At 41.4% G+C, this 144,179-nt stretch overlaps 1 protein-coding gene across 5 annotated transcripts; it reads right to left on the reverse strand.

The window, feature by feature from the left end:
* Positions 1–7,630: 7,630 nt before the first annotated feature.
* Positions 7,631–119,746, reverse strand: UNC79 (unc-79 subunit of NALCN channel complex). Of its 5 annotated transcripts, none has more exons than XM_075192890.1 (52): positions 119,520–119,746; positions 113,705–113,825; positions 109,487–109,632; positions 105,315–105,485; positions 101,015–101,110; positions 100,318–100,373; positions 97,991–98,120; positions 96,152–96,216; positions 92,425–92,513; positions 86,558–86,598; positions 83,745–83,773; positions 80,129–80,364; positions 78,871–79,042; positions 75,618–75,848; positions 74,615–74,805; positions 74,026–74,149; positions 73,487–73,627; positions 72,748–72,969; positions 71,674–71,901; positions 69,780–69,927; positions 67,256–67,335; positions 66,954–67,102; positions 65,819–65,976; positions 64,048–64,229; positions 63,081–63,282; positions 61,856–62,035; positions 61,597–61,662; positions 58,837–59,123; positions 56,113–56,295; positions 52,806–52,968; positions 50,813–50,962; positions 47,282–48,433; positions 46,332–46,439; positions 45,321–45,437; positions 45,038–45,121; positions 44,705–44,807; positions 43,625–43,765; positions 43,025–43,063; positions 40,042–40,154; positions 39,862–39,947; positions 39,084–39,257; positions 38,639–38,707; positions 36,325–36,435; positions 32,229–32,333; positions 29,537–29,614; positions 22,967–23,056; positions 22,692–22,867; positions 21,443–21,629; positions 20,260–20,457; positions 18,516–18,593; positions 15,203–15,244; positions 7,631–12,157 (listed from the first exon to the last, which is right to left on the reverse strand). In XM_075192890.1, exons 1-52 carry the CDS (start codon positions 119,539–119,541, stop codon positions 11,957–11,959), a joined length of 7,911 nt encoding a protein of 2,636 aa, XP_075048991.1. In that variant the 5' UTR covers positions 119,542–119,746; the 3' UTR covers positions 7,631–11,956. The 5 variants fall into 5 exon arrangements, with proteins under 5 accessions (XP_075048991.1, XP_075048989.1, XP_075048990.1 ...); XM_075192888.1 differs by having other exon boundaries at positions 109,487–109,791; XM_075192889.1 differs by lacking the exon at positions 61,597–61,662 and having other exon boundaries at positions 109,487–109,791.
* Between the last annotated feature and the right edge of the window lie 24,433 nt (positions 119,747–144,179).

A 144,179-nucleotide genomic window follows, 5' to 3' on the forward strand; every position in this document is an offset into this window, starting at 1 on the left:
CCCCTTCCCCCTCCAGTGTGGCAACCTCTCCCCTGCCCCGGTGTGGCATCCTCTCCCTTCTCCCCCAACCATTTTCTGTGTGGCATCCTTCCCCCTTCCCAGTTTTATGTGTGGCATCCTACCCCCCTTCCCCATTTTCTGTGTAGCATACTCTCTCTCCCCACACCCCGTTTTAGTGTACTTACCTTCTCATCTTCTGTTCTCTTCTGCTTTCCTCTTGTCCGCTCTTCTGACTCGGCTGATTTGACAGTGCAGCGCTGCGCTGTCAGTGCACGGTGCACGCTATCAGACGCCGTCCCCGCGCCTCCTCGTTATCCGGGGACGGTCGTCTTCCTTTAACGGAGCGTCCCATTGCTAGGCAATGAGAAGCGCTCCCCCGCTTCCTGTCGGCGGTCAGCGCGTCTGACCGCCGACCCACTGCTCTGACTATATTTCCTGCTCTGACACAACTATCGTGCCAGAGCAACTAGTTTCCTGCATTCTAGCCTCCAGCGTTTTTGTGTATATACAGACATATATCCTGATAGTTCTCCAGTGTACCGACCCGGCTTTCCCATGTGCATGGTTATGTGGAGCCCACCAAAATGTGCAGGGTCACGGGGAGCCCACCGAAATGCACAGGATCACGGGAGCCCACCAAAATGTGTAGGGTCACGGGGAGACCATGAAATGCGCACGGTTGCGGGGAGACCACCGAAATGTGCAGGTCCACGGGGAGCTAACCGAAATGCGTAGAAACACGAATCCTTTCCATAAACGTTAGAGATTTCAGAGTGTCAGGCCGAGCCTGCATTACATACCAATGCGACAAGCAATGCATAGCTGTTCCTAATTTGCGGAAGTCTGATTTCAGCAGGGGTCACTCCCCATACAAAGCAAGTGAGTCTCAGACGAGGGACCCCTACTTTCCAGGTAAAGAGGGTGGGAAAATTATTGTTAAAATCGCTTTTTAGAAACTGTATTTATCTTTTACGGATTTCTCCAGACTAAAAATGTAATAATTCTGAACCCTGATCTGAACCCCACATTTAATGCATTGCTGGAACATCTGTTATGATAACCAGATAATAAGCCTGTAGATTCTTATCCTGTACTATAAAATATTATTGTCTTTGAATGTCATAATCTGTTTGGTTTTAATTAATATGACCACACACAAGCATTTTAGCATTCCCCAATCGGAAAGATCACATTCCTGGGTGAAGGGCGATAACAGACGCCACTGACAGCCCCTATTAACATAGAAGAAGTGGGCGCTGTGATGTGGACAGGCCGTGAAGTGACCTCTGGTTATATCTGTGTATCAGAGAGACTCTGACTATAACCGGGAACATTCCTGAACATTGCTGGAAGGATGTAAAATATTCAAAAGCTAAAACTGGTATGTTTTCTTCCTGCTTAATAATACATGTGGCGCACAGACCGAGTGTCCATCAAAATGTGCCTTTTGCTGTGACTTAACCTGCAAAAATTATTTTCATTGTTTAATTCAGTGTCAGTGTTACTGTGACCAGCACTTAAAGGGGAAGAATTGAGTGAAAATCATTCATAAAACACGATATCATAACAAATAACACGTGCAATACTTTCATAATCGTTACAGCATTTATGTTTTGTTATTGTTTGGTGTGTTTATGAGACAAATGACTTCTACAATTGGACAGAGCAGCCATTTAGATTACTGTATTTGAATATTCAACCCATATTTGCTCATTTTTTCTGCTACCCCTCTGAGAGATTACAGAGGGAAGTTGAAGTGCGACTGAGGAGCGGGGAGGGAGCACCTCGAATCTCGTTATTTTGGCACTGCCCCCGCGGTGCTATGAAGCAATTACGCAATTTTGCTACGGAGATGGGGCCAAAATTACGTGATTTGCCGCAAATGGAGTCATAGTGACCCCATCCACTACAAAGTGGTTAGGATGCGGGGGAAGAATTGCTTGCTCTCCTGGGGTGCCTACCTGGCATTCTGGAGTGTCCGGGATATTCAGTGAGAGAGTGGGAAAGTATGTCAGCGCTGGAAACAGTCTTAAAAATAAATAAATGTAAAAGAAAAAAGCCTCCCTTTCCCCAGTCATATTAACCCTAGTGCTGCCAGCCTAATGCTGGTAGGAGAGAAATCAGCATGGGGTCCCCCTGATTCTCCTTCAACCAGTCCTAGGCTTAGCCAGCCGGGGCTGGTGGTACTATAGCAGGAGAACCCACAGCAGCCTTTTTTTAAAATGTTGTGCGTCCTGCGGAACTCATCATTCAGTATGACATTTGAAACCGGGCCGATGGTACCATCAGCATAAGGTGTTAGGGTTTAGGGGGTGTCTCAAACACTGAATGAGTGACAAGTCTTGCCCCAAAATGAGAGCTGGCCCCTGACATAGAGACCTCTTAGCTGCCAGCTACCCGATTTTGGCAATACACCGAGCACCACACACACAAGGGAGGAAGCAGGGAAGGTAGAGTCCCCTGGAAGTGGCACCCGATGACGGGTGCCCAATGGGTAAGGACGTGCTGGACAGGGGATTGGTGGACATGTTAGCCCTGATTATAATGTTGCACTGTCTATTTGGGCTCAATGTCATAAACTAAAAAAGTCAGTTCTAGATGCCTGTGAGTGGCTTGCCTAAATCCGAGCCAGGCCATCAATTTTCTTACAATATTTGTGTACTCACATAGATTTAAGTGAACGCAATTTCAACCCGTTCCTTTCGCCGCGTGCTAAATGCATTGCAACGGCTCATAGATATACGCAAAGAATGTCGCATGAATGGGTTTAGGCCGCTGATGTTGCCCTATATAAAACGGTTTTGACTTTTGCAGAAAGTCTTGTGCCATTTCCATCCTGCATCTTCATATCTGGCTGGTGTTTTCGTTACACAAGTTTCTGGCACTGCAAGGGTAAAACTGTCCTAAAAACACTTCTGGGAATTCCTAAGAATAAAGCGTGGGTCATGGCACTTGGTAAAGCATCTTTCAAGAGCACAAATCAATATTTGTCTGACGCTAATTGATTAAACTATGTTTGTCACATAATACGATGTTCTTGTCACCATCGGAGAGTTATACTGTGTTGTAAAATTGCACTGAACCAATGTTTAGAATGTCCTTCCCTGTACACAAGTTCTACATATCACCCCAGCCTCAATGTACTGATCTCCCAGGGAATGATGTCAAAGACACAGTACCCTTCAAGACAATGACCTTGAAATAGTTCCATGTTGTTAAAACTCACATTAAACCTCTTTGGTGTCTGTGAAGCCCAAATGAGCAGCTGAAAACCGGAATTGAGGCAGAGGATAGATAAGGGCATCCTCTACTAAACAACTCAAACACTAAGTGAAATATTCTCTTAAAACATACCTTCTAACATTTCCTCGCTGCACAGGGGAATGGTCATGACACTTTGGGTGAGTGCCCATTTCTTGACCACCGCCAGTCCCCTGCCAATACCTTGAAAACACCATTTCAGTGCCACCTACTCTTGCCACACGGCGTGGAAGGGGAGTCGCCTAGTGAGACATATCTACCAACTGTTTCTGTATTGAGGCAAAAAGTCCATTTATACAGGACAGTCCCCTCAAATTGCGACTATTACGCCTAAATCGGGACAGTTGGAAGGTATGCATAGGCAAACCAAGAGGGGGTTTCCTAGTGCATGGAAACCCCCCTCCAAGCTTGGGGAACTGTATAATTGAGGTGGCTGGACCCTGCTCCCGCTTTACACAGCTCTGCTTGAAAAGGGAGAGCTGCGTGCACCTAACAGTAGTGCACGCAGAATTGCCCATGTATATTATGGGGATAGGAAGATTTGGAAAGCAGCCAAGCACTGTCTAGTATTATAGCCACGCCCCCATGCATGCTGGTCACGCCCACTGGCGGCGTGGTGTGGAAACCTCCCTCTACAAATCCTGCGTTTGCCTCTGGTATGGTTAATGTTACCCTGTCACCTAGAGAAAGTGGCAGGGGCAAAACGCAGGATTTCTGGAGTGGTATCATCGTCATCATCACCATTTATTTATATAGCGCCAGGAAATTCCGTAGCGTTTTACAATTAGGAACAAACACAGCAATAATACAATACCGGGTAATACAGACAGACAGAGCAGTAATAAGGATTCCACATGTTTTGTTTCCGAACAACGGAATTGCTGCAATAAGAGACACTTTTTTTTTTTGTAGTCAAAATATTTCACTGTAAATCACTAGTTAGGTTGAGTGACAAAGTGTTAATTACTCATATAGTGTAAGATGTTATATCCGTGCTCTGCGGTCATCAATGTGTGAGCATAGCAAAACAATTCACAATTGCATCCAGAATATAGGTAGTGTTTAGATAGGAAAACCTGAGATGGAAAAGTGAAATGTACTTAAATGTAATAACAAGTTAAATTAAAAAACTAAAATGAGGCATAAAGTAAGCTGTACATTAATGTAAAAAAAAAAGACGTTAATATTAACCCCCTTTTACATAAATCTGACCAAATGAATATTATTTAACACAATTAATATTAATCTCTCTTCACACCCAATTTAAAAAAAAAATGCGAAAGTATGAACAGGGACTATTTTGTTGAGACATCATTAAACCATAGTCAAATACTGAAAAAAAATGTTTCTTAAGGGACCAGTTACTAATGATGAGGCTGTTTTTCTATTACTGCTAATCGCAGCGATAGAAAAACACTTATCGCTAAGATTTATTAGTGAGATTAGCTCTATGATACTCAGTGATATTCCGCTGTCATGACGATACTGATTGGGATCGGTAAGGGGCCGGTCTTGGGGGGAGATATCCGCATGCGCAGAGATACTGAAAGCCTAGAATTAGGCTTTCACTTCCACCAATAAAAACAAATAAAAAATAATACAATACATTGTAAAAAAATAGCTAAAAATATTTAAAAGAAATTAATATATTAAAACTATCGCTGAATAGAAAAAATGCTTTATTCAAATAATAAAGCATTGTTCTGATCTCAGGATGGAGATAACAGGAGCAGTACAATTCCTGTTGAATAGGATCAACGGCGATCCCTTGCAAAGCTTAACGCCGGAGGGGATATGGCACTAACAGACCCTTTGATGGATGGGGAGATGGAGCTTCTTTCTGTTTGAGTGTGGAGTGGGGGGGGGGGGTTCTCTAGACAGCTGGAAACTCCCCCTAAGTGCACAAGTGGAGGTCACTTATAAAACGCGTAGCGCACGTCCGCTGCTCAGCGTAACACCAACATTTGACCCATACGGGTCTGTGAGCAAGATGGCAGCATTTACAGAGAAACAGAGGTCTGTGTTCTCCATATATATATATATCGTACGTAATGTTTGTAGACTGTGAATACACATGGAATATGGATATTATGCTGAAAGGGCAAGCTGGAATCACCCCTTAAAATCCATCGCCTGTCCCCTGTGCTCCGTTACTGTAAATCTTCTAAGCACTGCTTACTCAGTGACACTATATAAATTAACCTCTACACACAAACAAGATCTGCCAGGAATAATTTTTAGGTGAAATATAAAAGCTGATTCTATCCCGCCTAGTTCAATATGTCATAAACGTATTATATAATCATCTCTTTTACATGCTTACAGAACGCACCGTCTTAGGTATGACTGGTATTTTGATGCGCTAGTTTATTGCTCCCATAAAATACCTGCTCGCCCCATAAAATGTTCATTTTGCAGATTTACTGTTGAATGAAATCAGACATACAGGCCGTTAAACCCAGCGTACGTCTGTCTGTTAGCACTTTTTCCAGGACACTAAATTTTACGGTTCCTCTGTGCCGCATTCTATTACACGAGTGTGGTCAGCTGGATTGTTCTGAAAGCCTTACACACTGTAAATAATGCAGCTTCATGTAAATGCAATAGATGGCTAAGATCACGGGAAGGCATTTCTAAAGTTTGGATTAAAGAAGCAATATTTACCCAATTACTTTAAAATATAGGCATTAGTATGTTAGTACGTTTGTAGTGGATGCGTTACCTACACACAATGGGGGAATGACATACTCATGACAACACAGTGGACTCGGAACAAGTTATAGAAATGAGGCCTCAGTAGAACTACATATATATTGTGAATGTTATACAAGTTTACAGGAAGCCAATGTTTTGTTTTGCCAGAAAATAAAAATTATTTAAAGGATGGTCGGACGGTGAACTCAAAATTTAAAATCAATTTGGAATTAACTCTCTCCCTCCCTCCATTGTAGGCCTCATTTAGGACATACTTGCTGACTTTTAGATGTTCCCATCTGGGAGTGGACGTGGGGTGTGTGGACGGAGGAGGGCAGGCTTGGTGAATTGCGTATCCTTAGCCCCACCCCATGTGACATCATGGCTGCTCTGATCCTCCCCACTTCACTAGGAAGTGGGCAGATGCGGAGGATGCCCTACCCAGGATTTGGGACTCTGGCAAGTATGATTTAGGACAAGGTGCAAAGCAAAAAAAAAAATACAATGGACAATCCATGTTGCAATGTCAAAGGTGCAAATGCATTTCTTTTTTTGCATGCATGGAGAATACCGGCTGCTTGTGAATGTAGCACACAAACACTAGAGAGCTTTAATTTCACACTGCAATGTAGAGTTCATATGGGAAACGCCCCCTCCCTAATCTAAACCTGTCCTCACACTTGAAATCTGTACCCCTGAAATCATCCTGGTTTGCTGCAAGGTGCAAATTTGCTCATTTATTTGTTGATTTTGTCCTAACAGAGTCCCCGTGAGTCATATTTACTACCCCTCCTGCCTGTCCCTCTCTCTCAGAGCTCAAACTGGAAGGGTGAAGGGATTATTGAATGCTTTCTAAATAGGGATCACTGAGCCTTATGATAGAATGAATATATGTATTAACTATATTAAATGTAGTTTTAGAACAAAAAGTACAGTAGAATAAGCCACATTGTTCGGCAATTGCTAAACACAGCAAGGCTCATTTACATTCCTAAAAATTACACACAAAAAAGTGCCCCCAGTACAGTGATTCTTTATTCGTGTAAATGTACCTACGCTTCCACTTCAAAGTTCTTTACACCTGAAAATTTGCCTGGTGAGGGTGCTGAGAGAGTCAGACTGCAGGGATACCTGTAGAAGGAACATTTAGAGAAGGCTGTATAAGACTTAGGGGTATATTTACTAAAGTGTAGGTTTGAAAAAGGGGAGATGTTGCCTATATCAACCAATCAGATTCTAGCTGTCATTTTGTAGCGTGCTCTAAATAAATGATAACTAGAATCTGATTGGTTGCTATAGGCAACATCTCAACTTTTTCAAAACTGCAGTTTAGTAAATCTTGCCCTGACAGTTAGTTGCAGGGGGGGGGGGGGGGGACTAGGAGCACTGTGTGCTATATGTATTGTAGTGGGAGATGACAGGACCAGTCAGGCCAGTCAAGTGCTAAACCATCTCCAACTCCCTCCCTCCCTGGGATCCTGCAACAGCACCGACCTTCCGTTCTCTCTGCTGGAATCATACCTGGGGAGAGAGGTATACCTGAGAAACGACAGGGGGATACATTTTGGGAATAGTGTCAATACATTTTGCTCTCTAACCAGCTATTGAGTTAATTCCAAATCTGCAGCCATGCTTCCGAACAGGTACAGGAACAAGGCACAAACAATGTTTTTTTACAAACAATATGCATTTATTTATCAATAAATCACATATATATAGTATCATTCTGTTTGTTACATTAAAATGACATAAAATAAATTATTTAGTAAAAGCTTCTAAGTAAAGAGGTGTTTGGATAGTTTTGCTGGTACAATAAACAACTTTGTATCATCTAACGCTCTGAACAAGTAAAGGACAGTTTGGGTGTGAAAATCACGGGGACAACGGGTCATGTCGAACTGACAGGAGTGTCACAGAGGTGCTCCTGCCATTGGCATCAGTAACACAAATATTATGTCTGATGATTAATCTCTTCTGACACATCAATAACGGTGTAGAGACGATTTAGTCAATTGTGTTGTCCAGTTGTTGGTCATTGACAGCTGCGTTCTAACAATGGCTGGAAACAAGTCTGTGATTGTATCTCAGGACTTACACTGTGATGACTCAATTTCACTGTTTACCATATTTATTCATAATCTCATTTGTGATTGGTCGCCTCAATGCCCACACTGCCTGGGCAGCCAATCGCCATGCTGTAAGAAAGCAATCTTGCCCTCAGGGCCGGTGACCAGGGCAGGTTCAGTTTGAACCAGGAGAAATGTGAATTTGCAGCACACAGTCTGACCACTGTGCACAAACCTTGTGCCGCTTTAGCTAGTTCCTCCCGTTGTGGTTTGTAATCCGAGATTAGACTACTAAGGATGATTCAAAATAAGGCCTAGTTTCACTTTTAAAACGCTTGTTTTATTTAACTACGACCATTACAATTTTCTCCCGACGAAATTCTTATTTAAGTCATTAGGTAAAGGGAACATTGTGACATGTCCTTTTTTTATTATGAAGTGGAGCAAAAGTCATCCCATGTAAAGAATAGGCCAACACCTGAGATAATGTAAAATCAAATCATTTTTCCATTACTAAACAGATCTTGCTGCCACTGACTAATCCATCCATACCCTGTTAAATGTGCAATCTCCACCCCCTGAAGTGCATTTGCATATCTCCTCCTACAACGCAATGTTGTTTTTGACTTTTGGCGCAATGTGAGGTGCATTAATGTGTCCAGCTCGCATTAAACAAGTTCCTTCCAATTCCATCTATCAGAAAGAGCAACGTTTGTGGTTGCCGCCATGACTCAGTAAATCATGCGCGTTCCAATGCAAAATAATCCGAGCACGCAGAAGGACGCACGGCGTCACAAGAGGGAACGGTCGATGCGTTGTGCAATCACATTTCTGTAGCACTGTAATTGCCCCACAGAGGCATCTGCAGGGTAGGAGGTGGGAGGCACAGTCTTAAGTCATCACAAGCATCTTTGCAATAGTATCTGTTAAGCGAAGATACATTTGAAAAGTATTTTTTTTTATATGGAGGGATTATTATAAATGTCATTATTATGTATTGTACGCTACAGATCCAGAAGCCTTTATTGCAGCACAGAGTCCACGTTCTTCACTAGGTCTCACCAAGTAGATAATGTCATACCTAATAAACAACGGTTGTAATTTCTGACATGCTGTCCTATTCCGTGACAATCCTCAGACTGTGCAATAAAGCCTGCTCCATCTGTTTAGCTAATTATTGGCCAGGTACAGTATGGTTATGTTATGGAAATCATAATGCGCATTAAACACAACATAAAACAAATCGCGCTTAAATCAAAAGTCACGTACAACCCTCTGGCTACCGTTGCAGCCGTTATGCAAAGAATAGGATTCAGTAGCGCCCCCTACTGGAGCGATGCATTCAAACTGCAGCGGAAGCACACAAAATTTTTTTTTAAAAACAAAAACCCTGAACAGCCACATAACATTTTTCATGATATAAAGCATCGTTTTCCTACATAAATTCTAAGTGCACTTTTATTACCAATGCAGGAATTGGCTCTTGAGGAACGGAATAAACGCATCTGTCGTTGATTTCTGACCGGTTTTATTGTACTGCATTCTACTGTCCCCTGACTACACACACCTCTAATAAGAGTGCACTGTACCCTGCAGTGTCATGTGATTGATATACAATTTTAGGGTCAGCAGGTACAGGGGAGAACCACACAGTAACGTTGGACCATACAGCCCTTTGCACAGACCCAAAAATGGCTTTATAGTTTAATTCTTCCTCCTTCCCTTGTACTCGCACACTTAAAAAAAACAAACCTCAATAATTAAAGATAGGACTAGGCTCTCATTCCACGTCAATCCAAGAACATCGCTGGACTATAATGTCAGGATTTGGTTCTATACATTAATATCTTCATAGAAATGTACTAGTTATTAACAGAATGCTAATGTGCCAATTAAAAATTTGTCTAATCTGCACTAAATGAATCAAAACAGATTTGTTTTGGGTGTCTGTGTATTTGCACTAGGTCAGTGGATAACTTTCGATCTGTACCAAAATAACACAAGAAACTCTCAGCTCTAGTATTATCACAAAATTAGCCGTTTGCACCAATGTAAAACAAAGTAATCTGCCCTCCAATGTACAGTAATGAATGGGACTAGGCTCTGTAATATTACAATATTTCTACTCTAAGGGCTGGATTTACTAAGCAGCGGGTTTGAAAAAGTGGGGATGTTGCCTATAGCAACCAATCAGATTCTAGCTGTCATTTTGTAGAAAGTACTAAATAAATGAAAACTAGAATCTGATTGGTTGCTATAGGCAACATCCCCACTTTTTCAAACCCGCAGCTTAGTAAATCTAGCCCTAAAATACAATCCATAGTATTTCATTTCAATCTGCCTGCCGTTCTAGAGATATAATTTATATACCAATTAAATAAATGTAATTCAATTCCAGAGGCTTTCAATACTTCTTTCCTTCTTCATGGTAATAACAAGACTGACCTTTATACCATTATATAACATCAGTAATTAAATATTTTCTTAATTTAACGTCAGAAAAACCTATAAATATAACCTCATGAATAAAAGTTATTTGATAATATAATGTCAGAAATTGACATTCTATCCCAATATAATTTCAGATGTGATTCAATCACGACCTATATGAAAATAAATATATATTAATATATCTTTACTGCTGGACCTACAGTCTAGATACCGCACCTTAGTCTTGACGCTACAATGACGTGATTGGGATAAAGGACACACATATTTAATAGTCCGTCCACATTTCCCTTCCCCCTACAAAGCAAACCCTATTCTTTAAAGAGGATGGCCAAAATATTGTTCAGGAATTGTGGAATGTGAGATTTTTTGCATGGACGAAACCTATTGTTCTTTTTTTGAAATTTAAATACCATAAGTATTTTATTCTAAGATATTATGATTGTCTGTTGTGCTCACTCTTGACACGGCTGTTTTTATGTGGTTTGCTGATTATTATTCTAAACACATTTTACTAAAGTGATTTACAACAGGAATAATACACTTCCATTTCATCGATCACTTCCTCCATGGTATATGAACAGCCAGATGTTCAATTTTCTAGATTTACCATCGTGACATCTTTAGATCAAGCTGGTTTGCTGATACGTCTACAAATCTAAGGGGCGACCGAAAGATTTCTGCAAACAGACTTCAGTAGATTAAGGGCTATCCAACAATTCTATTGTATATCTCGTTTGCAAATAATTTAAAACCCTTATCAGCTGTGGTGTTTTTAGTCCACTGAGGTGTGTGGATTACACACTAGGAACCCTAGTCAGCTGCATAGAGCCCAGATCTACATTCTAGCTACATAACTAGAGTACATATACAGGCCATGTATGTATCAAATGTAATAAAACACTGTATAATAAAATAAATCAAATCAAATATAATATAGAACCTTGCACCAATTATATACATGTCGGAGAGGTATAACTATAAATTTGAATTTGATGTTAAACCAACTAATTGCAGCTAGGTAAGGTTCTTGTAAACAAAACTATTTCTTTAAACATATATTTTAAAAATGTTTTGGCTGGGGTAAATGCTTAGGCTGCTATCCCTTTTAAGCAAATACTATGAAGCGAGTGGAATTCAGCAAATCTAAGTATAGAGTAATACAATATCCAAAGGCTTTTCTTCCACTGCAAACATTAACGATGAACTAAAACTGCACTTATTTGGTATTTTGCATTAGACTGCAGTGCAATGCCATGTCTGCCTCTATGACTTTGTCAAAGTGGACGTTGTGCGTCGAACCTGTTTCTTCCAACTGAAATAAAAAAATATCGCAGTATTGACTCGCCTCCTTTAGCAATTCTGCTTTCACGCCACCAATTTAGTATTCTGGCCTAGCTTTCGTCAAACAAAACAAACGTCTGTGAGCCCGTCCAGTATGCACCGTTACGGATCCATGTGCGTATCGCTGTCCTGTTTCCTAGGTGTCACAGGGGATAAAACTGAGAGGCAGCTTCCGAGGACTGGATCTCCACCTGTGCCATTTTGAACTGGGTGCACTGGAGCCACTTCCGCAGCACCCCTGAGCTGTGGCTGATCTGCGCAGAGCCTTGCAGCATCCGCAGGTTCTGCTGGTTTGCGTTGTTCTGTATCGCCTGTAGACGCAGTTGTAGGCCCGCTGACAAATGCTGCAAAAAGTGAAATATGTATTAGTGCATTTTACATTATGCAATACATGTAATAATTTTACTAAACTGCTTACATGCAAGATTTAAAAAGCGCACAGTGTATAGAGTCTTATGATTTTACAAATATCACACACAGGTTGTCCACCTCACTCTTTTTATTTGGATTGTCAGTACAACTGCAACAAAACAACATGGGATGAGGATACTAAATGAAAACTCCACTCAAAACTGAGCTTATTCCTAAATTAAGTACCTCCCCTGGGTAGGGTACAATTGTCCAATCATGTGCTGCTTCAGTATACAAAAGAAGCTTCTCATAAATTTATATTTAGCAACAGTTGCTCGGAGGGGTTATATAAATGAAAAGACACCAAACTCCCATCATTCAGCAGCTACCAGAAAAAAAAAAACAGACTAATTCACATTTTATTGGAGTGTGTTGTGGGGTTCTGTGTGCTGCTTTCAGTAACCAAATTTTACCTGGTGCCTACACCTCTTCACCCTTGGATCCAAAAGCAATTGTGGAGTAAATGACAGGGTCTATTCCCAGGTACCCCCAATAGAAATCAACTAAGAGTAGGGGTAGGCTACTTTTGTGTGTAGTTCCTCTTTAGGGGTGTTACTATTTTCCAGTTTGTTAACCAACTTTTTAGGTGAGCAAAATACAACTTTATTCACCCCAAATATTCATCACTTGCTGAAACTGTAGATCTTTTAGATGTTAGTACCTTATGAAATTATATGGATGGCTAACAAAGAAACAAGAGATTTGAATACAGAAAAGAACCCAGCTAGTCTGTCCATTTCTGTGCAGGGGCGAACACCCCCCGCGAGAGCTGCTGCGCATGCGCAGCAGCTCCGTTTCTTCAGCGCTGTCCTATACAGCAGCCGAGGCGCTGTCTAAGAAGCGTCCACGGCGGTGCTGTATACACTACAGCACCGCCGCGGACGCTTATTTGACAGCGCCGCGGCTGCTGTATAGGACAGTGCAGCTATAGCGGCCACTTAGTTAGCGCAGGGGGGGTTTCTGGAGACTCAGAAACCCCCCCCCCCCTGCGTGCGCCACTGCTGTGTGTCATTTTTTAAGGGTTTTTTCTGAATGTTGTCTAACATTTAGCGACATCACTATGTTTGTCACATATGTTCCCAATTTATTTTACTGTACAAAATCCACTTATCTTTATAAATACTGCCTTCCTGAATATGTTTACAGTAAATACCTTAAATTAATAATCACCTTCTCTCCTCTATGATGTACATGTTTCATACTTCAAGTCTTCCCTGATAAGCGAATGAAGTCCATGCACCAGTTTAGTAGCCCTTCTCTGAATTTGTACTGCTTTATGTATGTTTTTGTTGTTTATTTTTGGAGAAGGGGCCTCCAGAACTGTACACAGAACTCAAGGTGAGGTCTTACCAGTGACTTATAAAGTAGTATAACCTTCTAGATCTAATCTTCTAATAGTTTAATCTTCTAGATGCTAATACTGCTTCCTATGCAACCAAGTATCCTACTGGCTATTACCACTACTTGACTACACTGTTTGCTTCCTATGCAACCAAGTATCCCACTGGCTATTACCACTCCTTGACTACACTGTTTGCTTACCTTCATACTAACTGAAACTATTATGTATAGGCATTTTTTCAGAATAATAGGGATGAGGCAGGAAACAGGATGTTGAAAAGGGGGGCAGTGGGTTAAGGAAGGCACTCTTATAGCTACTAATACTGCTTCTTATGCAACCAAATATCATATTGGCTATTCCCACTCCTTGACTACACTGTTTGCTTACCTTCATATTATCTGAAACTATTATGTATAGGCATTTTTTAGAATAATAGGGATGAGGTAGAAAAGAAGATGTTCAAAATGGGGGCAGTGTATTAAGGGAGGCAATCTTCTTGCTACTAATACTGCTTCTTATGCAACCAAGTATCCTACTGGCTATTCCCACTCCTTGACTACACTGTTTGCTTACCTTCATATTGTCTTAAACTATTATGTATAGACATTTTTCAGAATAATAGGGAATAAGGTAGGAAACAGGATGTTCAAAAGGAGGGTAAGGGTTTAATGGAGGCTCTCTCACAACAATAATCTGACTAAACACAACCATCAGATTACAGATAAAACTTTACATTTGATAAGCCAGAATAACAAAAATAATAGAAATAAAAGTGCAATAAGTGAATATCAAATTATGGTATTGGAATACCAGATACAAAAATAGTAACTGTGGGTTGGGAGAGGGATAAGGAAAGAGGGAATGGGTGAGGGCTTTAGGCGAGATGCTTACTAGTATATGGTCAAAATATATAGTATGACGATGGAGCTTAACATATTGCATGAGATCAGATGCATGGATGGTACCAACTATGGTAATTCCAGTAGGTTATGATGAGTTTTGCACATCTAAAAAATCCTGTGAGTGTGTAACAGAAATCCAGTCCTTTCAGATCCCTGTTATGGGTAAAGTTTTTAATTTGTTATTATTTTTATCTTCATAATAGGAGTAAAACCATTGGCTTATAGAGGGAAATTTCTGGGCATGAAGCATTTGGCGGCATTAAAGAGATAGGGGACCACAGATTTGCTTTATCAGGAAACCGAATCTAAGGCGTGCCTCGACACGACTGGAGAAACTTTAGTCCAAAATTCAGTTATGTGGGGACAAGACCAAAATATATGTAGGCAAGTACCCCTCCTAGTGCCATAACACCAACATTTATCTGTTACCAAAGGATAAGCACTAGGAGTTGCTACCAGGCATCTGTACCACTTTAATAGGCTCCTTTAATGAGTTTCTTATATACTGTAAGCTAAATTTTGACTTTCAAATTAGCAAATTGCCACTTTGTATAACAAAACATTGATTGCTTTGCTGCAGTGGCATATATTGATTGAATGAAATAGAGGGCATTAAAGACATTACCATATGCTATGCAGGCAATATCTACTTAATCTGAATATAACAATGTCTGCTTAGGTTGCACCCTGTTTTGGCTTTTATTTATATAACAACAATGCATGTTCTCACTTACCTTTATGTTTGACTGGATCATTGGTAGCCACATCGGTATAAGCTGCAGGAAAGACATGGAAAGGAATTTCTGCTTCAAGGTTGTACTAAATGGTCCAAATAAAAACCTCAAATACTAAACTTTAAAAAAAAGGGGCACATCTCCAGCCAGACTTGCAAACTGAGGGTGTGGGAATGTGCAGAGAAATTTAGGATTTTCCTAATATTCATCATCATCATCACCATTTATTTATATTAATATTCCAGATATAGAGGGCCACCCAATACAGGAGACATCTCAGAAGACCCCCTGCAAATGTGAATGTTTGCTAATTCTTAGATAATTTTGTAATACACATAAATTAGACATGACATTTGGGAATGCTTTTAGAAACAGACTGCCTATTGTTCTTTGGTTTAAGAGAATATATAAGCAGTATATTTTTATAATGTACAATGTAAGCCTTAGATGTAATGCTACTGCCACCTACAGTTAAATGTATAATCACACTTATTGCTATTATTATTATACTTTGGTAGAGTACTACTGCCAACTACTGTATAAAGTTAGTATTTGCTCAGAATTATTCCTATGATACATGAGAGAGTATATAAGTGCAGAGTGAGGTTATTCCTTGGAACCTTTCTGCTGGACAACAGAAGATATGGTGGCCAAGTCTCCTCAATGTGAAGGTTGTCTTGGAAGTGAAGTGCTAAGTGCTATTGCCACCTCGGGCAAAGTTGAACTGGTGTCCCCACGCCAATCTGAACTACAGATTGTATGCTAACGATACTTATCGAAGCTAAGTAAAATATATTATTATATAAAGCCTATGGGGGAAATTTAGAACTGGAATTGCAGAACTTGATAATATTTATTCAACTTGTACTATAGACTTATAACCAGCCAAGCAAGGAGAGAAAATATATATAGATATATATGTCATAGTAGTCAGCCCCCTTTGTTTCTCCAGCTGTTGTGGAACCACAAGTCCCAATAGGCCCTGTTATCTGCTGTTGGAGAGGACCGACAGAGCTAGATTTATGAAAAAACAGAAGCTCTCTAGTCTCAGGCTGAGTTTGATGTTAGAATACACAATCTAATTACACTGAAAGCTTTTTGTATTCTATGACATGATATATAGAAAGCCAGGGTGCATTTCTACAATAGAATACAAGGTGACTCATCAAATCTAGTCAATAACAATTATCCCCAGTCTCAAGATTTAGAAGTGTAATTGCAGATCTTGATAATGTTAAAAGGACATAATTGCATTCATATTCTGGATCTGAAATGGAATGGCCATAGGCTAATTAAGCAATAGATGTTTGCTGTGTGGAGCCTCAGTGGGATCTAAATGCACAGCACACACCAGATTTTGTGGATAATAAATCCCTGTATCTATGCTTCCAGATTGGTTTAGCATTGCAGCACATAAGATAAGACAGAAAATCCCCACTGCACTGTAAGGATCACTGACTGTGCAGCAATTCCCTAGGAATGTCCAGCCTGGAATTCACCAAGTAAACTTGGGGACACTCTCACTAAACATGGAACTATTAATGTGGAATTTTACTTAAAACTCACATGTATCCCAGTATCAGTCATACCCTGACTTACCTCTCATGCTCAAATCTTCCCCCTGTATATTAACCAAGATTTAAAACAGTTTCAAGTTACCTAAATCTAAATATAGCAAAAATGTGTGTGTGTGTATATATATATATATATATATATATATATATATATATATATATATATATATATATATATATATATATACACACAAGTTAACCCGTGCATTAAACTCATGCATTCTAGTCAAATCAAGCTACTTAAGGTGTTAAAAAGGTTCTTGTCATGCATTTGGGCCTAGCCCAGGCCTCCTCAGGGGAAGAGCGTTACTTCCCGACGCAAGCGCCCTTTTTTAACGTGGTTTTGTCCACATGTCACCAACTCATCATTTTTCTCCATCACCTCATTCTTCATCTTCATCGCCACATCCTTCGTCAAGCTACTTAAGGTATTAAAAACTCCCCACTGTCACCCCCGGCAACCACCAACCACTCCCAACTGTCACTTCTCCTTCAAGAAATATATAGGTCAGTGTATAACTCTGCCCAGCAGGTGGCGCTGCAGCTTGTTTTTTGGGTTTTTTTCACACACGCCACTAGGCATTTATATAGTAGATATATATATATATTTATATACACAGGTACTTCATTTTTCCACATCTTTTGCCCTTTATCTCTCTAACAGACACTTTAGATCACCATATCACTATTTAACTCTGAGCTGGATGTCACCTTTGACCTCACGCTCTTACCATTTCCCGCCTGGTTCCTTTAACCTCTTTGCGACTTATCTGCCACTGGCAGGACTCTCCTCCCTCCAATCAGTCATGAGAGCTGCAGTTCAACTCGCCTTCCTGTTTTACTCTGCCAGTCTTTACATTGATATCCTATACTAGTCTACAATTCCCTCCTTCCTTCATTTCTGCCCTGACGCCTAAATATTTCTATTAGTTCCATAAAGCTTCTAACATCCCCCTCATTTAACCTCATCCAATGGAAGACTCTACTCTGTCCTATCAAACTCTTTAATAATTCACTATATACTGACCCCCTTTTCTATGATGGGTACTCTGTCACATTACCAATGTTCATTCTTATAATGTCTAGTCCCACCTTGCTCCACCTTTGGCAGTAAAATATAGCCCTATATATAGCCTTCTATTTGGTGACAAGTGATGTAATCAGTTATATAAGGAGAGTAGTGAGAGTCGCTCCTGTAAAATATAACTTGTAATTGTGTTCCGTGACGGAATGTAGAACTGTCAGTGAAAGTGTAACACACCTGGGTAAGATGAGAGGATCACCACATATTCGCAAAGTGTTTTATCATCATCACTTATTTATGTAGCGCCACTAATTCCGCAGCGCTGTACAGAGAACGCACTCACATCAGTCCCTGCCCCAATAGAGCTTACAGTCTAAATTCCATAATCCACACACACAGACAAAATAGGGTCAATTTGATGGCAGCCAAATAACTTACTAGTATGTCTTTGGATTGTGGGAGGAAACCGGAGCGCCCGGGGGAAACCCACACAAACACGGAGAGAACATACAAACTCCTCACAGATAAGGCCATGGTCGGGAATCGAACTCATGACCCCAGTGCTGTGAGACAGAAGTACTAACCACTTAGCCACCGTGCTGCCCTAATAAACATAGTAACAGTTTTAAATCGAGAATATTTTAAATATTAATTTTAATATTACTATGATATGCTTCCACGTATCCACCAAATGCAAAGAAATAGTGTAACTTACTTTCACAAAGACTGTGGAATTGCATTCCTGTAAGGCCTCCATCAAACTGATCAAATGTAAACAGACCATCTCCACCATCTAGAAGAAAAAAATCCATACTCTATGGAACATAGACAATCATGGAGTAAATTTGAAGCCATTAAAAAGACAGTTGACTTGTGAAGCCACTTTGCATGTTCATAGACCTCTCTTTATTTAATCAGCTTTCCTTCATATTTGCTTCCACTATTTTGCAGAAGCAGTTCCCCTAGGTCACAGGATTAGCTAGCTCCTCTTGTTCAGCTAGCTCTACTATCTAACAGGCTCAGCTAGCTCTACTATCTAACGGGCTCAGCTAGCTCTACTATCTAATGGGCTCAGCTAGTTCTACTACCTAACTGGCGCAGCTACCTCCACTATCTAACGGGTTCAACTAGCTCTACTACCTAACCGGCATAGCTACCTCCACAATCTAACGGGCTCAGCTAGTTCTACTACCTAACCGGCGCAGCTACCTCCACAATCTAACGGGCTCAGCTAGTTCTACTACCTAACCGGCGCAGCTACCTCCACAATCTAACGGGCTCAGCTAGTTCTACTACCTAACCGGCGCAGCTACCTCCACAATCTAACGGGCTCAGCTAGTTCTACTACCTAACCGGCGCAGCTACCTCCACAATCTAACGGGCTCAGCTAGTTCTACTACCTAACCGGCGCAGCTACCTCCACTATCTAACGGGCTCAGCTAGTTCTACTACCTAACCGGCGCAGCTACCTCCACTATCTAACGGGCTCAGCTAGCTCTACTACCTAACCGGTGCAGCTACCTCCACAATCTAACGGGCTCAGCTAGTTCTACTACCTAACCGGCGCAGCTACCTCCACAATCTAACGGGCTCAGCTAGTTCTACTACCTAACCGGCTCAGCTACCTCCACTATCTAACGGGCTCAGCTAGTTCTACTACCTAACCAGCACAGCTACCTCCACTATCTAATGTGCTCAGCAAGCTCTACTATCTAATGGGCTCAGCTAGCTCTACTATCTAACAGGCTCAGCTAGTTCTACTACCTAACCAGCACAGCTACCTCCACTATCTAACAGGCTCAGCTAGCTCCACTATTTAATGTGCACAGCTAGCTCCACTATCTAATGTGCTCAGCTAGCTCAACTATCTAATGTGCTCAGCTAGCTCCACTATCTAATGTGCTCAGCTAGCTCCACTATCTAATGTGCTCAGCTAGCTCCACTATCTAATGTGCTCAGCTAGCTCCACTATCTAATGTGCTCAGCTAGCTCCACTATCTAACAGGCTCAGCTAGCTCAACTATCTAATGTGCTCAGCTAGCTCCACTATCTAATGTGCTCAGCTAGCTCCACTATCTAATGTGCTCAGCTAGCTCCACTATCTAATGTGCTCAGCTAGCTCCACTATCTAATGTGCTCAGCTAGCTCCACTATCTAATGTGCTCAGCTAGCTCTACTATCTATAAGGCTCAGCTAGTTCTATTACTAACTGGCACAGCTACCTCCACTATCTAATGGGCTCAGCTATTTCCTCTATCTATGGGCTCAGCTAGCTCCTCTGTTTCTCTATTTCTCAGGGCCGCAAGCTACTCTGATCGGATGGAAAAAAAAAACCAGTACCTTGATATTGTCTGCATAATAGTTTTGCTGCGTGTTGATAAAATAATTTCAGCGGTACATGAATGCCATTTAGAAGAGATCACCTTCACCATTCATAAGACTTCACAGTCCATACTCACCACAGTATTATGGGCCATTAGCTGCAGGATGCTGGGAGTGACGCGGCTCCAGAACTCTAGAGCTGTAAGAATGGCGGTGAAGCAGAACTCATTCTGGTTCTGCATGGTGGGAGCGATGGCTGCCTGCTCGCAGTACACAGTCCACAGCTGGGCAAAAATGAAGGCGTGGAAGAGGGAACACATGTGAAGCACCGAGGTCTGCGGGACATGATGTCGGAGATCAGACAGTTGTAATTGAACATGCAACGTATGATACATGTTATCAAAGTCAGCAAATTGGATAAAGTCATTTCAATTAAAATCGAGCAAACTTGGTTGTCTTTGTCTGAAAAGATGCGTACGGTACGCTACGACGTACAAGGGCACGCTACGGCGTGGAAGGGCGTACGCAGCTACTACACGTGGCAGCAACAGTATTTGGTCTTTTACCATACATTTGCACAAACACACATACTTATAAAATAGTACACATTAATGGTAGTTGCAACACATAGTCAGTTATGTCGAAATATAGTAGTATTGATGTGTTATAATATAAGTTATATGCACATTAGTGAAATATATGGAACAGGTTGAAGGAATCATATCATGTGTGGTATCATAATAAACCTCTTAACATTTGCTACTGTTTGGTTCACTCTGCGAAAGAATCGCAGAGTGCATACACAAGTTATGAATGGTAGGGAATTATGAACTACTTAAGACTAAGGAATCTTGGCGGGAAGAGCAGAGCATACCCCCTGGAGAGATGACCCCCTCCTTTGGATTCCTTAGGATGAACTAGCCAATGATTGACAACCCCTTGGACCTTCCTGAAACCTGGACCAATAGAAGCAAGCTATACCATCTTCATTGTATTACTGTATTTCTGTGTGCATATAAGCAGCAGCTTCACATCTAGTGTTCAGACATCTTGTCCCCATACTTCAAGATTGAATGACTGCACACTGGATCCAGAGCGCCTGCGATAAGTAACGGCTGTACTTATTATTATTTCGCTTGAATTATTCTGCTACTTTTTGAGAATAAATCTTTGTGCTTTGGAAACACAAATCGAGGTTCGACAATCGTTATTGGTTAGCGACAATACGCACTTAACAATGTATATATATATAAAATCTCTGACTCAACGTAACAAAAAAAGCTTACACAACCCATTATCCTGTACAATTTTGTACGTTACCTTTGATTGCTCTGGGAAACCAATAAGAATTACAATGAGGTGATCGGCAACGTGAGAGCCGGCGTCTAGAGGAATCGGCATACATGCTGAGGGGGAGTTCATGCAGACAACACCATGAGTGAGAGACCCCAACAGAAGCCACGACAGCAGCCGGATGTGAGTCACACATTCAATAAACTCTTTAGGGCTGATTGTAGAAAGTAGGAAAGAAAATGCAAAAGAAAGATTTTCAACATTGAAATAATAATTGAGGCATAAATACATTGACACCCCCACTTTACATCCCCTGATTTTACACTTTATGGGTATCTACACCCCCCATTCTCTCACATTTTATATTACTGTACAGAGGATTTTTTTTTATACACACTCAAAGTGTTTAACGCAATAAACAAATGAGGGTGTCGGAAGTTGCCTTTGTGTTTTTTTCCCTTATTTGATTTGAGGTTTGGGCTGTTTTTAGGCAATTCTATAATGTTACAATTTCCTGCCAATTTTTCTTGGTTCCTTGAAAAAATGCATTATTATAGGTTGAAGACATTTTTATGCCTAGATAATGTATTTTATTTACTAATGGTGTATTTTCAGGACAGGCTGGTGTCAAATTCTTTTCTGAGTATGTTTTTCAATTAATGGCACTGGACCTTTATTCCAAACATCTACAACTCTTCCCTAACATTACTCCTATGCTTCCCTATACCAGTTTTAGAGTATCTCTTTGTTCAGGAAATTAACTGACTTTCGTTAAAACAAAGGTCTGCACGCTGGTCTACTCTCTGTCTGTAACCTGGCCTTTGACATGTAATGCTGGCCACATAAGGATGTTATTAGGCATAATGTGGTTGGCCTAGGAGAGTTACAGTATCGGCCTGTGTGTGTGTTCATCTTCTCATTGCACTAAGAGTCCTCCTTGCCATCCCGTAGCTCAGCCTGAGCACCCATTGGCCAGACCTGACTAACACGGCTCCCAACATATATGGCAAAATTAGAAAGAGATCCAGTTGCTCAATGCTGGGGACGACTAGTAGGATTGGGCCATGTGACAAGCCTTAGAAGGTAACGACAAGCTCTCATAATATTTTCCCCCAAGGCTCAAAACAAATCACTAGGAAGATCAACTGTCATGATTGGGGATGGATGATTTGTGATTGGGCATATTATAGTTTGGTTTAAGGGTGAATTACCGATTTAGCCGCTCATGCACAGTAGAGACAATAGACACCAGTCCACGTTATTTTTGTGCCCTTACCCCTGTTGCATGGCTGAAGGTGGGTGGTACAGCCAGGGCAGATATCGAATGACAGCTTTATTGTCCCTGTGGTTTCCTCGTGTTATCTCCATTGCCGCTATCTGGGCGAGGCCGACTTTAAGGTGGCCACCGAACGTGTCTTCGTGCAAGGGTTGGGAGCAGGTCTTCATGTGGCTCTGATGAAGAGAGGAAACAGACCCATCAGACCCACGACACGGAGATGCCAGCTACTTAATGGACAGCGGTATCTACCTGATGGTTCCTACAGTCCTTACCTTCAACTTGGTTAAGGTATGCATATCTGCAATGAAGTCCAAGAGCTCCCCAATATACTGTCGAGTGCACTCCATAGCTGCTGTGCCACACTACACAACAACAAACACAACAGATATCACAACTGTACTATAACATTGCAAGTACTGGTATATTGTCTGTTTCGATATTATTAGTAGTAGTATTATTATTGTTTATATGTAAAGTGACAGCATATATCTATATTTTAAGGATCAATCACATTTCTTGGACAATTCACTTAAACTAAATGAGGCTTCTTACAATTTTTTTCCAATATTAGTCAGAAAACAGACTACACAATGCTGCTCACTGACATTAGAAATCATAGCCTAAGAGATCGATCTCGCCCTCACTTACTGCAACCATAAATTCTATCTGGTCAACATACCGCTTGGAAAGTATAAGCGCCACCCTCAATGATACTCCAATCCAATTCAAAGCTGTCTGGAACCCTTGGACATCCTTTTATGAAGCAGAACCGCCCCTATCTACCGTTTGACATTCTCTTATATTAACTTATTATCTTCATACTTCTTTTTGATTGGAGATGACTGACTAAATATACCAGCCTCTTGTTCCAGTGACCATAGACAAATTAAATTACCTTTTTCTTTTCCCCCTCAGATACCTCCCTTCTCTTCCCCCTCAACCCCCTGTATGTCTCCCCTCACCTACAAGTGTCACTATATTACCCAGGCCGTGGATATCAAGAATCTAAATACCATGAAAATAAGAATTCCAAATTATATATTTCCAGCCTTTCAAGCTAGGATTTCACTGGGAACCACTAAGGACACATCTGTTTGGAGACCATCATTGAAGCTCTCAGTATTACCAGTTTAAATGTTCAAAAGTATCAATTAATATCTCAAACGGAGTTTCAGTATTACAGATTTTCCATTTCTCAACTTATTCTGTTGTCATGAATTTATCCACAATATTCTAGACCCTTGATGGGCAACACTTCAAGGACTGCACACTTGTCCCTTTAAACTTCAAGAGGGCCACATACTACTCTTCTCAACATTAAATTAAAACATTTAATCATAGAAAGATGCACCACTTGCCGTTAGAATAGACCCCCCCCCCCACATGTAATTCAAACTCTTTACTTAGCCCAAAACACCCCTCAGACACCTCACAATACCCCAATACCCAATGCAGACCAATATGCTATTTTGCACCCCAATTTACCCCAAAATGCCTATCGGACCTCCCATGGGGGTTGCAGGTGAAGGCCATGACTGATAGACTGTTGTCCATACCTAATGATATACTGTTTGTCCTATTTAACATAAATGGCAATTGTTCTAGCACTGAGATGACAATTAAATATTACCGCAGGTTACGTAATGAGTTAATAAAGATTTCGGTATTTATGTGTTCAAAGAGCGAACTTGACTTGTAAGAGGATCCCCCTCCTTGGCCTTTCTTGCTAATAAATCTGCAGCTTTACTTTTCGTTTTGATAAGCAGCGCCAGGCTAAGAGCGTATTGGCACCGGCGAGTCTCCTCAGCGTACAGGCATCCAGTTTTATAAGAGAGATTGAATATGTCAAGCGTTTGTCATGGGTTAGGAAGATGAGCAAAATAAAATGAGAGATTATCCTTTTAATGTAACAAAGAATGTTACTGGCACGGCTAAAAGGGCTTCTCATTTCACAGAGAAACATCACACCTCTATAAAACCCCCTTATGAGGGAATCCACACAGATAAAAGGAACTGGTATGAATAATAGGAATATAATAAACACCTGGTGCTAATATATTTATAAACTCCTGTACATAATATCTGTATAAACATTTGGGTCTATCATCATCATAATCTTTATTTATATGGCACCAAATAATCTGCAGTGGCGCACAATCAAAAAACTGAATAAAATAGAGATAAGGGACAAGAGAAACAAGAGATTCAGTGCAAATCTATACAAGAGATTATAGAGAGAGCAACTAGATAAGACACAACTAGAACAAAGGAAACATTACAAAGAGGATGAGGAGATAGGATGAGAGGGCCAAACTTGTGAGAGTTAACATTAAGACGTGGGCAGCACGGTGGCTTAGTGGTTATCTCTTAGTGGTTATCTCTTAGTGGTTATCTCTTAGTGGTTATCTCTTAGTGGTTAGCTGATCGTCTTGGTGTCATCCAGGGAGAGTAAAGGGCGCATCTCGGCAATTGTGTGAAGGGGGAGGCACCAGGAATGGGCAAGGCACCGAATATGGGGACTGAAATTGAGGACGGATTCAATGATGACACCCCCAGGCATCATATGTGAGAGGGCTACACTATCAAGCTTAAGGAAGATCAGAGTAGGGGATGTGACGCTAGGTGGTGGGAAGATGATAAGCTCAGTTTTGGATATGTTGAGATTGAGGAGGTGTCCAGCCATCCAGGTGGAGATAGCAGACAGGCAGTCAGACACACGGGAGAGAAGGGACAGAGATCAGTGGAGGAAAGGTAGATTAAAGTGTCATCGGCATAGAGGTGATATTGGAGGTCAAAGGAGCGGATGAGTTGACCATGAGAGGAGGTGTAAAGAGAGAAAAGTAAAGGGCCAAGAACAGAGCCTTGGGGAACCCAAGACAGACAGATAGAGGGACAGACACCAGAGGAAGAGGCACTGAAGTCTATGTACTAAGCCAAAATAGAGAGGAAATAGAGGCGTACTTCAACTCTATCTTCCATTTCGGCAGCTTTGTGCAGCCATCCTGGTGGAGTTGGGATGGAGCTTTTTATTTTATATGAATAGATTAGATTATAGACTGATAAATATACTTTCCCATAGTTATTTTTATGCGGCTTAGACATTTATATAATTTTCTTTTATTTTTTACATTTTTTTTAAAATGTTTGAACTTTTAATTTTTTTTAACAAGTCAGCCCATCTCAGCCACCGCCTCCCCAAACCCCCATTGTCAACATTAATAGATTCAGTGGGAACTAGCAGCAACTGACATTGCAGTTTCTGTTGGATGCAGGTTACACTGTATCTGTCAGTGCCGACAGATCCCCCTTGCAGCAATTTGTGCTTCCCTACAGAGGGGGAAATCCCCAGGTGTCCCTTTAAGCTGTACATACTTTTCCCTCTTAACACTATGTACTGTACAGCGATCAAATCACCGTAAGTGAAGGTTTCTGGCAATTTCACTGGATCCGAGGTTGTCATTGACAGCTAGGTTGCAGGTCTGGGGTCGAACTCTGCAATGCACCTCTGAGCAAGGCCCACTGGCTGTTGACTTAAATATATCAATGGCAGGGTGTTAAAGAAAACAGACAACATGGAAATTTGCTCTAGGTTATAGGGCAAAGAATTTAACTGCCTACTAAAGCAGCTTAGATGGGAGACGGCCTATAGGAGGTTCTATCGCATTCCTCTTCTGTCCTAGGAAATCCAAAGATCCGTTATTTCAAAGCTGGAAAACGCAGATTACAAATAAAATATAATAAATAATAATAACATTATGAGTACAGGTTACATAGTTAAGTGCAGACACGATGGAGGACATAGAGGAATAGCAAAAACTGGATAAATGGGTAAACAGATGACAAGTTTGAAGGATAAAAGTGAATTGGATTTGGACGCGGCTGTATACGCCCTTACTGTATAGCGACTACGGTAAACCACCCCTTCCCCGCCCAATTTACTCCCCGAAACCGTAGGTAGTAGTGAGTGTCCTTTGCATTCGAAAACGGAGCAGACAGGGCTGCATCCAAGGCCATATGTCCCGGATCTGGGCATAAGAAGAGTGGTTTTTACAGCTGGTATGTGAAGTTAAACACACCGGGTATCCCTCAAACATCCATAGGCAAACCGAGGGGGGGGGGGGGTATCTAGCGCCTGGAAACCCCCCCCAAGCCTGGGGCACTGTATAATTGAGGTGGCTGGCCCCTGCTCCCACTTCACACGGCTCTGCTTGAAAAGGGAGAGCTACATGCACCTAACAGTAGTCCACGCAGCATTGCCCATGTATATTATGGGGATAGGAAGAGTTGGAGAGCAGCCAAGCACTGTCTAAAATGATAGCCACGCCCCCATGCATGCTGGTCACGCCCACTGGCAGCGTGGTGTGGAAACCCCCCCTCTACAAATCCTGCGTTTGCCCCTGACATCATACAACACCACAGTAGTAATCTACATAATTTTATTCTAAATGAACACATATAAGTCTTTGCTATCTTCTGCGCAGCAACCAGCACCATATGTGCTGGTCCGGAATGGGGGCGCCTGCAAAATCTTATACACAGGCCCATTAGTTTTTAAAACGCCCACCTGGAATTTTTTCCTAATACCAGTGCCTCTAGTATGCAATCGAAAAGACACAGATACTGCAGCATTCTAGTACAGTAAAAAGTAAGATGACTGCTGAACGTACGCTTTGAGGAGTGGATAGAAACAGCTACTACAACATGCTCCTTCTGCTTATAGCTCATACTCCTCTAGACAAATGTTTATTTGATTTTATTTGAAATAGAAACATGGTTTTATGTGGAAAGACAGGTCTGCTTTCAAAAGGGCCCTAACATCCTGGCATTACAATAAATACAATTTAGTTGAGTAATTATTTGAACAAGTAATATGCAAGCACCGTTCACGTTATTGACTTCTTAGAATAACACTAGTGGAGCCTGTTTTAATGTAATTAATTGCGCAGACATATATTATCTTTCAAATGAATGCACCAGAGACATGTTGAATATTAGAGCCAAAATCAGTTAAAGGGTTAACCCAGCACTTTTCTCTCCCTCTCTCTCTCTGGCCAAAGTAGAGGTCCTGTTGCCAGACCCTTGCTGGCAATGAAATGGTTAAGTCTTTTTGGCAAGACTTAAATCCCAGCCTCGTATGCAGACTTCTATCTTGTGTTATGTTAATGCAAATCTTCATTGTGCTGAACTGTACCTCGCTTGTCTCTTAGATTGCTATGCCTGTCATTTTTCTGACAGCACAACAAACCGGAGAGTGAGGTGGGTGCCAGAAGCGTCCGAGGATTTCTGCCTTCTTGCCGAATCCTAGAACTTAGTGATAGCTCTAATTCTCCAGTGTAATCGGCTTCTTATACAAAGTATCTGCTCCTGGCATACAAACTGCTGAACTGTGTACTACAGAGGTGGGAAAATTCCTCTGTCTCACATTGATCACATCTATCTGTGCATTGTGATTATGCAGAACCGCCTCCATTATTTCTTATACCGATCATTTACATATAATTAGCTTGTTATATAATTATATGGTGGTAGAAGTGGGGGTGTATACGGGGGTATACCATACAGCCTCTTTTCCTACTGCCTTCATTGTAATACTATCAAATCCCATTCACTTACACATTACCATTACATTTTCCAGTGGCCCCTAGACAGACATATTGTTATCTTATAGAGTTTCCCATATTTATATGCTATAAAGAGCCCGTTAATACAAATATTGCATTTAGGTGCAAAATTTGCACAAAGTCATAACAACCAATGAGAAAATTACTTTCTTTAATGTTCATTTACAAAAGTGCAAAATCCCCTCCCCCAAATTGCACTTTCACTGCCAATATGATCTAATTTAACAACCTTTTACTGTTTTTGCACGTGTGTGCAAATTTAGGTGCATTCATGTGCATAGCGCGCATTCACTCAATTCCTCTATTACATGAAGCAAGATTTTGCACCCGAAAACCCTGTCATATAGGTCCACAGATTCACTTCCCCATACAAGTGTTGCATTGGTGCAAAACTAGAGGAATGGCATCACAAAACAGCATTTGTACTGTTGTAAATGTCCCCGTTTAAAAATTTAGGAATAACATTCATCAGTAACTTGTTTGTTTTTCAAAGAATTTTTAAATATTTTCTTAAGATCATTTTAATAATGTTATTCAAAGAGTTAAGTACACTACTTTGTTTTGTTTATGTTATTACCACTAAATTGTTAAAATATCTAGTTATTTTTTACATACAATGAGTCATTTTACTGAATTATTAAGTAGATTTAAAAAAAAAAATTGATTTTAAAGACTTGTAAACTTTATTAATAGTAGCGCACAGCACATTCACAGGAATCCATTCATCATTTAAAAAAGGTAGGAAAGAAATAAAATGAGTTAATTTTGGATGTAGATAAAAAAAATTAACAATTTATTCACAAACACTTTAGTTATATATGACAGTAATTTGACCATCACCAATTCTTAAGTACGTTCCAACACTATCATGTCAGAAATACCCTTTCTGAATGGGACGTTTCTCTACAATGAGAGTAGTAACAACAATAGTCTAACAAACAATAAAATAAATCTTTCAGTATAATCTCCCTTTGAGTCAAAATAAATGACTAACACATGGGGGTATATTTACTAAACTGTGGATTTGAAAAAGTGGAGATGTTGCCTTTAGCAACCAATCAGATTCTAGCTGTCATTTATTTAGTGCAAAATGACAGCTAGAATCTGATTGGTTGCCATAGGCAACATCTCCACTTTTTCAAACCAGCAGTTTAGTAAATATACCCCATAGTGTATAACTTCACAAAGATACCACCACTAGGGGGCAGGCACGGTACTCACCCCAGGTAACGATGCTATCATCTGCTTGTGGATTATTGTAGATTCAGATAACTTTGTCCCAACATCTGCACAGATAAACTAATAATACAACCATAATTAATACTAAAAGAAATATATACACTCTATGCAATTTCCCTGTTTTCATTCAATATAATGAGCTGGGCTAAAATGCACCATTCTCTACTAAAATCAATAGAATTGAACATTTGCACTAAGAGTAGAATACAGAACAATTAACAGAAGGCAGCAACGGAACTACCGCTACTATGGGGCCTGGCGGTGATGGGTTAGTTCTCCTTTAAGGTGTTTGATATTGTATTTAAATGTACTATATAGCTGCATGCTAACTGTAATTCTGTGTTATCCGTCATTAGCTATAGTCTCAAAAGTAGATTAATGTAAAATGGGTTTTAAAAATGTCTAAGACAAAAAAAAGTCTAACCACAATTAACACAAGATATTTTGAAAAGTATAGTTTTTAAAGTTAAACCGTGGTGAGAACTCATAGTTTGCTATAAGACAGAGAACCAGGGACATCACTGAGGCACAATGGGAGCAGCGATGGAAAAACTATTTTATTTACTTGGAACTGGCGGATCCCCATGATATTGACAAATTACATTCTCAGGAATTATTAGTTTAGCCCACAAAATGGCTGCACCCGCAAGGTCTCAGATAGAATCGTGATAGATGTGACCACTGGGTACTCATGCCCACATCCGATTGGTCCCCTATGGGTCCAGTTAAACTTAAATCTGATTGTCACACTCTTTATCTCACTATATCTATCTGACTGTCACACTGTATTTTACACTGCATCTGTCTGATTGTCATATTCTCTCTCACACTGCATCTATCTGACTGTCACACTCTCTCACTGCATCTATCTGACTGTCATATTCTCTCTCACTGCATCTATCTGACTGTCACACTGTATTTTACACTGCATCTGTCTGACTGTCATATTCTTTCTCACACTGCATATATCTGACTGTCATATTCTCTCTCACTGCATCTATCTGACTGTGACACTCTCACACTGCATCTATCTGACTGTCACACTCTCACACTGCATCTATCGGACTGTCATATTCTTTCTCACACTACATCTATCTGACTGTCATATTCTCTCTCACTGCATCTATCTGACTGTGACACTCTCACACTGCATCTATCTGACTGTCACACTCTCACACTGCATCTATCGGACTGTCATATTCTTTCTCACACTGCATCTGACTGTCATATTCTCTCTCACTGCATCTATCTGACTGTCATATTCTCTCTCACTGCATCTATCTGACTGTCATATTCTCTCTCACTGCATCTATCTGACTGTCACACTGTATTTTACACTGCATCTGTCTGATTGCCATATTCTCTCTCACTGCATCTATCTGACTGTCATATTCTCTCTCACTGCATCTATCTGACTGTCATATTCTCTCTCACTGCATCTGACTGTAATATTCTCTCTCAAACTGCATCTATCTGACTGTCACACTCTTTATCTCACTGCATCTATCTGACTGTCACTCTCTCTCACACTGCCTCTATCTGACTGTCATATTCTCTCTCATAATACATCTCCGATTGTCACACCCCTTACCTCACTGCATCTACCTGACTGTCACACTCTCTGGCACAACATTTATCACAGTCACACTCTCACACTGCATCTATCTGACTGTCATATTCTCTCTCACACTGCATCTATTTGATCTGATTGTCATACCCTTTATATCATTACCTCTATCCAACTGTCACACTGTCTCTCACACTGCATCTGTCCGACTGTCATATTATCTCTCACACTGCATCTCTCTGCTTGTCACACCCTTTATCCGACTGTCACTCTCTCTCACGCTACATCTGTCCAACTGTCATATTCTCTCTCACAATACATCTCTCCGAATGTCACACCCTTTACCTCACTGCATCTGTCTGACTGTCACATATTCTCTCACACTGCATCTGTCTGACTGTCACATATTCTCTCACACTGCATCTATCTGACTGTCACACTCTCACACTGCATCTATCTGACTGTCACACTCTCACACTGCATCTATCTGACTGTCACACTCTCTCTCACACTGCATCTGTCCAACTGTCATATTCTTTCTCACACTGCATCTATCTGACTGTCACATATTCTCTCACACTGCATCTGTCTGACTGTCACATACTCTCTCACACTACATTTATCTGATGTGACTGACACACCCTTATATCATTACCTCTATCCGACTGTCACACTCAGATATTGGGTGCCATAATGGTTGAGGTTAAGTGCATCCATCACCTACACACAGTGCAGGCAGCCATTTTGTGGGCTTAGCCATTATTTATGGTGGTGCCACCTTTCCATTCACTGACCTCCCTGAGGCACGAGGCTCTAGTTCTTAGTGAACCAATATGCTAACTAAATATTGGTTAATTCCACAGAAAGCTGCCTCTACTGTGCATTCACTTTAATTCAGTAACTTGTGTAAGTAGGTCAGATTTGCTTAAAATAGGCTGATGAGCTCACCTGCAACACAGATCCTTAACGCAGGTCCTTTAATTGAATGAAAAGGTTTAGCGCATAACTGCCGGCACTGGGGAGATTCATTGATTAAATGGGCCATTTACTTCTCATTGTAATTACCTCCCCTCATCTCTCCCAGTGTAAATCCTGAAAGCATTTTACCTGAACTAGCAGCAAGAGGTTTGTGTCCGGCAATGGAGATTTTAATTTCAAAGCTTGCAGAAGGTCTAATATAACGCTGCGGGTCAAATAGAACTTGTCTCTTTCCTGCAAAACAGCATTAGAAAAATATTGTCAATCATCAATCCGCATATTACTATCAATGTCTGTCAGGTTTCTTCTCCAAATCAGAGGAGACAGGAAAATACATCATTCTTTGTATTGCAATATCCATTGACTGAAAAAACACTTTCAATAGAGAAGCATCTACTGTATATCATATGCATTTATGATATGACACTTTAAAATCACTAGTCCATCTTAAATATATACATGTGTGTAAGGAACATTCCAGAGGTTTAGATATGCAACTTTAAAAACCAGTGCCCTCGTTGGAAAACAAAAACAACGCCCCAGAACTGCAAGGCAGCCATGCTAACCGCTGTGCCACCTGTGTCAGGGACTCCTGTATCAAGGAATATATTTATCTACATTTTGAAAATCAAAAACTCTGTAAACAATGGAAGCAGCCAACTTTTGAATATGAATGAGAAAGCAGTCTATTATATTACTAAGAGACAGTGACTTCACTGAGAGACTTCATGACCGATATCTATGAGGCAGGACTAATATTCATGAGGCCTGACCAATATTCATAAGGCAGGACTAATATTCATGAGACATAGCAATATTTCATGAGGTAGGACTAATATTCATGAGACATAACCAATATTCATGAGGCATGACCAATATTCATGAGGCAGGACCAATATTCATGAGGCATGACTAATTTTCATGTTTCCGGACCAATATTCATGAGGCAGGACTAATATTCATGAAACATAACCAATATTTTATGAGGAAGGACTAATATTCATGAGACATAACCAATATTTCATGAGGCATGACCAATATTCATGAGGCATGACCAATATTCATGAGACATGACTAATTTTCATGAGGCATGACTAATTTTAATGTGGCCTGACCAATATTCATGAGGCAGGACTAATATTCATGAGAAATAACCAATATTCATTAGACATAACCAATATTTCATGAGGAAGGTCTAATATTCATGAGACATAACCAATATTTCATGAGGAAGGCCTAATATTCATGAGACATAACCAATTTTCATGTGGCCTGACCAATATTCATGAGGAAGGACTAATATTCATGAGACATAACCAATATTCATGAGACAAGACTAATATTCATGAGGCAATGGATCCTAGCAAATTTATAGGCTACATTCTAATGAACATTGATTCAGATAACACAATGGCTACCTCCAGTTACATTCTCATGAAGCCCAGTTACCTTTTTTTCCAACCATTGTATTGGTTTGTGCTACTCTAGAAGAGGTTGAATATTTATAATACATGACTTAATCCTAAATTATGATACAATAAGACTAAAACAACGATCCCTCTGTTATATTTTATTTACTGGAAACTTTTCCATTGTTGGCCGGAGTAACAATGAAACCTTTAAACATAAGATGAAGCAGCAAAGCTCAGAAAATCCCGGCTTTGCAGCACTTGAAACAATAGCGCAGCCATCCATCAGTCTCAGGATTGTTCATTAATTACAAAGAATGGGCGACGGTCAGCAGACACCATCCATCTCGTTTAATAACAGGCAAACAAGAATCTCAGTTATATTAACCCTTACAGAGCGGTGGGAGACTTTACTCAGTGCCTCATAGATTGCATACAGGGGTGACATACACCTCTTTGATGATGTTTAATCCATTCAACTTTGTTATATTTAGGCATCTAGCATAAATCTGGAAATACAGTGGTATGCTTGACATAAATGTGAGCTTTCGTGTTGTCTGCATAAGTGGGCCGTAAGAGTTGTTATCATGCTATAACATAAGCTTAGATGTCATTGACATCACAACCTTTACGAGAGAATGTAAATGCATTCTATAGTATTAGAGGATTCTGTGCATAACTTCCAACCTGACTCTTTCTCTCACTGATCTAATACTCTACTTCTGCTTTTCACACTAATTTTCCAAGACCAATCGCCTAAGCTGACAAAACAAGTGTGAAAAGCAGAAGTTGAGTATTAGGTCATACAGTGGGAAGAGGATAAGGAGTGGAGGTATGTACAATGGCAGTACAGGCGTATACAAGATTTAGGGAGACTTGTCGGTTAGCCTGAATACCAGAATGGTAAGCTTTTGGGTCCAGGTTTTACTTAGGACAAACTTTAATCTCTTAATAGCATTATTCACAAACAATGTCCTGAATCAGGAAAATAAAACCAATTTTTGTCCCCGCCGAGGGACTCAGAAGAAGTCAGATCAATAGTATTGACCAGCTTGTACATTAACATAATTTCCAATTAGTCAGGACACTTTAAACTTGCTGACACGCCTTGGATTACACATCGATTTTCACTTCTTTTTTTTTAACCTGAGCACTTGTCCTTGCAAATGAACAAGACGTAGGAAGCTTTGATGGAGAGGTGTCATATATTGAATACCAACAGTAAGGGTTTATGTTTTGAAAGTGTATATAATATGGTGATATAACAGGAATGATCCTTTTTCTTGTTATGTGCTCTTTAAATCATTAAGGAAAGTAGGGCAAAAAAAAGGAGTAAATGTTCTCCGGGACAAACCATGTTACAATGCAAGGGGTGCAAATTAGTTTATTATTTCGCACATAAGGTAAATACTAGCTGTTTTTTTTATGTAGCACACAAATACTTAATAGCTTTATTTTTACCTACCCCAACTATAAATCTGTCCCCACATTTTAAATTTACCTCCCCCTCCAATGCAACATGGTTTTGCCCAGGTGCAAAGTTACTCATTTTTTATGCTTTGCTCTCCTTAATGACTCAGGCCCAATGCGTTTATTATAACTTATATTATTATTGCTGCCGCTCAGCCCTATAATCATGGAATGATGATAAGGGCCCTATCTATGTTAGGGAAATTAAATTGCAAGCTCCACTGGGGCAGAGACCAATGTAAAGGAATAAGCATTCTCTAATTGTGCTACAATGTGAAATATTTTGGCATGACATAAAGCATAATAATAATAAAAGCAATAATACTGGAACGTGTTTATTAATTAGAATAAGGTGGTCTACATGAAACAAGAACTATACAGTAACCAGTGGATCTCATACTTCCCCACATTTAGAATCCTGAAAGCGGGATAAAATAAACCCCGCCTGTTCTGTCCAAACACCACCTGTAATTGGGTGAATCTTTTCTGTTAAACCCCGCCCCTTCTGCATCATGCGAATTAGGATATCGCGAAAAAATCGAGACAGTTGGGGCATCACAGTATTATTAGAAATATAACAACAACATATGCAAACCTACGGGGGGATTCCTAGTGCCTGGAAACCCCCCTCCAAGCCTGAGACACTGTATAATTGAGGTGGCTGGACCCTGACCCCGCTTCACATGGCTCTGCTCACACGGCCTAACAGTAGTGCACGCAGCATTGCCCATGTATATTCTGGGGATAGTAAGAATTGGAGAGCAGTCAAGCGCTGTCTAAAATTATAGCCACGCCCCCATGCATGCTGGTCACGCCCACTGGCGGCGTGGTGTGGAAACCCCCCTCTACAAATCCTGCGTTTGCCCCTGAACAACAACTGTCAGTCTGTTATATTTCTGTTGTCTATTATACAGCAAATAATATCAGAGTTAATAACAGCTTGTCACCCTGTGCATTCATATACTGCGCTGTACCCCAAATGTCTCCAAATAGCAAGTAGCTATCTTTATTCGGCAAGGCTTCTACTTTCCTTTTGAGTGAATAAGCCCCCATACATGCAGCTCTAGTCACAGCCAATCACAACTTCACCTGTCTTCACTAATACCCGAGGCCAGAAGCCACCACCAGCGATGGAGCCCATGTGCCATAGAGCGCAACAGAACCAAGAACTACCAAGTTATTTAACTCCATATGTGAGAGAGAGGAAACATACATGTAACGAAATTGTAGCATGACGATTTTTGTCCATGGGATTATTGAATATTGCATCATTATACAAGGCTACATTACAGCCACTGAGAACTGGGACAACTAACCTATATGAAATTGCCATCGGTGTGACCTACCTTGGTGAACGCCCGGTAACACAGGCCACAGAGCTCGACAAGATACGCCAGGGTGAACACCCCATTCTGAATGACAAAACTCAGGAGTTTGGAGAACGGTTCTAGCAGACTCTGTAATAAGAGAATTAATGCTCAGTATCTTTCTGGAAATAGCATTAACCTCAGTCACAGGACCTAGTTGTAGCACATATTGATGAATATGGGTATGGTGGATTGATACTGTGTCTAATTTTGTCTAAATTTTTGGCCCAGGAATGCTGGAAGGGAGGCGACAAAAAATGACCGTAAATGGATCAACAGGCACCGAGGAACCAAAATTAAAAACTGTTCAAATTATACATACATTATATGTCATTGCATGTAATATAGAATACATAGGTCTATTCATATTATAATTCCATATAAAACCTGTTAATGTGGTCTCACCATATTTGTAAATAGGTTCTGGGTTACCAATCTTTCTACCTCCCCCGTAAACCTTGGTGATGCCATCTATGAGGTTTCTACAGAGGCAGAGCCACTGGGTCTAGTGAGTCTCCCTACAATCTGTCCTACTGTTAGACCGCTAAATGGCGGGTTTGATAAAGTGGAGATGTTGCCTATAGCAACCAATCAGATTCCAGCTGTCATTTTGTAGAATGTACTAAATAAATTACAGCTAGAATCTGATTGGTTGCTATAGGCAACATCTCCACTTTTTAAACCCGAAGATTATTAAATATATCCCCATGAGTTAACACAGCTAACATTAGCTTAGATGTCAGTGACACATATGTTGAGTACATTGAAAGTAAAAAAAAATAATAATAATTCTGAATGGAAATTAAAATGCGTAAAAACACACACGACCATTTTTATATTATATTTATTATGACACTCAGTCAGCCTAATCTGTAATAAAGTACATATAATATCAGGGCCAGTGGAACACGGAACGCACAATAAGCCCCCACCTGTACCGCCAGCCCACCTGTACCGCCAGCCCACCTGTGCTGAAAAATATATATTTTTAGGCTCAGACACCTACCCCCTTGACATCCAAGTCCCCACTCTAAACAGAGAAGGGATCTGAATAGGCTCCGGGGTATGCGGTAGAGGCAGAGGCGCAAACTCCGTCAGGGGGAGGGGCTCTGGAGATGCCAGCGATGGCATCAGCGTATTGCCGATCCCCATACCAAAATGAAACCGAAAAAAGTGGTGCTGAGGGGCAAAAAGTATTACATACAGTATATTCTCTTTAAAATACAATATTATCTATATCCAGATTAATCTATATGTTTTACATTTTATTTATGCTTATAACTGTTCATTTCAATGTATGCACATATCTCTGGTATCTTTAGACTATACTACAATGTTACTCTATATTGTGCATGGTATGGCAATATAAGCCATCCTATACATTACGGGGCCCGGATAAGCGCAATTTAGGGCCCGAATGTACTTGTAAAATGAGCGCCGCAAAACTGAGTTCTTTTTTCGTTATTTTGCGCAGCGAGTATCTTTCAATATCTTTTTGGTCAAATTAAGGTCAGAAATGGCCATGAAGAGCACTAAGGTTATTGCACCAAGAATAGAGGTTTTTTTTTATGACTTAACTACACTTTGCTTCCCCATAATACCTGTTAGCAGAGAGGGGTACCTTTGTGTCAGTGGCGGAACTACCACCGAGGCAGCAGGTGCGGTGCACCGGGGCCCACTGTGATAATGGGGCCCACTGTGATAATGGGGCCCGCTGCACAGGGAACTAGTGAGCTGTGGGCGCCAGTTCCCTCCACCCCGCTTCCCTGTACCGGGGCCCAATGTGATAACGGGGCCCGCTGCATGAGGAACTAGTGAGCTGTGGGCCCCAGTTCCCTCCTCGCCCCACACCGGGGCCCATTGTGATAATGGGGCCCGCTGCACGAGGAACTAGTGAACTATGGGCCCCAGTTCCCTCCTCCCTGTACCGGGGCCCATTGTGATAATGGGGCCCACTGCAGAGCAAACTAGTGAGCTCTGGGCCCCAGTTCCCTCTACCCCGCTTCCCTGCACTGTGGCCCACTGTGATAATGGGGCACGCTGCATGGGTAACTAGTGAGCTGTGGGTCCCAGTACCCTCCTCCCTGCACTGGGGCCCTTTGTGATAATGGGGCCCGCTGCACAGGAACTAGTGAGCCATGGGCCCCAGTTCCATCCTCCCTACACCAGGGCCCACAGCTCGCTAGTTCCGACCCTCTGCTTTATTTCACCATCAACACGCAAGAAAACTCAACAGCAAATCAAAAATATCAATCAAATATCAGAAGTAAGTCACATGACTGTGCCCACTTACCCGGGTGGCGTTAGATGTTGGGATCTTCAAAAGACAAATCATTATCCGCAGACTGGAATCTAAGGTGCACTGTGGAGAAGATTAGAGACTCTATAACATAACCCGCAAGATTGTGTCTTTAAATCTGATCAGCGGTCAGCAGGAAGGATTGTAAATGTAAAAGATTTAAGTAAGATAAAAAGGATTTTCAGGGGCACAGATATACATACCCTTTTTTTTGTCATCACATAATATTTTTGTTATAGGCATAGAATATTCATACTATACACACAAGAATGGTGTAACATTGTAACAATTGCTTATCATAGAAGGGGGGCTCTTCATCACCACCTGGAGGTCGTAATTGGCAGTGCAGCATTAGTTTTATTGTTAGTACTGTTCTTTAGAGCAATAAGTATTTATAATGCCCCCCTAAACAGACCAGTGGAGGAACCGAGCTCTGTACCTTAAGTGGAAGGACAGAAGGCAGTTTTGTGAAGAAAGTCTGGAACTGGTTACAGATGGTGGTCCACAGATTACTGGGGGAATCCATGGGTAAGGCCTCCATAAACGTAGCAATGTTCTCCAAGCAGCGCAGCATTGTACCACCCGCTGGCAGATTCTTCTTGTTGTTCAACCCCTGAGGAACAAAACACACGTCAGCTTGTATCTTGTATCTTACATGTTATATATATGGTATGTAGTATATTTATATATATGTATGTTGTATCTTACATGTTATATATATGGTATGTAGTATATTTATATATATGTATGTTGTATCTTACATGTTATATATATGGTATGTAGTATATTTATATATATGTATGTTGTATCTTATATTCATTTATATGGTATGTAGTATATTTATATATATATGTTGTATCTTATATTTATATATATGGTATGTAGTATATTTTATATATATATGTTATGTCTTATATTTATATATATGGTATGTAGTATATTTTATATATATATATGTTATATCTTATATTTATATTTATATATATATATATATATATATGGTATGTAGTAGTATATTTTTATCTTTTTATTTATGTTTTTACTTATGATACTCCATATGTTACAAAAGAACTGTTACACAATAGTTATTTTACCCACTGGGACATCCCACCAACCAGCATGAAGTGATACTTGGCTTTAAAAACTGAAACATCACTTCCATCGAAAGCAACATTATTAATAATGATTATTCCATTCCCTTTTTACTTGGCACCTACCTCCAGCAGTTGGCTCAGGGCAGCGAAGGAGCTGAGCTCGTTGAAATCCATCAGAGACACCGCTAAGGTTCGTAGAAAGCTGCTGTCTGTAAAACGGGAAATGACAACATGCCCAGTGATGAGAGTGACGCTCCAGGACAGAGATGTGGTCCTGAGAACGCGCTCGTTCTGGACACTGACCTTTTATATTGCTCTGGAATAACTGCGAGAAGATGCCATTGGGCGCCAGCTGGTGAAAAACACAGCGAAGAAATTGCTTGGCCACCCCGGCCACATTCCCAGGAATCATCATACTGCGGAGGAGGCAAAAGTGAGAAGTATGATACAATCCATATTGAAACATAATAATTACTATATAGTGTAATTAAAGTATAATGCCAGTGAAGGTATAATGGTCTTTAAAATCCATCTGTATTATGAGCATGCCCAGTGGTCAGGTCATGTTGGAGGTGTAGTGTCCTATGTCTGTATAGAATGTAATAGAATTGTATTATGATCATGTCCAGTGGTCAGGTCATGTTGGGGGTGTAGTGTCCTATGTCTGTATACAGTGTAATAGAATTGTATTATGATCATGCCCAGTGGTCAGGTCATGTTGGGGGTGTAGTGTCCTATGTCTGTATACAGTGTAATAGAATTGTATTATGATCATGTCCAGTGGTCAGGTCATGTTGGGGGTGTAGTGTCCCATGTCTGTATACAGTGTAATAGAAGTGTATTATGATCATGTCCAGTGGTCAGGTCATGTTGGGGGTGTAGTGTCCTATATCTGTATACAGTGTAATAGAATTGTATTATGATCATGTCCAGTGGTCAGGTCATGTTGGAGGTGTAGTGTCCTATGTCTGTATAGAGTGTAATAGAATTGTATTATGATCATGTCCAGTGGTCAGGTCATGTTGGAGGTGTAGTGTCCTATGTCTGTATAGAGTGTAATAGAATTGTATTATGATCATGTCCAGTGGTCAGGTCATATTGGAGGTGTAGTGTCCTATGTCTGTATACAGTGTAATAGAATTGTATTATGATCATGTCCAGTGGTCAGGTCATGTTGGGGGTGTAGTGTCCTATGTCTATATAGAGTGTAATAGAATTGTATTATGATCACGTCCAGTGGTCAGATTATGCTGGGGGTGCAGTGTCCTATGTCTGTATAGAGTGTAATAGAATTGTATTATGATCATGTCCATTGGTCAGGTCATGTTGGGGGTGTAGTGTCCTATGTCTGTATAGAGTGTAATAGAATTGTATTATGATCGTGTCCAGTGATCAGGTCATGTTGGAGGTATATTGTCCTATGTCTGTATACAGTGTAATAGAATTGTATTATGATCATGTCCAGTGGTCAGGTCATGTTGGAGGTGTAGTGTCCTATGTCTGTATACAGTGTAATAGAATTGTATTATGATCATGTCCAGTGGTCAGGTCATGTTGGAGGTGTAGTGTCCTATGTCTGTATACAGTGTAATAGAATTGTATTATGATCATGTCCAGTGGTCAGGTCATGTTGGAGGTGTGGTGTCCTATGTCTGTATACAGTGTAATATAATTGTATTATGATCATGTCCAGTGGTCAGGTCATGTTGGGGGTGTAGTGTCCTATGTCTGTATACAGTGTAATAGAATTGTATTATGATCATGTCCAGTGGTCAGGTCATGTTGGGGGTGTAGTGTCCTTTGTCTGTATACAGTGTAATAGAATTGTATTATGGGTATGTCCAGTGGTCAGGTTATGTAATAATTATTATTATCTTTTATTTAATAATAAATGTGAAATTCCATTTATATCAGTAATTTACATAAAGTAGTATTAATGATACATAGAAGTACATCATCAAAACCTTTTATTTAACATGTCCATAAACCAGACACTATAAAATAATTAATAACAGCTAATTAGGAGATGTGCCTGATGTATCTCTCCTCTTTGACTCTTTCTGATGTAACCATCAGGGATAATAACTAATCAGATATTTCAGTTTTAATTACTTTCATTGCATCATGACACCAAAAATGTCATCCAGACCCAAGAGGAAGATTATAGTCTTTGTCTTTGGTTGAGTTTTGCTATATAAATCTGTCAGGGGATTTAATTAAATTAAACATTTATTGCTTTATTTTGACTGAAATCTACAAGAACGTTGTGTTGCATGATGTCATCAGACATTGTGGCGCATTGACAAATGTTTTTGAGTTTAAGCTCTCTGCAGGATGCGCTTCCTGTGACCTTGTACCTCTGACGGTCTGCTAGCAGTACATGGTGACACTATGGAATGCTGGACACCAGGGGGTAAATGTATTAATCTGCGGGTTCTTCAACACCCGCGTGTTCAGCCTCTTCCGCGATTAAATTTCAAGCGGCGCTGCATTGTAAAGGGAAGTTAACCCTTTACAATGCAGCGCCGCTTGAAATGTAATCGCGGAAGAGGCTGAACACGCGGGTGTTGAAGAACCCGCAGATTGATACATTTACCCCCAGGTCTTTGCAGAGCTCCCCTAGTGGTAGAAGTATGCACATGCAGGAGCTTGCAGAAACTGTTACATTATCATCATCATCATCATCATCACCATTTATTTTTATAGCGCCAGTGATTCCACAGCGCTGTACAGAGAACTCATTCACATCAGTCCCTGTCCCATTGGATCTTACAGCCTAAATTCCCTAATATACACACACAGACAGAGAAATATTTTTTTTTATAGCAGCCAATTAACCTACCAGTATGTTTTTGGAGTGTGGGAGGAAACCGGAGCACCCAGATGAAACCCAGACAAACACTGGGAGAACATACAAACTCCACACAGATAATGCCATGGTCGAGAATTGAACTCATGACCCCAATGCTGTGAGGCAGAAGTGCTAACCACTGAGCCACCTAGAAATTATTCCACAAGTGCATACGTGATAGTGGGCTTGCAGTGACGGAGAGAGTATATGTCAATATATTAACTATAGTGATCAGTGTGAGTGCAAGAATCGACAGATACATTGACCACTCTCATTTAGATGAAAACACTAAATAAACTTAAGAAAACTAGTAAACAAAGGGCAAGATGTTCAAATGATACGAGCAATTCATGTTTGGACTTCTCCTATAAATATAAGTATCTTTTAAGTATGAGATCTATGCATCTCCTACTACCACAGGTTTGCCCATATTACCTTTCTGCTTGGCTTGAGAAGCTTGTACTGCATGCCAACCTAAGGGAAATCAAAGAGATATTTTGAAATAAAAACAACAGAATGAATTAGCCAGAAAAATATCCTTTAGATAATAATGGTCAACCTAAAAGTGCCACAAAGAGACGGTCTTGTATCTTATGCTCATCAATCGTGGTGAGGATATAATAAATTGTGCATTTTGCATTGGAGGGGGAAGCAAATTTATAATGTGGGACAGATTTATAGTTGCGGTAGAGCATGTCTTAGATCAAATTTAAATTTCAGTGTAAAAATAAAGCTATCAAATATGTGTGCGCTACATGAAAAAACAGACAGTATTTTCCTTATGTGCAAAATAATAAACTAATTTGCACCCCTTGCATTGTAACATGGTTTTGTCCAGGAGCAAATGTACTCCTTTATTTGCCTTACTTTCCTTAATGAATCAGGCTCAGGGTGTTTACTGTAGGAAAATGCTTTACTACGCTATGGTTTATCAGCGTAGATAAAATATTAAAGCGATTGTGCTAACCAGACTGAGTGTTCTAGAACTGTACAAGACTATATAAGTTTTACGGACACTCCAGAACTATATAATACCTTCCCACCGACTGCATGATGTCTAGCAGCAGAGGAGCAGCCAAATCTGGACTCAGGTGAATAAATGTCAGGAGGACGACAATAGCCAAGCCTAGGGTTTCCTCGTCGTACTCTTCTAGAATGGCTCCACAATCGTGGCACCTGAAAGATACAGATCAAATATGTTACCTAGGAGACTGCAAGCCTGGCAGACTAAGGCTTCTGTGCTTTACAGATACCCTCAGCTTTCAGAATCCAGCAAGATAACTGTCAGCAAAGGAATGGGACAGAAAATGTACTGGACAAATATAAACATCTCAAATATTTAGCTCGGTAATACGCCGTCTGCGATATGTAATAATGTCCAACAGTTGATCTGTTTTCTGTAATTTCCTTAATTACAGAGGGAGGCCCAACTTTTCTTTTTACAACAGTTAAAATCTGTTTTTCAATACTCAAAGCTTTCAACATTATTCAGCTTGTGACCCTGACTAACTCTCAAATTATCTTACAAACCCATAATTAATATTTTTAATAAAGAATGTATTACCATGTAGTAATTTCACTATTGTCTACAAGTATATTATTTTACAAAAATATAAAGGGAGATTAGGCATGTGTACACAATAACATTAAAATATGAATAATAATCAAGTGCCTGATTCATTAAAGATCTTAACTTAAGAAACTTCTTATTTAAGTCTCCTGGACAAAACCATGTTACAATGCAAGGGGTGCAAATTAGTTTTCTGTTTTGCACATAAGTTAAATACTGACTGTTTTTTCAGGTAGCACACAAATATCAACTTTAAATTTCAGTGTACAAATAAGCTATCAAGTATTTGTGTGCTACATGAAAAAACAGTCAGTATTTAACTTATGTGCAAAACAGAATACTAATTTGCACCCCTTGCATTGTAACATGGTTTTGTCCAGGAGACTTAAATAAGAAGTTTCTTAAGTTAAGATCCTTAATGAATCAGGCCCCAATTTATTAATTGCTAATATACTGTTTTGCAAAATCTAAAGGGTCCTATTTTTTTGGGCGACGGCCAACAGGTTTGTAACCCATGTTCGATGTCAAGCTTGTTGGGCACTTACTTGTCAGACATTATGGTGGGCTGATCATCGGAGAAATCTTCAGGAGCTGGGACGAACATGCTGACAATACTGGGGGCTGAGAGGAGACTGGACTTTGTTGCCCCTTCAAAGACACAATAGTAAATATTATTGTATATATGTGTCAGATGTGTTATATAATAAATATAATGGTTATTTCTGACTGTAGTAATGTGATTCCTGATTAGAGGTATGAAATAACCAGCCTAGTGGCAGTATACAGTGTATGTGTCTTGCCTATAGGTAAGTGGCGGATACTGTGTGGAAGTGAATGATTTTAAGTGATAAATGACAGTAATAAAGTGTTGAACGCACCAATCTGAATGTACGGGATGCTCGTCCTTCCCATCGAGACCTCCGATATGCTCCCTAAGACTTCATGTGCAGTTTTGGGATCATCTAAACCGGAGGAATAGAAACATTGTAAAATACAGCTACTATTTACATACCGAATACTGAACTTAAACACACTGCAAAATGTATGAACTTGCACTGTATATTTCCAATAAGTTATTGAATATAAGCCTACATTTAAATATCCTGGACTGGGGATATTTCCCTTTAATAAGGGGTGTGGTCTGTACGGGGCTCCACCTACCGGGGTCCCAGGTGCCGATGTTGTGGGGAGCGCTGGACTGGTGCTCCAGCTGTCTCTTCATGAGCTGGGTCATGGTCAGGGCCCCCAGGCTGCCTCTCTTCATCTGTCTGTATTGTGCTTCATGGACAGAAATAAGAGAGGTCAGATATCAGGAGTCAGCAGCTTTATTACCAAAGACAAATACAACACAATGATGTTTTTTCATACATGTACTGTGTGTGTTCTTCTTACATGTACTGTGTGTATCCTTCTTACATGTACCGTGTGCATCCTTCTTACATGTACTGTGTGTATCCTTCTTACATGTACTGTGTGTATCCTTCTTACATGTACTGTGTGTATCCTTCTTACATGTACTGTGTGTATCCTTCTTACATGTACTGTGTGTATCCTTCATACATGTACTGTGTGTATCCTTCATACATGTACTGTGTGTATCCTTCATACATGTACTGTGTGTATTCCATTTCTTAACACATATAGTTCTCTTCCCTATTATAGTGACGTTCACATAAACATTATGCACACTCTGGCCACACCCTGGGCACAGGATGGGTACACTCTGGGCACACCCTGGGCACATGATGGGCACACCCTGGGTACATGATAGGCACATGATGCGTACACTCTGGGCACACGATGAGTACACTCTGGGCACACGATGGGCACTCTCTGGACACGCTCTGGACACCCCGATGGGTACACTCTGGGCACACCCTGGGGATACTCAGGGCACACTCTTCCATTCATATTTTATTTCCCCCAAAACAGCTACATAATTATATATTTTATTCATCTCAAGCCCATCCCCTATGAGAAGAGTTTTCATTCATTCTTGTGTTTTCATTTTCAGTACCAACCATAAGAAATGTTATTATAATTTCCCTAGTTTGTATAGTGTTGATCTATCTCACCTGTCAGACTGAAGAAACTAAATTAGTAAACAGATCTCAATTTGGACAACTGTTCCCTAAACGTTATCTAGATCTATACGGAGTGTAGGGGACCTACATGTGAGAGAGGACCGGCTGATGGGCTCGGGGAGACCGGCTTCCAGGGTGGGGGCAGAAGATGACTCTCTGGGCATCTCCAGAATAGAAAGCCCTTTAGATTCCGCCTCTGTGAAGAAAAACAAGGGATGTTTTGGAAAGAACATTTTTGCCCACGTTGTGGAACAGGAGAAACCAAGGATCATTCTAATGGAACAAGTTCAGTTAAACTATTGGAATACATACATGTGCTTCTATGAAATACCACAGTTCTATATTACAGATGAGGCATGTTATATCACAACACATGGTTTACGGAGGACATGTCAGATTTGTCACCATACGTCACAGTACGGCAGTTTGTATATAGGCAAATGCCATATATCAGCTTCAGTCACGCTCACTCCTGGGCGGCCTTTAGTTACTGTTCTTCTGCTCTTGTGGGCAGAGCAGTTATGTGCCATATCCAAGGGCAACAACCTGCTAGTTCATATTAAACGTAAAGAAAAGCAATCAGTGAAAGCTGCATGAGAACATTAAAATAGAAAAAAAGTGATAGCAATCTGAAAGTTGAAGCTCCATTCAACATTTGCATGTCGTTAGTTCCGAATAGAGTTTACAGGAATAAATGGCTATTTATTAAAAACCATAAAAGAAAACTAGTTTATAACTCCCATTTATTGAATCCCGTTCATAGCAGAGAACTTCATTGTGATGGAAATGGCTCTGTGATGTAGGAGGAACTTGCAGGAGTATGAGCAAGACTCAGAATTTAAAGTAGACATACGGCATTTGGATACTGCACTAGCCGATGTGTCAGGCTTAGGCAAAAGGAACATAGGAGGTTTTCATTTTTTCTAATACATATATAGAGCACAAAGCCCTATTTAAAACATACTTTTTCATAAACCTGACAAGTCCTCGTTAAGTTGTATGATTATTTACAATGTAACGTATTTTATAATTAGTTACCCGTGCCTTTCTGCTCCCCCAGCTTGTCTAGGATGTTGAAGGTAATGTCCAGGTACTCTCTCTGTATTGCGCTGACGGCGATCTTTCTTTGCTTTCGCTGCCTAGGAACGATTTGTATTTTAAACTCAGACTCCTCAGCTTCTTCCTTCTGTTCTGCATTCTGCTCCGGGTCCGATTCTGTGCTAGCATCTGGTTTATCGCTGTCCGTTTGGTTTTCGGTGTCCTCCGGGACATTGAGGAGTGTACTTTTTACAGGGGACTTGCTTTCCTCCAGGGTGTCCTCAAAGTTGTCGTCCACAGACATGTCGGCCAGAGCGCAGGACTTGCGCAGTTGGTCTCTCTTCTGCTTGAGAGTCAACGGGCTCCCGCTGGAGATCTCCTGCATGTCCTCTGGCTTTGCCAATTCTTCAAAGTCTTTTTGATCTTCTGGAACTTGGGAAGGGACGTCCTCTGCTTGCAAAGCTGGATTATAGCTGAAATCCTTGGCAGTGAAGTTTTTAGAGCAATCCTCTATACTCACTTGTACCAACGGCATCATGCTGAGGCTAAGTACCGACGTGCTGATGGGAGTTGAAGACGTTGAAACCACGATGCTTCCATTGTTTATGAGTTGGAACTCTTCGTCATCACTTTCGACTATCCTCAAGGGTGGGAGCGGCTCAAAAACCAAAGAGTCGCTGTCTGAGGTGGATAAAATAGATTGCTTTTCTGGCCCCGAGGTGGAGTCTGACGACAAATCTATCAGGTCCAAGTCTTCTCTTGGAGAAGGCGGCTTCACAGGTGAATCGACCTTGACCTCGAATGTCTCCATGCAGCTCAACCTCACCTCTGGTATGACAGGTCTCCTGATCTCGTGACAACTCTCTCTTTCAGAAGGATTGTCATTGTCCATGTTATCAGCCCTGTTGGATGAGTTCTGTCTCGAGCGTCTGTAGTCATTCATCTTTTGGGTGTTGGAGTGGATGATCTCACATCGGTCAATGCAGGACTTCCTGCGATGTTCGTCCAAAGTGAAGAGCAACGAGTCCGTGTTGCCGATGTCTAGGGACTTCTGCTTAAGGGAACGCAGCTTCCTCTTTTGAAAACTCTCTTCTCTCACACAGCGCAGAATGGTATCACCTGACTCTCTGTATTCAGCCAGTTCAATTTCACCTGGAACACAGCAAACAAATGAGAACTAAGATTATGGCTGGTCTCCAATTCAAGGTCATTTAAAGGTCATTCCCACCTTCGGACAACTGTAATTTATCGATTTGTACATGCCCTCCAGAAAAGTTTACTAATTACATTACAACTTTATGGTTTTGTGTTTTCTTTACTAATGCTTTTATATCATCCAGGCAGATATACTTTACTTTTTAAGTCACAGGCCAACTACCGACTGTGTATTGGATACAACTTTATCCACAGAACAGTTATGTGCCATATCCAAAGGCAACAACAATAAAAAGCAACTCTAGTTCATATAAAATTCTTGATGAAAAACACAAAAGGATAGAATAGTAAAGCAATGTAATCAATGACAGTTGCATGAAAACATTTAAACAGGAAATTAAAGTCATTTAAGGTCATAATCAGTATTTGCATGTCATTGGATCAGAATACAGCTTACAGGAATAAATAACTATTTATTAAAACTATAGAAGAAAACTAGTTTATGACTCCTATTCGTTTAATATATTGTTCACAGCAAAGAACTTTATTGTCACAGAAACAACACTGTCCATAAGATGTTACTGTCAGCTGCACACACTACTGAATTCCACACAGTCTCTTTCACTGCATAAGATATGTTTAAGGTGAACTGATGTTTAACGTCACAGGATTATCAGTGTTTACAGACAGTTTCTGTGTTTACGATGTGATTTATCTTCTCATCCTGCTCGTATAAATTATCGTCTTTAATGTTTTCTGCCAAGAAACAGACACAGGAACCGAATATCTGCCCCAAAGTGATGCACTAGAGAGACCCTCAGCTCCGACGCCAATGAACACACTTACATACAATTCATGTCTGAAGGCAAATTATACTTACGACTGTCCTCGACTTTAGAGGGGGAACAGGGGAGGGAAAGAGATGTTGAACATAGGGGTTCTGACTGATATAATTGTGATTGTACCACTAGATCTCGTCTCCTGATCTTTCTCACCCCTTCTCTCTCATGTATCTGACTGCCACTCCGCCATCTCCTCTTGGATGTCCTCACGCTTTCTTAAAATTAACATTGCTAAAACAAAACTCATTGTCTTCCTTCCTTTTAGATCCTCATCCCACCGTGACCTCTCTATCACTGTTAACAACACCACCAGCATTACCCTGGACTCCTCCCTCTTGTTTGACCCCATATTCAATCACTTGCCCATTCCTGCCGCTTCCAAATATGTAACATTGCCCTCATCTGGCCCTTTCTATCTCTGGACGCCACTAGAACCTTTATCCATGCACTCATCATTTTCCGTCTTGATTATTGTAACCTTCTCCCCACCGGCCATCCCCGCTCTCACCTCGCCCCCCTTCTTTCTATGCTTAACACAACCACGAGAATCATCTTCCTCTCACGCCGCTCCTCCTCTGCTTCCCCTCTCTGCCATGCCCTACACTGCTCTCCTTCCCCTACAGAATACTTTTCAAACTCCTTGCCCTCATCTACAAAGCCCTCTCCCACCCCACTGCCCCATATATCTCTAACCTCCTCTCCATTCACACTCCTTCCTGCTCCCTGCTCTCATCCAGTGACCGTCGCCTCTTCTCCACCCTGATCACCTAATCCAATTTCCGAATCCTAAATTTGTCCCTTGCTGCCCCCCTCCACTGGAACAACTTCTCACGTTCCATCCGACTGTCCCCTAATTTTTTCCCCTTCAAACAGGCACTTAATACTCACCTCTTCCTCAAAGTCTATCAGCCATCCACCTAACCCTCTCTACATGTTCGTTCTCATCACCTCTCTCTTCCCTGCAGTTCTCTACTGTTTGTACCATGTACGGCGCTGCGTAAATCTTGTAACACCTTATAAATAAACGATAATAATAATAATGATAATACACAGTAATGGCGCGCTGAGGGTGTTGCGCCGCAGATGCGGCAGATTCAAGTCCTGGGTTTCTGGTAAGTACGGCTGGCGTCAGCCGTATCATTTGCACCAGCTACAGGGCAGGTGTTCAGTATTAACTGATAGTGATGACTGAAGATGCTTTCTGATGTGTTCTTATATTACGTTTGTGTGGATACTTCAGTCTTTTCTGTCCGTGTACACAGGGCAAGTAAGGTTTAGGCAAAGCGTACTTACACCCAGATATCAATGGAGACGTATCTTGAGATCCACTTTAGTTTGAATACGGTCAGAACGAAGGTCAAGTTCGGTGCTCTTTTATTTAAAATGTAACTTTTATGCAAGTTGTGTCCAAACATGAAACCGGCTCTATGTAACCATGATCTCTAGCGATATTGGGTTGTATAATCTACATCTTGGACAGAAGACCACGACATACGTGATTGGAGTAATGTACATATAAGGGTACTATTCATACTTCTCTGCGCACTCATCTCCACTGGTTGGTATTTCACCATCTTGCTCCCCCCAATCCTCTTCAGCCGTGCAAAGAACGTCTGGGACTCCTTGTTACAGGCTCCCGTGGGCGTATCGTGGATGTCGGACTCATCAAAGACACTGTCCTCCTCTGTTGGGGGAAATGTAAGAATGGATAGTTTAGACTGACAACAATACAAAGTTTCATCACTTCCTTCGATGGACAACTATTATCATAAATAAATCCTATTTTAATAATAATACATGATTCCCTGACAGGTACGTTTTAGAAAAATGATTATTTTTGAAACCAACATAATGTACCTAAATAGAAGGATTGTTAATGTAAAACTAAACTATGGGTCTTAAAAGCTACTCCCATTAATCGGGGAGAGGGGGGGGGAACTGTTTTAGGAAATTTAAATTAAACAACTCTGTCTAGATGCTATAAAGATGCTTGTAGAAAACATAGATGGAAGATAAACAATGTATCCAACAAAAGCTGCAGGCAGGCACGAGCCAATAAATACAGTTATATGAAGATGGAAACTCCTTTTAAGAGTCTCTGATCTAGTTCTAGAGGAATAGTCACATGTGCATTATGAGCAAACATTATTTGTAATGTAAATCCTCATACATTTATGTTTTAACAAAAATGCATATTATGTTGAACAAAATGTGTGTTAGATCCAGGCCACAAGATGGGCTAATAATGCAAGATACAAAATGAACAGGTCTCTCATCGGGATGGGATACAATCCATGGGCCTGATTCATTAAAGATCTCAAATTAAGACGTTTCTTATTTCAGTCTCCTGGACAAAACCATGTTACAATGCAAAGGGTGAAAATTAGTATTCTGTTTTGCACATAAGTTAAATACTGACTGTTTTTTCATGTAGCACACACATATCAACTTTAAATGTCAGTGTACAAATAAGCTATCAAGTATTTGTGTGTTACATGAAAAAACAGTCAGTATTTAACTTGTGTGCAAAACAGAATACTAATGTGCACCCCTTGCATTGTAACATGGTTTTGTCCAGGAGACTGAAATAAAAAGTTTCTTGAGTTAAGATCCTTAATGAATCAGGCCCCATGTGTTCTTTCTGGGCCTGAGTCATTAGGGATAGTAAGGCAAAAAAAAAGTAGTAAATGTTCTCCAGGACAAACCATGTTACAATGCAAAGAGTGAAAATTAGTTTATTATTTTGCACATAAGTTAAATACTGTCAGTTTTTTCATCTAGCACACAAATAGCTTTATTTTTACACTGAAACTTAAAGTTGATCTAGGACATGCCCTACCCCAAGTATAAATCTGTCCCCACAATTTAAATTTACCTCCCCCTCCAAAGCAACATGGTTTTGCCTAGATGCACAGTTACTCCTTTAAAAATGCTTTGCTCTCCTTAATGACTCAGGCCCTCTGTCTCAAACTTTGGAAAAATAAATGCATGGTAGCATAGCAATTACTTTAGTTTCTGCATATACCAATGCAACCTTTGGATATGAACATTGCCTTTGAGCAAATACATACACTCCCCTTTGTTTTCTAGTAGTTTTACAGCACATTTCTAACTGTTGAGCCAGAGTAAAGAGTTCTGTTGTCATGGAAACAGCTTTCCTCTAATTTGTACAGTGTTGTCTTAAAAACCACCAACGCTAGCCATACTTGCCAACGTTTAGTACCTCTCCTCTGGGCAATTCCTGGAGAGTGGGTCAAGTGGCACAGCGGGGGACGGGTCCCATGAATCACATCATTAAGCCCACCTCTGCCTGGGTTTCGGGAGGGTGCTTGCTCAATCGGGAGGCTGGGAGGACTCTTCCAAATTCGGGAAGCCTCCCAGACACTCCGGGAGAGTAGGCAAGTATGACGTTCACCTAGAAACTGTACTAATATCGAGGGTTGAAATAGCTAGAGATATTACTATTGAATATATTTCAATTCATTTTGATTTGTACAGCAGAATTCAATACAACATGATGCTTTCACCTTTCTCCTTCTCGCTGTATCTGCTGATATTGCTGTTGTCACTGTACAGGGGTCCGGCTGTAGCATGCGGTTTGCAGCTGTGATATTGAGCGTTCAGGGTGTTGACAGTTATATGAATCAGATGCAACACAATCTTGCCAAGATCAGCTTCCCGGTATGGGTACTGGTAAGTAAGGGCATAAAAAAATATAACATAATATATTAATATACTATCACATAAATCGGTTAAAGGATATGTCTACTTTAAACAAGTGGTTTTCATTCACTATAATAGGCACAAAGATATATATTCCAACGGAACATGGTAGCTGTGGCTTTAGTGTAGAAGAAACCGCAATGTTGGGCATCTAGTTAGGTAATATTATTAAGGTTACTTGCACTAGATCAGACAGTATTCCATAGGACTATAGAACGCCACATCCTGCTTAAAGCTTAATTTTGTGTCTGCTTAAAGCTTAATTTTGTGTTACCTTCTCTACTGCTGTTCACTGTGCAGGATTCAAACACTAAACGACAGACAGCGGTGATGGTTTTAAAGGGGAGAGACAGTGTTTTGTGCTGCTATTGGATCCATGCATGTACCAGCAGATGGGTATTATAATATATTGTCACACAGTCCTTCGGTATTCACAAGTGTCTACAAAAGGTATTTCCAGGGTCACAAAGATTACAACTAATACGAACACATTTCTTAGGCAAATATTTTTACTACAAATGTTAAATATGGATTTATGCTTAGAAAAAGACCATGAATGTCTAGTAACCAATTGCGGCCAATCAGATATTAACGTTCATTTGTCTACTGCAAATTACAGTAATGAAAAATAACGAGGAAAATGTACCAAGCGGCGATTTGGGAAAAATCTGCAATTTGTTTCAGGTTTTGAAAACTGCAAATGTATGAAAAAGGGGCGAACTGATCATCATCATCCTCATCATCGTTTATTTATATGACGCCCAGATTCCGTAGCGCCTGACACAGTAGTGCAAGTATGACAGCCACGAAAGCAGCAGATGTAAGAAGTACATGGGTACGGAGCAGGATAATGAATGAATGGATGCAATTAACAGAACAGATCGCATGACATGCAGAAACAATTCAGCATTAGACATGACAGGGACAAACAAGGAAGATATAGACTGACCACACGCCAGACATTGGACGGAGGAATAACAGAAAACTGCTGGGAAATCGCTGGAAAGTGACATAATTACAAATCAACGTCCCGTCTTTTAGCCTTGACAAGAATACAAAGCATGAGATATATAGCTATTAAATTGACCTTAGTCTCTCTCGATCTTTGTGTATGTTAGGTAATTTAGACTTTAAGCTCCAATGGGACAGGGAATGATGTGAGTGAGTTCTCTGTACAGCGCTGCGGAATTAGTGGCGCTATATAAATAACTGATGATGATGATAATGATGATGATGATGATGAAGATGTATCACGCAATCGTTTTGCAAACCACCAGAAAAATGCAGGAAAATAGAGGTAGTTCTGATAGGCAAAAATGTTCAAACTGCATGTTGTTTGAGTTTCCTTAACATAAGAGCCGGCACCATTAACTTATGAATTATTTGACTGCTAACGGGGGCAATAATTAACTACGATGGGGCAACACTTATTATTTCAAGATGAGGGCCCCATCTATACTGCACACTTGTGGTACTACAAGTGCCAGTATGCTGATGGGCCTAAGTGCATGCTTAGCAGTCAAATAATATTGCCTCCTTAATTTCATAATAAATAAATTTCGCCCCTATAAAGTGCATTATAAATTAATTTTGCCCCCCTTAATCAATAACTAATGCATATCCTGTAATTCATAAATTAATGGTGCATCCTCTTATGTTATGAATGGCAAGACAGCTCAAACATCATACAGTACGAGCTTTGTAGCCTACCAGAAGCAGGTCTAAAATAAAAACTGCCTTTTTGCTGTGGATTATAACTAAACTGATGGCGTATTAGGTTTTCTAAATCGCCGAAAATTTGAGTTTTGACCCTCAAAACTGCTGGATCCATTTAGAGGTGAAAATTGCCGGCCATGTGCGTCAGTTTCAAACCTACTACTTTTGGAACTACAAGTTCCAGCAAACCCTGATAGCGTCTGGTTAGAGCATTCTGCATTACTACACCAACCATCATTTACAGAGGGGGAGAAACCTACAGAGCACACATCAGTTGTCTGCCCATCGTTAGATGTTTTTGTTAATATATTCTCAGACAGCCGTGGGCTCTGACGCACTGTCATAAAACGAGACGAGTTCTTCGGCAGATTGTCAGGTGGACAATGACTGTCCCACCTTTGTGTCAGTGCGTCAGATCAGCCCTGACAGATGTCTGGGATAAGGGTGACCTGGGGTTGGAGAAGATGGCCCATTAACATATCCATTGAATTGCTGTTATATAAAACAAACAGATTGAAGGCAGCTGACTTCCCTTAAGCCGGAAAAACGTGAGATACATTCCTGAATGTTGATGGACTTTATGTATGAACAAAAGGCTGTTTTTTCTCTCTAACTTAGTAAGGTTTCTGTTGTAGATGAGGTGTATATGTTCTATAGTGAGACATTTAGGGCACATGAAATCTGTGTGGATGTGCAGGGTACATACATAAAGTCATTCCACTGTTTAAATCTAGACTCACAACTTGAACTGTCCATTCACACATGTGGTATCAGAGATCAGAGACATTTTAGGGACAACCAGGTCTAACGGCAAAATTTTGATGGATCACTCCAAAGTCAAACCAACCCCACCAAGATCTGTTACATCGCCAAACAATGCCCAAGACTTCAATAAAATAATGACTCTGGTTCAGTGAATAAAGCAGTATATAACCCAAATGCGATGGCCTCTTAGGGGGGTATTCAACTGACCGCGAGTTATTTTTTAACACCGTGTTAAATCATTTTAACGCAGTTTATCTTCATTTTGAGCGCGTTAACTTTACCCGCTATTCAATTCAATTTTTAACGCACCATTTTTTTTGCTCAAACGGTCCTATCGCACTGTTTTATCTCGCACCTCTTTGGGGTGTGCTAAAAATAAAAAACCTAAGAAAACTACTTGGAATCATGTAATAAACTATGTTTATCAGTAATGCATAACATGAAAAAGTTGATTTTACTTTAAAAACAAAATGAAAAAAAAAAACCATAAAATAAAAAAAACACAAAAATCACTAATTAATTATATTTATGTATGTTTTTTGTAAAGAAATAATGAGCTTCATGTTTCCAATCAACTTTGGTACCTCAACATCTGACCCTAATTGTTCTAAGGTTCACAGAGGGTTTTACCTTGTAGAGGATGACGAGAAGAGCTTTCAGCCACATTTGCCGGATGTGCGGTTTCAGAGACCAGAGCGAGCAGCGAGGGGGCTGCTGGAAGTAGTGTCTGAGTTGGGGGCAGGTACAGTATTTTAGGACTTGTACCACAAGCGGCAGAAGATGCTTCCCCAGATTGATGTTATAATCCATCACCTGCAAACATACAACACAAGCACTTACATGACAACCCTACATCATTATATATGTATACTTGTCGTGGGGGGGGGGGGGGGGGTTGTTGCTTGATAGATATCATGTGTGCTGCTTTATATAAAAGAACGCAATCAACGCAGTGCAATTGTTTCAGCAGGATTGCGCTGATTTCCACACAGTGGCAGAATTACCATTGGTGCAGCCCGTGCAGTGCAGAGGGCCCCGGTTCCCTTTCCTCTCCGCTTCCATGCACCGGGTCCACATGCTCGCTAGCTCTAACTCTGTTTCCACATATAGCTTAAGATATCATGATGGTGGTAACTGCAGAGGTGCAAACTATTGCCCTTGTTTACCAGCCACAGTAAATCCTCTCAATGTGCTGGTAAATGCAAAAAAAATTAGAAAAGAGATTTCAATTAACTTCTATGGGCGGACATGGTGCATTTAAGGCATGCCTCTTGCGTGATCCAGGTGCGTTGGTATGGAAAACCACAGAAACAAACTGTACTTTTTTGGGGACTTAATAAAAGGGATGGTTCCCAATGTTAGTAAGGACTTTAAAACGCCATTTTTAATTTTACTGTCCTATCATGGGCCGTGACTCAACATGAGGTCGCAACAATGGTCAGCAATGGGATGTAGACCTGTGCACGCACAAAGTGTACACAAAGGCACAAACTATGCCAAAAAATGTGTTACACCTCCACATTGTTTCTGCTTCACAAAGGAGCTTTATATAGTGAATACTGCAACATTATAAGACCATGCGCCATGTACACAATACAATATTTTAACAGGAATCATATACCAAGCACTGCAGCGAACAAGAGAAGTGGCACTGTGCAGGACATTGCCAAAACAAATTTCCATCAGCAAAACTTGAGTACATCCCTGGAAATGATTGACAGCTATCATAAGTACTGTGCTATGACACAGTCACAGCTATAAGAGCTACTCTCATATGAATAATAACAATAAGATACACTGCTCAAAGTGCTAGACAAAGGCTCAAAGCTTGTAAAACAAACTAAAGATGAAATGGTAAAGCATAGCATGCCAGTTAGGCTGCTGGCTGTGACCATTCGGTAGAGAGCATTTCTGTTACCTAGGAGACTGTCATTCAGACACAGTCTTCTGCACATGTCACTCACTTTAAGCCTAAGCACTGTCCAAAATTAAAACAAAATGGAGAAGTACCACAATCTTCAACATGTATGTAAAATTGTCTGCATTCTGAAACAGAATGGAATAGGAAGTACTATATACTGGGGATGTTTAGTTAAATTATTTTTGAAAATGATAAATAGCAATAACCAGCACTAAGCAATTTGACATTTTTAACAAATGAAGCTAGACGTATGTTTATCGTCTTCAGTTTGCAATATGTCATATCCCCCTGACTAAACTATATCCACATTTCAGCTAATTTAATTGGGGGGATTTTTATTTAATTGTTACTATTTTTGTTCTGTTATTATTCACAGATTCCAAACATACAGTGAACCCCAGGCCATCTACATCCACTAACAGAAGTCTTATTTTCTGTCATTCATCACTTGTTGACACAGCAGAAATAATGTTGCGACATATTCCAGAGTTTTCTGCCTGTTGGGTTTTAGAAAAAAGTGTATCCATTATCTATACAGTGCAGGCAGCCATTTTAGTGCATCAAACCTCAGGGATGCTTTAAGTTTCTAGGGAATTGATAGGCTGCACTCTGTTGAATATTGGTTCAGCTCACAAAATGGCTGCCTCCTCTGTGCGTTGCCTCCTGCCCCAGTGATGTCATCAGTTTGCTATTTCGTCATCATCTATAGGGCCAAAATAACGCGTTTCGCCACAAATTGCATCACTGCAGCCTCCTTCTGCCGACTTCACTAGGAACCAGCAGAACACGGGAGGGTGGTCTGTTTTCTCAGGAGTTCTGGAGAACTACCCGAAATTCAGGAGTCTCCCAAAGAGAAGGCAAGTATGCTGAGGCAATATTTATGAGAATGCGTTTCTCAAAATGGCTGCCTACATTGTGTTCAGGAGACAGTGGCACTTTAAATGGTCTTATTCTCTGGAGAGGAATATATATATATATATCATACAAGTTGCCCACTGGGAGATCCGGGAAAAGGTAGGCAGGTGGGGGTGTGGCTTGATAATTTGCATCATTTGGCCATGCCCCCTACACTGTCATCACAATTTCTAACCTATAGCAGCAGGGGGCGGGGCCACGATGACACGTGAATCGCGTCATAAGCCCAGCCCCCACCACTTAACTAATGAAGTGGCCAGGACCCGTGAAGTAGCCACTGCCTGGAGAGGCTTAATCTTGTCTGTGGTTCAACAAGCAGCGGTCAATGGCTGTCAGTACATGCTGGGACATGTAGATCCACAATAGCAAAAAAAAAAAGCATCTGTAGCTGTGGCTAAAAGCGAGGGAATTAGCATTGCTCGCAGTGGAACGGGAGACTGAATCAGTCTGACTCAGAATACTAGTAAAGAGTTGTGGGGAATTGGGGAAAACTCTATATCAGCATCAGACCGCCGTACCTGAGCTATTCCCGCAATAAAGGCGTTGAAGCACGTAGACATGCGCATCTTTTGAGGGGCGATCATGAAGCAGCCTTCCTGCTGATCAAATCCGAGCAGCACGTACAGATGGCGTTTCACAGTGTTGAAAGCTTTGGCGCTGCTGATGTCCGTCTCTGCGCTGCTCTTGTCCTTGGCCATAAACTTCATGAGGACGGTGATTAGCTGGTGCACGGTCTGATGGTCAATCCCGGCATCCTCCGGTAGAGGGTCCTTGATGATGTGGTCATTCTCTGGGGATTGTGGACCTGTAATTAACGCAAAGGTGTATAACCCTTGTGATAGCAGCTGCTGTCTGAGCACTTTGCTTTATTAATTTTCCTGCTGTGACAGATGTGTGGGAGTAAATAAATTCATTATACATATGATAATTACCCCAGATGAGTTTGCATTTGACTTTATCAATCACATGAACACTCTCTATGATACATTCATTTCCATTTCCCCTAGCCTGTGAGATTGGCAACAGCCAATCATTTGATCCTAACAGATCATGTGATGTCATTCTGTATCGCTGTGTATTCTGATTGGATGCTGATCAACCAATCTTAACATACGTAGCAAAATCTAGACGTGTGTATGCCACATACGTTACAGAGTTCAAATCACAATATAAACACTGCTCAGTACACAGTCAGGAGCGGCTGTAGACACATGGTAAACGCCTATGAGGTACCAACAAATGCCCTGTTCATATATATATACATATACCAAATTTGCCAATGCCCTCAAACTATTGTATATGCCCCATCCTCCTATTTCCTTTAGAACATGTTTTTTTTTGGACCAGACACTTATTAAGTCTTTGGGCCTCAGTCATTAAGGCACATATCTGGCTGTTTTGAGTGTATCTTACGCAAAATCACTCTGCGCATGCCCAAAAGCGGGACATACGGCCGCGCAAGAAGCCAAGCCCGCTGCGTATGCGGACGGAAAGGACACTTATCACTGTCTACAATTTCTGTGTGGGGGAGGGGGGCGTGTGGCCATAGTGAATTGACAATGAGGACGTGCCAAACTCGAGAGCACGCAGCCACCTCCGAATCCAGCGCTGCCCATCTCAAAGTTGTTTTTCTGCCGTATCTCTTGCTCCAGCTACAGGACTAGTCTAAGTCTTAGTGATGTCAACATCGTATGCATGCTATAACATGTGTTTGCACTTGACATTAAGGAAAGCCTAATAAATGTTTTTCCAAGGGAAAATAAAAAATAAAAAAAAAGCAAAACTTTTTTTTAAAATTTATATTTATAATCATAAATGACTATATTAATGATAGTTAACATTAATTAGTTTTTTTTCCGTGCGCTCTTTTGAGATTTTATATCCCACATAGGTATTATACGTATCCTGCAGGGTTTGGTCTAGTAAACCTACACGAACACCACGTGTATTGTGACGGGTGTACGTAGAGTTGATTTACTTGCGATTTATAACCAACGTATGATGTGCCCAGTATACGCACCTTAATGACTCAGGCCCTTTGAGTCAGCAATAAAAATGTCCTTTTAGCTACTTTATCGTTGTCTACTAATGATATATATCATATTGTTACTAAACCACTAAAAGAGAGAACATTCGCTCTTTGAATATGCGAGTGGTCATCAGCCAACTGAACTCATCCAGCCGTGTGTGGGCAAATTGGATCAAACTTTTGGCTAAGGATTTGGGTAACAGGGGGTTGTTCTAGCGCACCAACTATAGGATTATAACCCAGTCTAATAAAAAAATGTTTATGAGTAGTATATGCTACCCAATTATATATATCATATATATCTATTTGACTGGGGTGCTACCTAGAAACATAACAATATCAAAGGTAGGAAAGAGGAAAAACAGAAGTTTCTTTATTTAGGTGCACAAAATCCTCTATGATTTGTTATTTTACTGAACATGTATTACAACCATCCTTTGTTAAAATATAACCTTTATTGACATATTTATTTAAAAAAGCGAAATATAGAATAAAAATGTGCTCATAAAAAGTGATCTTAATAAAATGAGCTGGATGCACTATAATCCTGTACCTATATACTCCTAATTCATGGACTATATGGTATGAAGATATAGTTGAACTTAACCTGCTTCTGGTATTTTATATATTAATTTAGTCAGAATACACACACCCTTCCGATGAGTATAAATAGTAATATGATCAACACACACTCCAGCTGTCAGTGGGTCTTATAGATCTATTCTAAATATTCTCGGCGAATCTCGCTCCTAAATGCGCAGAAATTATGGGGTGTGACTTGCTAACTGCCTCCTAATCCCCTCTATCTTTGGGTATAATGGGGTATAGATTGCAGGATTAAATTTCTTCAAATAAAAGGATTATGTGTCTCCAGCGGTAAGGATTTGGGGCCAGATTTACTAAGCTGCGGGTTTGAAAAAGTGGGGATGTTTCCTATAGCAACCAATCAGATTCTAGCTGTCATTTTGTAGAAAGTACTAAATAAATGAAAGCTAGAATCCGATTGGTTGCTATAGGCAACATCCCCACTTTTTCAAACCTGCAGCTTAGCAAATCTAGCCCTTGGACTCTAATAAATGACCATGTGACCATTGTGTCTGATCCAGAAAATCTTTATATCAGGAAACTTAGGTTGTGAGTTTCCTTCCTTTTTAACTTCACTGAATTTCGAGGGTTATATCGGACAGGGAAGACCTGTACGTTAAAGAAAACAAAAGCGGTTTTCTTGTAGTCTCTCATAGAGACTTACCCTGCGCTTGCTCCGCCGTGACCCCAAGTGCGGGAGCTGACTGCTCGTGTCTTGTCAGCCTGACAGCTGAAGACAGGAAAGAAACAGCCATAAGTAAACAAATCTTCCAACACGACAGTTAGCGGAGCGAGAGACGGCTGCCAAGAAGACACCAAACAAGAGTTTCACAATTCAAAAATGAGAAATTAATAAAGCAAAGTCTCATTGGGCCGTGATGAGAACACTTGTGGGGGGCGCCTGATTCGGCTCAATACTCAACGGATTTTGGTGCTGAGGGTCTCGGGCAGCGAGAGGGCCCTCTTGGATTCTCCAGCTCCCTTGACGCTGTCCCGCAGCGACCTCACGCTCTTCTGACGATTGCGGGCAAACCGCGCTCTTTTGATCTTCCACAAGGCGGCGTCGCTGAGATTGGCCACGTTGGTTCTCACAGCTGTGATCGCTACAATTTGAGACAAGAAACATGAGGAAAACACATTTTTTTAATTAGGTACTGTTATGAATGCAACTTTACACATGATATTATCAAAGATGATAAAAGAATAATAAATATCAAAAATCTTGGGAAAACCTAATGAAGTCTTTACCAAATATTTCTGAGATGCCAGCGTTCCATGGTTTGGACACCTCTGTGAAACTGCAGTGAGGGCCAATTATAGAGACCATGGATCGATTATTTTAAAGATAAAAATGTTCTTGTTTAAAGGATAACTCCAAAAATGAAAAAAAAAATTTTTGTGTTTTTCTGGGTGGAAACACTTTGGGGCATATTCAATTGATGGCGAGATCGCCGAAATACCCGCGCTCGAAAAATATTACCGTTAATACGGTAATATTGCGCGTAAATACCGTTAATACGGTAATTTACTTGCTGTAATTCAGCGAGATATTACCGTATTAACGGTAATATTTTTCGAGCGCTGGTATTTCGGCGATCTCGCCATCAATTGAGTATGTCCCTTTGTGTGAGATTTAGGGGGTAAATTTACTAAACTGCGGGTTTGAAAAAGTGGAGATGTTGCCTATAGCAACCAATCAGATTCTAGCTGTAATTCTGTAGAATGTACTAAATAAATGATAACTAGAATCTGATTGGTTAATACAGGCAACATCTCCACTTTTTCAAACCCGCAGTTTAGTAAATAGACCCCTCAGTGTTACCTCTCCATGAGGGTTTTAGAGGTAAGTAAGCCTGATATTTCTGCCATGTGAGTCTCAGGGGCAGATCCTGACAATGAATTCGAATAGATCTCACTACATGTGGGTATAAGATGCCCATATTATACAATTGCTACAATATTGATCTAAGATATCACACAGTTTTATTAATCAGAAACCTTGTTGTCATTGTCTAACTTATTCTAGACTAAAGCTAATTGCTGATTGTGGATCAGGGGGAGTGTTGCTCCTAAATCCAATATTAGTAAAATGAGCCAAACTGACTAGCGAAGATTTGGGGAAATAGCTGAGTATTTTAAAGGGCTCACTTGTAGGGAAGGGGAACTCCTTGTTGCAGTCCAGATGCAGTTGGGCCTCCAAGGACAGGGTATCGAATCTGTTCACAAAGAACTCCCAGCTTAGCGCCGGGATGTCCTGCTTCAAGAAGTGGAGGAGGAGGAGCTTGCTGAGGATAGTCGGACGATCTTTCACAACAGTGTCAAACTGGAAGTCCAGACAAAGGCACAGACCCTGCACAGACAAGACAGGCGATAGAACGGCGTCACACAATATTACATGAGACCCCACCTTATGCTTCAATGCACAGAGCAGATCCAAGTCATATCAAAAGGAAACTAAGATAAATGGCATGCAGTAATCACAGAGATAGATGGATAGACGGAGCAATATATTGATTAAAAGCTGCATACGGCATGTACAATTCGATACATACTGTACATTTAGACTGAAAGTGGACAGTCCCTTTAATAACATCAGCATAGCTTTTACCGCTGTGACCAACAAGTGGCTATGCCTCTATTCTCCAGCGCCTACTTACAAAACACTATGGCTTTTATGTTATTCTGGTTCAGGATTTATACACAAAAGCACGGGGCGGAACAGTGCATTGGTGTGGCCCCATTGCAAAATTAGTAGGGGCCCAACCATCCCGTGCAGACAAGGGCATGCTGAGAAGAGGCCTATGCACTGCTCTTTTGAGAGCCTCGTATCGGCTGTGACTCCTGCACTCCACGCGTTTCGCCCACTGTATATACATTATAATTAGTTACACATATCTCCCACCTGTCGTAATTTCAGCAGGACACTCCCAATCTGTGGATTTGAAAGGGGCATGGCTTGCAGGAAGTGGGTGGGAGGAGTGCAAGAAAGTGGGTGTGGTTGGGCAAGTTGGGTGGGGTTTGTGCGAATTAGGGCGTGATTTGTGTAGATAGGGGACATATTTTGCCTGGATAGATGTTGGAAGCTACATAAGGGCAAGGTTCTGCTGCTTCTCACCTGTAAGGCGGGTCTCTTGATGGTGTCCAGTAAAAGTCCCGCTCTTGTGGCCACGGCAGGATTCACATCCTCCACAGCAGTCAGGAAACAGCAGAACGCGTGAGCCAGGGAATACTTTAACAAATGGTTCTTTGTGACTGAGTGGATGTCCAGGAACCGGCACACCACGGCTACTTTCTCCACTAGAACAAGACAGAATGCAAAAGTCAACTATAGTGCCAGGGTTACCCTTCTGCCATTCTAAAGAATAAGCAAGTAAAGCTACCAGATGAGATTTGGATACTGTATATCAATGGATATGTATTAGTGAACAGTTCATGGGCTGTTTACTGTTTCATAAATATTCATAATTATTCATAACGGCTCAGAAGATGGCTAACTTCATGCAGACATTTAAAAAGGAGAATACAAAAGAAAGTATACATCTGTAGCATACAGATGTATACGTTTAGTTTTATGTTGTCTGTTCAGATATCTTTTTAATGTCTGCTTTAACCAAAGATAATCATCATGCTCTCTCTCCTACACCTTCATAGCAAGTTTTCCATCTTAGGAGGGAAGACTTGTTCTATCAGAGCCAGCAGAGTCTGACTGACAGACTTCCAAACTTGCTCTGCAGAAATGCATTGGTGGATTCATACACAAGGCTAGTGATGTCATGGCAGCTTAACTGGCTGAAATGTCAGCCTTTTTATTCCTGTATCAGTCATTGATAAACCACAAAACGTGTGGGTTTAGAACATATTTCAATGTTCGCAAATAGGCCTAATTACATGCCTAACACATAACAAAGAGCAGACCTAAAACAGATATATTGGAGCTGCCCAAGTAAAATCACTCTTAGGGGTATATTTAATAAACAGTGGGTTTGAAAAGTAGAGATGTTGCCTATAGCAACCAATCAGATTCTAGCTGTTATTTTGTAGAATGTACTAAATAAATCATAGCTAGAATCGGATTGGTTGCTATAGGCATCACCTCCACTTGTTCAAACCCGCAGTTTAGTAAATATACCCCTTAGTGATCTATGGCGGGTTTACCGGCAGTAAAAAGTAAAATCGATGCCTCAAAGTTCAGTCTCCTGCCACTTTATAACCTTCGCTTTCAATAATCCTAACATTTCCATTTTTCTCCTAAAATACTGGTCCACCTGCCTCATTTATGGGTAACACTGAACAATGGACTTTACTTTCATGCTTCATATCTGAAAATTACAGATTAGGGGCCTGATTCATTAAGGATCTTAACTCAAGAAACTTCTTAGTTAAGTCTCCTGGACAAAACCATGTTACAATGCAAGGGGTGCAAATTAGTATTCTGTTTTGCACATAAGTTAAACACTGACTGTTTTTTTCATGTAGCACACAAATATCAACTTTAAATTTCAGTGTACAAATAAGCTATCAAGTATTTGTGTGCTACATGAAAAAACAGTCAGTATTTAACTTATGTGCAAAACAGAATACTAATTTGCACCCCTTGCATTGTAACATGGTTTTGTCCAGGAGACTGAAATAATAAGTTTCTTAAGTTAAGATCCTTAATGAATCAGGCCCTAGGTCTCTAAAAGACGATTTTGGAGCATCTTCTTTCAAGTCCTGTGATACTACAGGTGATGTCCGTCAACATACATCACCGACACAATCATTAACATCCCCCACATGAACAATTATACAATAAAGTCCTCTCCATCCGTTCATAACCTTCAGCCACTTTCTTATTTTCCTCTTTACAAAATACAATTATTGATGTATATATGTTTGTGCCTTACCTGCTTCAAACCTCATTTTCCAGTCCTTGCTGTTGAAGTTGCTGTTTATGATGGTCCAGAATATATCTGCGCCGTAAGGAAGAGACAGCGCATGGAGGAGCAGTGGGACCCCCAGAGATGACAGCTGGGAGAACTCCGACTTTAAAACTCGCCACAGGCTGGAGGGGTAAACGTGTATTTCTTAATGACTTCATATTGGAGTAGAGCAGCAGAGGAATATAGGCAGCAATCATGGAAAATCTGAACTGCTCATATCTATGGAACATTGTTATGTAATATAAAACTCATTGCTAGCGTATGTAGCTTGCACAATAAGGGTGTAAATCTCAGTATCTGTTTTGTACCACTATGTATGGACAACTACAAAGCGCCAATCAGATAATACTTTTACAAATGTTATATTGTGCCATATTTGTCAAAGCCTTGAATACCATAGCAGGGTGAAACCATATGATGAAAAGAGGTGTGGCCTAATACCTTGCAGGGGGGAGGAGCATGCATAATTACAGGACTCCGTGCCCAGGATGCAGAAATTCCGAGTTCCACCATGCTGGGTGGTGAACTGACCTATGTAATACTAGATTGTACTGTGCATGATATGTAAGGAAGATCCTAACGAGCAGCATTAACATTGAAACTATTTGAACTATTGCTAACGTCATCAAACATTATATTTATTAAATAATTATTGGATGTGAAGCTGCAGAATTAGACATTAAAATAATTTTAAAAAAAGTGTTTTAGTGTAACTGTGTACAATTTTAGACCACAATTTGTAGAAAATTCTCTGGTCAACGAAACCTCTACAGAGGTGTCAATGTTCAGTCCTCAAAGGCTACCAACAGTTCATGTTTTCAGGATTTCTTTAATCATGCACAGGTGATATCTATTTGGTTGGGTCAGTAATTATCCCACCTGTTTCTACAGACAGAAATTCTGAAAACATGGCCTGTTAGTCTCTGAGGACTGAACTTGGACACCTCGGCTCTATGAGATTTGATTTAGGACCCAAAACAACCAAAATATGATTTTTTTTACCCAATGCATGTTGAATAGCTCCACATATCTCTACCTGGAAGTTTATTTTGGAGATGGAGATGTAACTGCCCCCATGTAAGTCTCTAACTCTATTTACCTGGAGATCAGCATGTGCTCCTGTATGTACGCTAGGAATTGTAAGTGATCCTTCTTGGCAATATACAGACACTCCCCGTGAAGACACAGGATCTTCAGACAGTTCAGCATGTTAAAGAGAATGTCCGGCTCATCAAACTTGGCCATTTCCTACAATACCAAGAAAATTACAATTTATCTTACAATTTATAATTGTCAACAATTCAAATGCATGCTGGGTAACTAAACTGAATACGGCATGCTGGACACAAATGATTATTTATTATATAAACACACAATACAAACACACCATGAGACACGTACCTGAAGGATTGTGTAGATCAGTCTTAAGGTCACAGGAAGTTGCTGGTAACTAAATTTTTGATCTGTATCATTTTTGACAGCTGAAAAACAAGATATCCGTTAATTCACAGAATATATTATGTGTATGTGTGTGATATCGGGGAATGTACCTGTGTGTAGGTTCTGTGTGTGATATTGGGAATGTACCTGTGTGTGTAGCTTCTGTGTGTGATATCGGGGAATGTACCTGTGTGTAGGTTCTGTGTGTGATATCGGGGAATGTACCTGTGTGTGTAGGTTCTGTGTGTGATATCGGAGAATGTACCTGTGTGTGTAGGTTCTGTGTGTGATATCGGAGAATGTACCTGTGTGTGTAGGTTCTGTGTGTGATATTGGGAATGTACCTGTGTGTAGGTTCTGTGTGTGATATTGGGAATGTACCTGTGTGTAGGTTCTGTGTGTGATATCGGAGAATGTACCTGTGTGTGTAGGTTCTGTGTGTGATATCGGAGAATGTACCTGTGTGTGTAGGTTCTATGTGTGATATCGGAGAATGTACCTGTGTGTGTAGGTTCTGTGTGTGATATCGGGAATGTACCTGTGTGTGTAGGTTCTGTGTGTGATATCGGGGAATGTACCTGTGTGTGTAGGTTCTGTGTGTGATATCGGGGAATGTACCTGTGTGTAGCTTCTGTGTGTGATATTGGGGAATGTACCTGTGTGTGTAGCTTCTGTGTGTGATATCGGGGAATGTACCTGTGTGTAGGTTCTGTGTGTGATATCGGGGAATGTACCTGTGTGTGTAGGTTCTGTGTGTGATATCGGAGAATGTACCTGTGTGTGTAGGTTCTGTGTGTGATATCGGAGAATGTACCTGTGTGTGTAGGTTCTGTGTGTGATATCGGAGAATGTACCTGTGTGTGTAGCTTCTGTGTGTGATATTGGGAATGTACCTGTGTGTGTAGGTTCTGTGTGTGATATTGGGAATGTACCTGTGTGTGTAGGTTCTGTGTGTGATATCGGAGAATGTACCTGTGTGTAGGTTCTATGTGTGATATCGGAGACTGTACCTGTGTGTATAGGTTCTGTGTGTGATATTGGGGAATGTACCTGTGTGTGTAGGTTCTGTGTGTGATATCGGGGAATGTACCTGTGTGTAGGGTTTGTGTGTGATATCGGAGAATGTACCTGTGTGTAGGTTCTGTGTGTGATATCGGAGAATGTACCTGTGTGTAGGTTCTGTGTGTGATATCGGAGAATGTACCTGTGTGTAGGTTCTGTGTGTGATATTGGGGAATGTACCTGTGTGTGTAGGTTCTATGTGTGATATCGGAGAATGTACCTGTGTGTGTAGGTTCTATGTGTGATATCGGAGAATGTACCTGTGTGTGTAGGTTCTGTGTGGGATATCGGAGAATGTACCTGTGTGTGTAGGTTCTGTGTGTGATATCGGAGAATGTACCTGTGTGTGTAGGTTCTGTGTGTGATATCGGAGAATGTACCTGTGTGTAGGTTCTGTGTGTGATATCGGAGAATGTACCTGTGTGTAGGTTCTGTGTGTGATATTGGAGAATGTACCTGTGTGTAGGTTCTGTGTGTGATATTGGGGAATGTACCTGTGTGTGTAGCTTCTGTGTGTGATATCGGAGAATGTACCTGTGTGTGTAGGTTCTATGTGTGATATCGGAGAATGTACCTGTGTGTGTAGGTTCTGTGTGTGATATCGGAGAATGTACCTGTGTGTGTAGGTTCTGTGTGGGATATCGGAGAATGTACCTGTGTGTGTAGGTTCTATGTGTGATATCGGAGAATGTACCTGTGTGTGTAGGTTCTGTGTGGGATATCGGAGAATGTACCTGTGTGTGTAGGTTCTGTGTGTGATATCGGAGAATGTACCTGTGTGTGTAGGTTCTGTGTGTGATATCGGAGAATGTACCTGTGTGTGTAGGTTCTGTGTGTGATATTGGGGAATGTACCTGTGTGTAGGTTCTATGTGTGATATTGGAGAATGTACCTGTGTGTAGGTTCTGTGTGTGATATCGGGGAATGTACCTGTGTGTGTAGGTTCTGTGTGTGATATCGGGGAATGTACCTGTGTGTGCAGGTTCTGTGTATAACTTCTTCCCATATTTATAGTTGAGCGTATCTTATGTTTGTGGCCCCCCCGTTTTGGAGAGGCTGGGCCGGGGAGTTCACCTGTAAGTGCAGTACAGTAGGGGGGCGGGTGAAGATGTACGATCAAACACTCCTCTTTGACATGCTACCTATTTTGTCTTACACGTGACTTTAAGATACGCCTTTTAGAAAGCGTTCATTTGCCCATCCCATAAGTCTGGTGCAAGATTCCAAGTTAATGATGATGCTGTATCAATACGCTGGGTACACTAGATGTTGCGTGTGTCTTAAGCCACGTGCAACTCAAAATACACCCTCAGAAAGTGTACCGATGGTTGTTACCTGTACGCAAATGTCAAATTTTAATATTTAACTCTAAATCAGGCTCTTTGTGTTTTGATTGTTTTGTGTATAATTCTGTGGAACATACTGGTGTTGGAATGTTCCGTTGGTTCCTTGTGAGTTCCTGGATTATCTCCATGTTTATTTGCTGGATTCTGTTCCTCTTCTCCTTCACTTCCGATGATAAATTCTGGCCTTGAGAACAGCAGGCTCTCTTCTAGACTCTCCGTTGGCTCCTAGAAAAGGACTTTCTATTTGAGACCAAGTTCTACTGTCTAACATTTACAAACAAATCATAATTCACTGTAATATAATCCGTATTTAAGCAACATTTTCTACAGACTCTTTCAGGATGTCCTGTCCCGTCTGTAATGCTGATAGAAAATCCCTGTCTAGGATGATAGAAATGCTGGGCTTTAGAGGGCTCCATAAGTGTGTTATATGATAAGTGATATATGTCGCTTCTAGCGGTGCTTATGTTACTGCTCTATGACAGCTCCATCAATAAACCTTGTTAATATGGGGTCATTTGTCACAAAAGTTGCTGAAAGTGAAATATACAAGATCTAGTCTGTAAACTGAAAATTCAGTCCATCAATCACATCTCTCTCCATAACAGCTCGGCACGGGTGTTGGTGTAACCCACACATTAATAATTCTGCTGAGCTGCTGTGTACGCTGGAAAATCCCTTCGACAATGTGTACACCTCGTTTCTCAAAACGACAGAATGAAAAAAAAAAGGATTAAAGTAACCAGCGCTGTATTTACAACAAATGTCAGTAATATAAGCTTATTCTGCACTGAAGTGCCATTTTCCCATACACGGCAAAACTTTTATACTGTATGTCTTTGTATGTCATTAAGGTCATTTATGAATTATCCCTTTTGCAGACGATTTAAGCCCCATGATGCACCTCGATTGTGTAATTTAAATGCAACATATTGGACTGTGGTTAAAGCCATTATATATTTGAAATGATTACTATATGGGAAGCTTCAAAGTATGGGCGACTGGATGAAGTTTGAAGAAATGGATCAATGACGTAACACAAACCTAGTGGAGATGGTCAATAGGCCATTGTGAGGATGACAGAGAATTAGTATGAACATTCTCTGATTCATCCTGGAAAGACCACTCTCATTGGTAGATTATAACTTCCACAGACCCTGGGCAGTGCAGAAGCCATGGATCCTTAACTCCATATATTGATATGCTTGGTCATTAATGAAAACACTCATAATTATTTAGTATCCACACTGGACCTCTTTAGATTTTCTTTCTTTAGAACACACAGAACTTTGATTGTGTAAGTTCTTTGTTCCCCTAACAGCCTGAACCCCTGATCAACTGCCCCAAACATGCTTATTATAATTCACCATTAGTCCACAAAAAAACATACATGACATGGAGGAACTGACTAGGCCCCAGGCAAAGTGAAATGATGAAGGTAGAGAGCAAACTAATGGAGATGAGCCAACAGACCAGAGGAACTCTGCCCAGTAATTTGGAGCTCCCACAGCCAGGATTAAGACTAAATTCCGCCTGACTTTTAACCTTTGCCTGTATCTCAATACCTCTTCTGTCTTCATAAACTGGAAGTTGGCTTGCTTCTAACATTACAGAGCTCAGCCTGTTTGACTAGGTCTCTCCTCTCCAATGTTGTCTAACTCACTGTTAATCCTATTAGTAAAGTCTGCGCTGTAGTCTTGGGGGCAAACCAGTAGCAGTGAGCTTCCTTGTTCTAGGGCAACAGAGGCTGCAAATCGGTGAAGGACACTGTAGATAGGCTTCAGATCTTCACAGTTTTTGAAGGGTCAGACACTACACCATTAAATTTAAATACTGTTAATGTAAAATGTGATGGAAAGTGATAAAACCAGTGGTTTGATTCTCATCTACCATTGTAAGACAGAATAGGTGGAACTGCGATGGGGACTCTCCAAGACCCGATACACAAGGGCAGATAGCAAGGACACTCACCACCAGCCGGATCTCTGCCTTTGGAGCCAAACGTTCGAGCAACTCACAGGCCATCTGGTAGCACAGGATGCTGGACTGGCACAGACTACACTCCACGGCTTTTTCATCCTTCTGGCATGTGTGAGATCCCCCCCAGGGGGCCTGGAACACGTTGTTTATAATAGAGATGATGTCCTTGGGCAGGCTGTTCTCTAGCCCAAGAGTGATTCCGTCATCTTGTAATTCCATCTAAAAGAGAGACAACGTTTCTTAATTTACAGGATTCCTTGTAGAGCGCCCTATACATTAACATACTAGCAAAAACACCCATTGTGGGTGGAGTAAAAAGGATTTATCTCTTACCCGTGTAAAGATTATTTATGAAAGTACAAAGAGCTTTTTACTTGTGCAACTGTATTTGTCAGCCTTATACATTCATAGGAAACCCATCCACATTTAATTTTTGGGAACTTCCCCCTAGAAAATCAATATGGGTCTACTTTTTGCCACATAGCTGGTCTGATTGGGAATAGGCATGGTGGAAAGAGTGAAATTAACACTTCAATGTCCATCCTGCCACCACTGGTATGCCCATAATATAAGGAGTGCAATACCTAAATGCGTCTATCCAACCCTTGAATCTTATCTAAATATCTCGTCCCGCAAAACAAAATCTCACTTTCATGGGCCTACCCAACATTTAGCAAAGAATGCCCCAATCTGCCCATCTTACCCAATCAGCAGAGCAGAATGTTGTACCATTTTTTTGTGCAAACTCTATAGGTGTTGTTGAAACCAGACGTATTGGTGCAAACACAGGTATAAATAAAATGTCAGCTTCATGTTATCCTATCCTCCTCATATTACATTCTCATATCATAATATAAATTGGTTTTAGGTTACTGCAATTGGTAAATATTACAGTAAAAACACTAACGTTAAACTTTACTTATAACAAAATATTACACTTAATTATTTTGCGGACAGAAACCATTTACCCCAAACCCTGGCCTGATTCCTCTTTCCAGACTCAAGCAGTAATTTTTTAAAAGCTGAAATGTGTAAATCCGCAGGGTGGCGTGAGTATTACTGTACCTGCTTCAATATAAGATCAAACATAAGGATGAAACAGTTCAAGTTCATCTCATCATCGTCGCAGTCAAAGTCATTGGTTCTCCCGGTGGGATGGCCGTAGTTCTTGAAGGGACTCCGGAAAGGACTGCGCATGGGGCTCCGGAAGGGACTGTGAAAGGGACTAGGGAAAGGGCTCAGCATACTGTGCAAAACGCGTCTCCCCGGATCCGAGGCTATGCTGCCCTACAAGAGAGATGCACCAATTATACATGTCTTATACTCAAGAACCAAAATACAATATGAGCCGCACAAGACAACTTATTGCGCTGTTTAAAAGGCCACCAAACGCAGAAATTGTCATTTTCAGATATGAACCAGGAATTAAAATAAATTGTTATGTCAACTTAATATTCCCATGCAGCTATGTTAGAGTAAAGAATTACTGCAAACCATTACAAAAGCTCTTTTCCATGGGCCAGCCCTACCACGGGGTTGGTTTATCAATGGGCGGAAAGCCCTATAGTGGACAAAGTCAATGATGGCTTCCCTATGCATTTGTATAAAAAAAAATCAACACACACAGGGTGGTCACAGGGTGTAATAAGTAGATACATTTGCACCAAGATCTGTTGGAGATCTATGTGATTTCCAGGAGAGAAATGGCGTGGGTTACAAGATGCCACGAAGAGTGTGTCCGTGGCTCAGAGTATCATGAACATTACACATGCACATTAAAGGGACAGGTTACATACTGGCTTACCCTGTGACCAGGAACGTTTCCTGAAAGTTCCGTGATCCGGACTTTTTTCTGATTGGCCAGTTCCTTAACCGAGTTCACTCCATCGGAAAACATGCTGATCAACAGCTGGAGTGGGACCACTATATCCAGCTCTGATAGGACCTGTGGGATGAACAGAGGAAGGAAATATATAGACGAAATACTGAAATAACAGAGTGGGGTCTGCCGACCTTGACAGATTCTATATAAACTACGTTAAACCATGCAATCCTTCCAGACCCAACTAGTATTACTCTAGAATGCCTTGATTTGAGGGTCTCTTTTCTAATATTACCCTTCTGTGAGCAAACTCAAGAAGCAATATGTAGAAATGCCATGACATCTTTGGCCCAAGAGTGTAGCCTGGAAACGGGACTGATTTTATAATGCCACCATGTCTTATAGTCAAAGCCCATGACAATCCTCCCCACAAAATGGTATTATAAAAGCTCATTCCATTAGCATTTCAAACAGCCCTATTGGTTTTCCGAACATTACGCTAAACGCGCAAATATACTCACATGAAGCCAGAGCAAAGCTTGTTCCTGGACAGTAGATGGATATCCCGTGAACCGGCAGCTAATGAAGCTGAACATCTCCTCCATGGAGAAAGGCAGAGGGCACATCTCAATATCAAACATTTTACTGTGAATAAAACCAAAACTATTTCATTGTAACTCAAGAAATGTGAAAAACAAAAATGGAACACAAATATATTGAAAAACTAACCAAAAGTGGGCGCTACATAGTTTTCAAGGGGCAGTTGAAAAAACAGAAGTAGGGTGCGCAACTATGAAGGCGCAAGGTGAATAAATAGGCACACTTATGGACTTTACAGTTATGGAACCTAGGGTGTTCCAATTTAAATTTTAGCCCCATCATGTGTTGGAAGACTCTGTTTGCCAAGGCCCATTTTAAAAGGAATTCCCCATAAAAATATATCTTGATCCCATTTAAAACTTTAAGTAGGTCTAAGTTGTTCATTTGAAATTGCGGTTGACCAACATCTCACGATTCTCCAGTTTCAATAGATACTGGGAAGACAGCAGAATTTAAATGTACAATATACTTAGCCATAACAAACCATCACCAAATTCCTCTCCAACTGACCTGAGGACCTCGCGGAATTCTTTGAGCTGGGTATCTGGCACCTCCGTCCTAATGGCCTCCAGCCACTCCGGCATGATACATTCCCAGATCGGCTGGTTTATTACGTTATAAGGGATAAGGCACAGAATTCTGTTGAGACCTTCTTTCAGCTGGGTGACCGTACTGCAAGACTTGTCCCAGTATCCGCCAACCTGAGGACACAACGCAAAGGGATTATATATCGCGCACTGGACGTAATCATCCCCACCCGTTTCTTCTTTTATCTTTGTAAATTGTGATATATGGACCTGTCCGACATATATGTAATGTAGTAAGTTGAGTTAAGCCGGGGGCCTGGGTGAGTGGGGTGTTACAGATGTGAATCTGACCCTCTTCGCTATTAAGCCATTAGTAGAATAGGATAAACAGATAACAATCAGAGCACCTGTTTGCATTACATTGTTATCTCTTGATTGGCCTTTACGTCACTCATTTTGAAGTGAGCAGAGAATATGGCGGCTGTTCACAGCAGTACAGAGTATTTCAGGTTATTCGCTGAATATTTAAATAATCATAGACATCACTCATCTCTCCATCTTTACCATTTGAGTTTTAATGTAATATTATAATGAATATTGAGCTATTCTGTAAGCTGCGTTGATAACATAGAGAGAAGTCGCGCGACTGAGCCTCCACCTTCCGCTGTCTCTCCTCGTTTCACCCACGCTGCACCACTGCTGGTGGCATAGAAATGCCATCCACCAAGGACTGTTTAATTATTGGAGACTGATAATGCTGCTCCCTTATAATAACAACACACACTTCCCCGTCCAGCTTCTACAATTGTTATTCCTTATGTATTAAGTGTTCCCAACGCCTCTTAGATCGTAAGCTTATTCGTGTCATTGTATGTAATTTGCTGATGTCATGATCCCCTCAGTGTACAGTGCTGGGCAGTAAGTCAGGGCTTTATCAATAATAGAGAATAATAATAAAAGAGAATACCATCAGCTTCAGCAATTACCCTGGCAAATTCCATTGGTTTGGGTAGCAGGCACATGACCATGACATCAAACCGGATGTCGCAAACTGTTTTCAGCCACTTGGTGACGAATTGGGGTTTGAGCTTCTCAACCAAACTCCCAACTTCATCGTCCATCATGTAAGCCGTAGAATGGAACCATTGGAAAACCATGCTGACCAGCCGAGCCAGGCTCTCCGTGGGGGTGTTTTCACTGGGAGTACAGAGGCTGACCTGTTGCACAAGACAAACCATCAATAATTATTTCGTAACTTGTCGGATATTTGGAGACTTGACGATGAATAGTCGGAAACAAACTATGGATTGGCCATCTGGCACTTCTGGCAAATGCCAGAAGGGCCGATGGCTAAATGGGCCAGGGCAAGCAGTGTTTAATAAAAAAAAAAATTCACCAGCAGGTGGCGCACCCGCGATCGCGCATGCACCCGCGAGTGGGGGGAGAGAGTTACAGGGGGCACGGTCCAGGAGCTGGGCATCAATTTTAAAAAGTGAAAGAGGCGGCGTTCCAGTGCCAAGTACATGGCAGGGTGGAGCTATATGCTGCTGAGGACCTGCAGTGTCTGAAGGAGGAAGCCTGGAACATACAACAGGTAAGGTAACTTAAAAAAAAAAAGGACTGTAATATACTGCACAAAAACCATCTGGAAATGGCATTCTTTTTATATATGAGCAAACACTAAGGCATAGAAATAACTGATTAGCTCATTTTTATAATGGTTATTTAGCACTGAACTATTGAGATATTGAAATATACAGTTATATCTATTTTGCTTTACTTTATAAGTCAGAATAAACTTGTTATTGATATTGATTATTATAAAGTTATTGGTCTCCAGTATTTAAAGCTGTATATGATCTGTATAATCCGTCAGGGTTGTTTGTAAGCTGGGGTTAGTGATAGTCTTACAATGTTGGTGTTAGAGCTGCACTACCTCCCAGGGTTGCTATATGTATATTTTTGTTTCGGGGGCTCTGCCAGTTCTGTAAAACACACTAGATGCTGAAGGCAGTCAGTCAGGGTGACCGCATAGCTGGCACCAGCAGGACCACCTCCATTCCTCTGCCCAAAGGATTGCACAATGCCATATATAGACAGGGCACGGCCTTATTGTATACATACGTTGTGCACCCTCTAACCCCACCTCTGTACCCTTTGTGTTTGTGTCTCTTTGTCTTCACATTGTGGGTGTCTGTCCTTTCCTTCGCCTCCTTTATGTGTCTGTCTCTCTTTGCCCCTATTATCACATGTATCTCCTCACCTTTTTCTACCATTTCCCAGTATCTATTTTTCCCCTGTGCAACCATGTCCAATGTCACCTCTCACTCCTGCCTACAAGGCTTCTCTTGTGCTGCTCCCCACTTATGGAATTCCTTACTACGCCCAATCCAGCTTTCCCACAGTCTTCAAATCTTTAGACACTCTCTGAAAACCTTTTTTTCTTTATTTTAGAGGTGACCTTATCCTCGAAAACACTATTCACACTAATGCACCCTCACAACTGTCATAATCTCCAATCTGAACAACACTCGCTCCTCTTGTTCCTCTCTAATGAGCAGGGTCCTCCATACCCTTTGTTTTCAAGTCTTCATTTATTTAGTCTACCTAGTATGTCCCTGTTTTATGAATGTACTATTTTCCCTACTGTATGGCTCTGTGGAGCAATGTGGTGCCTTAGAAATCTACGATAATAAATAATAATATTGATGCCACCTAACTGAACCTCAAAATTTTGATTTTAATAATTTTTGATAAGCGACTAAATGGTGATTTTTTTCTACATTGTGTATTAGTTAGTAACTCTCTCTTTTTTGAATTATGATACTATGCTCTTAATTTTAGACCATAGTGCCCCCCTGTCTTAAGTGCCCCAGGCCACCCAAAGCCTTAATCCAACTTTGGGGGGAGCTGTCCACGGACAGTGTGTGGTGACGGCGTATGTCATCATATACTGTCCAGCAGCCTGCAGAGCAGGCCTGAAGCTCCAAATCTCACGAGACTAAGAGCTTACCTGCTCACTCTGCAAGGCGTTCTGTTTTACTCTGATGTCAGCTGCATAGGTAAGTACAGCAGGCTGGGGGGTGTCATAATGTGTCTCGGGGGGGTTATAATATGTCTTGTGTGGCATGATAATGTGCCTTGGGGGTGGCATGATAATGTGACTGGGTGGTAGCCCGATTTGTCTGCGGGGTGGCATGGTGTGATTTGTCTGGGGGGGTATTGTGGTGTGATGGGTGATGTCGCAGGGGGTAGCGTGATGCAGGATGTGGTGTGATGTGTCTGAGGGGTGGCGTTATGTAGCTGGTGATAAATGTAATATTTTATTATAATGTATGTATTTTATACTTTGTGATCTGTGTCATGTGCGATGTTCACTTATTGCTCGGTTTTCCATATATACATTTTCCAACAGGCCCCAACATTCCAGGATCTATGCAAGAATCCAGTACCAGGTTGTGATAGCTGCAATAACCAGTAGGTGAGAGCAACACCATTTTAATACATAATGGGGGAATTCAATTAGCTCCAAAGTGAACATCCGCGAGACACTTTGCGGCTGAAATTTGACAGAAATCACTGTTCATTTTTCCTCTCAAGGAAAAATAAGCAGAGATTTCTATCGTAATTGCCAGCAATGTGGGCTGCGCGATACCCATGTATCACATCACCAGCAATTGAGTCTCCCCCAATTTGTTATGCCACGCCACATATTGACCACGCCCCCAACATTATGCGACCACACCCCTTCACCGACGCCGCTGCGCGTCGGTATACATCTCTGTTCCTGTGCACCTGTGGGGGTGGGGGAGGGCAAAATTTCACTGTACCCCAGCCCAAAATTTCTCTTGCCAGTCCTGCGCATACCATTATCTGATACTGGTGCGCCCTATGCTGCAAATAGAGAGTCAAGCTGCACATAATACATTAATATCTCACGGGACACTATATAACAATGAGCTTTGCAAAATGTACTGTAATTATTATTAATCTGGAACAGAGCTGGGCCTATGTGCTTTAAATGCCAGGGCTGATTTTTAGTCCCAGTCCGGCCCTGCTTATAGTGATCATTAGTGAACATATTTTGAAGAGTTTACAAACCGACCTTTTGCCAAATATAGGAGGAAAGTTCTGGGTCGGGACAAGGTGTAGACGGGTGAGGCAAAATCTGGAAACAGGTGATTGATTATTTTGGGTTGGGGGTTGTAAGGAGAATTTAAGGCTCAACAATGATCTCACCAAGAACCAGATCCCAAACTGACTCAGCAGACGTTGGTCATGTTTATCGTCATCTTTGTTATCAAAGTCTGTGTTGTCTAACGAGTGATGTGACGAGGCCAGGCCCATCTGTCTCCTGCGGTTCATCTCGTACTCCCGCTGCTCTGCGTGATACTCCGCTTCCTTAAGCAAACTGGAAAATTCACCAATTTATGCAAATCAATGCAGAATCATTCAGAAGAAAGTCTTCAAGCAAAAGACACAAACATGTGTAGCCAGGGTTATCCCAAACTGATCGGTCAAGTCATTCCAGACAGTTATTAGACTTAGACAGCTCAACATTAAACTATTTATTTTGTAGGATAAGTTACCCGTGTGCACATGCATATTAGTAAGTGGGATTTTCTGTGTTGCAGAGGTAACTCCCCTTATCTGGTAGTTAGCACCAGTGTAATAAAGGACCAGACCAGTTCATTTGAACTTTTATAACACAGGTCTCATAGCCACCATGATTTTTGCGTGATCTGTATTAGCCTGATGATGTCTAAGCACATTCCCCTGGAGACTAGAAAGTATGTTAAGCACGTCCACAATAAGTGGAATGTGAGAGCTTTTACAGTGACCAATTGGCACAGATACCAGGGCACACCTCCCAAACTTCCCGGTGGGAAATTTTAGTTGTTGTGTGGTCGCTGCTGCTCTGCATGGCATAGAGGCGGTGAAAGGGTGCCAGTGAAGGGGCTTGGAGGGGAAGAGAGCATGGGGCAGCATGCCCTAGGTTTGTGGCCACGCCCCTATCATGATGTCACTATGCCCCATGTTGACATGACCACACACCCTGTCCCGATGCTGGATTTCCTAATGTTGGGAGGTAGGCCAGGGGGAGGTATCATAAGTAACATGTAAAAGGCTTTTCACATATATGGTATACTAACGCCCAAATACTCATCCAGTATGAATATTATACATCTATGACTATAACTGACTGAACTGTATGATTAGAATATAATCCCATTTGATTTCATTTTATAGTGCAGGCCTTGAGAACCTGTCGCTCTCCAGGTGCTGTGAAACTACAAGCCCCAGCATGCTCTGCCAGCAGATAGCCAGCCATTAGCTGGCAAGGCATGCTGGGACTTGTAGTTTTACAAGCACCTGGAGGCCTCTTATTTTGCAATACCTGGACACTGGCAATGGATTTCCTTTACAATCTGTAACCTTTGTTGTGGTTAGATTATTTGAGTGTCTATACCATAACTACTGTGGGGACAGTTATTACCTAATTACTGCTTCCACCGCACACACCAGCTCCTCTGCCCCACACTCCCGCGTGTTGATAGGAGGCGGGGAGGTCTGGAACAAGTGCGACTCCGCTGAGGCCGCTGCCCCGACCTCGTTGCTGTGGTGGTAGGAGTGGCAGCGCTTGCAGTACCGCACAGGCCGGTTACCGTGGCGATCACAGCACCCCGCTGAGAAACAAGTCACCACGGCCCTCCGCACGTGTGAGCTACAGTTCTGAAAGGAAGGGGGACATAATTAATCACGATAATCAATGAACCACAACTTTTCCTCGTTGGCTCAAGGGAGATCCCAGGGGGAGGTGGGCGTGCTGGGCAGGGCTTAACTAATTGCATCATCTTGGCACCACCCCCTAAATGATTGTCACAATTTTGGCCAATTACAGCAGGGGAAGGCTACGATAATAATTGCATCATTAAGCCCCCCCAACCCCTAGGTTGCCCTGCTCTCCTGGGAGCACGGGAGGTCTCCCAGAAATGTGGGAGTCTCCCAGACATTCCGGGAGAGTAGGCAACTATGCGTTAAAAAAAAGCAGCTAATGAATCTCTAGAGCCTGAAGTGTCTTTTACGTTTCTGTCTCCATTACTGAAGTCATGTTGTCTTACCTGCCAGTCTTTGATTAAATCTTGTTCTCCATGAAAATGGCCACCTCCATAGGCAACAATACATGGACATAGGACACAAGTTCTGAACTGTGTCATCATGCCACAGAAGGTGAAGCCAACCACGTCTTGTACTGGCTCAGCATCAGGGAGAATGCCAGACTCTTCAGGGAGTGAGGGAGATCACCCCTATTTCAGGGAGTCTCCCTGACATTCAGGGAGAGTTGGCAACTATGACCACAATATGAGGACATTTGTAGACCTTCCCCTAAATACCCATTCACTTGGAGCCACAATGTCATTCAGACTCTAGAAATAATTACCCAGAATTCCTGATGGCTAAAGCTATGGAGGTGAATTTTGTTTGCTTTCTACAGGCAAGAATAGTATAGTTAAAAGACAAAAAAAAAATATGTCTGCTTATCAAAATTAGTTATGACTACTACACAGATGCAAGTTTTAGAATGAAAGATAATTGAGAGAGATACTGAATTCTGTGGGGGAACTTTTTTCCCCATGCACTCTGTCCAGTGCTACAGTGCAAGAAGTCATACTATAAGCATACTGATGTAGGCTATGAAGGGTGAATTTACTCAACCAACGGCTCTCCTTCTGCTGTGGAACTATAAATCCCAGCATGCCCAGACAGCCTTTGACTATGACAGCTGCCTAGGATATCTCTTCCCCACTGAGATCTAGATGCTGAACACTGTCACCCCCAAGAGTACAATTATTATAAAATACACAGTCTCATGTAGACATTGAACAAAGGGGGTCAGCTATGAGTTGTGGCACCAAGATAATTTTGACATCACTGTGCTTTAATTGTATGTTTGTGTCTCTCTAGACAACCAAGTTGACGTCCTTACATGCGAAAGGATGTTGTTGGAGAACCCACACAAAACATTTTTTACCATGGGAGGAATGGGGCGATCATTGGGAGTTACTGACATGATTTGCAACAGGTACAGCACAAGCATGCAAACTGACAAGCAAGATGTGTGTGCCTAATACTTATTATATGGTTGATGTGGGAGCCGACTGGAGACATTTGGAGGCCAAACCACCTTATTGTGAGGAGTCACAGAGATTTTTACAACTGCAAAAACAAATCATCTTATATGTCTGATATAGAGGTGTCGGTATGCCAAATTTTCACCGGGAATGTTGTGCAGATCTGCGCTCAAAACCCATTATATGTATGAACTGTAGACTGAAATCTCTGACAGAGGAATGAAACACATCACATTTCTCCATTTACTTCCCTGAGCTTATTAATGTTAAACTGAGGGTCAAACAACTGTACAATCTCTACACTAGGGTACATGTGATTTACGCAGTGGGCTCTGCCAGCTAAGTGCTTAGTACATTCATTCAAGGAGTCATGGGTGAAATACTGGGGTATCAGGGATTACTGCTTCGGGGGCCCAGAAGCTGAGTTGACTTGATCTCTCAGTTACCATGTCCTGTGTCCCGTACTAGTCCAGCCCTGCGCCCCCTCTGTGGTGTACACAGTCAGTGGATGCTTAGTGAGCTCCAGCTATATGACCTCCAGCAATGAGAGGGATTTATTCTGCCCAAAGGAGGGGGGTGGACTGGTGCTCCCACCCCCTCTGAGCAGGAAGAGACGTGAGGAGCGAGCTCAGGAGCAGAGGAACTAGAGACAGCCGGTCTGGCTCATTAATGAAAGGAAGGTGAGATGAGAGGAGGAGAGGGGAGGGAAGGGGCACTAGAAACCTTGGGGGCTCCTTAACAATTTTGCTGGGGCTTCCAATGATCTAAATATACCCATGTAACATACCTTCCAACTGTCCCACTTTAGGCGGCACAGTCCCTATTTGAGAGGTCTGTCCTGCTGTCCCAAAGGTCAGCACTCGTTCCCCGACTTACAGAAGGTTAGGAGGTATGAACCATCCCCCGCCACTCTGCACATACTGCACAATGCATGTGAGTTTTTAGGGGGGTTCAGGGGTGGCCTAGTGGATTCAGCAGCGCTAGGCATTCCTCAGGGAGTGTGGTCAGTCCGCGTTGTGACATGGCCACGCCCACTCCAAAAGTTTGGAGGAATTCTACAAGTAGTCTCTGCTGTCAGGAGACCCCTCTGCAAACTAGAGCATACTTGCCTACTTTCGGGCAGTGCAGTCCGGGAGAGGGGCGTTACTAGAGGGCGGGAGGGGGCGCGGTGCGGTCAATCGCGTCATTCTGGCCCTGCCCCAAGACGAAAATGCCGTTTGTCGCGGGGAGGGGGGGCAAAATGATGCCATTCACTGCAAATCGCGTTATTTTGGCCATGGAATTGCGGGATGCGGGAGACTTGCCTGCTCTTTTAGGAATCTGGGAGACTGACCCGGATTTCGGAAGTCTCCCGGACATTCCGGGAGAGTTGGCAAGTTTGATAGAGTGTGTCTAGGTTTTCGTAGCTGTGGAAACAGGGATGCACTGTGCAAAAGTGTTAACACCAAGGGTGCAAATGTCGTAGGTGCATCTGCTCTGAGACCCACAGCTGAGGGAGGCCCGCCTTTCCTGTGAAAGCCTCATATGTATATGTCAGTTTTCTACTATTGGGCTGTACATGGGTGTCCTTATACAGCTTTACTATGGGGCCCATAAATATCTAGTTTTGCCCCTAGTTAACATCACATAAAAGTCCAATCTCCTTTCTGGGTTTAGCCTTATTCATGAGTGTGATGGGACATTGCGACGGTCTTGCGACGGTGCTACTTTTGAGTGTGAGGTCCTTTTATTATATTTCTCGCAGTACAGAATGAAGGGGCACAATCCCACTACAAGTATAAGACAAGACCGGGATAAAATGACCGTGTGCCTTACACCTCGGACTGTTTGTGCATTGTCAATGACCTCCAGTATCGTTATAGTAAGATGCGGTATTTGATCATGTGACAACGTGATAACAATGATAACAGACCACAGACAGTCACGTCACGGGATGGATGGACGGATGCATACACCAATGACAAAGCTGATCGATCTTACCTTTTTCTGACAAATGGCTGAAATCTCAGCTGCATGAGATACGTATATAAAACTCAATATACAAGTCTATTCCGGCAGGCCAAAAACAACATGACATATGTACTACGGAATATCATCACCTCTCTACATAGCATTTCCATACAGTCTTCATGGTCTTGTTGCTGTTGGCCACGTGTGTCTGCATTGTAGTCTTAGATGGGTACATAGTTCTACACACCTAATATATTCAATGACTCCTCCCCCCTCCATAGACCCCACCCCTGAGGTTCCCACTTTGCTCTTTTGAGCGCAGCAGCCACTTCTGAGCACGTACCGGACTGCGCATGCTCAGAAGATGCTGCATTCAGCTCTATTGCGAGTAGAGAAGAGGAGCCAGGAGGCAAGAACGGACCCTACCTAAATTTTGCTATGACAATGCCCAGTTCCACCCCTGTATACAGAATATGAGTATAGACTGAGAATTACATGCAACACACGGATTAAGACAAGTTGAACTGTGCATTTTGTTCATGAATAAATAATAGTAACAGATATCGAGAATCACCTCCAGTGACATAGAACAAGACAAATAGCATTGAACATTTTCCATGTGTACAGAATGGAGAACAAATACTGAGAGTGTCATGCTACATACAGAGCAAGGGAAGTGGCACTGTGCATACAGTATAGGAATTGAGCCAAAGAATAGCTACAAACACACACAACAAGAGAGGTGAAGCTGTGTCACTGTCATCCATATTAGGAGATACCAAGAATGAGAGCAGATACTAGGAATTGCACTCAATATACACAACACCAAAGATGGCACTGTGTAGATTGCATACACCCAAAACAAAAACAGATACTAAGAATTGCACCCCACATACACAGCAAAGGAGGCAGGACTCTGCGAGCGTTATACACAGATTAAGACCAGATGTAGGTGTACACTACATAGATTATTTTTCTTCTTTCTTTTTCGTTCAGTTTATTAGAGGACAGCACAACTCCTTATTCAGGCCACCGCCTAATTTATAATTTAAAGGCCCATAAAACATTTGGATGTCTTGGAAAGGTTAATTCATTTTGTGGAGTTACTAATGTATTAATGTAATATTAATGTATAACTGTAGTGTGTTATTTTGCCTTATTATATTAATTTACTCATGTGGGAAACAAAAATTAATAACTCTTCAGTAGTCATCAGATTTGATCACAAACCGAAAAAAATTAGCATAACATTGCAAAAATAAATTATCTTTTTTTCACTATAAAAACCCTCAAATTATTATTATTAATAATGATAATAATAATAATAAAGATGATAAATACAGGTTTAACCAATTATCTTGTATATAAATTATCCTGATTTTTATGCTATTTTCAGTGAAATTAATAATGACACAATAAAACACTTTAAAATTATAACCTGTGACCAATAACTTGCTGTCATTTTCTTCCTATAATGGCAGTGGCGCACTCAGGGGGGGTTTCTGGGTCTCCAGAACCCCCGTCCCCCCGTCCCCTCTCCGCTAACTAAGTGCCCACCATAGCGGCGCTGCGGCTGCTGTATAGTACAGTGCTGCCGAAACGCAGCAGCTCTCTCACGTGGTTTTTTTTTGTTGTTGTTTTTGGGATGGGGGGGGAAACAATCCTGCGTGCGCCCCTGAATGGTTGCTTTTTTACGAAAAAATGTCTGCCACCTAGTGGATGATTGTTGCTGATTCTTTTTCCTCAAACACATGTTCCAATATATTATATCCAAGAAATTGACACTGTAATACTTGTCTTTGCAAACTAACTAGATGAGGTAAACGCAGGACAGGAACTAGGTGACAACTATACATGAAGCAAACCGAATAACAACAGATTCTAAGCATTACATCCCACACACTGAACAGGAGAAGTGATGCTGTGCAGTTGTCCACACATATAGAATTAGAACAGATACTGAGAATTACACATACCATGCAGTACAGGTGCTCAAAGAGCTACCCACAGGTCATGTGTTCAGGATTTCTGTCTGTATAAACAGGTGGGATCATTACTCACCCAACCCAGTAAATTAACTCACCTGTGCATGATTAAAGAAATCCTGAAAACATGAACTGTTGGAAGCTCTTGAGGACTGAGTTTCTGCACCTATCCCATACAGAAAAAGAGGGATTGTACTGTGCAATTGTTTATACAGATTAATAGCAGACAGTAACAATTACGCCCAGAACAAGATAAGCTGTACAGTTGTCCGTATATACAGATATAGAACAGATACCAATGCATAAATGCCTTTGTACTTCTTCTGCACCCAGTGAGGACTGTGCTTCTTAACATACTAAGGGACGTTTACCAAAACTGTGGGTGCACAGTGTATTTTTTAATACGCAAATGCACCACCTAGTCCACCTAGCACATATGTAGATACGTGATCACATTTCTCTTTTGGGAAACGTGGATGCTCCTACCAAGCTAAAGGTACGCCATATATGTGCCTGGAAGGTACAAAGCCACTCTACTGAAACCCCCTGAGCACCCATAAGACCAGTCCTTTAGTAGGGAGATAGAGGCTCCTTGACCACTGTACTGTTATAATAAATGTTCCTATATTGCGGAGCTGCAGTTGTTCTCCCAGTAGCTTTTCTCCCTCAACCTCAATATCTTGACACTTCTCACTGTGCTGTAAGACAGTAGGTGGCTGTACTGTCGCTAGTCAGCTGATAGTGATACCCGTAGCTGTTTGGAATGTGCCACATTGCAGTGTGATCTGTTCAATATATACCATGAGCTTCATTGAGCTGCATTTGCATAAAGTGAATATTAGACAGCGTTACACATACCTTGTGGTAGGAGAACATCTATCAGCCATTCACTGTGATCCCTGAAAATTAAACACAAAGACGTTTCTGTGAAACATACGCCTGGAAGGTCCATAGATATCAGTTTCCCCCCAGTTTACACCCACTTTTGTTTATGATCTGGAGGTAAAAGTGAAATTTCTTTATAGAATATGGAGTTTCGTGTCATCAATTTAAAGGACAGTTACGTCTACTTTCTGCTTCCTCCTCTCTTGTAGAACTAACCTCATAAAGTGTAATTCACAAACGTCTCTTCCTAAACAGTCCTAAAAATCTCTCCGTTAAATCATTTTATTTACATTTAGAGATGACGGAAGCTGTAGCTATTTTGCATGAACTGCGTAAAGATACAATTTTGGAGTTCCGCGTAAGCTTCTAGATTCCGCACTGCTCAGCCTGATTCATTAAGGAATGTAAATGCAATAAAATTGCTCTGTTATTGCTCAGAAACGGACAACTGCATGCAACTGTGCACTTTATGTGCAATCTCTGCATTCTGCACTGTATGTGCAATCTCTGCATTCCGCACTGTATGTGCAATCAATGCATTCTGCGGAAGGGTTTTGCATATTTTGCTCCTTTACATGATATTTACATTGTTTGTGAATCATTATAACATACGTTACAATAAGTGTAATAAGTTTGTGAATCCCACTCATTGTATTTGTGCACTCGGGGTTTTTTACCAACAAAATGCAAAAGGATGAATGTGCAGTATCTGGGGCTGGCACAAGGTCCCTAAGGCCTTACACATCACCCTTTTATGGGGGCCCACCCCCATTCTGGTGCTGTGCTCTTACCCCCGCATCCCACCTCCTACCTTAGCTGGTGGAACCATCTGACTGGGAATGTGGAGCCCAGCACCACTGTCCCAGCCTGTCACTGACATACAGGAGCACCGGTCACATCGTTGCTAACACTGAATTAGTGACTTTATATCACTCATTCAGTGGTTTAGGTGCCTCCTAATCCTTGGCGCCCTAGGCGTCCACCAAGGTTCACCTAATAGCAGTTACTCATAGCAACCAACTAGATATTTGCTTTCATCAAAGGCTGTCACAGAGCCTTATGAATGTGAGTCACATGAGTGGATGCGAGCCAATCACACAATGCTCACATCCACTCCCTCTTCGACCAGGTATAGCTTACAGCTGCTGAGCCTACCGGCCAATCACAGGGCTCACATCCACTCATGTGACTTCCTCTTCGGCCAGGTATACCTCACAGCTGCTGAATCTACCGACCAATCACAGGGCTCACATCCACTCATGTGACTTTCTCTTCGGCCAGGTATACCTCACAGCTGCTGAGCCTACCGGCCAATCACAGGGCTCACATCCACTCATGTGACTTCCTCTTCGGCCAGGTATACCTCACAGCTGCTGAATCTACCGACCAATCACAGGGCTCACATCCACTCATGTGACTCCCTCTTCGGCCAGGTATACCTCACAGCTGCCAAGCCTACCTGCCAATCACAAGGCTCACATCCACTCATGTCACTTCCTCTTCGGCCAGGTATACCTCACAGCTGCCAAGCCTACCTGCCAATCACAAGGCTCACATCCACTCATGTGACGCCCTCTTCGGCAGGTATATCTCACAGCTGCCAAGCCTCCAGGCTAATAATCTTAAATGTGGCTATTCGTCGGAGGTAACAATCCCCTTTTGAGGTTAACTTACTAACCACAAAATTACAGACTCTCAGCTCACTGCTTTTATTCCTTTTGCCAATTGTAGTTGCTTTACGAGCACATGGTATTTTTCATGGTTTACAAATGTTGTATTGCATAATACCTGTATCTTGTGTTAATGACTCTTAGCCTCATTATTAAATACTTATTGTATTCAATAATAATTCAATATAAATATGGGTGACGTAGACGAGACTGATACAGGACAGCCTATTGGTGAAGCTAATTGGGGGCTCTTTCCCGTCTTTCAGTGAGTCTGCGAAACGTGGCTCACAGGATTTAGCTGCTGGTGGCCACTGTTTATATGCATCTCTTGCCTCACTTTTGTCAGTATATGTATTTCATTTTGCTTTTTATGTCAATTTAATAAACTGCATTGCACAATATAACGCTCTTCCTTGATTTGAGCGCATGTTGCTGGGGGAGTGGAACAGACAGTGTAACACCGGTAATCAGGATTTACAGAACTCTCTATATGAATAAACCTCAAAGCTCCTGCACTTTTTAAGTATATTTATTTATAGATGTTTTTCTCTTCGAGCACCTCTGAAGCAGATTATAGTTCGGGTTTTGGAGCCGGATGGACGGATTGGATACAGACAAAAGTAAGACACTTCTAGATTTATCTCTACTTATGTCTCTGTTTTCATGTGCATGGTTATTATTGATGTGTGTTTTCTTATTTTTGTATATTTATATATAGTAGGGGGCCTCTACGTTTCTGGAGATCTGAGAGCCTCCTGGGGGGTTTAGTTCTGTCTCAAATTGGTTACATAATCAAAATTGTCTGACTGTGGTTTCACTACTATGTACAATGAGTTACCCAGTGATTCTCTGCCTGCACTATGTACAATGTCTTACCCGGTGATTCTCTGACTGCACTACTATGTACTGTCACGAGCCGCGGCGGTACTCACAGCCGCCGCGGCTCGCTTCCTGTAGGTCCCAACGTCCCGGCCGTCACCATGACGACCGGGACGTCATTTCCTTCCAACTCCCGACCGTTGCCAAGGCAACGGTCGGACGCTTCCTCAGCGCCGTGTCCTGGCAGCCAGGCGCGCATGCGCTCTAGGGACAATCAGGCAGATTTAGCCTGTGGCTGAATTAGCAGGCATTAGCCTGCAGGTGTGGATTTCAGTGCTAAGCCCTGATTGGTCTTACTAGGTGCTGGCAATTAGCCTACAAGTGTGGCCTTGTCTAGGGACAGGTTCTGATTGGTTATGGGTTGTATTTAAGGCAATGAGGTCTGCTGCCTCATTGCCGGTTATAGCTTCTGTGCTCCAGTCTGCTGACCTGCTTGCTCCAGTTCCTGTTCCTGTATCTACGTTTTGACTTCCCGTGTATGACCCTTGGCTTCGTATTTGACTTCGCTTGTGTTTCCTGTGACCCTGATCCTTGGCTCGTTTACCCGTTCTGCTACTTTGCCTGTGACCTCTGACCTCAGCTTGCTCATTGTTTCTGTTACCTGCTGCCGACCTTTTGACCTCTGCGTGGACCTGACTCTTCATGCCTGGGTTCTCCCCAGCCGGTACACACTTCACGACCCTCTGTCAGTCTGCAGCCCAGTCTGTCCCCACCATCAGGGGCTCCAGTGAACACCTGACTGGCAGAGTAGACTCCGGGTTGTGTTGTGCCGGCTGGAGGGGTTCCTAACATGTACAATGACTTACCCAGTGATTCTCTGGCTGCACTACTATGTACAATGACTTACCCGGTGATTCTCTGCCTGCACTACTATGTACAATGACTTACCCGGTGATTCTCTGGCTGCACTATGTACAATGTCTTACCCGGTGATTCTCTGACTGCACTACTATGTACAATGACTTACCCGGTGATTCTCTGGCTGCACTACTATGTACAATGACTTACCCAGTGATTCTCTGGCTGCACTACTATGTACAATGACTTACCCGGTGATTCTCTGGCTGCACTACTATGTACAATGACTTACCCGGTGATTCTCTGGCTGCACTACTATGTACAATGTCTTACCCGGTGATTCTCTGACTGCACTACTATGTACAATGACTTACCCGGTGATTCTCTGGCTGCACTACTATGTACAATGACTTACCCAGTGATTCTCTGACTGCACTACTATGTACAATGACTTACCCGGTGATTCTCTGGCTGCACTACTATGTACAATGACTTACCCAGTGATTCTCTGGCTGCACTACTATGTACAATGACTTACCCGGTGATTCTCTGGCTGCACTACTATGTACAATGACTTACCCGGTGATTCTCTGACTGCACTACTATGTACAATGACTTACCCGGTGATTCTCTGGCTGCACTACTATGTACAATGACTTACCCAGTGATTCTCTGGCTGCACTACTATGTACAATGACTTACCCGGTGATTCTCTGGCTGCACTACTATGTACAATGACTTACCCTGTGATTCTCTGGCTGCACTATGTACAATGACTTACCCAGTGATTCTCTGGCTGCACTATGTACAATGACTTACCCTGTGATTCTCTGGCTGCACTATGTACAATGACTTACCCAGTGATTCTCTGGCTGCACTATGTACAATGACTTACCCTGTGATTCTCTGGCTGCACTACTATGTACAATGACTTACCCAGTGATTCTCTGGCTGCACTACTATGTACAATGACTTACCCAGTGATTCTCTGGCTGCACTACTATGTACAATGACTTACCCGGTGATTCTCTGGCTGCACTACTATGTACAATGACTTACCCGGTTATTCTCTGGCTGCACTACTATGTACAATGACTTACCCGGTGATTCTCTGGCTGCACTACTATGTATAATGACTTACCCAGTGATTCTCTGGCTGCACTACTATGTATAATGACTTACCCAGTGATTCTCTGGCTGCACTACTATGTACAATGACTTACCCAGTGATTCTCTGGCTGCACTACTATGTATAATGACTTACCCAGTGATTCTCTGGCTGCACTACTATGTACAATGACTTACCCAGTGATTCTCTGGCTGCACTACTATGTACAATGACTTACCCGGTGATTCTCTGGCTGCACTACTATGTACAATGACTTACCCGGTGATTCTCTGGCTGCACTACTATGTACAATGACTTACCCTGTGATTCTCTGGCTGCACTACTATGTATAATGACTTACCCAGTGATTCTCTGGCTGCACTACTGTGTACAATGACTTACCCGGTGATTCTCTGGCTGCACTACTATGTATAATGACTTACACGGTGATTCTCTGCCTGCACTACTATGTACAATGACTTACCCAGTGATTCTCTGGCTGCACTACTATGTACAATGACTTACCCGGTGATTCTCTGGCTGCACTACTATGTACAATGACTTACCCGGTGATTCTCTGGCTGCACTACTATGTACAATGACTTACCCGGTGATTCTCTGGCTGTACTACTATGTACAATGACTTACCCTGTGATTCTCTGGCTGCACTACTATGTACAATGACTTACCCTGTGATTCTCTGGCTGCACTACTATGTATAATGACTTACACGGTGATTCTCTGCCTGCACTACTATGTACAATGACTTACCCAGTGATTCTCTGGCTGCACTACTATGTACAATGACTTACCCGGTGATTCTCTGGCTGCACTACTATGTACAATGACTTACCCGGTGATTCTCTGGCTGCACTACTATGTACAATGACTTACCCGGTGATTCTCTGGCTGCACTACTATGTACAATGACTTACCCGGTGATTCTCTGGCTGCACTACTATGTACAATGACTTACCCGGTGATTCTCTGGCTGCACTACTATGTATAATGACTTACCGGTGATTCTCTGGCTGCACTACTGTGTACAATGACTTACCCGGTGATTCTCTGACTGCACTACTATGTACAATGACTTACCCTGTGATTCTCTGGCTGCACTACTGTGTACAATGACTTACCCGGTGATTCTCTGGCTGCACTACTATGTACAATGACTTACCCGGTGATTCTCTGGCTTCACTACTGCGTACAATGACTTACCCAGTGATTCTCTGGCTGCACTACTATGTACAATGACTTACCCGGTGATTCTCTGGCTGCACTACTATGTACAATGACTTACCCAGTGATTCTCTGGCTGCACTACTATGTACAATGACTTACCCGGTGATTCTCTGGCTGCACTACTACGTACAATGACTTACCCGGTGATTCTCTGGCTGCACTCCTCACACAGGTATAGAGGGGGTGGCTTATCGCCAAGAGCCACAGAGAGAGCTGCATCTATACACATCTACCACAAGAGACAAGCAGACGGTTAGTAAGGACAATAGGGTGTAATGTAAATAAACTGTAATATTACGAGGGGGGGGGGGGGGTATCTGTCTAATATTCAACCCATGTAATGTAAAAGGCTAATTAGTGCAACGAGTGGCTGGATTGCACATTCTACCTGTACATGCCTACAGCTGGTTAACACACAATGATCAATAACACATTAAACTCTACATAAAAAAGATAAATCTAGACACTCTCATAGATCGTCCTTTAGCAGCAGAAACTAGATATACCACCAACCTAGGGGTATAATTATCATAGGACGAAAAGCTTTGCCCTACACATGAAACTGTCACCACCGGAGATAGTACTGCGCATAGGCAAACCGAGGGGAGATTCCTAGTGCCTGGAAACCCCCATCCAATCCTGGGGCTCTGTATAATTGAGGTGGCTGGACCCTGCTCTCACTTCACACAGCTCTGCTCGAAAATGGAGAGCTGCGTGCACCTAGCAGTAGTCCATGCAGCATTGCCCATGTATATTATGGGGATAGGAAGAGTTGGAGAGCAGCCAAGCACTCTCTAAAATTATAGCCACGCCCCCATGCATGCTGGTCACGCCCACTGGTGGCGTGGTGTGGAAACCCCCCTCTACAAATCCTCCATTTGCCCCTGCTGCGGTAGCTATCGCCGGTGGTGTTCATGCAGCTGTCAGTCAGCTACCTGCTGTATTCCTGGACCAATAGCCGGATATCACTGCTTGTCTGGCCCAAATATCACCCTCAGGCCCAGTATTTCAATCAGATAACTTTACAGCATGTTTGACAACGATCTCAGCAATGTGTGAACAGTCAACTTCTGAACACGTTAATAGTTATCCCAGAATAGATTAGGTCAATCGGCTGGTGCCAGGACTTGTCAAATATGGCATGTTCACTAGTCCTGTAGTTTGGTGTTTGGTCCTTGGATCACAACTGGTTACCTATCCGGGGATACAGCGCTGATTGAAGCAGGGGCGGATCTAGAAAAATGCTGTACCCGGGGCGATTTAGGGGGGGGGGGGGCGATTTAGGCCCCGCCCCTTTCTAGCATCTTAGCCTGCCGACGGCTGCACACTATGTGCAGGTCCGTCCAGCCGTGACAGGCAGGGACAGTGTGCTGCCCGGCTGCTCTGATTGTGTTTTAAACACAGTCAGAGCAGCCGGGCAGCACACTGTCCCTGCCTGTCACGGCTGGACGGACCTGCACATACTGTGCAGCCGTCGGCAGCAAGTGTCTGCTAGGGGGGGCGATCGCCCCGATCGCCCCCCCCCCCCCCCCTGGATCCGCCACTGGATTGAAGTGGAAATGGGTCTGTAGATCTGTTTTGCTTTTTGGCTACATGTATGTATGTATGTATGTATGTATGTGTATATATGTATATATATATATATATATATATGTAGCATGGAAACGGGTTTGTAGATCCCTGTTACCATGCAGGTCTACAGCTTTTCTAATACCCTGCAATGTGCAATATTTCATGGCACATTAGAAACGTAAGTTTCATTAGATTTAGTGGGTTGCAGTGCTTTCTAAAAACCACAATGAAACTGCAAAAGAGACAATAACAGTTTGTCCATACAGTGTTTTAGAGGGATTTTTTTTCTGTTCATAATGCAAATAAACCACATCTAGACACATCCCCGTACATTCAATGGTAAGTAAACGCTGCACTACCACCTAAGCTGGTAGGGGGCTGGGGGCACACGCAGCCATTTTTGCAGAAGGCTCCTCCATTTCTCTCACACTAAGGCCAAAAACCGGGGGAGGACAGGGGGGCGAGCAGGAGATTGAGGTTTCTGATTGGTCCTCCTGCTTACATACATCCTCTGCTGCCATTTAAAGGTTCTTAATATTTTCCTAGGTGGTAATGCAGCTTACAAATATTTTAAAAATGATTTAAACATAATTAATCAACATCCAGGATGCTGTGAGATGCTCTTACAGGCAACTAGCAATTTTTTTATTTACAAAAAAAAAAAGCATTTAAAACAAAATAAAATCTGTGTGGATAAGACCTGAAGGTAACAAGTTTAGTAGCTTCTAACTTGTATAGAGAATGATTATAACCTTTGTTATTGTTGTTGTAATCACATTTGTTCTATTTTCTTTTTAGTTGTAATTCATTTAATACATTGCTACACTATATTCTTATTAACAATCTCCTGGTGACATCTAGTGGTAATATTAGAGTATTACATGCACCGTACGATTTTTACTGATTGCATAAGAGCATGTTTACCAGTGATTTATTTATGTTACGTCTGTCGTACAAACTGATTTTTTTTTTCATTTATATTTACACTAGCTTTGAAAAATATTTGCCTTATGAACCAGTGCAAATATTTTTCTTAACATTTCAGTTAATATTTAGTCATGTTTGACTTTGACGTGCATTAAAATTGTAAATACAATAGCAAAATAATACAACTTAAATATACTAGCAGCAGAAATGTGATGTATGATAATTGTCTACATAGATGCAAAGAAACTTACAGGAATATTTGTTTCCTGGTCTCCTATGTAACATTTGAATGGTAACTTGAAATGGTGTTGCACATATTAGCATTGCAACAATTATTCTCCAAATTGTACAATTACATCTCACCAGATAGCGCTACAATTCAAAAACATATTTGATTGTCTTATTCAAACAACTCTGTTAACTATTTGTACTTGATGCAATAGCTTGCTGGATAGCCTCAGGTCTGTCTACAAGGGTACCATATTATACATCAGGGGCAAACTCAGGATTTGTAGAGGAGGGTTTCCACACCACGCTGCCAGTGGGCGTGACCAGCATGCATGGGGGCGTAGCTATAATTTTAGCCAGTGCTTGGCTACTCTCCAACTCTTCCTATCCCCATAATATACATGGGCAATGCTCCGTACACTACTGTTAGGTGTACGCAGCTCTCCATTTTTAAGCAGAGCTGTGTGAAGCGGGGGCACCTTACACTCAGGTACACTGGTCATTAAGTCATCAGCTGTTAGTGCACGTCCTGAACTAATATCATGAAATACTTAACCATATAAATTAATTTTTAGATTATTTGGCACTTATGTGTGCTACATAAAATATAGTATTTTGATTGAGCCTTTGGGTCCTGCCTACATACCCCAGTTCTGCACTGTTTACACTCATACAGATTTTCCTATGTGAGAGTTTCTTTTTACAGTCAGTCTGAGGTCTCACTTACACTTGGGGGAGAGGTGAGTTTAGAGCTGAAGTTTAAACCTAGGCTGCCACCTCTATCCTTACGCCACTGGGTAGAGATAGTATTATGGATTACGGTTAGGATTAGGACTATGAATATTTTTTTAGCTTTGTTCTTTTTTTTTTTTTTTGGCTACTTGTATATCTATATGTAGAAGAGTAAGTCAAAGTTATATGTTCCTTCTGTTTGCTTTATATATTGGATCCATTATTAGTTGTGGGACCTAGGTAAGTGCCCTTTTGACCGTTTATTAAAATAGCCGTCTCCTTAACTATGACACATGTTTTAAATACAAGTTATGAGGTTTAAATACCTCTAAAAAAATAACATTCTATCTCCATGACTACCATATCCTGTTGTTGTGTGAATAGAGAATATAGATGGTGCTTATCTACCTTCACCGCAGGCTTGTTGATGGCGTTGTGACACTCAATATGCTGACAATGGATGGGATTCCAAGCTGGGGAAGACATAACACAATATTAAGACATGGTTACTAGCATACTCAGACATATACAAAGCACTGTGGGATAGATTGTTTGTGCAGGGAAACCAAGTAAAGCTGGGTACACACCTATGCAATCATATTTCAGAAGCAATGTCTCTAACGATTTCACCAACAATTGAAAGTCCCGATGAGCATAACGATTTACACATACACACTGTCGAAGTCAGCAAATTGGATAAAGTAATTTCAATTAATATCTAGCCAACTTGGTTGTCTTTGTCTGAAATTATGCGTAGAGTACGCTACGGCGTGGGGAAGCGTATCCAGCCGCAACACGTGGCAATAACAGGTTTTACACTTTTGCACACATTCACACGAACATACACATTTATAATTAGTACACATTAATTGTAGTTGCAACACATAGTTATTTATGTCGAAATGTAGCAATATTTATGGTTAATATTACAAGTTATATACATGTTAGTGAAATCAAGGGTTTAGGGTGCATGAAATATGTCGCGTTTAGTATCATTTTAATCCCCTATTCATCAGCAGTTGTCCGGTTCATTCGCTGAAAGGATCGCACATTGCATACTCTAGTTAGCGATGTTAGGGAATAAATGTTTAAAATTATGCTGACTGTGTAATGTAAATAGACTAGTGTAAACCGGATTCTTGGCAGGAAAATCGGAGTGCATCCCCTGGAGAGCTGACCCCCACCTTTGGATATTTTGGTTTGAACTGGCCTATGACCTGCAGTACACTGGACCCTCCTGAAGTCTGGACCTATAGAAGCAAGCCACATCATCTGCATTGTTTTACTGTATTCACTGACTGTATATAAGCAGGAGCTCTGGACCTAGTGACCAGTCTTCTTGACCCCAGCCTTCAGACCTGAATGACTGTACACTGGATCCCGAGCGCCTGTGATAAGTAACGGCCGTACTTATTTTATCCGGAATTGTTATTCTGCTACTTTTGGCTATTAAATCACTTTGTGCTTTGGAACCACACATCGGGATTCGACAATCATTATTGGATAACAATTAGATCTGCATAACAACACCTTCACAATTTACCTTCAGATCTGTGCTCTTCATCTCTCATAACCATCTGCTGAAAAGATGGTGACTCTGTACACTCTACAGAGATCTGCCTACACTGCTGGAGGCGAGTGTGTACACACTTCCATATTTACCAGACATCGTTCCATCGTTGATCGTGATTCTTAGAAAGTTTATAAAACCAAATCAACAGATGCGATGTGTTTTGGTAAATGATGGTAGGAGCGTAGACACTCTTGCAATATCTGACCAAATGGTCATAATTTGTGTGATCTGCACGATAGGTTCATGGATGATCCTAATGGTTCATGGATGATCCTAAAGAATAATTCGGCTATAGACACAACCTTTAAATATAGGCACGTTGATTTAATGAACAGGACTAAACACATAATTTCACTCCAGCAGCAGAGGAACCGATGAGGAACTGTAGTCTCCCCCCCCCCCCCCACTCTCCCATCCCAGACCAATAAAACGGTTGCCATACAGTAGTAGTAGGAGAGACTGTGTGTAGTGACGTTATAATTCTTTCCACTGTGCTCATCTGGACTCATGTTACGGAGCTGTTCCAAAAACGGGAAGTTGTTTGGGCTCCTTGTTATGAGCAAAGTGGTCATTTAGGTTCAGTCGTGGGACATAAAACGCTCTGCTCGCCTGCATATTGTAAACGACCTTCTTATGTATAAGAGATTATAAAGGTGGCTCTACGCCGGTCTCACCTGTGTACTGCAGGCCCCGGTACTCACTGATTGCACCTGGAGGTTTTAAATTAGGCCAATAATGAAACAGCATTTGAACAGCCGGCGGCTTCACTTGGGAGGGTCCGTAGGCGATTACATAAAGCAAATCCTGGTAGGAAAGAGATTACAAATGTTAGAGAAACCAGCGACAATCCTGCACAGTGCAATGAACCAAAGTTATGTTGACTGAATGCCAAATCAACAACTGGCAAACCAAATCTTATTTTCATAGAAAAAAAACTGAATTGCTGAAGCCAGAACCTTTAAAATGTATTATGTGTTCTTATCGGTAATTCAGGACACCCGGGGATCATGCACAGGAATGTACTACCTTTAGGGCTAGATTTACTAAGCTGTGGGTTTGAAAAAGTGGAGATGTTGCCTATAGCAACCAATCAGATTCTAGCTGTCATTTTGTAGAATGTACTAAATAAATGAAAGCTAGAATCTGATTGGTTGCTATAGGCAACATCCCCACTTTTTCAAACCCGCAGCTTAGTAAATCTAGCCCTTAGTCTTCACCAAAATGTACGGGCAAGGTGCGGTGTACAATCCTCATGAGATTGCTGCTGTTCTCAGAACAGTTTACATTTATGGGGTAATTAGCATTGGACCTCCTAGCACGCATCTCTTGTTTTGCTGCATTTGGGGACCCCTCCCAGGTTTTCACCTAGATTTATGCAGAGAAATCGAAAGAGGCGCACTGTACCAAAATGTACCCGTCGCCTCAGTCCAACTTCTCATCGTTTTAGAACCACCGCTTTCATTAAATAAAATATTTCAATGTTTCACCTAAAATACTGCTCGGTTTTGCGTAAGTTCTGTCTCAAATGAATCCTGAGAGTAACGGGACAGCGGGACTGTCGTTATTATATGTGGCACTTTTGTGTGTTACGTTTTGTAAATTGGGAAAAGTGCACCTAGAAATGGCTGGACTAAAAGGGACCAATGTGCCCTAGTATAAGTATTGGATAGAACACGAAATACAAGTTTGAGGCTATTTCATTCTCAAATATGAGACTTTCTGTAATGCAGCAGTGGGCAATTGGGGCCAACTGTGCCTTCACCTGTGGCCCCTTAGCCGGCTGCTCCCAATCTTATCCTAATGGAGGCAGCTGACTTAAGCGCCATATGACCTCCTCTGCAGAGTGCTTCTGCGTCACATGACCTCCTCTGCACAGCGCTTCTGTGTCACGTGACCTCCTCTGCACATCGCTTCTGTGTCACGTGACCTCATCTGCACAACACTTCTGTGTCACGTGACCTCATCTGGCCAGAGCTTCTGCGTCACGTAACCTCCTCTGCACAGCACTTGTGTGTCACGTGACCTCATCTGGCCAGAGCTTCTGCGTCATGTGACCTCCTCTGCACATCGCTTCTGTGTCACGTGACCTCCTCTGCACATCGCTTCTGTGTCACGTGACCTCCTCTGCACATCGCTTCTGTGTCACGTGACCTCCTCTGCACAGCACTTCTGTGTCACGTGACCTCATCTGGCCAGAGCTTCTGCGTCACGTAACCTCCTCTGCACAGTACTTCTGTGTCACGTGACCTCATCTGGCCAGAGCTTCTGCGTCACGTAACCTCCTCTGCACATCGCTTCTGTGTCACGTGACCTCCTCTGCACAGCACTTGTGTGTCACGTGACCTCCTCTGCACATCGCTTCTGTGTCACGTGACCTCCTCTGCACAGCACTTGTGTGTCACGTGACCTCATCTGGCCAGAGCTTCTGCGTCATGTGACCTCCTCTGCACATCGCTTCTGTGTCACGTGACCTCCTCTGCACAGCGCTTCTGTGTCATGTGACCTCCTCTGCACATCGCTTCTGTGTCACGTGACCTCCTCTGCACAGCGCTTCTGTGTCACGGGACCTCTTCTGCCCAGAGATTCTGCGTCCCTCCAGCTATTTGATGTTGCCTATCCCTGCTCTAAGATATATCCTTAGGTATCTGTCCACTGGTATTTTGCAGATATCTAACAAGTTTAATAATCAAATAATCTGTAAACGATTAGTATGAAAGGAAAGGAAGCTGCTGTATAAGGGTCCCAATGGTACAAGTTTTAGGTCAACATGTTAAGTTCTCATGAGAAATTATTCTGCTTCTACTTCTGATTGTCAACCATTCATGGGTGTACGCAGGAATTTTCCCAGAGGGTGGAAGAACTTAGTGCATTGGCTTTCATCATTAATTTACACACCAAGCTGGGTACTTCCCCAGATGTAACATGGACACACAACTCGTTAGTACGTAACTTGTACTACAACACCCTCTAGATATATAGAGAACTTCTGCTTCTTACTTACTTTCCACACTTCCTGTTTATATTTCATTAGACACTCCAGCAGCTGACAGTGATACACTGAGAAACAATAAACAGAAAGTATTACACATTCACATGATACTGTTGAGTGTTGTCAGGGAATACATAGCATAGGATTTGCTGTCACAGGTTATCCATGATCCTATGTATATTATATTTACATTTTTGTTTATTCTGTCTCTCTTGAAAAATGATGGATCCAAACTTACTGGGTGGAGCAGAGACATGTGAGTTATTAGACACAAAAACATGACTAATCCTAGGCAATTCAATATGTAGACCAGTGTTTTCCAAATCCAGTCCACAGGGACCCCTAACAGTGCATGTTTTCCATATCTCCTTGCAGGAGCACAGGTGTAGTCATTATTGACTGATACATTGTAACAGATCCACAGGTGGTGCTAATTATTTCACTTGTCACCCAGGAAACTTGCACTGTTAGGGGTACTTGAGGACTGGGTTTGGGAAACTCTGTTGTAGACTGTGGTCATAGAAATTTTAAAGTGGTTTATTCTTATGCTTGAGACAATTGAAAGCAAAACGCTCAATTTAATCTAAACTGTGGAAATGTGTAATTGTACAGTGCGTTCTAAAGCACAATATCCAACTACTACATGAAAATAGTTTTTGCACCTTGAACCCACTTGAACTTACCTATAAGGGCCCTTGTGACTACATACCTGGATTGGATGTATACTGCATTGCAATCATGAGCATAGAGGAGGCAGACAGGTTTACATGTGCGGGAACACCGCCCTCTCTCCTGCTAGACCCCACTGCAACAGAGAAATGTGTTTAAAATGCTTTGTCCCCGAGAGTGTATCAAAGGAAAGTTACTGCTACAATGTAACAAAACAGAACACTTAGAGACAATGGGCCTGATTCATTAAGGAAAGTTAAGCAAAAAATTGAGTAAGTTTTCTTACTTAAGTGTAGTGGACAAAACCATGTTGCAATGCAAGGGTTGCAAATGAGTTTATTATTTTACACATAAGTTAAATACTGGCTGTTTTTCATGTAGCACACAAGTACTTGATAGCTTTATTTGTACACTGAAATTTAAAGTTGATCTAGGACATGCCCTACCCCAAATATAAATTTGCCATCACATTTTAAATTTACCTCCCCCTCCAATGCAACATAATTTTTTGCCTTACTTGCTGGCGTGTGCTTAACTTTCCTTAGTGAAGTAATGAATCATGCCCAATGGCAGTAGGATAAAACATCTTCAAAAGAAAAGGAAAAAAGCATTCTCTTAATAGGGGCACACTAAAACTCGCTAAAAATCATATCTTTATTGTATTTAATTAAAAAAAAAAAAAACTTACCATCTATCTCATCATCTACGTGTGGCGAAATATGGAATTAAAATGATAGCAAGAATAAAGTGAAAAAGAAAAGTGTCTAAAATGTTGCAATTTTGCAACAGGGGACCTCCACTTAATAGAAAAAAATTATTACTATATCTATATATTGTTATCATTCAGATAACAAATTATTATTATAATAATAAATTCAAATGCCTGTCTATAATTTTTCTACAATAATATTTATTCATGGTTCTATGCGGAGGCTCATAAAAATCTGTGTTTGTCAGTGGCAGTAAGATGTTAGCGTCAAAGATCTGCAAGTTGCTATTTACGTAGCTTTATCTCATCAAAACAATCTGTGTTGCAGTATAACCATATATAAGATCACTTGTATCTAAATCTCATAGAATGGTTTCCTTAATGAAGCTGAACTGGTAACACAAGATTTTCCAATGTTATACATTATAAGGTATATTTTATGATCTGCTTATACTCTGCATAAGCAATGAGTACTTAATATAAGTGCAATGCACATATGCTATTCCTGACAACCGATATGCTGTTGGCTAATTTTTAGCATTTGTAGCAGAAATACAGCATTTGTGTGGGAGTTTGCAGCTCCCAATTTATGGACTTATCCACCTTCAGACAACTTTATTTTTTTTAGGTGTCTTTAACAGAAGGAGTTTCCAATGTATTATCAGGTTGTTTATTTTCACCACCCTTGGATACAACACAAAAGTGCGCCGTGGGTGTCGCTGTTTACAAAGCACTGAACAGAGCTGAGCTGTGCCATATCCAAAGACAGCTCTGCCTGGATGGTATAAAGGCTTTGGTGAAAACACAAGGAAGCCAGAAAGTTCTTTGTAGTATAAGCTGCATGACGGTATAAACAAATCAATGTAAAAAATGCCTGAAGGTGGAGAACTGCCTTAATTTGTACTCATGGATTTGAAAATCAAACTACAAAACTTTGTTTATTCACATTGAGCACAGAATTCAGCATATTTAAGCATATGTGCAGTTTTCAGATAGTCGGTCCTTCTAGAATTACTGAAGGTCATATCTTTAAATATATATTTGGGGACATAGCTGATCTTCATTGAAGTATACTGGGAAGGAGTCCATGATTCTGTTTTAAATATTCACCCATTCTGATACTTTGTAACATGAATAGTGTAATAAAACCACGTATGAAACATTCATTGTATTTCTTCTGTTTAGACCTGTTGAATTTGACTTAGGAAAATAAATATCAAATATTTATAGCATGTAACAAGCACAGACATAAAATAATGAAAATATTATAAAAATGTAGCCATTAGCCATATACAATATAACAATTCATGTATTAAATGTAGCTAGCAAAGGGGCATACATAACATAGTATAGATGTGAAAAAGTAAAATTAACAAGTAAAAACATATTTTACTTGTTTTAGCTGCATTTCATAAGATTGTATCTATTAAAGCATTCTTTCTCTGCAATATTTCTGTCTAATCAAATTTGTCAGTCGGTGGAGCTAGATGAAACCTTAATCATAGACAAACCAAGAGCCAATCACAGCATTAGAATACTTACAGGACTACACCAACCAGGAGCCAATCACAGCATTAGAATATTTACAGAACTACACCAACCAGGAGCCAATCACAGCATTAGAATATTCACAGAACTACACCAACCAAGAGCCAATCACACCAATAGAATTTATAGAGCTAGACAAGCTGTAGCCAATCACAGCTCTGCTGAATTCATAGAACAAAAGTTCACATAACCAATTGCAGTAGAATATATGCGTAAAATGTTACTGTCTATGGGCCTGATTCATTAAGGAAAGTTAAGCAAAAGTAAGCAACTAAGGCAAAACCATGTTGCATTGGAGGGGGGTGTAAATTTAAAATGTGATAGCATATTTATATTTGGGGTAGGGCATGTCCTAGATAAACTTTAAATTTCAGTGTACAAGTAAGCTATCAAATATTTTTGTGTTACATGAAAAAACAGCCAGTATTTTCCTTATGTGCAAAAAAATAAATTAATTTGCACCCCTTGCATTGCAATATGGTTTTGCCAAGAAAACTTGTGTAAGAAAACTTACTCAATTTTTTTGCTTAACTTTCCTTAATGAATCAGGCCCTATGTAATGACGTAAATTCATTGAAATTGTTATAACTAAGACCATAATTAAAACTATTTTGTTTTAGTCAGAAATGAAATAGTAAACATCATAATAAAAGTATATATATAATGACAGTTTGTTTTTATGTTCTTTCTTTTTCTTTTTTTTAATAATTTGAATTACAATGTTGATCTTTTTAACCCTCCTTTAGTACAATTCCTGGAATGGTGTTTTAACGACCTTAACAAAAAAAAAAATATATATAATTTTTCGTGATTCTTTCCTTACCTGTTTTTATGCAATCAATTCAATCCCAATACACCCCACATGTTCTTATTCTTCATTTAAAACATGTCTTTATAGGAAAATAGTCATATCAAATATATTTAGTTTATTAGAGGTATGGTCTACATGTGTGGGCCATATAATCCTATTATAGAATGTATGTATTTCGTGTAGGCGTTTGTGTGCACATTAGTTTTTTTTTACTTTTTTACGTTAGCTCATTTTTCTCTGTCCAACTTTAAGAACAGTGGAGGAGAAACCTTCAGTGGAGTAGAATCTCCCTGTAAGCGGAGTACCCCTTAATGTAGACTCTAACGCTATGCAAAACCCCTACATCCTGGGGCGCACTCGGGGGGGGGGGGTTCCTGGGTCTCCAGAAACCCCTCCCCTCCGCTAAAAATGTGCCATACACAGCAGCACTGTACTATACAATACAGCACCGCCGCGGATGCTTCTTTGACAGCGCCGCGGCTGCTGTATAGTACAGTGCTGCCGAAACTTTTTTATTTATTTTTTTGGGGTGGAGGGGAACCCCCCCTTAAAAATCCACCGTGCGCCCCTGACATGGGGGTAAAATGCAGCTGTCGTCAACGCTCAGGGGAGGCAGACATGTTTTAGACTGAACCAATATTCATGTGAACACACAAAGTGTAATAATGACTTATAATCTGGTTACAACCTAGACATACCGTTTAGTATACCTCTGTAATATGACTTAACAAAGGACAAGGAAGTCCGAAAATGTTACCTATCTTTAATTTTACCAGGTTCGATGGCTTGCAACAAAAACACTTGATTCATTAAGGAACCCGATCTGAACGCCAAACCAAACTAAACTTACGTGGATATTTTAGAGTCAGTTACTGGTCCATACACTTGCGTTCCCAAGAACCATAGAAAACACTGTTGGAAATATATAACGCCCTGCATAACATTACCAGAAGCAGAGCTATTCAAACTTTGACTTGGCTAATGTTGTGGAACTACAAGTCCCAGCATTCCCTGCCAACCAGAGGTTGGAAGAGCACGTTGGGGTTTGTAGTTCCACACCAAGAGATGGCATAAGATTGGCATAGTACAATTTATAAGCTAGGTTTAGAAGCCCTTTAAATGGTAAAACTTGCAGCAATTCCCAGGCGGTGATCTTATAAATATATTTGTCTATACAGTATGCATAATTAGTAATATATCCTAATGGAATGCGGTAGGTAATGATAATAATACACTATGTAACACAAAAGAGTACAACGTTTGTCTACTTACATATTGCCATGGGTAAGAAGGAGGTACTGAGATATTCGGTGATGTCCTTGTGGAGAAAGGGAGGGAAGGTGGCCAGGGTAGATATCATTGTATAGGGTAATGTGCTTAATATATCATCGCTCAGAAAGGGCAACAGACAAGCAGTTGTGTAAAATATAGATTGTCCCAGATCTGCAAACATGAACAAGAGGTGTTTATTGACACACAAATCAAAAACAGTAACATTTTATTTACGGTGTCTACAGGGCTTTTCAGACAAGCTGCAACAATGGTACTATGTGATCTGGTCATTTGTAACCAACTCTCACTCCCACCTACAAGACTTCTCCCGTGCTGCTCCCCACTTATGGAATTCTCTACCACACCCAATAAGACTTTCCCACAGCCTTCAAATCTTTAAACGTTATGTGAAAACCCATCTCTCTTTTAGAGCTTACCTTATCCCCGATAATAATATTCACACTAATGCAACCTCATAGCTGTCCCAGTCTCCACTCTGAGCCACACTCGCTCCTCTTGTTTCAGCTGTGCCCTCTTCCACTTAGAATGTAAGCTCTCTAACGAGAAGGGTCCTCTACACCCTTTGTTTTCATGTCTGCATTTATATTGTCTGCCTTGTATGTCCCTGTTTTATGTATGTCCTGATTTTTCTACTGTAAAGCACTGCGGAGCACTGTGGCACCTTACAAATCTACAATAATAATAATTCATATCAATCCATTTATAAGAGTATTAATGCAGCGTATCTTTGGGAGTCATCTATGCCAGGCAGAACAGACACACCAAGTTTTCTCTGCCACATCTTTTAAGCTGTGCACCTTGATGTGCAAGTCAAGGTGAAAATATTGCACATAGGCTAATAATTTCACTGTATACTGATGTGACACCTCTCATTTCAACAGTGTAAATGTATGTGTATGCATGCAGAGGAGTGGAGGGGGGTTCTCTTTCTGAGTCACAAATCTGGACTTTGGGCAACATGTTTCCTGGGCTGCAGACAATTTCTCCCTTTCTCTGGCTTCTCAGAGCTCCCTCTAGTGATCACGCCATGGCTGCTGCCATGGTAACAACACTGAAGCTTGTGATTGGTTAACGGTGCAGGAAGCTTTCCAAAGCTCTCTGTGATCCAGGTTTAGTAAAAAAGGAGTGATAACTTTTTTTTTTCCATTTGCACATCTGGTTGCACTCAAACACTTTGCTCAATAGTAAATCAAGACGATTCAAGCCCCTAAACAAGAGGATGTTAGAAACGCTTCTTTATTGATGAGAGGGGTTGAGCCATAGTGACTCAAATTTCAGCTCCATCCACGATCTAGCACCTTGGCATAGGTACTACAGAGGTAGAGCTCACAAATGTCCCACAAGACCATCTCTAATGGACGCATACATTTGCAAATGCATGCATAGGAACGGTGTGTATATATTTTATGTGCACAGCGGAAAACTATACACAAAGGCAGGAAAAATTAAGCACGTTCCATTGTAAATGACCTCTGTGAAAATCACACATTGCAGCAATTAACAATTAATTGATCGTTCAAAACAGAGCAATATATATCATTGTATCTGCAGGAGGAGACTATCAGATCAATTTATTCCTGACTGTATTTGTAAAGTAAGTAAATGTAAGTCATTCACCTATCGAGGACAAATCATCACGTGTTTCTGGGTTCTGGTATCACAACACCATGTTGTGCAAATTCTCCAGAGAGACGTGTTTAGATTATATAGAGGGCAGCAATATATTTTTTAAAAAAAAATTAAGAGATAAAGGGACAAGCAAATATTTCAAAGCTTATTGGCCAATTTTCCATGCCTGGCAAAGTTCCTTAGAAATCAGTGAAATATAGTTTTGTTTACTGATACTCAAGAAAAAAATTTGTTAGAAATTAGAAGCAAAATCACCATTTCCTCAATATTTACCCATTCTAACCCTTATATAATCAGACTATAAATCTCGGAGAATTTGGAGGGGGAAAAAAATGTCATAAATGCAAGTAACTGCTATAAACTTATCACAGGAATGTAATCTAATTTTCAGCATCATGCTAGACATAAATAAATAACTTTTATGCATCAGTTGTTAAACAAAAGACAAACTGGTAACAGTTTAAATATGCGTCTCTTATTAACTTTCTTTAATAACTCTTTTGTAAATAACAGTTTTCAGCAATATGGAATCAATTGAAACACACAAATTTGTCAAACAAGATTATGCAGATTTCTCTTCAGAACTGTGGATGATGAAGGGTTCCAGCAAATCTAGTGTCTGGTTTCTAAACAGGAGTTTCTCTGCAATGTATGCCAATGTGTATCTGTATCTGTGATGGGTTAGTTAGAACGAAGATGATTTCTAGAGAGTTTTGCAAGGAAAACAATTATCTTCCAGATGGTACAAGCTTATGGATCGATTCATCCAGTTTCTTTAAGAATAAATATCTCCAAACAATCTTAGCTTGGCCTCACATATATCATCTAAAGCCTATTAAGCTTTATTACGGTGTATGGTCATCACTTAACTTATCCTATATTATCATGTCACAGCTATACACCCCTCAATATACGATGTATACAATCATGTGTATGTAGGTTATTACAAACCATGCCTATTGTCTGAAAATACAGGAAATTACTTCACAGAAGCAGCCATTTTATGAGACCGCAACCTATGCATTAACTAATAATCAGTGACATCACTAAGGCACCAAGGGCCACTAGTTCTCAGGGAAACGATAGGCTGCCATGTCATAATTATACTCTGTCAACTCCCAAAATGGCTGCCTTCACAGCATCACCCCACAAAATGGCTGCCGTCACAGTGTGTTGGAGACAAGTCAATATAAGCAGCCACAAACATTGGAACACACGATGCCCCATTTTGTGGACCTTCTACTACTCAAGTCACTGATCAAGTCACTTGCTGACATTATTAAAAGAATAATATACTTTATTTATACTTTGTGTCTATTATAACTATATTTTTCTATAGATCCTTAGTGAGAACATTTGGACATAAGTCTTCCTGAACAGAAAACCTAATGTTTGTGATTCTTCTCATTTAATGATATTGTGACATAAACAGTGGGGAAATTGCTGAGGGCAGATATGCATATCTAAGGTTTCTGTCTTATGTGTTTTAAAACCCTCAGGGAGAGTGTGTATGTTTGGAAAGTAAGTTTACAAACAGTGGTCTGGCTTCACCCAGCCGGAGTAACGGTCCCTGGGGTTATGAATGGAGAGAGAAGGGCGGGCTCAATTCCAAAGTCCATTTCAGGTCTTAGCTCCTGATAGTCAGTTGCTGAGTGGTGTTGGTAAAAAGCTGTGAGGCAGTTCTCTCAGTCTCTCACTACAAGTCAGGGGCCTGCTGAGAGACACTGCTAGTATTACTTGTGAGTTCTGTTATTTTGTGTGTGTGGGACACTAGGTCCTTCTACCTTAGAGAAGGTATTCCTTATTGTATTAGCTAGAGCCGAACAGGCTGGGACTTTTATTTATGTTTTGTTTATTTTTGGAGCTGTTAAATAAAGCTAGCTGCGAGGCACAGGACTGGTGTGATATGGTTTGGCTGGTGCATGGGAAGTGCAGCCATTTACCCCAAGAAAAAGGCACACCCTAACCCGATCTTGCAACAATATAATTCACGCTAAAGAGCAGAGCGTCAGACGTGGCTAAAATCTTGTGATAATATTTAAATATTAGTTTGAGTTTACATAGCAAGAATTGCGAGCGTCATGGCTTTAATTAAGGTGCATATTTGAAATAGGGAAAATGTTCATATACGATCATAGGCAAACCTAGGGAGGTCCTAGTGCCTGGAAACCCACCTCCAAGCCTGGGGCACTGTATAATTGAGGTGGCTGGACCCTGCTCCCGCTTCACATGGCTCTGCTTGAAAAGGGAGAGCTGCCTGCAACTAACAGTAGTGTACGCAGCATTGCCCATGTATATTATGGGGATAGGAAGAGTTGGAGAGCAGCCAAGCTCTGTCTAAAATTATAGTCACGCCCACTGGTGGCGTGGTGTGGAAAACCCCCTCTACAAATCCTGCGTTTGCCCCTGACGATCCCTTTCAAATGTGACCTGATTGTACCTCTCGAGCCCCCAAAATCATCACACTTTCCCCTTTTGCATTGTCAAATCATCTTTAAGGAATAAAAGCAGAATATTCTTACCGTGTTGACCATGTTGAAGCAAAGGGACTAGATCCAACAGGGTCACCAGAGTCACATATAGCCCCTGATAGTCCAAGGAAGGGTACTCTGATAACTGAGCATCGCGGTTTTGCTGACCACGTTCTGATGGAGAATCTCGCAGGACGCTGTAAAGGAGGGAGCGAGTGACAGTAGGGTTGATGGAACTGACCTGTGGTCTTAGAGATGGGGTGAGTGGAAATGGCACAGGAAAAAGACACATAGTCATAGGCACTGTCAAATTGGAGGCATCTTGATTCTCCTTCTTGCCTGACCGGGACAAAATGCTGTTGAGGGGACAAAGAAAAAAAAGAGACAACAAAGACACAAAGAACAGCACATTACATTGAAATGACACTATAAAACAAAGAATAAAACACCAGATATACACCACATAAGATGCAATAGCTACCAATGCATTATCTAGACTCAATCTCTTCACTCTCAGCAATAGGAAATTGGAATTTTTTTGACTCAACTTTACTCAACATTCTCATTGCATCTCATGTGTTATCTGGTTCATAAGGAGCAAAAATATAAGGATGCATGTTTCAGTGTCACACCCATGCTTTGCAGTCATGTCAATTGGCAAATAAAAAAAACCACGCCCATCCAGTGTATCTCCGAGTTCCGATTCCAATGTCAATCCAGATTATCTCTCTGTTACTTCCAACAGCTCAGAGCTAATGCTTGCCCTTGATTTTTGCCTGGTTTAGCATTTTTGAAGGTCTTGATACATTAATGTAAGCGCAGACAACAAACTTCAACACTGTAAAATATAGGTGTGGCACTTTCAGAAACATGTTTCAGCCAGAAATAAACATGTGAGTTTGTTAAGAAATCTTCTTAAAAAACACATGTTTATTGCACCAAAATAATGTCTGTATGTATTTCATGATACTGTTTCATGACATTCCATCAGTATCATCTGACATAATGAGGGTTCGACAGGCACATGAATTAAGAAATAATATTTCTTTCTAAAAATGTGCACTAAAGCTACTGGGAGGAAGCTTTAAAAATAATATATAATTGATGATTTGTAGCATATGTGAGCTAATGGCAATGGCAGATTATGCGCTTTTAATTTAGCATTCTCCATGTTTAGGGAGGAAACAGATTATTTTAACAATACAAACACTATTTTGTTAACTTGTTACCTTCATAAGTGTCTGACTAAGCAAACAGTTCTTTATTTACTAATGTTACTAAACCATATCAATAATATATAACATTTGCTACAAACTGTTATATAACTGTAACATCTTTGAGCATTAATCTCCCTTTAAAGGTGATTGCATACAAATTCTAGCCTTGTGTCAACATTCATTTTAAAACATCATTGTAATTCACTTTTAATCACAATTTACAACTTTGCTCTGTAAATTCAAAACTATACATTTCTGTCTTTTCATTCAATAGCAATAGTTTATGAAAACATGTAATTATTATAAGATATACTAGACTTTTATACTGCGTATAATAAGCATTTTTTGATAATATCATACTTTCTAAATTAAGCAGTAAACGTACTAAAAGGTTTCAAGATATTCCATTGCGTTATATGGAATTTAAAATGATTTATTACGGTTAGAACCAATTAGTTATTGGGTGTGTGTTAAAGTGGCCAGTTTAAAGGGCAGTTCACCCTGCTACAATCTTGTCTTTTTTTCCAAGTCAATCAATAATTGACAACCATCTCTGTGACGGAGTTGTCACAATGTCCCCTTCTTTCAATGTATTGCAATTGATGACTGACAACTGGAAATGATTGTCAATGGTCAACTGAGAGGGAAGACGGATATAATAACTAGTTCTCTGCAGTCGAGTGCAATATTATTAATTTGCAGCAAAAGGATCACCTTTAAGAATCATATAATAATGTAAGTTGGGTTGTTAGAACATTGGGTCTACAAATTATGCAATTATTGCATCAACTATATCTGAATTCTAGACATTATTATCAGGGCAACAAATAGTACAATAACTCAAGTTACATATGTGAAGCCCCAAAAAAAACTTATTTTGTCATGAACAGGTAAATAAGTACAGGGTTAGCCCACTGGTCTACGTGTACAATCAAATAAAAAATGCTTAAAGATTAGCAGTAACTTGTAATTATTTGAGAATAACCCCATACATATTTATCAAGCACACTTTTCGCTAAATTTTGAGTGTGAAACTTTTCTACAGCTGGTCAGATCTGTGTTTGCACCAATTAGGATAGAAGGACTATTTTTTTATTCAATTTTTTACATTTTTGCAGCCTAATTTGATAGAGGGAGGTGAAGGTGGAGCAGAGAAGCTGTTGGAAAGTTATATTCCTTAATAGATCCCACTTCTATTTACTAACTTGTGACACTGCCCAATATAGCAGGTTATCCTCCGCTGAAACCAAATTATCAATTCAGACCAAACGCTGTTTTCAGTCACTGTTTGGAATGGAGAACATTCCATGTCATCACACATAATGATGTGCAAATTGAGCCGGGATACAAGTTAGTAATCTCAGTCTAATAAATTCAATCTGATGGTTAAAGGGTGTCCTAGTGAATGCACCATCCAACATGTATAATGCCCTGACATCAACATTCACTCTGACATACATCTGTATGTTCTCCCAACTTGCCTCCTGCATAATAATTGCTAAACTAAGGTGCACGGAGGGGCTAGTATGCAGTGCAGGACTATTACTAAGGATTGTCTTGCTATAATATATGTTAACCAACTGCTACTGCTGCAGCTCGTGCAAACTGCTGGGAGTGTAACGCCCATCCCCCTGGACATTCTTAATATTGTAGGGTGCAGGAGGGTGAGGACCGCTATTTCACCACCATCATTATTTTACTATAGGTAAAGAATCATAATAAAGCAAATATATTGCAGAGTTCTAACGCACCGCCACTGAACCACACCTCCCAATAATTCCAGTTTTGATACGCCTGTTGACATACCCTATCAGAAAGTAGGTGTGGCTTCATGATTCTGTGGACGCTATTGGTGAAATCTGGGAACTGCTTGGGTGGATCGATTTGGATGGATCGTGGGAGGGGCTTACTTTATATTGGTTTTATAAAATGTTGAGAAGTACGACTGAAGCGCCTGCTCACGATAAATGGCAACTCCTAATGAAAGAAGTTTTGAAAGTTCTGTATCTTTTCAATGAGGTTACTCTGAGCAGATAGAATGAGGTTACTCTCAGAGATTTCTCCTGCCTTATCCTACTTTCCACTGGTTACTGGAGTCCTTATCGGAGTCCTCAATTTAAAAACTAACGCTATCTCGGGATGACCTTAGCTTAATTTTTTAATACGGTCCAGCTCCGCCAGGGAGGCTTCGCTGGATCCCTTGCTGGGTCCTGACGCTATGCGCTATAGCTGCGCATGCGCAATAGCTACAGACGGAAGCAATTGATCATTTCCTCCTTACGCTGGCAGAGTTAGGCTGCCAGCAAAACATTTTTAGCTATTGTTTAGGAGAGAGGATGAGCCAATGATCCCTTGGCATGCTACATAGCAGCAGTACTACATTTTGTATCGTTACATAATTATAGTAACCACCGTCCACTAGCCCCCAATAGTAAATAGACCCTTAAATGACAATAAATACATTTCTTCCTCTCCTAAAGTGTTTTTTACTTTGGGTAAAACTGACTTTCCTAATGTTCCCCATTGGCTGTACCTAAGAAATAATCACAGCCACATGTCATCCGTACACTGTTACTGCGTTCTCTAATGGACGGAAAGTGAATGTGTGAGGAATGGAAATTGAGTTGAAGTATTATTATCCACACTATCCCTGGGTGTATTTTTTGAGCCTGCTGTGGCTAGTAAATTTACCATATCATCTGACTAAGCAGGTTTATCTACTAAAAATTCAGCAACGCTTAGGAAGACCTGGTACAGTTTAAACGCTATCAGCGCAACCGTGTAGGATGCATTCTGTACTCATGCACCTGATTGATCAGATGATCTGGGAAGTTCGTTGTCGGGATCACAAAGTTGGTTTTCCTCTGACCCCTGCCCACAGCCGCAGTAACTATTGCCCTGTCTCGGTTTAATATAACGTTTGAGAGCAGAGATAGTGTGGTTAATAGGATTGTAGGAGCATTGACAAGCCAAAAGTCCAGGCAAAAACCTAACTGCTTTTATTCTTTCAACTTTTTTTTTTTTTTTTACTCTAGAAAAATGGAAATCTCACCTTAACAATGTCTGGGAGAAATACTTTAGGGTGTTGGCTATGTCCGTCCCTGTTGGCACTGGGTAAGTGTTGTGGATGACGCGGTGGTGGTACTCGTGGAGGTATCGTATCTTGGAAGCAACTGCACACACAGAGGAAGAAACAGAAAGAAACATCTGGTTTGTAGGATGACAACAGTCAGTCGTAACTAACACACGGACACAAATGTCTGCACAGCTATCACATATATACGTATTACGACTAAGGGTCATGCTCAATATATGATGACAGAAAAAGGACTGGATAACTTGTGTCCCGCGTTCAGGTGATTCTCTTATCCAGGTGTAATTTACTTTCACGGATCTCTAGACATTCCGTCTTGGAACACTCTCATCAGTGGGAGGAGCCTGTTTCTTTAGTACATGGGAAAGACAGATGAACTGGGGAAATGCTTTAAGTGTTTACAAAACCACAAAACTAACAAATTTGAGGATAACGGGCCTCATTCGGAGCTGAACGTAATTTCGTTGCTCAAACGTATAGGTAAAATACTGACTACAAAATTGCTTTCTTAATGAAGTATTTTGATTTGCTCGTATCTTAAGCTCTGGTGCTTGTTTCTTAGAAAGTATTAAAGACATCATCTGATTCTCATCAGCAGGTAGCTTTATACCAAGGATCGAGTTTCCACAAAAATATGTATGTAAACAGGTATATCTGGGAATGCCGCCTTCTCAGAATAGGCCGTGCCTCGAGGTGGCATGTCACACTTATGTCATACTTGCCAACTTTTCCTCATTGGCTTCAGGGAGATCCTGTGGGAGGTGGGCATGCGGGGGCGGGGCTGGATGAATCGCATCATTTTGGCCCCACCCCCTAAACGATTGTCACAATTTTGGCCAATTACTGCAGGGGGCGGGGCTAAGATTATGCAATATTTGCATAATTAAGCTCCGCCCCAGTCACTTATCTATTGCTGGGGCGAGAACCAGGAGGTTGCCCTGCTCTCAAAAATGCGACATTCCGGGAGAGTAGGCAACTATGCGTTAAAGAAAAGCAGCTAATGAATCTCTACAGACTGAAGTGTCTTTTACATTTCTGTCTCCATTACTGAAGTCATGTTGTCTTACCTGTCAGTCTTTGATTAAATCTTGGTCTCCATGAAAATGGCCACCTCCATAGGCATCAATACATGGACATAGGACACAATTTCTGAACTGTGTCATCATGTCACAGATGGCGAAGCCAACCACGTCTTGTACTGGCTCAGCATCAGGGAGAATGCCAGACTTTTCAGGGAGTGAGGGAGATCACCCCTATTTTAGGGAGTCTCCCTGACATTCAGGGAGAGTTGGCAAGTATGACTTATGTACTTCAGGTGTACTTACACACCATCAATGCACCTGTCCAAGTAAAGCTTACTGAAAACTCTCAATTCCACATTGTTTTACTGCAGATGCACAGCAGAATTATACACCTCAGACATGGACCTATAGCCAACTCTAAATGGGGAACATAATGGTTCTCCAGTGAATATTTCTACATTTAACATGTCCTTAAAATGCACCTTTATTTAATCATTTAAATATTAATAATTTAAATATTATTTTTTAATTCAATATTATATAAAAAATGGCATTTATACTGTCTGGGTTTCTTTCACAAATGCTTAAAGGGTTGTAGTTATTTCTCTCTATTCACTCTGTTCCTTCACTCTCCTGGTGACATCTTCCACTTAATGCCAGAGGCTCCAATATGCAAATGAGATGGAGGGGAGGGATTCAGCTGACATTCTAGTATTGTGATTATAATAATGGCTCCGGCCACTGCAGTTTTTGAAGGTAATAGAAAGGGAAATTACAACATTTACTATCTGTTTTTAACATGTCATATAGACAAACCCAGATCTTGAATTTTAAAGACACCAGTATAGTTTAATGTAGGGATGGCAGATCCACTTTAAGAGCACCTTGTGATGTGCTATATTGGCGCAAATTATTGGAGTATACTGGCATCAAAGGCTGAATATTCTGTATGACATGTCGGAATAGCGAATGCATCAATGATATGTTGCCACAGAATGTATCTAAACTAATTCTAAAAAAAGAATATGATTACGTAGCAATCCTACTGCAAAGCTTCCCATACTGAACTGTGGGGATGGACCGATAATAGGTGAATCTCGCAAATAACTTCTCATAAGATCTCAGTTCCCACCAAAACAGGATTCCATTGTTTGCATCAGGCGTTAAAGTTAACTTGTTATAGATTTCACTATGGAAACTTGCCAGGCTTGTGCCGGTATTGATAAATACATGATAATTTATATTATTATGCCTGGTCTAATTACATTTATATAAAATAACTGAAAATGAATGAATGAATGAATATATATATATATATATATATATATATATATATATATATATATATATATATATTCACTAAATATAAGATAGGACTACCTATGGCTTGAAGAAGATGTTAAATTCAAAAATCATTGCATCTAAAAGTGTGTGTTTGGTCTATACCACACAGCACAATGGTATAACAAGCAGTTAAAGGACAGACCTTTTTATTCTATTACTCAACTAAAATAATGTATAAGACGTTCAAGGTAGGGGTTTGTAGAGAGGGGTTTCCACACCACGCCTCCAGTGGGCATGACCAGCATGCATGGGGGCGTGGCTATAATTTTAGATAGTGTTCAGCTGCTCTCCAACTCTTCCTATCCCCATAATATACATGGGCAATTCCTATCCACATAATATACATGGGCAATGCTGTTTGCACTACTGTTCGATCCCAGCGGGACATACCTCCCAACTGTCCGTAGAGTCCACACAAAAGCCTTGACTGAGTGGGTCAGTACCCAAACTCGGCACAGACCCACCAGAACAGCTTTGCAGACTGTCTTGCTCTCTACAACCCAGGGGCAGGGTCCAGCCACCTTAAGCATACAGTGCCCCAGACTGGGATGGGGGATTCCAGGCACTAGGAACCCCCCCCCCCCTGGGTGAGCCCCTGGTCTGTATAAATTCAGGTTAAAGGATTTCTCCACCTTCAGATGACTGTATATTTTTTAAAAAAAATTCTGTGCTTTTTGCCTATATATTGATATAATCAGGTGGAGTAATTTATTGCTTGTTGTACTGGGTACAGCGTCGCTGTGCTGTCTGCATTGGACAGAATGGAATGTAGAGAGCAACTTTGCGCCATATCACAGTACATTGGAAATAAACATCTCAGTAATATTAATACACAGCTACAAAAAAAAAAGACAAAAAGCTATGAAGAAAGAGCAATGTGCTTAGTAAATATTGCATGAGGGAGTGTACAAGTCAAATAAATTAAAGTCAACACAAATAGGAAAAACCCTTCAAAGATTTTACTGAATTTTAAGTATAGAATATTCTGAAAAATAAGTCGATCCCTAGAGAGGTTAGTAAATGAATATTCTGTAAATAATTAGTACAAAAAGCTAAATTGATTTGGTTCCCAGTCAACTTCCTACTCTTATACAGCGCCACCATACATGCAGGCTGTAAGAGGTACTGCAGCTTAAAAGAAGAAATTTTAAGGGTATAATTAAAACATTAATTGCTAGCAACATTTATTGTTGAAAAGCCCATGATAGATATCCCTCTACAAAAAAATTCCAAGCAAAGGAAAACTTAGACTTTTATTAGCAACAGAAGACCTCAACAGTTTGATTGTTGTCACTTACTTCTCCATGAATATTGATATTATAATGTAAAATAAATCTAATGATTTAGGACACATACTCCAAGATTATCACATAGGGCTACCATTCAAAGGCACAAGTAAAACCGCACATCTGATATAAAAGGGACTATACAAAGTAGGTATATTGCAAAATCAACTGCTTAGTCTTAGGAGTAGTATACAAATGACATTTATTGCAATGCTTATGTGCCAAATCCTGCATTCAGCTCTTTGTCAGGCATATTGCTATATAAAGCATTTTATAGTCATCCAAACCATGGTTAGTTGATTATTAAAAGCAGCTGGAGAAAAAGTCTGCAAATATTTGCTTCATAATGGTTATGTAATTACTAAGCAGAGGAATAGAAAGGTTGGAGATTAACGTGAATCAAGAGGATTAGTGGTACATTAAATTATTATAAAACAATTGAATATGGATGAATATGGCAGACTGCAATTTCTCCCTTGTATAATATCACTGATCATTCTTAACAGCAAACACTATGCACATTGACATGTGACATTATAGAATTCATATGTGACTTAGGCCTGATCACGTGATCACATGTCCCCCTATTCATGACGAAGTCTGTACATGGGGTATTAATTTGGGAGAGGGATCTATACAGATAATAAACCTAGGTTTAAGGTATTAGATGTACTACTAGTATATAGGATAGCAGGATTTAGGCAACTTGTGGATCTCCATCTGTCATTGAACTACAAATACCAGCATGCCCTGTCACCCAGAGGCTGTCAGACAAGCTGGAACTTGTATTAGTGGTGATGCCTACCTCTGGGGTAGACAGACAGGGGAAAGAAATAACAGACATTATTGATTTGTGTGTGCAATGAAGTTGTGCATAGATGTAAATGTGCAATGAAGATGCGCATATATGTGAGTGTGCAATGAAGATGTGCATATATGTGAGTTTGCAATGAAGATGTGCATAGATGTGAGTGTGCAATGAAGATGTGCATAGAGGTGAGTGGGCAATGAAGATGTGCATTGATTTGTGTGTACAATGAAGTTGTGCATAGATGTGAATGTGCAATGAAGATGCGCATATATGTGAGTGTGCAATGAAGTTGTGCATAGATGTGAATGTGCAATGAAGATGTGCATATATGTGAGTGTGCAATGAAGATGTGCATAGATGTGAATGTGCAATCAAGATGTGCATAGATGTGAGTGTGCAATGAAGATGCGCATAGATGTGAGTGTGCAATGAAGATGTGCATAGATGTGAGTGTGCAATGAAGATGCGCATAGATGTGAGTGTGCAATGAAGATGCGCATATGCCATAGAGGTGAGTGTGCAATGAAGATGCTCATAGAGGTGAGTGTGCAATGAAGATGTGCCTTGATGTGAGTGTGCAATGAAGATGTGCATGAAGATGTGCATAGATGTGAGTGTGCAATGAAGATGCGCATAGATGTGAGTGTGCAATGAAGATGCGCATAGATGTGAGTGTGCAATGAAGATGCGCATAGAGGTGAGTGTGCAATGAAGATGCGCATAGAGGTGAGTGTGCAATGAAGATGTGCATGAAGATGTGCCTTGATGTGAGTGTGCAATGAAGATGTGCATAGATGTGAGTGTGCAATGAAGATGCGCATAGATGTGAGTGTGCAATGAAGATGCGCATAGAGGTGAGTGTGCAATGAAGATGCACATAGAGGTGAGTGTGCAATGAAGATGTGCATGAAGATGTGCCTTGATGTGAGTGTGCAATGAAGATGTGCATAGATGTGAGTGTGCAATGAAGATGTGCATAGATGTGAATGTGCAATGAAGATGTGCATAGATGTGAATGTGCAATGAAGATGTGCATATATGTGAGTGTGCAATGAAGATGTGCATAGATGTGAGTGTGCAATGAAGATGTGCATAGATGTGAATGTGGTTTTGCAGAGGCCATTTAATACACTATATACATCATTGCTGGAATAGACTTACCTCTCCCCTCCCCACAATTAATTCAGGCCCCCCACCCCTGCCAGACTGCACCCCTTATCTAGCTGTGGTCATTACCCCCACCAGATATTCCCCGTCAGGCTGAGCCCCCTCCCCCCATCCAGGTTCAGCACCCCGGACAGCGCACTCACACTGCTCCGCTTTGGTGGACATGGCGTCCAGCTGGAGGCGTCTCGCACAGGAATCCGTGGTGCTGGCTCGGGCAGGGCGCTGTCCCTGTCACACTAGTCCCGGCCCTGACACCCGCAGCTGGGCGCACGGGGCTCGGATCTGGGCGGCTGCGGCACGAGCAGAGACATCGGGGGGAGAAGGCCGGACTGGTACAGACAGCGATGGTCTCCAGAAGGGAGGTGCTGCCTGCTAGAGGACGGGGCTTCCTGCGCCAATCCCCGCTCAGTGACAGGGACTCTGCATATTACTGGGAGGCAGTGTGATGTCTCCATTCATAGTTATCATATTATATACATTAATCACGGTATGTGGTATACAGCCATTATCATATCACCTCACTGGATGGTGTTTATATATATATATATATATATATATATATATACATGTTACTGTATACATGTGATCACAGTATGTGGTGTGGTCATTAGTGTCTACAGCAGTCACCTCACTGGATGGTGTTCTATGTATATATATATATATATATATATATATATATATATATATATATATATATATATATATGTCTCTAAGTGTGTGTTGCCTGGCACAGCTGCACCAGAAATGCCCCCTGGCTGCACTGCGCAGACCCTTGGCAGACACTTACATTACTTTTTTCAAACAACTGTTTCTATTCCTTCTGGCTGGGTGAAAACAATTTTTAAAAATCACTTTTTTACACAGTGTATATTTCTGTTTTATTTATTTTTTTCTCACATTTGTACAGCTGGCCCTTATGGACTCAAGGTTCGTATGACTTGGGGGATTAGTATAGTAGATTAGTTCCCACTGTCATCTGAAGATTTCGGAATCCCAGAGGAGCCAAACATTAAGCCCCTTTGATGCAAAAAAAAAAAGAGCATGAAAACACCTCTCCCAATAAAAAGGGTCTTATGTCTCTAGTTTGAGGGAGAAAAGAGTGGAGGAGATATTACTATATATATATATATATATATATATATATATATATATATATATATACACAATCATATACAATAAATAAATGGAATACTATAAGAAAGATGTATATTTGCAGAGTTGGGCATACACCTGTATAATCATAAAATATATAACTCTGTACTGTGCATGCATGACAAAAAGTGAATACTCCATATGTACATATAGGGTATTTAATTTCAGATCATGTACACTGAAGGCATGTTCACAAAACTGCGGCTGGATACATCTGCATATATATGTCAGAAGCTGTATCTATTGTAGCTGCTGAAGGGCTGGTGTAAGATTCAAGTTGCAGATGATGCAACCTTTATGAACGACAAAAACAACAAAACGCTACTGACAGCTTCTTGTTTATACAGATCTATGCCCACTGATTGGTCAGAGCTTGGGAAAGCTGCTCTGTATTGGTTACTAGTGGACACACCCCCACGTGGGGTCCTGTGGAAAGTTATTTGCAGGAACACCATTCATTTAAAGTGGAATTAAGTCACAAATAGCAAAAACATTTTTTTGGTAATAAAACTCCATACAAAAGGCATCTATGTGAAAGTGATTCTATAAAATGCATAGCGGGGAAGCTTTCCCCAAATAACACACCTGTGACATAACCTTTGCCAAACCAAATAAAGACACGGACACCAAATTAAAGTTGGAATGAATGACGGTATTTATTAATATTTAAACTAATAGGACTGTAAGGCGGACGAGAGCAGGGCAGTCAGGAACGCAAAACCAATAAAGGTGGAAAGGTCAGACCATAGTACCACCAACCCAGGATCATACCTTATCTATTGGCCGGCGTTAAGATCAAGTCCAACGGCAAGACTACGCCCCCTATAAACTCCGCCAGTATAAACCATACAAAACTGGCCCAATGGTCCTCCTAACATACGGACCAACCATGGTATGACACCATAACCACAGAGGGGTAGTGACCTATGACAAGATCACCCGAGCACCATATGCACAGTTACCGACTGCACTGCTCTCCTACTCTAACCAACTACAGCTCTAAAGTACCCAAGAAATTGCAGGGAGGGCGGGAGGAATCCGGAAGCAGGAAGAACTGTATCCTCTGAGCACTGACTTATAACTGTGTATAAGTCCCAACCCCTTCCTGCTCCCATTGGCTGAAAATCCAGGAATCCACAGATAATAGGTTCTTTGGCAAGTCACTCACCCGCATGATTTTAACTGCGTTTAGTCTAATGGACACACTTCTCTACTAAGCTACATGGGTTCTGCAGTTTCTGCCTTTGCTGATTGAGAGTTCTCATGATGGATGTCTCTGAAAGTGGGTGGTTCTGTGCTGTACACACAGAGAAGAGTAAGTTCTATTATCTTTTGTCTTTTATGCTGCACGCTTTTCCCCACTTGGCACCAGGAAGTATATACACATCTGTCATGGAATACCCTGGAACAGAAGGTCACCAATGGGGGCAGCACAGTGGCTAAGTGGTTAGCACTTCTGCCTTACAGCACGGGGGTCATGAGTCCATTCCCAACCATGGCCTTATCTGTGAGGAGTTTGTATGTTCTCCCCGTGTTTGCCTGGGTTTCCTCCGGGTGCTCTGGTTTCCTCCCACACTCCACAAACATACTGGTAGGTTAATTGGCTGCTAACAAATTGACCTTAGTCTGTGTGTGTTTGTGTGTGTGTGTGTGTGTGTGTGTGTGTATGTGTGTGTTTGTGTGTTTGTTAGGGAATTTAGACTGTAAGCTCCAATGGGGCAGTGACTGATGTGAGTGAGTTCTCTGTACAGCGCTGCAGAACTAATGGCGCTATATAAATAGATGATGATGATGATGATGAAATTGTTTTGAGTCTATTTGACTACTGTTATTGCCTGTCTGCACACTACTACATATGGTATTGACAGTTAACTGGGATGATCCCCTAACAAGGTAATAAAGTGCTTGGGTTTGGATATTCATGGGCAAAACGTAGACATTATTTCAGATGGATACCACTGAATTTCCAGGATTTCCCCCCAATATTGGGGTCAGCCATGTTCCACTGTCTGGAGGGGGGAGTGGGGAGGAGTGACAAATTGTGAAAAATATGGAGTCTGTTGTCCAGTGTTCCTTTTTAAGACGTAGGTCTGATTACTGAGTATTACGCCTTATTGCATAGTGAATCTTGCGTAAACTCACTCTATGCATGCCCAGAAAACTGTCCACATGCGTATGTGCCCATGCAGAGGTCCATGACGCTGACAATGATACCCGCTTGTGTCCTTAGAGGATGGCCAGGACTAGGCATCCTAATATAGGCAGACTATAGTAAAGTCGTGTTTGTACAATTGTAATCAGGTGCAGACTGAGACACAGACACATATAAAGCTGTATTATTTATGGGTGGTCATGGGCAGAGGAAATAGCAGATGATGATGGCCACCAGTTATGTTGAACTGTTCTGAATGGCTCCACTGACACTGATTGGTGCTTTCTTCATCGCACATGCTTATTTTTTGCTTTTGAATATGTATTTAAGCAATTTTTTTTCCCGAGTGTTGTATCTCTTGTTTTAGAGAGGTTTTAGAAGTTTTATTGATGCCTAATAGCAAATGTGTATTTTGCAAACAAAATAAGTGGTTACAAACCAGCCCGTGGACTTTGTGAAAGAGGAAGAAGCCCTAAATCCTGCAAAACTCCAATTTTCGCCGGATTTAGGGCTTTTCACCCATTGATTTGTCACGTGCCAGTGTGTCTCTGTTTAGAGGCCCCAATTCACAATGTGCCATTGTTCTGGGACTCCTAGAGTCAGTGCGCCATTATCATGGGTCTCCTAGTGTCAGTGTTCCATTGTCCTGGGACCTCAGGTGTCAGTGTTCCATTGTCCTGGGGCCTCAGCTGTCACTGTGCCATTGTCATGGGTCTCCTAGTGTCAGTGTGCCATTATCATGGGTCTCCTAGTGTCAGTGTGCCATTATCATGGGTCTCCTAGTGTCACTGTGCCATTGTCCTGGGACCTCAGGTGTCATTGTGCCATTGTCCTGGGGCCTCAGCTGTCACTGTGCCATTGTCATGGGTCTCCTAGTGTCAGTGTGCCATTATCATGGGTCTCCTAGTGTCAGTGTGCCATTATCATGGGTCTCCTAGTGTCAGTGTGCCATAATCATGGGTCTCCTAGTGTCAGTGTGCCATTGTCCTGGGACCTCATGTGTCATTGTGCCATTGTCCTGGGATCCTCAGGTGTCAGTGTGCCATTGTCCTGGGACCACAGGTGTCAGTGCGCCATTGTCCTGGGACCTCAGGTGTCGGTGTATCATTGTCCTGGGACCTCAGGTGTCGGTGTGCCATCGTCCTGGGACCTCAGGTGTCAGTGTTCCATTGTCCTGGGGCCTCAGCTGTCACTGTGCCATTGTCATGGGTCTCCTAGTGTCAGTGTGCCATTATCATGGGTCTCCTAGTGTCAGTGTGCCATTATCATGGGTCTCCTAGTGTCACTGTGCCATTGTCCTGGGACCTCAGGTGTCATTGTGCCATTGTCCTGGGGCCTCAGCTGTCACTGTGCCATTGTCATGGGTCTCCTAGTGTCAGTGTGCCATTATCATGGGTCTCCTAGTGTCAGTGTGCCATAATCATGGGTCTCCTAGTGTCAGTGTGCCATTGTCCTGGGACCACATGTGTCAGTGCGCCATTGTCCTGGGACCTCAGGTGTCGGTGTATCATTGTCCTGGGACCTCAGGTGTCGGTGTGCCATCGTCCTGGGACCTCAGGTGTCAGTGTTCCATTGTCCTGGGGCCTCAGCTGTCACTGTGCCATTGTCATGGGTCTCCTAGTGTCAGTGTGCCATTATCATGGGTCTCCTAGTGTCAGTGTGCCATTATCATGGGTCTCCTAGTGTCACTGTGCCATTGTCCTGGGACCTCAGGTGTCATTGTGCCATTGTCCTGGGGCCTCAGCTGTCACTGTGCCATTGTCATGGGTCTCCTAGTGTCAGTGTGCCATTATCATGGGTCTCCTAGTGTCAGTGTGCCATAATCATGGGTCTCCTAGTGTCAGTGTGCCATTGTCCTGGGACCACAGGTGTCAGTGCGCCATTGTCCTGGACCTCAGGTGTCGGTGTATCATTGTCCTGGGACCTCAGGTGTCGGTGTGCCATCGTCCTGGGACCTCAGATGTCAGTGTTCCATTGTCCTGGGGCCTCAGCTGTCACTGTGCCATTGTCATGGGTCTCCTAGTGTCAGTGTGCCATTATCATGGGTCTCCTAGTGTCAGTGTGCCATTATCATGGGTCTCCTAGTGTCACTGTGCCATTGTCCTGGGACCTCAGGTGTCATTGTGCCATTGTCCTGGGGTCTCAGCTGTCACTGTGCCATTGTCATGGGTCTCCTAGTGTCAGTGTGCCATTATCATGGGTCTCCTAGTGTCAGTGTGCCATAATCATGGGTCTCCTAGTGTCAGTGTGCCATTGTCCTGGGACCACAGGTGTCAGTGCGCCATTGTCCTGGGACCTCAGGTGTCGGTGTATCATTGTCCTGGGACCTCAGGTGTCGGTGTGCCATCGTCCTGGGACCTCAGGTGTCAGTGTGCCATGATCCTGGGACATCAGGTGTAAGTGTGCGATTGTCCTGGGACCTCAGGTGTCAGTGTGCCATTGTCCTGGGACCTCAGGTGTCAGTGTGCCATTGTCCTAGGAGCTCAGGTGTCAGGTGTCAATGTGCCATTGTCCTGGGACCTCAGGTGTCAATGTGCCATTGTCCTAGGAGCTCAGGTGTCAGTGTGCGATTGTCCTAGGAGCTCAGGTGTCAGTGTGTCATTGTCCTGGGACCTCAGGTGTCAGTGTGCCATTGTTCTGGGACATCAGGTGTCAGTGTGTCATTGTCCTGGGACCTCAGGTGTCAGTGTGCCATTGTTCTGGGACATCAGATGTCAGTGTGCCATTGTTCTGGGACATCAGGTGTCAGTGTGTCATTGCTGTGGGACCTCAGGTGTCAGTGTGCCATTGTCCTGGGAACTCAGGTGTCAGTGTGCCATTGTTGTGGGACCTCAGGTGTCAGTGTGCCATTGTCCTAGGAGCTCAGGTGTCAGTGTGCCATTGTCCTAGGAGCTCAGGTGTCAGTGTGCCATTGTTCTGGGACATCAGGTGTCAGTGTGCCATTGTCCTGGGGCCTCAGCTGTCACTGTGCCATTGTCATGGGTCTCCTAGTGTCAGTGTGCCATTATCATGGGTCTCCCAGTGTCAGTGTGCCATTGTCCTGGGACCTCAGGTGTCATTGTGCCATTGTCCTGGGGCCTCAGGTGTCAATGTGCCATTGTCCTGGGGCCTCAGGTGTCAATGTGCCATTGTCCTAGGAGCTCAGGTGTCAGTGTGCCATTGTCCTAGGAGCTCAGGTGTCAGTGTGCCATTGTCCTAGGAGCTCAGGTGTCAGTGTGTCATTGTCCTGGGGCCTCAGGTGTCAATGTGCCATTGTCCTGGGAGCTCAGGTGTCAGTGTGTCATTGTCCTAGGAGCTCAGGTGTCAGTGTGCCATTGTCCTAGGAGCTCAGGTGTCAGTGTGTCATTGTCCTAGGAGCTCAGGTGTCAGTGTGTCATTGTTGTGGGACCTCAGGTGTCAGTATGTCATTGTCCTGGGACCTCAGGTGTCAGTGTGTCATTGTTGTGGGACCTCAGGTGTCAGTGTGCCATTGTCCTAGGAGCTCAGGTGTCATTGTGCCATTGTCCTAGGAGCTCAGGTGTCAGTGTGCCATTGTCCTGGGGCCTCAGCTGTCACTGTGCCATTGTCATGGGTCTCCTAGTGTCAGTGTGCCATTATCATGGGTCTCCTAGTGTCAGTGTGCCATCGTCCTGGGACATCAGGTGTCATTGTGCCATTGTCCTAGGAGCTCAGGTGTCAGGTGTCAGTGTGCCATTGTCCTGGGACCTCAGGTGTCAGTGTGCCATTGTCCTAGGAGCTCAGGTGTCAGTGTGCCATTGTCCTAGGAGCTCAGGTGTCAGTGTGCCATTGTCCTAGGAGCTCACGTGTCAGTGTGTCATTGTTGTGGGACCTCAGGTGTCAGTGTACGATTGTCCTAGGAGCTCAGGTGTCAGTGTGCCATTGTCCTAGGAGCTCAGGTGTCAGTGTGTCATTGTCCTGGGACCTCAGGTGTCAGTGTGCCATTGTTCTGGGACATCAGGTGTCAATGTGTCATTGTTGTGGGACCTCAGGTGTCAGTGTGCCATTGTCCTGGGAACTCAGGTGTCAGTGTGTCATTGTCCTAGGAGCTCAGGTGTCAGTGTGTCATTGTTCTGGGACCTCAGGTGTCAGTGTGCCATTGTTCTGGCCGGGACATCAGGTGCCAGTGTGTCATTGTTGTGGGACCTCAGGTGTCAGTGTGCCTTTGTCCTAGGCGCTCAGGTGTCAGTGTGCCATTGTCCTAGGCGCTCAGGAGTCAGTGTGCCATTGTTCTGGGGCCTCAGGTGTCAGTGTGCCTTTGTCCTAGGCGCTCAGGAGTCAGTGTGCCATTGTTCTGGGACATCAGGTGTCAGTGTGTCATTGTCGTGGGAGCTCAGGTGTCAGTGTGCCATTGTTCTGGGACATCAGGTGTCAGTGTTTCATTGTCCTGGGATCTCAGGTGTCAGTGTGTCATTGTCCTGGGACATCAGGTGTCAGTGTGTCATTGTCCTAGGAGCTGAGGTGTCAGTGTGTCATTGTCCTGGGACCTCAGGTGTCAGTGTGTCATTGTCCTGGGATCTCAGGTGTCAGGACAACCCACAGGTTGCCCATCTCTGTTCTACTGAGTCCAAATCTAAATCTGCAGTTCAAATGAAGTGAGACATACTGGATATTACTTACATTATTGCTGGGAAAGGAGATAATAATACAAATACATTAGGGAAATGGCCTTCACAGCAATATCCAATGAAACAGAGCGAATTGTGACATCTGTAACTAAATCAGCCTTGAAAACTGATGAGTCAGTCAATAAACCTGGGTGCAGAAGAGATCCGTCTTACGGAACAGACTAACTAAACAAATACCACCTTCTCTCCTATTGTTTTCACTGTAAAACACTCTATCAACAATGACAAAGCTTATTAGGTGATATTCAGAGTGCATAGAGATCATCATCATCATCATCATTGGGCAGCACAATGGCCTAGTGGTTAGCACTTCTGCCTCACAGCACTGGGGTCATGAGTTTGATTCCCGTCCATGGCCTTATCTGTGTGGAGTTTGTATGTTGTCCCTGTGTTTGCATGGGTTTCCTCCGGGTGCTCCGGCTTCCTCCCACACTCCAAAAACATACTGGTAGGTTAATTGGCTGCTATCAAAAATTGACCCTAATCTCTCCCTTTCTGTCTGTCTCCCTCCGTCTGTCTGTGAGTGTGTGTCTATATTAGGGAATTTAGACTGTAAGCTCCAATGGGGCAGGGACTGATGTGAATGAGTTCTCTGTACAGCGCTGCGGAATTAGTGGCGCTATATAAATAATAAATGATGATGATGAACAAAGGCTGTATTCAGACAAGAGTGAAGTGAGGGCACGCAGGGGCCATCTGTCACACATGGAAATGCAAATTCTGTATAAACGTAGGAATATTCTCCAGAAAGAGTTAAGGGACCAAGGGGTAGATATATTAAAAATTCTAAAAAGGAAAATGGAGCTGTTGCCTATAGCAACCAATCAGATTCTAGCTATCATTTTCTAGAATGTACTGGATAAATGATAGCTAGAATCTGATTGGTTGCCATGGGCAACACCTCCACTTCTCCTTTTTAGAAGGCTTGATACATTTACCCCCAAAGCTTGATGGGGTGAAATCTCAGGTGTAATATTAGACAATAGTATTTAACACATGTACATCAAAGCAAAATAATAAAACAATGTAAACTTGTTTGTTATTAACACCGGTCTCCCATCAGAATAATTCACTTATAATAAGTGAAGGGAGCAGAATAGATGCCTCAGTTGGTCTATATCTGCAATCTAAAGTCTATGGGGTATATTTACTAAACTGCGGGTTTGAAAAAGTGGAAATGTTGCCTATAGCAACCAATCAGATTCTAGCTGTCAATTTGTAGAATGGACTAATTAAATTAAAGCTAGAATCTGATTGGTTGCCATAGGCAACATCTCCACTTTTTCAAACCTGCAGCACAGTGGCGAAGTGGTAGCACTTCTGCCTCACAGCGCTAGGGTCATGAGTTCAATTCCCGACCACGGCCTTATCTGTGCGGAGTTTGTATGTTCTCCCTGTGATTGCGTGGGTTTCCTCCGGGTGCTCCGGTTTCCTCCCACACTCCAAAAACATACTAGTAGGTTAATTGGTTGCTATCAAAATTGACCCTAGTCTCTACCTGTCTGTCTCCCTCTCTATGTGTGTGAGTGTGTGTCTATATTAGGGAATTTAGACTGTAAGCTCCAATGGGGCAGGGACAGATGTGAATGAGTTCTCTGTACAGCGCTGCAGAGTCAGTGGCGCTATATAAATAGATGATGATGATACCCCTATGTTTCTAATTTATAAAAATGTATGATAAACGATAAGTCTGTTTGTTGTCTTTGCATTTTTAGTTAGGTTTAAAAATCAAATCAAAAGATACGATGTAGTTTGGAATGATAATCGTTCTTTGTTGAAAATACTGTAGTGTGTACCCAGCCTTAGGGTCATTTTATCTAATAAAAACTACTACCTTCTACTAGGGAGCTCTATTCATGGCTTCCCCTGGTTGCTAAGGGGGACTTTACTAAAGCTGGTTTAAGAAGTGTTCAGATGCCACTCTTTCTTCCCCGAAGCATAATTCAGTCCCCAATTACATTGTCAGTACAGATCAAGGGTTAATTAACACTACATGTGCATAATTTGATCCTGTAGACATATTCACTGTGTTGTCATAAGGCACAAACCATTAACTACTCACAGTTTGTACACCGAACATTCAATAGCTTTGACAGTTCTTACATACAACATAAAACATTGAATCCAACTTAAGATAAACTTAGGGTAGGTACACACTGAATTTTTTTCGACCGACGTGTCTTCTCAAACGATTGTACCTACGACTGAAGGTCCAATTAGTCTGACGATTCATCCGTACACACTGACACGATTTACCTTCAGATCTGTGCTCTTCATCTGTCCTCTAGTCTTCAGAGAATGACAGCACAATATTCATTCATTCATTATTGTCACATTGTCCTAATGAATTTTGTTAACTTCTGTGACTCTGAAACGAAACATTCTATCTCAGAACAAACAAGTTAATTATTCCTTCTACAGAACTCTCTACATTTATTCACCGGGACATTCATCGGTAGCATTGGTTGAAAAGAACACAACTCTGTAAACTCTATGGAGATCATGAGCATGAGTGCATACACACTACGTGATCGGTCTGTGATTGGTCGGAAAATATTAAACAGTACGACCAACCAAGTGAAACGATGATCGGCACTTTGGGACGACTTTAGATCATCATGTCACTATACACACTCACATGATATCTGACCAAACAGTCGGATGTCGGCTGGTTGGAGGTTTTTCGTGCAGTTATCGTGCCAGTGTGTACCTAGCCTTAGGCTGGGGACACACTACAGGTTTTTCCCCTGATTATCTTACCAATCTTACGATAAACAACCGTTAGGTCCAATATTGCATGAGTACGCTCCAACGATCATGTCTATAAGCAATGGAACGATGTTGTTCCAGTTCTGCTGTGTAAGCACCCACAACCATCAGTGTAGGCAGATCTCCATAGAGTTTACAGAGTCACCATCTTTTCAGCCGATGGTTATGACAGATGAAGAGCAGAGATCTGTAGGTAAATCGTGTAAAACGTGTATAGTGTGTGCACATAAATCAGCTGCTGATCGCGACTTTCAGTCATTGGTAAAAATTGTTAACGATATCGCATCGGGAGCACTTTTCTGTAGTGTGTACCCAGCCTTACCAATTGATGATTTTTTATTACCGTATTTCATATGGTCGCTTATGAATTAAAGTTGACAGAGATAAAGGGATATATTTACTAAATGGCGGGTTGGAAGAAGTGGAGATGTTACCTATAGCAACCAATCATATTCTAGCTATCATTAATTTAGTGCATTCTACAAAAATGAAAGTTAGAATCTGATTGGTTGCTATAGGCAACATCTCCACTTCTTCAAACCCGCAGTTTAGTAAATCTGCCTAATGCTATATCTGGGGCCTTGAATAATATATTGTAATGGATGTCACAATGTCTTCTGTGCACTTGGAAATTTTTCCTTAGGGAAAGCATCATCAGCTTGTTGGATTTTGAGATAGTAATAAATATTGCCCAGTAGGGGGCAATATACCAACAGTTTTATCGGCAAGCAAATCTTCCTGTGGTTTACCAGAAGGTGATTGGCTCAGCGAAGGCCGATTTTAGTCAGTAAAGAGAGAAAGCAACTATCTGACTGTAAAATTGGCTTATCATTGGTAGTTTTACAAAAAAAAGCAATACATTTTTCTATGAAGTACATACTTCTCAAATGGAAAAATGGCCAAAGTAGGACAACTAAAATTCATAGACACTTAGAAGACTCTGAGACATAAATTATGACAGGTGACAGGTTGTGCTACACAGTTACAAAAGACACCAGCAGTGGGCCCCATATCAGCAGCTCCTATGGTAGTTATACTCTTGAGCAAAGGAGTGCTATAGGGTTTTTTTGGGTGGGAAAGAAAGGGTCTAAACAATCCATAGAACTACGCTTCCCGTTGTTGATGTACTATTAGGGTATTGGCTACCAGGCTTAGGCAACTTGTAACTCTCCATCTTTGGCACAACTAAAAGTCTGAGCATTAATTTGCAGCTAGAGACTTAGTGCCCGAGTCCTTAAGGAGAGCAAAGCAACAAAAAAAAAAAAGGAGTAACTTTGCACCTGGGCAAAACCATGTTGCATTGGAGGGGGAGTTAAATTTAAAATGTGGGGACAGATTTATAGTTGAGGAGAGGGGGGGGGAGAGAGACGTGAGACAGCTATGCATGAGACAGGTGAGATAAACATAATGGACCTGATTCATTAAGGAAAGTAAAGCAAAAAAAAAAAAAAGGAGTAACTTTGCACCTGGGCAAAACCATGTTGCATTGCATTGGAGGGGGAGGTAAATTTAAAATGTGGGTAGGACATGTCCTAGATCAACCTTAAATTTCAGTGTACAAATAAAGCTATCACGTATTTGTGTGTTACATGAACAAGATGCCAGCATTTTCCTTACATGCAAAATAATAAACTAATTGGCACCCCTTGCATTGTAACATGGTTTGTCCAGGATCTTTCTATGGTATTAATGATATTTTCTGTTTATTTGTGCAGCACATTGTCAAACACGATTCTGCCTCCTGATAGTGTATGGAGAAGACGGGTCAGTGAGATCCATCTACATGGGGAATTAAGTGTCCGTGCAGATTTTCGTCCGGTCAAAGAGAGGAAGTAGGAAAAGAGTGACCCAGACAGTGCACAGACTACGTGTTTCCCACTGTTCTGCTTTTCCCACATCAGCCAAACCTTCCATGTTATATGAGGTCAGTGTCGGCTTCTCTGATGCCCAGATAGAAACAGCGCCACTGCCCCTCTAAGCGGTACATATTTTATAAACTTTAATATATAATAAGGTTTCTCATGCTGATATTTTGTCACCTGACAACTCTTATGCTGATTACATATATTTTAATAAGTATATATTTTAAACATTATCCTGGATTTGCTCAAATGGGGTTATTTACCGTCAGATAACTTTAATTTATGGCTTGTATGTGCCATCCTACATTGCTTCACAGTACTGGCTTCTTTCTGTGCTTGTCAGAAATGTGTTTATATCATCATACAGAGCTGTTGAATTTTGTTGCCTTGAAATATGTAAACGTTCCCATAGCATTAAGGTATTCTGTACCGGTCTTACTAGAGTAATTGTCCTATCACACATTTGGCATCCCTCACCTCGGAGGAAACTATTCCCCCTCCTCTCACCTCTGTAATATATCCCCCAACCAGGCTCGACTCTATCATTAGGCAGCAGCTCAAGGCACTGGGACTTGGGGGGGGCGCCACTGAGGCAGTCACCGGGCATTGAACAGAAGATTTTATTTAATGCCATGCTGGTGATGTCCGTGGTTCTTGAGTAATGTAACTTTTATAGTCACTGGCTGTTGCATGCTCTCCACTGCTGACATCCTATTATGATAAACTGGGTGTTTGCAATGATAGTAAAGGAATCCAGAATAGGTTATGGATATGGCGTGCGGCCCTCTAACATTCAAAAGGGCCACACCTTACCTCTAGTCTCAGTGATAAGTTAAACCAATTAATTTAATCAAAGTAAGAGACACCTATCTGTAATAACATAGCAGACGTTTCAAACAAGTGTTACACGCTATAGCAAACATGTCTGACAATACAGCAAGAAGGAACTAGGGGCCACAGGTGAAGATTAGAGGGTCACAGGTGGCCCTAGGGCCTGTTGTTGTACATCACTGCTCTAAAGGTTGTCCCACATCTTAAGGCATCCTGGTGATGTCATAGTAACAAGCCTATCAACCACCCAAATTTTACTCCAGACGTCCCATCTTTAGGGCCACTGTCATTCCCAATTTATGTCACACCCTGCCGAATATGACTGTAATGCACTGACAGATCCAAAGGGAGGCAATTGGGGCAATCACCCCCCCAGCAGCAATATTCATACCTTAAAATTGCTGCTGAGATGTCCGATCATCTGGAAGAAATGGGCGGGGCCAGCTGGGGCAACCAATCAGAATGAAGAAGGGGCGTGTCTATACAAAATCCCTGCCCCCTCATAAAAAAAAAAATCTAGGTCCACCCCTGAGGTACTGTTATCAAAGGCAAACAATTGGACAAACCAAGGCAGGAGTCTTTAGCAAACTTACATTGTACCCCTCATATTAAAAATTCTCAAGACTGTTGCTTGTTTCATCTTTAGAGAAGCTCAGAGGCTATGAAGTCCCAGGTGTGGAACAACAGTGACAATATGGGTAGGCACTAGATACAGGCCTTATCTTTAGCCATTCACTCCCTTCCCGTGCCTCTAACGTAGCTATATTTTGTAAAATAACTAGTTTTTTGATTGGATTACTTTATACATAGAGGCACATTTCTACTGTACCGCGTATGTGCAAAAGTAATTGCAAAATGCCATTCGTGCTTTGAGCTATAGACTGGTAAATGGTTAGACTGGGGCAGATTTTGGATCATAAATGCCCCTTATTAGAGGCAAAGATGGCAAACTCCACGAGGCCTGCTCAGACTTCACACGTACACAAGGAATAATTTCATGAAATGCTGAACTGCCAAAATCACAACCACCTTTCTGATCTGATGCCTATAATTTAATCTAATAAAATGGACCATTTATGACCCTGAAAAGGTGCAAACTCCCGGCATAAATGCCTTCCTCAGACATCATGATCCTACCATTGTGCAAATGCAGGCGGTTTTATGGGTAAGCGCATGGATTTGTGGGCTAAGATGGTCATGTCTGTCAGAGTGCAAAAGTTTGCAATTTCCAATTGGAGGAATTGGGCGGATCAGCCGTGTATTACTAAGTGTGGATGAGGATCATAAATGTGCTTAATGTTAGTGGAAAAACAAAATGTTAATTTTGCTGAATAACAATTTACGTGCGCTTTAAAATAAACGCACAATGCGCTCAGTAGACTTCCTTTAATGAATCAGCCCAGTGTGTGGAGTTAGGAGAAGGATGAGAATAGAACTTCCTTTCCTTCTCCAGTCTCTACTCCTCTTGCGTTGCCAGACATCGCATTATAGTTATTGCAGGACGAAGCGCAAGTGATTTGTGTCACCCTGTACTCCTCCAGCGATCAATTATTGCAGAGCACCCAGTGACTGCAGCTGTGAGAGAGGTGGGGAGATTTTGGTGGCTCAGTGATTAGCACTTCTGCCTCACAGCACTAGGGTCATGAGTCCAATTCGCGACCATGGCCTTATGTGTGTGGAGTTTGTACGTTCTCCCCGTGTTTGTGTGGGTTTCCTCCGGATGCTCTGGTTTCCTCCCACACTCCAAAAACATACTGGTAGGTTAATTGGCTGCTATCAAATTGACCCTAGTCTCTCTCTCTGTCTGTCTGTGTGTGTGTGTGGCAATTTAGACTGTAAGCTCCAATGGGGCAGGGACTTATGTGAGTGAGTTCTCTGTACAGCGCTGCGGAATTAGCGGCGCTATATAAATAAATGGTAATAATACATTTTGGGGACCAGGGGATGAACAAAATCTCTGCCACCCTTAGGGTTGTGCTACCTGAAAACAGACCTTCTATTTGTGAACAAGAAAAAAAGGCCATTTCTTAAAAATATTTTACTATAAAATAGTTTCTGAAACCGTATTAATGTCTCCAAACTACAGCAACAAAGAAAATGACTGTAAGTTAAATTAATGAAAACAAACTATTTCCGCAGGATATAAATTTATGGTCGTGGCGGACGTGAGCAATTCATAAGAGATAATGAGAAGATGTCGCTTGGAGCAACAGATGACAATCGGGAACATTTGCCTGGCAAATTGTTTTATTAGATTACGATGTACTGTAGCAGCTGATTTAATGTCATGACAACATAGAGGTGATCTTGGAGTTTCGGGGAGTAATGAAATTAATGTATGTTAATTCTAAAGTGCATTAATAACAAACAGCATCTGTTCTTTATCTTCATCTTGCCTGTCTCTTTCAATTGACGTAACTAATTAATCTTTATTGTGTAAATGCGATAGCTATCGACAATCCCCCAGAATTGCTACCAAAGACCTATAATAGAAGACTAAAAAACAAAGGGGAGAATTCAATTGACCCGCGCACTATTACTGTTAGTACGGTAAATTTAGCGAGGATTTGGATCACAGAGTAAGTACAATGAGTAGATTGTATGCAGAATTACAGGGCAGAGCACTGCACTGTTAAACAGAATGCATTATGAGCCATTTATTTGATCATTGTGTATACTGGTTAGATTTGTGTCCACAGGTTAGCTACAAGGACAATGAGGTCAAGGAAGGAGGAACCAAGTTTACACACTCACTAATAAACTGTAACATTCATTTCTATAGAAATAACAGGCAGGTAAATATATTAACCGTTAGTAAAATCATTTTTAATAAGGCAAATATTTTCTATAGTAGTGAAATAAGTGACTTATAAATAACAATAGAAATATAACACTTCACCATCCGGAGACTGCCTGAAATAGGGGTGATCTCCCTCACTCCCTGAAGAGTCTGGCATTCTCCCTGATGCTGAGCCAGTACAAGATGTGATTGGCTTCACCATCTGTGGCATGATGACACAGTTCAGAAATTGTGTCCTATGTCCATGTATTGATTCCTATGGAGGTGGCCATTTTCATGGAGACCAAGATTTAATCAAAGACTGACAGGTAAGACAACATGACTCCAGTAATGGAGACAGAAATGTAAAAGACACTTCAGTCTGTAGAGATTCATTAGCTGCTTTTCTTTAACGCATAGTTGCCTACTCTCCTGGAATGTCCCGGAGACTCCTGCATTTCTGAGAGACCTCCTGGGAGAGCAGGGCAACCTCCAGGTTCTCGCCCCCACAATAGATAAGTGGCAGGGGGGGAAGGGTGCTTAATGACGCAAATATCGCGTCATCTTCACCCTGCCCCCTGAAATAATTGGCCAAAATTGTGCCAGTCGTTTAGTGGGTGGGGCCGAAATGATGCAATTTATCAAGCCCCGTCCCTGCATGCCCACCTCCCCCGGGATCTCCCTGAAGCCAAGGAGGAAAAGTTGGCAAGTATGATTAATTAACATTAACATTTATCACAATGCGGCCAAGGGACTGGGGTAGGATGTACCTGGCTGAAGTGGTCACTCCAGGGTGGGATATGAGATGATCATGTGATGGTCTCATCCAGTCCTAGGGGTAAATTTATCAAACCTTTTAAAAAAGAAAAGTGGAGGTGTTGCCCCTAGCAACCAATCAGATTCTAGCTATCATTCTCTAGAATGTAGTACATAAAGGATAGCTAGAATCTGATTGGTTGCTAGGGGCAACACCTCCACTTTTCTTTTTTTTAAGGTTTGTTGCAAGAGCACCCTTATGTAAAACAACAATTATACCTACAACTTGTTTTTCTTTCAGCTCGCTGTGTATGAGATATACTGTAAAACATATGAATAAAGACCATACCAATTCCTTGGGGAGATCAGTGCACTAATAATATGCAACCTTGGGCTTCTCTAGTTTTAGTTCCTGCGTCACATACAGGAAGGTCGGTCCCTTTATGATCAAAGACTTATCTGAAAAATTTCAGTTGTAACAAATTATGGAACTTTTATAAATAAACTTTGTTGTGTTAGTAGATTTTATATAAGAATATTTTCTTTCTTTTTTTCCAAAATATGTGTTTGTGTTATATATTTCCCAAGATGTTTCTCCTCCTCCTCCTCCTCCTCTTTCTGGCATTGATGATCAAAGCAGCATGTTTATTTGATTAAATATTAAGTAAATACACTGGGAGCTGAATTGTTGCCAGCAATAATCAGGAAAGGAATCTTGGGAGATAGTTTACTCTGCAGCAACATCAACGTCCCTGATCTGGGAAGAAACAAATCTCAGGGGACAACTGTATAACCCCCAGGAGGTTATGTTGCTTTTGATGCTGTATATATATGGCTGCTGTGCATGATTTCCTGGCAAAATATGATTAATAATTAATTAGTATTCATCTACCCATATATATATATATATATATATATATATATATATATATACATGCTTTCCAACTCTCCCGGAATGTCCGGGAGACTCCCGAAATCCGTGTCGGCCATCCCGCAATTCCCTGGCCAAAATAACGCGATTTGCGGTGAATCGCGTCATTTTGGCCTCGCCTCCCGTGGCTCCTGGTTCATTGTAATAGAGATGGTAGAAATAATAAATATGTTTCGTCACAGATATCAGTGCCACAGACACAGTTTATTACAACAGACCTGTCGCCAGGGGATAAATGTATGAGAGTTTCCAGCGGGTTTGGAAAGTGGAGGTGTTGCCTATAGCAACCAATCAGATTGTAGCTATTATTTACTACATTCTACAAAATGAAAGAATCTGATTGGCTGCTATAGGCAACATCTCCACTTTTCAAACCCGCCGTAAAATCGCAGCTTGATACATTTAGATCCAGATCTTATAATGTTATTGTTTTTTGCTGTATTACTTATTGCCCCTTTGTAGTACACAAATGAAACCGACGGTTTCCCTGGCCTATTCCCCTGAGAAATAGCACTTTGCGCAGTGTACTAACTTTTATACTAGACCGGTATTCCCTAGTCCACACAGCTGGAAAGCTATGAGAAACATGAGTGACCAACGTGAGAGCATGTATAGTACAGGCTAAATGCCCAAATCCGCTCATTTATCTGTATTGTGCCATTAAATATATCTTTATTATATAATTTTGCCAAATATAATCACCAATGTATTAGTAGAGTTTATAAAATAAATTATTCTGGGAAATCCTTTAAATAAAGGTCATTATCAAAATTACAAAATGTGCACCCCTCTCTTCAAAGTAGAAATTTGGAAGTGGTGGTATGATACATGTAGTGGGAATGTAAGTCAATGGTATTTGATAATGTTACAATGAAGGCAGTAGGAGAAGTGGCGGTATGACATACCACCAAATGCACCCCACTTCCAACACCAATTCTGTGTCATGAGCAAACAGGGATCCAATGAAAAACTTGTAATATTCTTTCAGCTTAAAATGCAATTCTATCTTTAAATAATATCTGTAGTAAAGCATAGATTTGCCATGAAATAGATATGTATTTTAAAATGACGTTAGTGACCCCAGAAATACATACAATAAATTCTAGTGACAGTTTTCACACTTTGGGCTAGATTTACTAAGATGCGGGTTTGAAAAAGTGGGGATGTTGCCTATAGCAACCAATCAGATTCTAGCTTTCATTTATTTAGTACCTTCTACAAAATGATAGCTAGAATCTGATTGGTTGCTATAGGCAACATCCCCACTTTTTCAAACCCGCAGCTTAGTAAATCTAGCCCTTTGTATCTTTAATAATGCAGTCCTGGTGGGGGAAATACAGCCTGCGCTGACATCAAAGCTCTTTGTGCAATTATGGTGCCAGAAAGCTACATCTACCTTCATGCATTGCTGAATTGAACAAACCATGAGTTAGGGGTGGAACTAAACATTTATGGACCATAAATCAAACAGTAAATAAGGACCTCCATGTATCTCCCGAAAACCTCACATACACATGGGGCTTTAACAGGGGAAGAGGAGACCCATTCAACCTGCACCCCCTAGAGAGAGGGAGAGACTTTATATTTGGTATTCTACCATGTGGTAATCTTTATTCTACCAATTTACAATATATTTTAGAAGAATTGTTTTTTGGAAAAAGGGAAAACAACTTTTCTTTTGATTATTTTCTGTAAGAGTAGTGTATAACTTGCGACTCTCCTGGTGTTGTGAAACTACAAGCCCCAGCATGCTTTGCCAGTAGACAGCCAGCCAATAACTAGCAAAGCATGCTGGGACCTGTAGTTTCACTACACCAAGAGAGCCGCAGGTTGACCAAGGCTGGTGTTTATTATAAGGTTCATCATACTGACAAAAGGTAAGATCCTTGGGCCTGATTCATTAAGGATCTTAACTGAAGATACTTCTTATTTCAGTCTCCTGGACAAAACCATGTTACAATGCAAGTATTCTGTTTTGCATATAAGTTAAATACTGACTGTTTTTTCATGTAGCACACAAATACTTGATAGCTTATTTGTACACTGAAATATAAAGTTGATATTTGTGTGCTACATAAAAAAATAGTCAGTATTTAACTTATGTGCAAAACAGAATACTAATTTGCACCCCTAGCATTGTAACATGGTTTTGAAATAAGAAGTTTCTTCAGTTAAGATTCTTAATGAATCAGGCCCCTAGTTATTAGACAAGAAAACTCTATAATTACCATTGATAAATTGATAGAAATTAATTTTAGAAATACCATTGCAGCACCTATGTGTATCATTTTTTATTATTATTGAGATGTAGCAGTTGATTGATTTTCTGTGGACAGTTCCCAAAACCACGATGTGGACATTGCACCTATAAATGCGCGAGGGAGGCAGGTAAGTGCATTTGTGATAACAGAAACGCTCTTTGCATCTCGCATGTTTTCACCTTTTTCATAAATGACCTTTAATGTTGTATAAAACATTGTAAACTCTTATGACAAACACATTATCATGTAACTAACACTTCAGGAGCACCGACAAACAATGTTGTACATAAAACTGTTCAGTCTGTGGATTTTTTCCATAATGAACGTGTCCCGCTGTTTTATGATGTCATAGACGGTTCCCTTTTAGTGCTTCGGCGGATCAGGAAGGTGCGTTAAAATCCATCCTGCCGGAGTCAGGACCCCAAGCGAAAAAACGGAGAGTCCAATAACTGTTTCCTGTGAGAGAACGACAAATAACCAGGCTTTAATTAATCTGTAAACCTCAACGTGAGGAAGAATTAGCGATGTAAATATAAATGTTTACATGCAGATTTATGTGAAAAATATTTCATACTTGCCGGCTCTTCTGGAATGTCCGGGAGACTCCTAAATTCCGGGTAGGTCCCCCGGACTCCCAGAAGAACAGGCCAATCTCCCGCATTCCACCCGCTTCCTTGTGAAGTGGGCAGGATGGGGTCCATTGTGACGCGGTATCATGGGGGCAGGACCAAAATGACGTGATTCGTGACACCCTGCCCCCCTCTGCAATTGAGCTTCTCCTCCCCTCCAAAATATAAAAGTTGGTAAGTATGAAATATTTATAAGAATTCAGCCAATCAGTTCACGAGGAACTGGTAACATTACGCTGGCATAAAGCACCAAGTAGTTGAACCTAAAATAGTTTACAACAAGAGAACAATATATAGGGGTGCGTAAGATAACGATGGTATAGGGAATTCGGCAGACAGTTTGTAATTGTCATAATAAGTCTTTACGTGTTGGATCAGCTTTTGTTGTCAACTCATTGGAACTTTAGTAAATGCAGTTAAACAATGTTCTCTGGCAGAACCACACTAAACATTCACTCATTCATGAAACAATACATAGTAAATAAACAAAAACAAATTAGGGAGAAGGAGTGGCTCAGTGGTTAGGAGAGCTAACAGTATGACAATGATACGGAGACACTTCCTAGATATCACACTGTTAATCAAAGTCTTACTGTACCAGGCACGTCTGTAATTACTATACAGGCCAATAAGGCACATTCCTAGTGCATCATATAAATGGCTTTATGTTCCTACAATACAGCACCGCTGCAGATGCTTCTTTGACAGCGCCGCTGCTGCTGTACAATACAGTGCCGCCGAAATACAGTGCCGCCGAAATGGAGCTGCGTGGCCACATGCGCAGCAGCTCTCTCTCTATATTCCCCCCCCCCTCCTTAAAAATCCTGCGTGCGCCCCTGTGTTAAATATATTTATTTATTTTTTCATTTTAAGAATCTATTTAAGAGACATCGCAAAAACGGCACATACATTATAATCCCTTAGCGACGCTTTTCGCAGCAAAAAGGGATGAAGGGGCAGCACGGTGGCTCAGTGGTTAACACTTTTGCCTCACAGCGCTGGGGTCATGAGTTCAATTCCCGACCATGGCCTTATCTGTGTGAAGTTTGTATGTTCTCCCCGTGTTTGCGTGGGTTTCCTCTGGGTGCTCCAGTTTCCTCCCACACTCCAAAAACATATTAGTAGGTTAACTGGCTGCTATCAAAATTGACCCTAGTCTCTCTCGGTAAGTGTGTCCAGATCACCTTCCATCTGCATTTACCACTATGTCCCCAATAACATATAATAGATTCTGATTACAAGTTGATCAGCATCTGTGGTCTACTTGGGCCCATACACACTGCCATAAGCCAGCCAGATAGGCTTAATATGGGGACATTTTCATTATAATTGTCACAAAAGTGGTTAGCACATCTGTATCACAGTGTTGGGGTCATGAGTTCAATTCCCGACCATGGCCTTATCTGTGAGGAGTTTGTATGTTCTCCCCGTGTTTGCGTGGGTTTCCTCCAGGTGCTCCGGTTTCCTCCCACACTCCAGAAACTTACTGGTAGGTTAATTGGCTGCTATCAAAATTGACCCTAGTCTCTCTATCTCTGTGTGTCTGTCTGTCTGTCTGTCTGTGTGTATGTTAGGGAATCTAGACTGTAAGCTCCAATGGGGCAGGGACTGATGTGAGAGTTCTCTGTACAGCTCTGCAGAATCAGTGGCGCTATATAAATAAATGGTAATGATGAGGATGAAGTAACTAGGCCATTTATCAAAAAAGCCATGCCGGGACAGCTCATTTGAGATTGTGACGCTGATGACTTAATTTAATTTACAACTCCAGGGTCCGATCCGGAGTCTTTACTGCGCATGTTCGACCTAAGCAGGAGTGCAGTTGACAGTTCCCTTAATCAAGGCAGGAGAGAACAGAAAGGCTGCCTTATAGGGATCCGAAGATCCTTCTCTGGCGATTCTCTCCCCATAGAATTGAATGAAGAATTGAAGGATCTTCAGATGGCGTTAAGCTCTGAAAAGCTGAGCTTTTGAATCTTGATAAATTTACCCAGACCGCAGTCCCCATTGAGTATTATAGGGACTGGGGCATTGTGTGGTACTTTGCCTAATGCAGGAGATATCTCTGATATCTTTTATTAAATTTCCACTATATTTAAAAATTTCTAAACCATCTGGAAAAAGACGTTTCTGCCTGGTTTAAGGCTTGATAGATAGGCCCCTTAATCTTTATAACACACCTGTTTTTCCCTGCAAAAAAATGAAGGGTAAGTTGATGAAAATTTGTGATGCACAGCTATTAATTTGGGATATATTCAAAATGCCTAAGGAAGAATCAATTCTAAATATAAGCCGGTTGTCAAGCACCAAAACTAGATTGTAAGCTCTGTTTGGGAAACTGTACCTTGAAAACTCTAAATACGACACTGAGTTAACAATCTATACTGTATATAAAAAAAACAATAATGAATCCATAAATAGTTTCATTATTCATCCAACAGAATCCTGAGGGTCTTTGAAAACCGTATCTGTGCTCATTAGTCAAAACTGCATTCAGGGAGAGGCTGCGTAAGGATAAGTGGTGTTGAGGACGAGAGCTACTGGTGCAGAACACACAGAAATGAGCAATTAGAGGCAGACAAAGGAGATAATGAAGCCAGAACACAAGGCGTACTAAGGGGAATCTTATTAGGGGACATTTATTATTTTCAGGTTTTCAGGAGCTGTGACTCCATGTTCAGATCTTGGCACGATGTTAAAAGGAGCTGGTGAAGTCTCACGATTTGTCTGGAAAAGACTTATACAAATACATGTAATTACCGGTGGGAAAAGCATTATGAGAAAATGATTGTTTTTGTTGCTATTATATCAGAAAAAAGACAAATAAAGAAAACTGTGTAAGAGATAAGGTCAGAGAGAGAGAGAAAACAAACATGGAAAGGAATGATAAACACAAAGGAAAACACAGAAAATGGAAAATAAGAGTAGAACAAAGCCGGATGTATATATATATATATATATATATATATATATATATATATATATATAGGGGTTTGACACCACAATCTGTCTGCATCAGTCTCTGTGCTGCTGGGGGACCCTGCTCTTTATAATATATAACTCTCAGTCTGTGGCTTCCTGCTGCCTCCATTCCCCTTCTCACATCATGTCGCTGTCCCTCTCACACGCAGCCCTGTCCTCACTAAAACATCACTAATCTCCTGATATACTCTGTGCTGCTGGGGCCCCTGCTCCTTCCACTATATAACTCTCAGTTTGTGACTTCCTGCTGCCTCCATTCCCCTCCTCACATCATGTCACTGCCCCTGTCACATGCAGCCCTGTCCTCACTAACACATCACTCATCTCCTGATATACTCTGTGCTGCTGGGGACCCTGCTCTTTCCACTATATAACTCTCAGTCTGTGGCTTCCTGCTGCTTCCATTTCCTTCCTCACATTATGTCACTGCCCCTGTCACATGCAGCCCTGTCCTCACTTACCCAATCAAACAAGTAGACAGGTCAAAAACTAAGCTATTGAAATACTTTGTGCTGCTGTCAACAATTTACAATTATCAGATTAGCTATAGGTTCTTCTTTCTTTGCCCACATAAAAACTGAGGACCTGGAGAATAACCAGGAGATAAAGACAAGTGCTTTGACCCTTGCCAAACATATTGTACCAAAAAATAGTATGTGCACCTTTGCTGTAGTCTCCTACCTCTCAATGTGCACATCATGCTTGCTTAATTTGTCGAACACACAAAAGCCCCTTATTCACCAAAAAGCAAGATTGTGGGGTCCAAGGTCCAGGACTCAGGCTTTTGTGAGATCCTCACAAAAAAATGGATGCTGGGACAGCTGTCCAATCAGCATTGTCAACACATGAGGTGTCGGAGCTTTGAAATGATAAACTCTCCGACCTCCTGTTGTGGAGGAATTGACCGTTTACAGAGATGCTGGTGCAGTGAGCATCTGATGAATGGTGTTGATCCTGGACATCCCTCATTCAACTAATGGGGGGAGGTCTGTATCATTTAAAGATCCCCATTGGCAAACTAATCAAAAGAGTGTCCAATATAAATTACATTTGCTGCCTCAGGGATTGTGCTCA

Source organism: Mixophyes fleayi, chromosome 12 (genome assembly GCF_038048845.1).
Source record: "Mixophyes fleayi isolate aMixFle1 chromosome 12, aMixFle1.hap1, whole genome shotgun sequence".
In the NCBI taxonomy this organism is placed as follows: Eukaryota; Metazoa; Chordata; class Amphibia; order Anura; family Limnodynastidae; genus Mixophyes; species Mixophyes fleayi.

Coding starts and splice junctions, on each gene's coding strand:
- UNC79 (XM_075192888.1), bottom strand. CDS start 119,541: ATGTCCACCAAAGCGGAGCAGT. Junction 74,806..75,617: donor AACCAATGGAATTTGCCAGG/GTAATTGCTGAA, acceptor TTGTGTCCTCAG/GTTGGCGGATACTGGGACAA. Junction 44,808..45,037: donor CATCCCGTACATTCAGATTG/GTGCGTTCAACA, acceptor GTGTCTTTGAAG/GGGCAACAAAGTCCAGTCTC.